The sequence below is a fragment of the Cibotium barometz genome, chromosome 15, assembly GCF_041138505.1.
Source record: "Cibotium barometz isolate CiBa-2024 chromosome 15, ASM4113850v1, whole genome shotgun sequence".
In the NCBI taxonomy this organism is placed as follows: domain Eukaryota; kingdom Viridiplantae; phylum Streptophyta; class Polypodiopsida; order Cyatheales; family Cibotiaceae; genus Cibotium; species Cibotium barometz.
The window spans coordinates 15,640,831-15,785,009 of record NC_141060.1 but is presented as its reverse complement, the minus strand read 5'-3'; the positions used below and the strand labels follow the sequence as shown (position 1 = coordinate 15,785,009).

Here is a 144,179-nt window from a genome sequence, read left to right as displayed (position 1 = left end):
TCTATACTTTCAAAGGGTTGACTTTACAAGAGTTCTAGCTGGACTTGTCAATAGAAAAGCAACACACAAGGAGAGAATGCCTCTACCCAAGGGGAGGGCTAATGATTCGGGGTTTTTACACCCACCTTTTGGGCACCTACTTCCGACCGGAACCCTGGCATGTGTTTGTACATAGTAGCTTGTGTCCTCATTTTCTCTTTCTATTACCGTATTTGGATTCCCTACTCTTGTTTCTAATCCTTATGGGAACATTTTTTTTGGGGGGGTTTCAATTCACTATCTACCTCATTTCCTTATATTTTATCTAATTACTTTTCCCTATAAGCTGTGAATATTTGGCTAGGAGCATATTTTTGTTTTCTTTTTATTGGGTGGCTCGCTGACTCTAAACATATGCTAGAGATTCCACCTATTTTCATATATATGAATATGTATGTATATAGGTATATAGGGTGAGTTTCTTCTTTTAGTACTCTTCAAAGTTTTAGGACTCCCCCCACTTAAATGCTATTAGACTCCTTCCCCTTAGGCACATCACACTTCATATATATATATATATAATTTTGATGCCTTGACCTCTCTTGGGGGTGTTTGTTTCCTCCATGGGATCACCCTTGGTGGTGGCTTATATTTATATAAAAATAAAAAAAAGTCTTTCTCACTTCTCTCCTTATACACGCCAGGATCACCCCCTCTTGTCACCTTGTACTCTTCTCACGGGGGACGCGTGGCCTTCTCTAGTCACCCCCCGCCTCGTCAACCTGGTGAGCCCCCCCCTCGTCTTCTTCTTCTCCCCACGTCGTCTCCTCATCATCTCCACATAGGCGACAACACCTCCCGCCTTCTCAATGATCACCCCACCCCCCCTTCTCAGCTGTACACATGGCAGGCAGCCCCCCATCACCTCCCGGTGGGTAGCCACACAGTCACCTCCTCCTGGCTCATAGGCGACCGCCTCCCGCCGGCTCACAGTCACCTCCTCCCGGCTCACAAAGGAAGCCACCAACCACCTTCTCACCCTCACGACGACTATCATCCTCTCCTTGCCGTCACCATGGGCTATTACCTTCTTAAGCTACACACAGCAGCCCCCACCATCACCTCAACTACGGCTGCCTACTCCTCGTTATCATCCTTCCTCTTAGCAACTGCACATAGGAAGGCCACCCTCCCTTCTCGCTATCTTCTACTCCCGCCTGCTGGCTCTGAGGAAACTACCCCCCCCCCCCCCCCCCCCCCGGTCTCCTGATCCTCATGGCAACCCTGGGCCATAACGCACATCATGGAGGCTGTCACCTTGAGGCCCCATCCCCTTCTGGAACATCATCTCCTCTCGTCGTCACCTTGAGTCCCCCCCTACCTTCCATGTGCAAATGAGGGCCATCCCTTCTGGCCTTGGTGCACCTAGGGGGTCATCATTCTCACCCTCTCCTCTCTCTACTCTCACCCTCCCCCACTCGGCGTCATTACACTCACCATTCTCTCCCATGGCCACCGTGAAGCAAGCATTGACACGTACATATATGTATATATGTATTTACATAAGTTCATATATATATATATATATATATATGTGTGTGTGTGTGTGTGTGTGTGTGTGTGTGAGAGAGAGAGATATATATATGTATATATATATATATATATGTATATATATATATATGTATATATATATATATATGTATATATATATATATTGAGGGATGTTAGCAAAAGAGAACGTGAACGTCCATGTATGCATGCCCACCAATTCTATAGCATGTGCATATGATGATAAGTGTTAACTATGCTAAGAGTAACATTCGTCTCATACAATCCATAGTTATGTATCAGTTGATGCATGCTACTCCTATGCATTTGAGGCACCCATGCATCCCGACATGAAACAATGATGTGCTCCAGTGTGCACGGCAAGGTCATGGGTGGTGAATGAATACTCTCCAACAGAAAAAAGCAAGTGAAGTAACATCACCACAACAAACTAAAAGTCTCTTCCATGCGGGAGCTCTTGGCAGTAGAGGTAGCATCCTCACATCGACTTTTCCCCCCTTGCTAGGAGCCTTTAAATCCACTAGTGTAAATTACATGTCTAGCCAATTATGTGCCTATGGCATCACCTTTGTAAAAACACTTCACTCTTTTTTCCTTACCACCCCAAGCTCTATCATGATGGATTTGGGTGGGGGCACTTATACTTATCCTAAAGTCCATTACTATGGCCCCCTCCATGGCTTCCCCCCAACCATGATGTTACAGGTATATATTTTATCATATTTTTGATGCAATATTAATCGTACAAAAATATGTTTAATTTAATTTATGTAGGATTTAGCTTAATGGAATGTGCAAGTGAGCACAAGATTAATATATGTGCAAATGTGCACAAAGTTACTTTATGTAACAAGGCCCATTAGCAATTATATTTGGGCAAAGGTTTTTGTATATACAAACCTTAGGGATTTTGATATGATTAAAAATATGTAAAGCTATACTCCAAAAGTAGGAAAAGTAAGCCCAATTTGTACACTCATCTATTCTTAGCTCCTTGGGCTATTTTTATGAATAAAATTCTCTAAATATTCAAGTCGTAGAAGTGGAGTTACACGCTTGAGAGGGAAGATTGCACCCAATCTCGTTTACTGTGTGGTATTCTCTATTCTTTACTTTTGATGGTGATGTTATTCTAATTATTTTCCCTTGTGTTATGCTAAGTTATTTAATTATCAATTTCAATTCAAGTCTTTGTTCAAATTATGATGTAATTTGTGAGATTTTTAATTAATTCTTCAAGAAGTACAAAAGGGTCCCGTGAAAGTGGTATCAGAGCTTGGGTGTACATTCTTGGGTAGAGCTTGGGTGTACATTCTTGAAGAAGGTAGAGCTTGGGTGTACATTCTTGAAGAAGGTAAAGCTCAAAAGAAAGCAATCAAAAGAAAGCAAAGGGTAAAGGGGAGAAAGCTTAGAAGACCTTTGGGCCAAATATTTGAATGGTTATGGGATTTCTATAGACCCTTGGATGGAGATTATAATCAATGGCTAGAAATTAATGTCACCCTTCTTCCAAAAACTAGGCCAAAGATTTGAATGGTTATAGGCCAAAGATTTGAATGGTTAATATGGCTAAAAATTAATGTCACCCTTCTTCCAAAAACCACTAATGTGGAAGAGAAACCACCTTTAGTTTCTCAAGAGTGGTTTTGAGAATTTGAATTTGGTTTGAAGATCCTTCATTATGGATGTGATGACCAAGGCATGAGAAACATTCTCCTACTTTCAGAATTCTGGACAGTGGCCAGGACATGAATTCTATAATGGACAGTATGGGAGGGTTTCAGCTCTCAAATATTATTATTTTTTCAATCATAAATTTGTAAAGCGCAGCATGGAGAGATTAAGACCCAAATTTTTAACTAAATTTTTTGTTTTAATTTCTGATCTCCTCTCCCCGGACGGCCGGATGGCGGTGTTGCGCGAATGTGGAAGAAGAAGGGAGGGGGCTGATGTTGCGCCAGTTATACCATTAGAAGCTTGCTAAGCTTTATAATAATAAAGCTTTAATAAGCTTTATTAAATCAAACTCTCCTAGCGACGCTATGCGTTAATTTTGAGTGATGGAAGCCCCCAATTTAAGCTTTAATTAAAGCTTGTATATATATATATATATATATATATATATATATATAAAGATATATATATATATAAAGATAGTGTGTGTGTGGGGGGGACTGAAGCTTTGATTAAAGCTTGATTTTAAAAGCTGAGCATTTACTAAAAGCTTTGATTAAAGCTTAATTTTGAGTGATGGAAGCCCCCAATTTAAGCTTTAATTAAAGCTTGTATATATATATATATATATATATATATAAAAAGATAGTGTGTGTGTGTGGGGGGGGGACTCAAGATTTGATTAAAGCTTGATTTTAAAAGATGAGCATTTACTAAACTTTATAATGTATACATATATATATTCTTCATTTATGCCTTTTTTTGTGTGCCCCGTGTGGCTGTCTGCCAGTCAATTGGGCTGGAACCCTTGATAAAGCTTAGTTATATATATATATATATATATATATATATATATTTGGGGCTTCATGTCCCTTATGCACTAATTTTCCTTTACCAACGCTTGTGGTCAAGCTATATAAGCCTAGTTTAAAGGCTAAATAATCAAGCCTTTATAGATATACATATAATATATATAACTCTTCCTTTCGGGCGGCCGGGCACACCGTACAAGAACAAAATTTTGATATATATATATATATATTTGCCTCCCTTTTATTCTTTCCCTTTTGCTCAAGCGACCGAATTCCAAGGATCTGTAGCCTTGTTTAAGGGCTTAATAATCAAGCTTTTTATACATACCCATTTTCAATTGTAAATCAATGACCGTAGGTGCATGAGATGCGGTTGAAATTAAAGATGTTAATAATTAAATATACATGAGGACTCTATATCTTTTATATATTAGTTGCTTACGACTTTTAATAGAATTACTGTGAGACCTAAAAAACTTAGAGACCCAAGATACTCATCGGCCAAGGGGAAAGTAGAAGAAAAGTCTTGTTAAGTGACCATTGTAGAGCTAGACAAGTAATTTAGTAAAGCCTACATCAAATTATCCATCTTATTTCTCTCATGTGAAGAGAAACGTTTATACGCTTACCCTTAAAATCCCTCAATTCACCTCATCCCTAATTTAATTATACTGACTATTCATTTGTTATATTTCGATTTTTCAATGCCTTCTCACTGTTAAACAACAAAGCATAGCATATAAATAGGGGTAGATCAAAAACATGCTTCTCGTTTAAATATTCTTTTTGATTAAATGTTATGAAGGTATTTAAAAGACACTTACCTAAAATTTGCACTAATTTTCCTTGTCTTGAAAAGTTCAACAACTTTAGTTTGAAATTAACATCAGTAAAAATGGCTGGACAACCATCGATTCGACCACTTTTCTGGGCCCTCAGAGAGACTATCGGATCACATATTTACTTTCTAGTTGAGAAAGTCATCGACCATGAGCCTCCCCCATGGCCCTTCTACGAAGGATGGGATTCTATAATACTATGGGAACGAGGAATTGCTTGGGACTCCAAAACAAAAGTCGTGGACTTCGACATCATGACTCTCATTTTTCTCAATGTAGAGCATCATTGCAATCGAATATATAAAAGGTACGACTCTCTTATGCTTAACTCAACCTTATAATTGCTAAATTTCATTATTTCAACTTCAAAAGTAAATAAATCTTTCATCATCCAGACTTGTACACTTAATCAAGATGGTTAGAATCATTACTAGTGTTCATGTTTTATCAAATTTATCCATTTTTCATTTATAATCTCACATCCCCTCAAACAACTTTTCCAATTTAAGGTTAGTATCTTTCTATCCTTATATCCATAACCAATTTAACTTTTATTTTTATGATGATAAGTTTCTCATAAGATTCTGATTAATAACTTTATATATACCATATCCATAGAAGTAATACAATTCACATCTATTTCGAGTGTTAATATTATTTTTGACAGATTATTTCTATGACACCAACGATGGAGGTATGCATATGTATATATTCACTTCCTTGTATACAAATTTTTCATAAGTATTTCTATAATATCTTTCCAACCTAAGAACCTAGTTAATAAACCATAGATTCAACATTAAGATTAGTTCAAGTCCAGTAACTTAAATAAAATTTCTAGATAGAGAAAATTTGTGTCAGAATTTAAGTTTCAGAGGAAACTGGCCACTCCACCTCAAACTTCTATTCTAAAGGAAGTGATGTATGGAATTAATCTGGTGGTATGGGACATCAGATTGGTTTCATATACTTACTCCAGACACATTTATGTCTTCTATCTTTTTACCATCCTATGTGTGTATGTACAACGCGCATATGTGATATGGGACACTTAGAATCGTCTTACATACATTCATTTGATTGGTTCATTGCATATGCATTATGTGTAGATCTAGTCTTCCACACCAATCATGAAGCCATCCTCTCATGCATTTATGCAACTGTATATCGGGGATGCTCGTATATGGTATGCTTTTGGGCCTCCACTGATTGTTTCAGTTGGTTCTTATGGAGGGGTGATTCCTGGGGTACTTATGCTGCCTGGCAAACATATGTGTGGCTATTATTTGATTATTTATGGGTTGTCTATATCTCAAGACGAAGCTGGGATTAATTGATGTGTTTAATTAATTGTTGAACTAACATGGATAGCGTGTGAGTATAGCAATGAGGAGTGCAAGGGTACCGATTGAGGTGTCGTACTATATGAGGGTACCGATTGAGGTGTTGTATGGCTGGTGGATTGAGAAGTGGTGTGAAGATGATGATCATTTTTCTTTCGTATTAAACTTTTTGTACATGTTATTTTTTATCTGATAATTAGTGTGACGATCACCAATTTTGGTGTTGCACAAGTTTTCTTGATTGGTATTCCATGTCCATAAGAACCTCTAAGCCATGCCTCTGTGACACTGAGCCATGTTCGGACCTCTGTGTTTGCCTTGCAGATTATGACATTAATAATCTTGTTCTCTCGATATTTTTCTTACACAACTGAGGACAGTTGCTTCCTTAAACGAGAGGGCTGTTTTACAGGTATATATTTTATCATATTTTTGATGCATTAATAATCATACAAAAATATGTTTAATTTAATTTGTGTAGGATTCAGCTTAATGGAATGTGCAAGTGTGCAAGATTAATATATGTGCAAATGGAATGTGCAAGTGAGCACAAGATTAATATATGTGCAAATGTGCACAAAGTTATTTTATGTAACAAGGCCCATTCGTAATTATATTTGGGCAAAGGTTTTTATATGTACAAACCTTAGGGATTTTGATATGATTAAAAATATGTAAAGCTATACCCCAAAAGTGGGAAAAGCAAGCCCAATTTGTACACTCATCTATTCTTAGCTCCTTGGACTATTTTTATGAATAAAATTCTCTAAATACTCAAGTCGTGGAAGTGGAGCTACACGCTTGAGGGGGGAGATTGCACCCAATCTGGTTTACTGTGTGGTATTCTCTATCCTTTACTTTTGATAGTGATGTTATTCTAATTCTTTTCCCTTGTGTTATGCTAAGTTATTTAATTATCAATTTCAATTCAAGTCTTTGTTCAAATTATGATGTAATCTGTGAGATTTTTAGTACCGTGACACATGGTTAGGAGCTCAACTGAAGCCCTAACCCATGGCTCCATGGAGCTATAAATACCTCCCCTCTTTCCCCTCAAACACACACAAGCACACCCCATATTCTCATAATCTCAACAAACCCGCTCCCCATACGCTCACCCCAAATTAGCCCTTAAGAACTAAATCCCACTCCCAATGCCACCCCATCTCAACACCAAATCACATCCCTCTTACTCCATACCATACCTAGCACACCTAAGCACCCACTACTCTTGGCACTTTGGACATCATGGAGCATTCATCAAGTATGTGTTCATCAAATAATTCGGTAGGATGTGAGTAATGGCACCATGGAAGTCTTGCACTTAGCACTAATGTTTTTTTTCTTATCATTCCATGCACCCTCAACCTCACTCTCTTCATCCTCTCCCCCATGATAACCTTTGTACATGAGAACATTTTTTAGTAAGATCACTCCTCTCCTCTTCATGACTCTCGTGTGCTCTTAGCATTTTATTCTTTGTTGGGAGAGTTTTGAGTTATGTTTGGAGTTGATGTTATTCGGGGTGATTTCCATTTTATTATTCAGTTGTTGTCTTGTTAATGAATAAACACATCATTGTGTAGGTGTCCTAGCCCACCTTCATTTGGCTAGGTGGTGCCCCCCTTCTCCTTGGTTGCTAGGGAATCCCTTCCCTTAGTAGCCCTTAGTGAGTCAAGAAGGTGGTTGGGATGTAGAGGCCATCTCATCCAATTTTGCCCCCTCAACATGAAGTTTATGACTTCCCTATTTGGTGTTAAAAGCAACAGGGTAAGGCTGCTTTATATATTCCAACATTGTTTAATACGCTATTTTACAAAATAATGGGATTATGTTATTTACATGCAAGTAAGACGGCAAGCAATAGGAGGACGAAAAGAGGGAAAACCCATGTTTAATACATTTGCTAGCATATATGGCTACCTTTTATATTCCAACATTATCTTATGCGCACTATCTTACAAAAGAATAGGATTTTGTTATTTACACATGTGAGTAAGATGGTAAGCGATAAGAGGATGTATGAGCAAAATCATGTTAACCAGAGTTGTTAGCATACCCCTAATGTGGTGACCGCATCCTCATGCCACCAAGATTGGATGGTGAAGATGTTGTTGATTCTAGAGAGGTGTGGATGTAGTTGGTGAAGTTATCTTGCAAGGTTTAGTGGTAGTAGGTGATAGACCAATCCACTTTCTTTGGGGTCTTTGGAGAGAGATTTTGGCCCTTGAGGTAAGAAGCTCGTAGACTACATGTGGGTATAAATGCATGATGTAAGGCCTCATCTCTAGGGTTGCAAGTGTTTTGGGCTTGTAAATAGAGGGAAAATGAAGCAAGGGTGTTTGGAAAAAAAGTGTATGGTCCCCACATCTCATTGTTTCTTGTTGTGAGATTTTTTGTGGAGTTGTTTATAGTTAACAAAGAGGTTGTAATATTGAATATCTTTGGAGGTTCCTGCACATTTTGAGGGGGATTTAGGCAATGGGTTGTATCATGAACTAGGATTTTTCCCACTATGGCTGCCCCATCCAGTGATGTACCTAGATGAGTATCATTGATGAGGCGGCTTGGTGTAGGTGCTAGCGTTCGTGAGTGTGCCTATTCATGAAATATACACTTGTAAACTACAAAGCCCTTATAGATGTTATGAATGGGAAGGTGTTCCCATGTCTATTATCCTCCACTTAGTGATATGCCCTCTAACTCATCTACTTTCTTCAACTCTTACTTAGTGATATGTCCTCTAACTCATCTACTTTCTTCAACTCTTACTTAGTGATATGTCCTCTAACTCATCTACTTTCTTCAACTCAAGATTACTTTCTTCAACTCTTACTTAGTGATATGTCCTCTAACTCATCTACTTTCTTCAACTCTTACTTAGTGATATGTCCTCTAACTCATCTACTTTCTTCAACTCAAGATTACTTTTTCTTTCCTTTTTCACATTTACACTTAATCCCCCTTTTTTATGGAGTTAAGGTCATGCAACTTTTACATAACCTCTCTTGAGAGGATGAGGGTACCGTACTACTTCTTGGCCCATGGCGCAAGGTTGGGCCAAACATGGAAGTGACACTTACTGGTTTGTGGAGCCAAAAATGTTATTGGTGTTGTAGAAGGAGGTAATGTAGGGAAATCCATTGGTCCATCCACCACCATTGCACGATGTGAGGTGAAAAAAAGAAAGAAATACCTGCCTCTATAGCTCTTCCACCTCCCAAACTTGGAAACACTACCACGAACGGGGCACCACCAGCCACCGGCTGGAACACTCTCTCAACATTCGCCACCCACCCACACCATAAGACAGCTCAGAACCATGAAGGACAGATGATATATTCAGCAAACACACAACACCATACACACTGTATAAACACAGCAAATACACCAAAGACCAGGACTCCGGCCAGGATTTACTGCCAAGGGAATCACACCCTTGCGTCTGACGACCAAGCCTCTGTTTCCCAGTCCCTGTAATCTCCAGAGGGCGCCCACACCAGCAACCCTTCTTCACTTCCTCTGTAGCCTGGCTACTCTCTGTCTGCTGCAACCTGCCAATTGTCGTAGGCGAGCCCCACTGTCTCCAGCCCACACATCAGCACCTCTTCTGCATCCAACACACACAAAAACCCAAGGCTCCCTCTCTGGTCAGCATCCATGCACTGCCTGCAATCATCGCCCACACAAGACCAGCTACTCTCTCCAGAAGGCGCCCACACCAGCTAACCTTCACTCAGCAGCTCCCACTCTCTGTATGTCGTGACCAGCAGTCTCACCAACCACCAGAGCCTCGCACAATCTCTTCACCACGAACCACTGCTCACCGCAGCATCCCAGATACCTAGCCCAAGCCACATCTCACCACTTCGATCTCACAGCAGCCCTCTCTGCTGCTTCAATCATCTACCCTCGACCCAATAACCAAGAGACCTGCAGCCTCTTTCTCTGTTCACCCGGCTGTACTCCAGCCCACTTATATCCAACACACAAGGCCCACACCAGCCTGTCTCTTACCCGTCATCACTTCAGAGCCACAACAGCTCTCCACTTCCCTGTACACTGTTCCCAGTAGCCCTCATGGCTCCCAAGCTTCTCTTCTCTGCAGCAGCACCACTCTCCACGTTTTTCATGCCAGCCACCTCACTACGGCTAGCTCCCTCTCTTTTTCTTTGCACCCCCACGCCAGCAACCTAAGGCGGCTCCCTTTTCATGCACACAACTGTGCCTTTCTTAACCTGCTGCTGCTGCCCTTCTTTACACAGAGGCCCCACCACCTCTTTAGCTCAACCCTTCCAGTCGCCTTACTCCAGTAGCTGCGCTCCTCACCCAGTAGCGCTAGCCTTCATGCAGCTGCTGCAGCACCACACTAAGAACACATCAGAGCCTCGACCAGCTGCGTTCCATTAGCCTCCCAGCCGTCACGACCTTAGAGCTGCCCCAGCAGCCCTCTGACAACACTTCCAGCTCTCCCTCCAGACAAACGCCCCAGTGGGTCCCCTCGTCTGCGCCTCTGGTTGCATACACTCCTCTCTACTGCACCCGGCTCTTCACTGTCAGCAAGGCGACGACCCCCCTGGCGTTGCGTCCGTTCGCAAGGCAATTCTCACTTCTCACTGCACCCGGCTCCCAGGCGGCCTCTACCTTCTGCGTTTTTTTCCTTCTGGGCCAAGGCGACTTTCTCATGCGCATCCCCTTTTCTTTTACGTAGGGCCTCCTCACCCAGTAGCGCCCGTCACCTTCTAGATGCAAAGCTGGCCGCCAACCCAAGCTCCACGTGGTCTTCTAATTTGGCCATATTATATATATTTTATTTATTTCTGATTAAAGCCCCAAACACTAAGTAATGGCCACCACTACTACTATTACAAGAGCCCCTTTTCTCCTTTCTTCTCCAGAAAATACCACCGCGCCGAACCTTCCAATAAATGCGAGAGTTATCTGCATTCTCGTCAGCTACATCATCATCTTGCCAAACACGACGATTGCCCATCAATTTCCAGTCGGTGCTCTGCTTAGTAACCATCTGCACACCACACAGTTGCCATAAAAACTCCAAACTCCAGCATCTTCTCGGAAAAGGAAACACGTGCATGTACCCACTCACGACCAAACCGCTCGGCCTGTACACTTGCCAGGGCATTCAGGGCAAAATTTATTCACACACCACACGCACCATATGTACACTGACCAAAAAACCCTCTCAGATTTTAGCCTGACACACGACTACAAATATCTTATAAGAAATCCATTGGCCCCTCCATTATGCATAACTATAAATCTCTTCCAAAACCCAATATCTAGCATATCCTTAAATGTGACTATATAATGGTCGTTATTCAATATCCAGCAAATACTTAAATGTGACTATACAATGGCTATGAAAGAATATGGCCATGGCATAGAATTAAATGTGTTGAAAAAAATTATATCCTTTGTTAGGTTGAAGAGGATGATTTCTTTTACAAGTCCAGTACTTTGGTACCATTTCAAGAATGAGGATAGTGAGTATGTAAAAGCGGCAAGTGGCTACTATGGCTAAATTGGGAACCTTGGTGTAGTAGGGTCATTAAAATTCTTCATGCAAAACCACATCTCTATTGTGGTGGTAAAAGGGGAATGTGCCCTTTAAAGTAAGGAAAGTTATAGAAGGAGAACTTGCCCTCCATTTTCAAGAAGTTACACGAGGACCACCTTCGCTTGATTGGTATGAAAATTGGGCAATGCGGACTTCCCTTACCCTACATGTATCTTGCTTAGAGAAATTATACAACTTTGCACTCATGGCTTTTAGAAATACCAATACTCACAAAATAAGCATCTATCTATTGAAACCAAGCTTGAGGTCCATATGATGTCGCCTTGCAAAGATTGATACTTTACCATCTGTATCGAGCTTTCAAAACATAGCGGTTGTTCCAAGTACACCTCCTCCATGAGATGACCATTCAAAAAGGTTAACTTTATGTCTTTTTGTATTGATGGCCACATCTCATGAGCAACCAAACCTTGTATTATGCAAATGGTTGGAAATCTAGTTGTGAGGGAAAACTTCTCCTAAAATTAAAATCCCCTTGCCTAATCAAAATATTTTGCCACAAGCCATGCCTAAATAATCTATTGGATATTTTCTTAGTTTTGTAGACTCTTTTGATGCTGATGACCTTTTGTTTTGGAAAATAATCCACAAAATCCAAGTTGGATTCTTTATAACAAAGCTATACTAAAAGTGAATATCTGCCCTCTTATTTCAATAAAGCAATCCACAAGATCCCAATTTGGATTCTTTATCATGGAGCCATACTAAAAGTGTATGCCCTCCCTCTCATTTGAATCCTTTGTAGTAGAAGGGACATGGCTTTAGATGTGCAACCATCCAAAGAGCCTCCTTGGAAAACCCTATACACATAGCCTTTCAAAGATCAAACATTCTTTGAATGAGTTGAAATTTGATAATAACCACATTGCTCTTAAGTAGTAGAAGCTAGAGGAGGGGGGCCTACTTGGAATTTGGGCCCCTCTTTTCTTTGAAACAAGCTTCCAAATGGTAGCCTTTTGTGGAGGCATTGGGACACTCTCTATAGAACTCATAGATTATCTAGAAGTTTTTATTGTGATAGAGCTCCAAAGAATTTTGAACACACATTCTACTATGGGCCTTTGAATAAAAATGCCCTAAGTTCCATTCCTTAAAACAAGCTTCTAAATGGTAGCCTTTTGTGGAAGCATTGGGAGGCTCTCTATAGCACTGCGTAGATTATATAAAAAGTGTTTCTTATGATAGAGCTCCAAAGAATTTTGTACACACATGCTACTATGGGCCTTTGACTAAAAATTCCCTAAGGTCCATTAATTAAAAGGAAAAAGAGAAAAATAAGGAAGTTGAGATGAAAATGAAAGCTCAGTGTGAAGCCAAATAATAGAAGAAGCCATAAAATCATCACATCATCTCCATCAATTCTTAAATCATCAACTTGGATGAACAAGAGTGGGAAGTGAAGCCGGCTAGAATTTGGCTAAGCATGACCACATAGATCAAAGTTGAATAGAAGTTAGCTCTAGTTAACACTAGAGCTAGCCATAACCTCATGGCTCATGAAACTTGGTGCTCAGTAGGCCAACCAACACTGAAACCTAATCATGTATAGACAAGATTTGTGGACTCTTTTGATGTTGCATGTCCCATAGCATTTTCTACTGCATCTCACATTGGGAAGAACCCCCAAAAAGGGAAGTTCTATATGTGATGCTTGCAAGTTCCATGGGCAAAGAACTGCTCCTTAGACGAGGATCAAAGGGTCATAGAAAATTTATTGAGAACAACAAGAGAACAACTTACCTCTGAGTAAGTAATGGTGCTCATGATAGAACCTAAATCCCCAAAGACTCAAGGAAGGCGAAGTGGAATTGCTTCTACTACAAAAATCTTTTCTAGCTTAGAGTGCCTGACCATTGAAGCTTAGAGTGCCCAACCATTTAAGCTTAGAGTGCCCAACCATTGAAAGAAACCTTACCATTGGATGCATATCACTAGGATTTTGGAAGGAGTTCTAGATATCAGTGTATAAAAAAGAAAATCCTAATGGGATGATAATTAATCTCTAATTTGATCTTAATCCAAATCAAACTAAACTCTAATTTTTTATCTTGATCTTAATCAAGATAATGAAATTCTTGATGTGTATGAAGTACAAGACTAACCACAACATGTTAGGTCATGACAAGCCTAATACATGATTCAAATGATTGTCAAGATAGTGGCTCAATTCAAGCTTAAAAGGAGCATGAAACCAACGAGCATGCTTGTTTTTATAGGTATACTCTAGAAGCATCAGCTTGCCTACAAAGTCAGCATGAGACCACAAATCTCGCAAGGATTCATAATCTTGAAAATCGGCTTCAACAACACAAGTTGAATGAAGGTGAAGAATAAGTAAATGTGTTTCTCACCAAAAATTAAATATCTTCATGATCAAATGGCTACACTCAACTTGTTATCTCGCTTGTTATCAATGCCTTAGTATCTCATAGCTTAAATATGAGAGATTTATTACATCTTTATTTTTGTACTTCGATGAGGATTCTAAAAGAAGTTGATATTTTTGTACTTTGGTGAGGATTCTCAAAGGGATTTTGGACCTTGCCAAGGTGGTTATTCGATACTTGTAAGGATTCTAGGTGCTTATATTTTGAGACCTATGAGGATTCTAGGTACTTATACTTTGACCATGTACACACGTGCACATCCAAACCATGTGCATAATTTAACTCATCTAGAAGGTTATTAATCCCATAAGACCTCAAGAATTGAGTGATAAAAGTGATCGTATTGAGAGATTATATTTTTCCGTTCTTCTTTATAGGATTTTAGAGATAGAGGGAAAAGTGGTACTCCTCTTCTTTTTGGATTTGGGTACCCTTTTAGTTTTTTTATAATGTGGTTCAATTTTAATAGGTGAACCAATCATAAGTTTTAACAATTCTAACCATGATCTCTTCTTGAGCTTGCCTTGCATGTTCTTTAGGGTATCGACACAAGAATCTTATTCTCAGACTTGGTTGGAGTGTTGGGCTTTAGTTCTTAGATTTGATTTTCAGATACACTAGATGAGGTGTTGGACATTGTTTCAGATCCTCTTTGGATCACTGGGTTCTCATTATTCCTCATACAAATACAAAGAGTACAAAATTTCTTTGGCCATTTGTAATAAGTGCCTCATAGGTGAGTTTCTTATGCTTCTAGGATGGCTTGAGAGCTTGATGCCATAGTATTGTGTGTAGCTCTTACCTCTTTAGAGCTTGGTCTTCCAACAACTTATTTCCCTTTTTTCCTTGGGTTTATCCTTAACCTCTTGACTTCGTTCACCTTGTGCTTAGGGGCTCGTGTATCATCCTATGGTCTTTGTTTTAGGATATTCTCATCAACCCATTGTGAAGATTCATTTATAGTAGCCTTTTTAGATTTTCCTCACACCTTAGCTTGCAAGCATGTGAGCACATTAAGAGTTACTATGAAACGTGGAAGAGCACTTCCATGTATATGCAACAACTTGGCCACCTCTTTGATAGCTAGATAATATTCCTTCCATATAAAATTGACGTGCTACTTTAATGTGAAACCATGACCATAAATGGCATGGAGGCTAGCATATCATTGGATCACTAATGCACCATGACCACATGGGTTAACCACCAATGCACCATGTGAATATTTTCTCATCCACCCATTGTGAAGAAGATCCATTTATAGTAGGTTTTCTGGCTTTTTCTCACACCTTAGCTTGCAAGCATGTGAGAACATTTAGAGTTACTATGAAATGTGGAAGAGAATGTCCATGTATATGCAATTTTGGTTACCCCTTGAGAGTTAGACAAGATTCCTTCCATCATATCCCATTGGTGTGCTTCTTTATAATGTGCAATCATGACCATAAATGGCATGGAGGCTAGCACATCGGTTGACCATTGGACCATTAATGCACCATGAACATATGGGTTGGCACCAATACACCATGAGAACTCTTCCACATTTGTGAATAAACTACATAATTTTGTTAATTTTTTGAATTCCTAAATTTATCTTAATTTTTTGTTTGAATGTTTTTTTCGAATCAATCCATCATAACCTACTTCTACCAAGCTATCTGAATGGCTCACTCTACCTATGAGGCCACCATGAGACTTCTATGAGAACTCCTAGAAGAGAATAGGGAAACTCTCCACCCCACCACCGGATATTGACCCTAGCTGGCTAACTATAGCCTTGGTCGTCCACATTAGTTCGGACTCCCCTGAACCGCCTGAATCCCCTAGTCCTACCCTTGTCTTGACAATACTCCCCCATTTTGGACGAGTTTTTTTCCTCAAAAACAAAGGTAGGATATCGGGTCTTGAGAGTACTAACGTCCTCCCAAGTTGAATCTTCTTCCAGTCTACCTTTCCACTTAACTAGACACTGTTGTCTAATTCTGTGAGACGAGTTTGCTTCTCTTGAAAATGCAAGATGCGATCTGGCTCATGTGCTAAAACCAAAGGTTCAATTAAATCTACAGGCATCTTCACCTAATCATTTTCGCAGATGACTAACATGAGAAACTGGGTGAACCTTGGAATGTTCTGGTAGAGCTAACTTGTAGGCAACTTCACTTACACGCTTAAGTATTGTGAAAAGTCCACAATATCGAGGCGACAACTTTGGCACTTTGCCCATCCTCAAAGTTTCCAAACTCGGGGGAACCTTGAGAAATACTTGATCACCTTTTTTAAATGTGACCACTCTGCGGTCTTCGTCCACATAATGCTTGTAATGATCTTGGGCGTTTAACATTTTCCTTATCGATCTTCAGCATATCATTATGATCTTGCAAAAAATCTTTAACCTTTTAAATTCTTTCAGTAGCTAACCCCACAGCTACTGGAGATTAGGGTTGAAAGCCATACATAAGCATGAAAGGACTAAAGCCCATAGCGACATGCTTTGCACTATTATAAGCAAATTCTAAATTTGGTAAGTAATATTCCCAATTCGTTTGGCGTTTACTCACATATGCCCTTAGCATATCCTCGAGTACTTGGTTGACCCTTTCTGTCTGACCATCACTATGGGGGTGGTTAGCAGTGCTTATACTGAGCATTGTGTCCAACCTTTTGAACACTACCCGTCACTAGAAATGACTATTAAACTTCCTATCTCTATCACTGACTATATTGGCTGGTAGTCCATAGAGTTGATAGATATTTTCAATGAAAAGTTGAGCTAACTTCTTTGGCATTTTCACCGTGATTTTAGTTGGAATAAACCGAGACATCTTGGTCAACCTGTCCCCACTACAACCCAAATGGCATCATGGCCTCTGCTAGTTGTAGGTAGATCTATAATAAAATCCATAGAGATGCTTTCCCACTTACCATCAGGAATCTCTAAGGTTGTAACAGCCTACCTATCTTAAGACCCTCAACCTTATTGACCTGTAATTTTTGACAATCCAAAACATATTCTTGGACATCCCTGTGAAGTCCAAGCCAATAGAATTGCCTTCTCACTAAGGCATAGGTCTTCCTAATTCCAAGATGACCTACACTTGGATTATCATGACCCTCATAAAGTATTTGGCGCCTAGTGTTTGAGTCCGAGGGTACACATACTCTTCCTTTATGTAACAAGTACCCATTATCGATGGAAAAATGCTTCTAAACGATTAAGCTCGTCCCTAGAAAGAGAAGAGCTGGATGTGGAACTATCCCTCCCACTCCTGCATTTAACAAATTTCCACACCTTTGCATATGACTGATCATGTTTACACTTGCCTTTGAGTGAATCTAAAAATTCACTTTTCAACTCCGTGAAACTCAATGAGTTGACTTGAGGCATGCGACTTAAGGCATTAGCCCCACGACATTGTATCGGCCCTTGCAATACCTTAATTGAAAGTCAAATTCTTGGAGGATTTCTGGCCACCGAGCTTTATGACCTTTCAAATTAGTTTGAGTTGTCAACCATTTGATGCTCTCATTGATCAAAGACCATCTTAAACTTAGCACTGTAGAGATAATGTCTCCACTTCCCTAGAGCATAAATGATGGCATAAAGCTCACGCTTATATGCAGAATAATTTCTTTGATCTCTATCCAACTTCTTGCTCTCAAAAGCTACGAGTCTTCCTCCTTGAAGACATACATCACCAACTACATGGTCACTAGCATACGTTTAAACCACAAATGGTTGATTAGGATCTACTATTACCAACACAAGTGCGGTAGCAATGGAAACCTTAAGATGATCAAAACTTTGTTGTTGGTTAGCACCCCAAACAAATTTGTGACACAGATTTTAATTGGTTCGTCATTGGAACCGCTAACTTACCATAATCCTAGATGAATTTACGATAGAACCCTACCAACCCAAGGAATATTTGTAATTCCTCTAGATTGGTTGGATGAGGCCGCTTAAGGATTACCTCTACTTTCACAGGATCCATCTGAATTCCCTTTGCCGAGATTATGTGGCCCAAATAATGGATCTCCAAGGAAAAAAACTCAACACTTACTCTTTTTAGCATAAAGTGCATTTTGCCTTAGCAAATCAAACACTAATCGTAAGTGTTGCAAATGCTCTTCCTCAATGCGGCTAAAGATCAAAATATCATCAAGAAATACTACAATGAATCGACTAAGATACGGGCATAACAAGCTATCCATAAGCATCATAAACGTAGCTCGAGCATTAGTTAGACCAAACGGCATAACTAAAAAGTTATAATGCCCAAATTTGGTATGAAAAGGTGTGTTGGGCACATCCTCCGTGTGGATGCGAACTTGATGATAGCCTAATCTTAAGTCAATCTTGCTAAAGTATCGCACACCCTGCAGTTGATCAAAAAGCTCATCAACTCGCAATAACAGATACTTATTCTTTATCATGATTGCATTCAAACCATGATAGTCCATGCATAAACAAATAGACCCATCTTTTTTCTTCACCAATAAAATTGGTGATGCCCATGGAATTGCTAGGCCTAATGAAGCCCCTGGCGAGGTAGTCAGCAAGTTGATGCTATACCTCCATTAGGAAGTGAATGGGGTCTTCTTGGGCCCTTTAATTTGCCCAAGCCTAATCAAGGTGATTAAGGAATAGCCAAATGGGGGGTTGCCATGTGGATTGAAATGTTGGGTTTGTAAGAGAGGTGTAAGAGTGGTCAAAGGGTGCACTTTTTCCCCCAAAAGGGGGGAAGGCAATTTTACAATTTTTGGACCTCCATAACTTCTATATACAAGCTCCGATTTGAGCGGAGATTATAGATCCGTGATCTACGCATCAAGAGCTTTCCATAGATATGTTACATGATATGGTTTTGTCCGCTAGATTTTAAATTCCATTTTCCCTCCAAAATTCAAATTCGAATAAAGTAGCCATTTTGAAGCTTCTAATTAGAAAACGTTTCTTCTTAAGAGAAAAGGTTTGACTCCTTAAACTGCCAAATAAAAGGGCCCAAGAAGCCTTCCATTGAGGTCCTAATGACTGTATTCACTAGCGCTACGCCGATATACGGAGGCTTGCAGATTGGTTTAGCATCCTTGAGCACTTCAATAGCATGCTAGACATTGTGCTCAAGGGGTAAACCAGATGGCAAGTTGCTTGGAAACACATCATGGATTTTAAGCAAAAGACTTTACAAAGAATAAAAAACTTGTTGAGTGAGCTTAGGAAAAATTTGAGCTTGTTAGGCATAGCACTAACATGTTGTTCACATATGACAGAATTGAGAGATTTAATACTTAAATTGGAATTAAAATCACCACCACTAGCATCATCATCATGAGAAAAAACTGAAGGAGACATGTAACATAAAAAGAGATTTTCTATTTCATGAATGAGCATGTACAAGGTGGTCCAGTTCAGTAAAACAAATGAGTGCAGATGGGGGCACATCGCGCTCACCTTGCAAACGAACTTGTTTACCATTGAACTCAAAATCAAAAGTATTATCTAGATAACTACAAGAAAGAGATGGTCCTAAATGAAACACCCAAAATAACAGCAGCTCTAGTAATATGCATAACCTGAAAATCTAAGTGCATTTCATGTCCCTAAATAGTGAGTGGTACTTGCTTAACCACCATGTCCCATCCATGCTTATCATGCCCATTAGTAAGAGATACCATGTATTTATGATCACTAGGAATTTGTGGTAATTTTAAATTTTTAACCAAATGATAATTCACAAAACTATGTGTAACCCCATCATCAATCATGACACGAACTCTTCGTCCGTTGATGTGTTAATGTATCCAAACCAAATCATAAGGCCTGAAAGAGGGTACCCACAATCTAGAGGTTACACAACTCCACTCATGCGTGGTATCGGTATGGCATACTTGAACTTTAGAAAACTTTTGAGAAGCCTCAAGTGACAAGACTTGCACCGTGTGCACTACCTTTTACTGCCGCCCTTATCAACATCCTTGCCATGGTTCTTGGGACAATTGTGTTTATCATGATCAGCAACCATGTAAATAAAACATAATTTTTCCTTTTTAGCTTGCTCATAATCTTGACCCCTTGGCCCCTTGGCCTTCTTAACTGCATCACTACCTTGTTTGTCCCCCTTTCGTTTGTTCCCCTTAGAACTATGGAAGTCGGATGCTCCAACCCAAGGTGTCTTGGCCATGAATTTCTTCTCAATATTATCATCGAAGATCTGCGCACTCTTTATGGCCTCTTCTAAAGTTTTAGGGTATTGAGTTTTAACCTTGGTCTTATATTCATTATCTAGACCACGCAAAAAACCTTGTACTTTCTTGGTCTTATATTCATTATCTAGACCACGCAAAAAACCTTGTACTTTCTAAAAATCATCCAAACCTTCAAGCTTGAGAATTATCTCACGATACTTACAAATATATTGGATCAACAGAAGACCTTTCATCTTACAGCTGTCCCAAGCATCCTAGTTTTGCGATCCCTCTCATTCTCAGGTAAGAATTATTTCTGAACAAGTGTCTCAAAAGCAGCCCATGTTATAGGTCAATCACTCTCGTTGAGGCTCATCCACCACTTGTAGGCCTTGACCTCAAGTGTAAGATTTGCCTTGAGAGCGCAAGCATCATCAGGAGAACACTTCACAACGTGTAAGTCCGTCCACTTTTGTAAAAAGTGTTCACTGTGCATCTTTATTACGCTCCTTCGTGCTCTTGAGAATACCTGCCACTTCTTGATTCCCAGGCATTTCACTGTCTTGAGTTGACCCCCCCACGAGCACATGCCCCTGGAGTATCAACAACTGGGACACTCCAAAACCCTAAATTAGTAACCAACTTCTTAAGAGTCTCTTGCATGGTCTGTAAACTTTGAGAAAGAACAAGTAAACTATGTTTAATACATTATGTGCGTGATTCTAACAAAGTGTGTGCGTGTAAATCCAAAAAATCTGTGATCACCCACATCTAGATCAGCCATATTGGTATCCAAAGATGGATGACCGCCATGCTACTGACCCTCAGGGTTCTTAGAAACTTTAGAGGTCATGGTAACAAATCAAATTCGTATGCAAGATGAAGACTAGTACTTGACCAAAACTAGCTCATCTTGCTCTCGTCGGCTGTATGTTGTCTGGCACGGCCTTGCTGTTGATGCCGTTTGCAGCGCCACTATGTGTTGTGTGGGGTTTGGCCACTCTCGTCCCCTTGCTATGTGCGGGCCGTAGATAAACAAAGAGAAAAAGCCTCTTCGAAAGTGAGAGAGAAAGTCTCCTCTCTTACTTGGCTGCACGTGAATTGGCAGGTGATGTTGCGTGTCCCTTCTCGTGCAGACACAAGAGAAAGAGAAAGAGCGTTTTGATCACACTTCCTCGTGTGGACAAGGAACGGAAGAGAGAGAGATTAAAAAAAAAAACTGACGGTTGTATGTTCTCTCCTTGTAGCTTGTGCGCCAACATGACTAGGTTGTTGCTCTTGTGGCTGGCTTTGTAGGAGAGGATTGCCAACATTGTTGAGTGCACATGCCAAAAGTGTGAGCGCTGGAACAAGGAGAGAAGGGCTGGCTAGCATGCGCATCAAGAAGTGCCAATAGCCAACACAAAAGCCCAGCCGAGGCGATAGTGGTGCGTCGGCTACGTTATTGGCTGCTCTTCGTTTCATCATCCATGGCTATGGTGGTTGTGCTTGTGAGATAGACGGCTGAGAACATCCATGAGATATGGTTGTGCACTTCCACAACTATGGCTATTGTGCGCTTCCACGACTGATGTGGACAAGGCGAGGGGCTGCTGTGAGGGGTGATGGTGGGGGAGCAGCCAGCTAGCGTGTGGATCTCATAGCTTTGATACTAGTGTGAGGCCACCATGAGACCTCCATGAGAACTCCTAGAAGAGAATAGGGAAACTCTCCACCCAACTGCCGGATATAGACCCTAGCCGACTACTAACTACAGCCTTGGCCATCCACACTAATCCGGACTTCCCCTCCTGACTCCCCCTAGTCCTACCCTTTGTTGAAATATACAAGTGAAAAGGGTGTGTGTGGGAACAAGCTCTTGGATAGAGGTTGTAAAAGAGGAGATGTAATTGTGAAAGAACCTGTGAAAAGGTTAGAAGAATCTACTGGGAGAGAATAATGGGTAGCATGAGGGAATTTAGGAGTGTGGAGATATTCTGGGAGATATTCAGGGAAAAGAGAAGAGGTGGAGAGAATCAGGCAAGAGGTGGAGATATTCAGGGAGTAAATCATGGAGAAATCAAGGGGATTTGATGCTTGATGTAAACTCTATAAATTGAGGCATAGCCCTAATGAGAATTTGCTGGTTTTTGAGTATCCATGCCTACATTAATCTATGTGCTAATTATTCACTAATTACGTCTTAATCACTTGCTAATCACTTTGTTAATTATGCTGATTCTAGTGTTTGATCCACCATAGCTCATCATTTTGCTCAAATTTCAACATGGTATCAGAGCCATGCCTAGAATCAACTAGATTTATGAGCCCATTAGTGAATTAATCAAGATTAGTAAGATAATTAGCAAAAAAAATCAGTTTTAGTGAGTTTTCACTCTTCCCCTTCACCCCCAGCCAGTGGAGGGTCTCTAGCACTTAGCACACTACAAATTAGGTCACAAGCTTCTAGGTCAAGGTAGCTAACATCTCCATCTTCAAGCTCAGCAAGACGGCGAAGCAAACGGCGCAAAAACGAAGCAGAAATCAGTAATTTCGCCGGCGCGTTTTTTCTGCAGAAGAATGAAGATTGCTCTTTGCTCAGTTCAAATGTCTTCAATTCCTTTTAGCACAAAGGGTAATCAAGCATGCTCTACAAGCTGGTGAAGACAGAAATCAATTTCATCAAGTCTACAGAGAGATCAAAGCTCTTCATCAAATCTGCAGGTGACTTTGGTAAAACAGAGATTAAGCTTTCATTATTTGGTCAAATCTTGTGTTTCTTGGCTTAATCCTCTACTAGACTCATTGCTATTGATGCCTTTGAAAGCATTTGAGCTCATTTGAAGTGGAAGGCATCAGATCTGGGCTCCCCGCATACTCTGTTTTCTGCACACAAACCAGAGCATTAATTTGCTAATCAGTGATTAATCAGTGCTAATCACTGTACTTTGGTGCAATTGAGGGTTCAAATTAACCATTAGGTATCTGATACAGATCCCTAAAGCTTCAGATTGCAAATCGGAGTTGGTTTGATACTCCAACCATCCCGTACAAATTGGTTACTCTCAATTTAATGTAATTTCTGGTGATTTTATGCTGATAAAATTGTTGTAATCATCTATTAAACACCAGATTGAGTTGTAAAAGGGTAGACACTGCCCTTGAATCTTGAATTTGGATCAAGAGGTAAGACCCCCTTCACATCACCATGAATTCAGCACAGGAAATAGCCAAATTTAATGGAGAACAGTTTTATACATGGCAAACAAAAACCATGTATTTGCTGATGAGGAAAAATCTGTGGGGATTAGTTGAAGGGAGAGATGAATGCCCAGAGAGAGGGAAAAATGAGTGGAAGAGTAGGAATGAAAAAGCATTGGGGCTTATTGCACTCAGTTTAAATGATGAGATCATCCATCATATCACAGGGATACAGTGGGCAAAAGATGCATGGGATGAACTCAATAAATTATTTGGTACACAAGCAAAAAATTCCAAGATAAATTTATTAATGCAATTCTACAAACTGGACATGAAGGAAAGTGAACCTTTAATCACACACTTGAACAAATATAAAAGCATTAAGCAACAGCTGGCAGCTATTGGCAAAAAGGTAGAAGATGATGAAGCATTAGCTGTACTTTTGAAAAGTGTGGATAAAGGAGATTATGAAAACATTGTAGCAACACTAAAGAATGTGCCTGAACTGAAGATACACGAGATAGAAGCAGCTCTACTGGAGCAAGAGAGCAGAGGCAAAGAGAAGAAAGAGCTCGACTCAACAGCAGGAGAGGAAAAAGCATTCTTCACCCGAGGAGGATTCTCTCGAGGACGAGGACGAGGAAGAGGCAGAGTAGGAGGGAGGACCTTCACTTGCCACAAATGTGGAAAGCCAGGACACATGGCGAGAGACTGCTACAGCAAACCCAGTGAAGAAGGAACGACATCGGCAAACTTCATGGAGGCTCCAAGAGAAGTGGAGTCGGATCATCTTTTCTGAGAGAGAGAGAGAGAGAGAGAGAACCCACAACCCAATGTAACCTGCCCCAATAAAGTAAAACCACCTCTGAGCCACCGATGATGTAGGCCAAGTGGTAGATGTATGTGTGAGCACTTTAGTCAAGGTCACGGGCACTTATAGTAGCCTTGGACACATAGAGAGAGAGAGTGTCAAGGACTATGGAGTTTAGGGACTTGAGGCACTGGTCGCGGGCTATCAAGTAAGAGGGAAACTTGATACAGGGTCCAGGTGTGTTAGGATTATTCACTTGAGGGGAGGTGTTGAAATATACAAGTGAAAAGGGTGTGTGTGGGAACAAGCTCTTGGATAGAGGTTGTAAAAGAGGAGATGTAATTGTGAAAGAACCTGTGAAAAGGTTAGAAGAATCTACTGGGAGAGAATAATGGGTAGCATGAGGGAATTTAGGAGTGTGGAGATATTCTGGGAGATATTCAGGGAAAAGAGAAGAGGTGGAGAGAATCAGGCAAGAGGTGGAGATATTCAGGGAGTAAATCATGGAGAAATCAAGGGGATTTGATGCTTGATGTAAACTCTATAAATTGAGGCATAGCCCTAATGAGAATTTGCTGGTTTTTGAGTATCCATGCCTACATTAATCTATGTGCTAATTATTCACTAATTACGTCTTAATCACTTGCTAATCACTTTGTTAATTATGCTGATTCTAGTGTTTGATCCACCATAGCTCATCATTTTGCTCAAATTTCAACACCCTTGTCCTGACATTGGCTCTCTCCAAAACTCTCTACTCTCCTATTCACAAAGAAAAACATGTCGTGGGAGCTTACCAATGTGCCATAATGGATGTAGCCATCTCTTCTTTAGAGAGAGATCTACATCATTGTATTCCTCCTGATCTGTTGTCATGCCTTGACTTGGTTATAATCCATTGGCTAGCCACACACTCCTCTCTCTCACACCTATTATAGTAGCTACACAAGCATAAGGATAGAGAAGAGAAGTAAGGAAAGAGAAGCAACAACAAGACTCAATTGCATAATATGGGAGAGTTTGTTGAATTATGAGAGAAATTGGCTTATATACAAGGCCATGAGAGAAATTGGCTTATATACAAGCCCATGAGAGAAATTGGCCTAAACTATTGTGAGTTGAGGTCGATTGAGTAAAGAGAATGTGGGGGAGAAGGAAAACTTAAGTTCCTTGCAAGAAAACACATAGACACAAGAGAGAGATGGATGGACACATAAGAGAAAGCTTGAGTTCCTTGTAAGCAAACACACACACACACAAGAGCGAGAAAGACACAAGAGAGAGATGGATGGCTAAATTTTCTTCTATCTTATTCTTCTCTCAATCTCATATTTCCTAAAGATAAGAGAACATACTATAAGGGAAAATACTCTCCTTCTAAGACATACAAGGCCAGTCCTTAATGTGAACCCAACGATATAATAAGAGTACATATTATCAAGAAAAGTACTCTCCTGCTAAAACATACAAGGTTGGTCCATAGTGTGAAATTGACTATAGACAAGAGTGCATGCTATATAAGGGAAAATACTCTCCTACTAAAACATAAGAGTACATTATATAAGGGAAAGTGCTCTCCTACTAAAACATATAAGGTTGGTCCATAATGTGAATCCGACTACATAAGTTGGCACTATAACTATTCTATACTTTAGTAATCCAAATGTGGTTTATCACATATCTTGTCTAAAGAGAATGTGGAGAGAGAGAGAGAGAGAGAGAGAGAGAGAGAGAGAGAGAGAGAGAGAGAGGGCTTAAGTTCCTTGCAGCAGTAAAAACACACACACAAGAGAGAGATCCAGACACAAGAGAGAGATGGATGGTTGAATTTTCTTTTATGTTTTTCTCTTCTCTATAACCATTAACATAGAGATATAATAGTACATACTATATGGGAAAGTAATCTTCTACTATAATATACAATGGTCAATCCTCCATAATGTAAACCTGGCTATATTAACTGGCACTATATCTATGCCATACTCTAGTAATCCAAATGTGACTGTCACACACAGCCTGTCATCCAAATGTGACTGTCACACACAGCCTGTCATCCACTGGCAGCATATCAACCATAATCTCCCAAACTGTGCTAGTGGCATAAGTGGGGATGCGATCACATAAGCTGTTCATTAATATTCATAGCACTAGTTGATCTCAATATCTCAACACTCCCCCTTGAGCTCATGCATAAGTGGCATAAGTGCAGATGCTATCACATAGGTGAGTCATTAATATTCATAGCACTAGTTGATCTCAATATCTTAAAACTCCCCCTCGAGCTCATGCACCAACTCAAAGCAGCACACCCAAAAGAAAATGTAAAGCCACTGGTAGAACTCTTGTCTATAACACTACTAACCCAATCAGCATATGTGTACCCTTGTAGCTATATCTCTATGCCAGCCTTATAGAAAAGTCTATAATCAAGTGTGGACTTTATGTTCCTAAGAATCGACTACACCAGTATTGCAAGCGTAAACCCATGAGTAGTGTGAGCGAGGGTAGTTCTTACGAGCAAAATTTAAAGACAAGCAATCTAACTATATTTCTCTATGGTAAAGTAACTAAGCTTCTTTAGCTTGAAAACCATATTCATCAACTACATTTAAAATAAAAAGAATAACCTTGATCTATAACATAATACCATCCTTATGATTTAAACACTCATAAGAGAATGGCAAGAAGGCTTTATAAATCATTTGAGAATATAAAACCCCATTAATCTATAACACCAAAAGATCTAGACATTACAATGCATGTTGCATGTTCATGAAAACCCAAAAAGAAAACCCTGGTCCAAACTATAAGAAACTACTACGTTGAAAATCTCCAAATAAAGAAGTACACTCTAGAGCTAGAAGTCCAAATCCACTACTCAAAAAAAGCCCGAGTGAAAATAAATAGCACTACAAATCCCCAAAATAAGAGCTATGCCACTACCTACTTAGAATTTGGATGGTCATCAATGAAAATACACCCTCACCTATGCCTTTGTTGCACTAGTGATTGATCATAGGATGGGTTGATCCCATCACCTCTGCATAACAAGGTAGCTCACTATGGATTGTTCCTATGCCATGATAATATGCTAAAATACAATTGCATAGTGTAAAATAATGGTGAGGGTGCATCATTCACCACAAAGTTATCACCACTACTCATACCATCATTATCACCTAGCTTTGTGACTCGTGCAACACTATACAACTCCTATGCCATGATAATATGCTAAAATACAATTGCATAGTGTAAAATAATGGTGAGGGTGCATCATTCACCACAAAGTTATCACCACTACTCATACCATCATTATCACCTAGCTTTGTGACTCGTGCAACACTATACAACTCCTTGCATATCTCCAGGTTACTCTCCACAACTAAGCAGCTCACAACCAGTGTGCTTAGACACCTTCAATACATGCCCTATACCCCACCACTAACCTCTAGAATCATACTACTTGCTTTGGGACACAAACAACAACATATGAGATCTTGTGGGACACTCGCCACCCTCCACTCTTTCCATTATGTCGCACTCGACTAGATGATGGCAAGTATTGGCTGATGATCTCCACTGATGAGAGAACCTATGTTGTGTGAATTTCCCCACCTAACATGGACAAAATTGAATAAAAAACTATAAGACATGATAACAAGGACCATGAGTATAGTGAGAACATTCTTGCATGATAAAAGAAACAAGTGCTAACACACCTTTTGAGAACTCTCGTGGCCAAATGGAGGATCCATACCCACACCTTGTGAAATGCCAAAGCACAAAATTTGCTCATCTATCCAAGTCACAGAAATAAAACTCACATTATAAAACAATAATAGTCTATGTACAAGTGTACACTACTTAATTTTCTTAGAGAATAAATCTTTACCTTTAGTGTGTGGTCAAATGGAGGATCCATACCCACATTGTGAAATGCCAAAGCATAAAATATGCGCATCTGTCCAAGTCATAGAAGCAACACTCACATTATAAACAATATAGTCTATGTACAAGTGTACACCACCTAACTTTCTTGGAGAATGAATCTTTGCCTTTAGTGTGTGACTGTGCCTTAAAGTTGATGAAAATGGCTTAGAGCTCTCCAAAATCCACCTAAAGCTCAGCTCCAAGTCTGTGTGCATGGCCATGTGCTCCACAAGAACAAGAGAGATGCTAGGACAAAGAACAAGCATCCACCCCATGTTGTCCATCATTGTACATGCTACCACTAATGAAAACTTTACATAGTCATATGTGATCTCATTACATGAGAGAATGCCACTAAAACCTTGACCATGCCCACCTACAAGCAAACTTTCCTCATGATTATGGAAATCTTAGAGAGGTAAACTTATCCATTGGGCACATAAATAGTCAAAAAGGTGTATTTGGAATACTCTTACCAGTAGGAAGATTAATAACACTAAGATCAACACTCCAAGTACTTGGCTTTGCATTTCATATATTTGGACCACCACACCTAAGCCAACATAGAACTCCCTCATCACTGCAAAACCATCCTTGAAATATCTTTCTATGAACTCCTTTCCAAGCTTAATGTAATAATAAGTTCACACCTTTTATTCCTTTATGTCTCCATGCTTCTCATGAGATGAAAACTAGCAAGAGGAGCATGAAGCAAAACTCCCTTCCCAACAGTCTTATATGCAAGGGGACTTCCCAAATTATGTTTATTCCCATAAATCAATCCACAAAACCCTATGAATCTGTGAAGTGAAAAGCATAAACAATGATGCTTAAACCTTAGAAACACATTGATGGAAATAGTTGAGCGTACGTACCCATTGACACCCCTCCCTTTTCTGTAGGATAGCCACAATCCTTGCCTAGGGCTTTCCTCTCTTTCTTTTCTTTCTCCTTGAGAGATTTCAATTCGGCCTCCATCTTCTTCCTTTGTTCCTCAGCCATCTCTCCTAATGAGCCCAAAGTCGCGGACTTGCACTCTCCATTCAAGTGGTGAAGTTAGTTCTCATTCTCCTCTTTAAACCACCAAGGTCAATTCTTATGCTCCCAATCCATGAGGAGGAAGGATCCTTTGGGGTCATTTCCCTCCCTGAAGATAGTGGAGGTATACATGCTATATGTATGGGGTGACATAACTAAGCAAGCTATGCAAGAAAGTGATCTTCTTGTTGTTTCTATAATGAGATGCATCAAGAACCTACACAAGAAAATTCTAAATACTTTTAATCTAGCAAACTTAAGGTATACAAAAACTAGAATCACCTAACAAAGGGTATCAGATAGGATATACCTATAATCATTTTGTGAAGAATTTTTCAAGTCCACGTGCTTTGGAGGTGGAGTAGCCACATTCATATCCTTTTGAAAATCATAGAAAAGAACTCCTCTGTATCTACTCACAATGTATCCAAAATACAACTCTAAGTGAGCATCTTGAGGCAACATCACCTTATTTTCTGCATGACAAAAGTCCGCAACGTGTGCAAAAGTCTTGTTACATCCTCCAAGACGTGATCCATGGACACTTTATTGGCCAGCCAAGGAATATAAAAGTGATCTCATAATGGCATCCCATAACTCTGGCGAAAGTTTTCATCTGCTCACAATAGCCTTAACATTTTTATCTTGAGTTCTTGGGAACATGTAGCACTTGATATAGAGTAGAGCTGCTCTATACTAATCTTGAATCTTTCATCCTCCTCAAATGGTAGCTTCCATAAGTTTTCAAACCATTCTTCACCATTTGCAAGATTGACCACAGAAAGGTTCTAGAATACCAAAACTCAATAAACTAAGGAATGCCTTTCATTCAGTCTTGCTACAAGCCTCTTATACATTAACAACTTATATAAAATTTAATTTTACAGTATGAAACACTAGAGTATTCACCTGAGTCATTCTTCTATTGTAAGACTCCACCAAATTCTTCATTGCTTGATTTTCGGCCTTAGTGTGCTCATCTTTTATCAACCCAAGAGGTATCCTCTCACATACTTCCTTAAAATCAGACTTTCATTTATTCTGCAAACACCATTTTGACATGTATATTTCAATTTCTAGAAACATAAAATAATATTACCATACCAAGAATATTTCCCACCAATATTGAGTTGCATACCCCATAGACCATGGAACCAAGTATCACATAGGTGAGAGGAGACCAGGCCCTCTTTCTTGTTTGTGCCTCTTTAGCCCTTGCTTTCTCCATTGACTTATTCTCGACCTCAGTGACGTATATTTCAATTTCTAGAAACATAAAATAATATTACCATACCAAGAATATTTCCCACCAATATTGAGTTGCATACCCCATAGACCATGGAACCAAGTATCACTTAGGTGAGAGAAGACCAGGCCCTCTTTCTTGTTTGTGCCTCTTTAGCCCTTGCTTTCTCCATTGACTTATTCTCGGCCTCAGTGACTTTTTAGTAAACTGAGACTCATATGGTACTTGTGTAGTACAAGTAGTCCTTGAGGTTGGTCTTGATGATTGCTTTCTCATTCAATCTACTTGTGTAGTACAAGTAGTCCTTGAGGAAGCCTATTATACCATACTTGGTCAACATGTCCAAGATATAGTACCAAAATGCCATGAGAGGTGATGTCATCACCTCTATACCTAAGAAGAAATACTACTCCTCACCCAAATCCTTTATCTCAAACTTTTGCTTTAAAAGCATCCTGACATCATGTTTGTTAGCGCATCACTATCACCAGTGATAATCGTATGAACCATATATCTGCCTTTTTCATATAAAGTGAACCACTAAACGCTTGTGATTGTGCGACTCTACATGTGGGGCAACATTATTACTTCTTATATATACATCTTTTGTTACCTTCACTGGTGCATACTAGCTACACATCTCACAGCTACCTTCACTGGTGCATACCCAACTACTCATCTCATCAAAGATAACATCTCTACTTACTTGCATCTCACAAGTGATAGGGTTATAACATCATATAACTTTTTTTGCTCCAAAATTATCTCCAAAGCATAACATCATACCAGGTGCACATCTCACATCTACCTCCACTGGTGTATACGCAACTACTCATCTTATCAAAAATAACATCTCTGCTTACGTGCATCTCACAAGTGGCAGGGTTATAACAGCATATAACTTTTTTTCTCCAAAATTATCCCCAAAGCATAACCAATGAATATGCATTTATTTTCCTTTGGATCAAACTTTATTCTCACTTTGTCAAGAATATGCACATATGCAGTATATCCAAACACTTTTACAAATGAGACACATCAGGCGTCATACCATGAATAACTATAGTGGGGGTCCTACTCATGTTGGAAATCATAGGTTCAACCATGGAGCTATGGAGGATCATATCTCTCCATGGTTGAGGAGGAAGAAGAAGAAAGAGAAGAGAGAGCAAGAGATAGCAAGTTAGGCACAACTTGCTATTCATGAATAACTATAGTGGGGGTCCTACTCATGTTGGCACAACACAAGGTGATTGTATTATGAATGAATGAGAATGAGATGAATGAACCACTAAGTACAATACCCTTTTACCCTATCTTTTGACTCTAACTAAGAGGTTGTACACACCTACATCCTAAAGACCGGATGCTTGAATTGTATCCCCAATTGGAGGGGGATGAAATCTCTCCATGGTTGAGGAGGAAGAAGAAGAGAGACAAAGAGACAACAAGTTGGACACAACACAAGGTGATTTTATTAGACCGGATGCTTGTATCCCCAATCGGAGGGGGATGAAATCTCTCCATGGTTGAGGAGGAAGAAGAAGAGAGACAAAGAGACAACAAGTTGGGCACAACACAAGGTGATTTTATTAGGAATGAATGAGAATGAGATGAATGAACCACCAAGTACAATAACCTTTTATAGGCATGAAACCCTATCTTTTGACTCAAACTAAGAGGTTGTTCACACCAAGTTGGCTATAAACCTAAAGACTGGATGCCTGTATCCCCAATGTCACATGGTATTTTGGTGTGTTTCTAACACCCTCCCTCAACACAATATAGATGGCCACTATGATGTCAATGCTAGCTCTTATTATTGTTTACAATGTTGGTTATGATGACCATATTGGTTCCCGTAAGTCTTACTCCAATTAGGTTTACAATGCCAGTCAACAATGACAAATGCTAGACATCTAGTTATGATTACATTTCACTTAGGATAGAGGGGTGACCATAAGTGGGCTGGCCTTGGCTAGTTTAGGAAGCCACCTATGCCTTTTATAACATCAAGGCTATATACCAAACCCAAAAATTCCAAAAGATTCACATTTTGGGGGATAACCCGGGCATAAAACCCTTGACTCAACATAAAATAGGAATTAGAAATAAATGGAGAGTCTCCCTTGGATGACTAAATATGCTAATGAAGATCTTCTTGATGTAGCTTGTAATTTCAATGTAGCTATTGATCTTGTTTATGTCGATGTAGATCTTAGTTTAGCCCTTGGTCTTCTTCATCCTTGATTTCATTATGTAATGAAATCCATGGATGTAGGCAAAGATGGATCATATTCTCAATGTGTTCACAAAGCCTGACATGATGATGATGCATGTTCCTTTCAAATGATAATGCATTAAATATGCGTAAGGGGGTCTTAGTCTTATCAATGGCTAGTGTGTTGCTCTTGTACATCTGATTTATGAGCATGATAGATGAGGTACATGAAGCATATAAGCTCAGAAATCCCATTGTCCCAAACAATGCTAATACAGATTTATACTTGATTTTTGGATTAACAAATTAACCACTCAAATTAAGGGGTATACATCTGTTTTGATGCTTTACAGAGGTTTAGCAACACTTGAATGTGAGATATGAACAATTAATGGCCCTAAAAACCTTAGATAATTAGCACTAATCAAGATATTAGTGAATATGATTTTCTATTAATTGAATAGAGCACCGTGAGAGGGGTAAATCAAGGGGATTTCTCAATATAAACCTCTGGCAAGCTATAGCAAGTCCCAAACTGGTATTATTGAACCCTCAATGGTCCAAGAACACAATAATTATTGAACCCTCAATGGTCTAAGAACACAATAATTAGTGCCGATTAATCACTGATTAGAAGAGGCAATTTACTGTTTGTAGTGCAAAAGAAGGGGCAATTTGGAATGTAAAATTAAAGCCCTTTCACAAATATTCTTCAAAAAACCTTTAAGGGATAATAGTAGCAACATGTCTAGTGACACCCATAATTCTGAGATTAACCAAAATGTTCATACCTTAATCTCTCCTTGACCAAAAGGAGTCCTTGTGAAGTGCACAGAGTGCCGTATAGCAACTGCATCAAGCGTTTTTTTGTAAATTTGACACTACAGGCGGATTTTCCACCATTAAAAACCTCTAGGGTAGGCTGGATTTGCACTTTTTTTTTTTTTGCATTTGTGTGCTACAACATTTTTGCCCAAAAACATTATGTTTTGTTAATTATCTGCACCTCTAGGGTAGGCTGGATTTGCATTGATTTTTTATTTTATTTTTTGCATTTGTGTGCAACATTTTTGCCCAAAAACATTATGTTTTGTTAATTATCTGCACCGAGCGTTAGTGCATGCGATTCTGCTCGATTGAAGTGGATGCCATGTGTGCTCTTGAGTTGGGGAGAGCCTTCAATTGATAGCTTAAGTAATGGTTGGCTGTATGGAGAGTAATCAAGGCTCTAATGATGATGACTGGGGTAGAGCTACGTTTTTGCAAGGTAGAGGAAAAATGATAACATAGGTAATTTCTCACTAATCATGATTAGTATATCTGATGATGATGAGTAGGGATTAAGCATGAATCACTGAGAAGCATGTCTTTGATACCATGTTGGCAATCATAGGTTCAACTCTATGAAGCTATGGAGGATGAAATCTCTCCATGGTTGAGAAGAAGAGAGAGAAGAGAGAGAAAGAGACAGCAAGTTGGGCACAACACAAGGTGATTGTATTATGAATGAATGAGAATGAGATGAATGAACCACCAAGTACAATTTCCTTTTATAGACATTAAACCCTATCTTTTGACTCTAACTAAGAGGTTGTTCACACCTAGAGTGTTCACACCAAGTTGGCTATAAACCTAAAGACCGGATACCTATATCCCCAATGTCACATGGTATTTTGGTATATTTCCAGCAATTAATAACGTAAATAGTAGTTGTTTTTGTTGCTGCTACTTTAGTCCAAAAATAATATGGCATATTCTTTTCAGACATCAAGGCATGAGTAACTTTTGCAATGTGCCTATTTTTTCTTTCTCTAACACCATTCTATTTACAAAGAGTGTACATGTATGTAAACCGTTTCTTGATTCCCAACTTTCTCAAGAAGAAATCATTGAACTCATTCAAAAAATACTCTCTCCCATATTTGATCTTAGGCATTTGATCTATATACATTTTTCCTTCTCAACCAAGGCTATAAATCTCTAAAAGTGAGCAAAAACCTCACTTTTCTCCTTCATAAAGTAAACCCGCACTTTCTTAGTGTGATCACATCAATGAAAATAACATAGTACCTATAACCTGCAATTATTAAAGTTTTGGTCGATCCCCATACATTTGAATATATAACATTTACTGCTTTACCAACGTGTAATGGGATGTACAATATCATCACCTGTTTTAAACCACTCACCATGAGTGGTCATGTGGTTAGAGGCACTAGAATCCACATACCAAATATTTCTTAATCATGATATATCTCATATCATGGAGCTGGGAACTGAGCATGTGCTACATCACAAACTTATGTCATCACCCTCCATAGTTTCTTTTGCTATAACTTATGATTTTTAATATCATTCTACTTTTTATAGCAGTCCTTTGTAATTTGCCCTAGTTTGCCACACTAATAGCACTCCATGCTATTTGCACTCTGATTTCTTTGTCAACTACCTCGACCTCTTTGTCAACCACCTCGACCTCTTTGTCTGCCCCACCTCTAGAGTGGCCTCCTCCACCTATATGAGATTGATTTTCTTATTATTATTGCTATTTCTACTGGTTTTGATTTCTAAACAAACTAGTACCTCGTCATTCTCTAGATGAGGACTTGCCTCCTCCATCTATATGATATTGATTTTCTTGTTATTGTTTCTATTTCTACTGGTTTTGATTTTCCCACCTCATATAGGTGGCCTTCTCCACCTATATGAGATTAATTTTCTTGTTATTATTGCTATTTCTATTGGTTTTGATTTCTAAACAGACCAGCACCTCGTCGTTCTCTAGATGACGACTTGTCTCTACCTGTACCTGTATCTTAGTAGAAGGCTTGTTCATGTGTATCTCTAGAGGATGAATCTCCCCTAATACTCATCTCCTCTCATAGACAAGGAGAGAAATCCATTCCTCAAAATCAAGAAATTCCAAGGGTGTCTGAGATAATGACTTTCCAAAATCAAAGAGGGCAAGAGATGGAAATACACTCACCCATGTATCACTTCCTTGATTGCCTTTTTCTTACCGCTTTCTTGCCTCCTCAGCTCTCACAAACCAAAGTTATGATACCATAAAGAGAATGCAGGGGAGAGGGAGAGCTTGAGTTCCTTGTAATCAAACACATAACACAAGAGAGAGCAAGACATAAGAGAGATGGATCGCTGAATTTTCTCTTCGATCTTCTTCTTCCCTCAATCTAGTATTTCATAAAGATAAGAGTACATACTAGTAGGGAAAGTAATCTCCTATTAAAACATACAATGTTGGTTCACCCAACTATATGAGTCGGGTGGACCACCCACTATAATTTTCCATACTCTAGTAATCTAAATGTGGCTATCACATAGCCTATCATATCCATTGCCAATATATCAACCATAATCTCACCAAACTTATTAATATTATTAGTGCAAAAGCTATCACCTAGGCATGTCATCAATGTCTACAACATTGACTGAGCTCGATATCTCAACATTGAGTGCTTAAGGCTCATAATCTCATAATATATGCATGAAGTACATTCACAGGGGATTGATTCTAGCTTTCTACCATATGAATTGCCATAACTATTTCATCAAACCATTAGGGAACTTTCCAAGTTGTAGATTTTGACATCATTACTTCATAGCTTGGTCATACATCCTTTTGATGTGTCCATCTTTACTCTTTGATGTAGAATATTAGTGGCAACATCTTTTAATCTAGAATGGGTTAACATTCTCCACTTCTTTATGTTGACGTATCCTTGTGATTGAGTAAAAGGCATAATTAAGAACCTTGTTGGTGTTGCCTTAATACTAAGTTAATGCTCAATGGTTTTTCAGCCATGATATTCATGTAGTCATACTTTTTCCTTTGTTATCTTTCAATTGCTCGAGTACCTAAACTAGGTTTGGGCCTCTGTGAGAGTGATTACATTTTTTTCTCTTTATTTATTTATTTATTTATATCCACTTTATTTTTTGTCACAAGTAGGGTTATAATGTTTTATTATTGAGGTTAGTACGGTTCATACAACCTTTTGATAGGTGCATCTTTTCTCTTTGATGTATCTTTTGATAGGTGCATCTTTTCTCTTTGATGTAGAATATTAGCGATAACATTTGGTAATCCCACAATGGGTTAACATTCTCCATTTCTTGATGTCAATCGCTTGGTCGTACTTACATCCTTTTGATGTGTCCATATTTTCTCCTTGGTGTAGAATATTATTGGAAATATCTGTTAATCCCATAATGGGTTAACATTCTCCCCTTTTGACGTTGATTGCACCCTCGTTCAAGTAAAATATAGAATTAGGAACTTGATAGTGTTGTCTTGATATTAAGTTAATTCTCAATGGTCATTATTCACAGTGGTTTTTTTAGCCATGATGATCATGTAGATCGGAAGGGTCATATTTTGTCCTTCGTTTATGAAGGGTCTTTTGTTGATGGTGGGAGTACCTAAATTGGATGGGGGCCTCTATGAGTGATTGTATTTTTTTTCTTTTTTTGAGTTCTTTTTTGATGTTATTACAGTATATATTTATATTTTTTTCCCACCTTATCATAAAGTAGGGTTACAATATTTTATTGTTGAGGTTAGTGGGGCTCTGAGGCTTGTTAGAAATTGGTGAAAAAAGCTAGGGGGGAGGGGAGGTCCTAGGAACATAGAGATAATCATCAAAACAAGAGTCCCACAGAAAAAAAAAACCAAAGTGCAAAGTGCCTTTTTTGAGGCCTCTTTTCAAGCCATTTGATAAAAAATTTAAGTGTTATAACTCTCTAGTGCTTTTGGGGGGTATATAAGGAGCTTCTCACATACTCCCAAGAATACCCCCAAGTGCCTTAAAATTAGGTTGCATCATTGTGACCTATTTTCAAACCATTTGGAAAATTATTGGGGATGTATGCCAAGAGCTTCTTATGTACCCTACCTCCTCCACCCCTCCTTGCTCTAGTAATGACTTGATGCCCATCTTGTCCATCCATACATGCCTTGATACCCATATTTTCCTTAATGAGCTGAAAAACACATGCCTCTTTTCAAGCTCTTGGGGATTTTTTAAAAATTGTCCTTGATGCCCCTTATCTTCATATACATGCATTAATTCCATCACACCTTTGTTTGCATACCCTTGCTTATCTTCATGCATTGATTCCCATTGTGCTAGTAGTGATGCATTTTCTTCCCATCATCATGCTAGTGATGCCTTGATGATCATCTACATGCTTTCATTTAACAATTAATATGGTTAGATTATAAATGCTTGGAGATTGCTAATCCCCCCGGGCAACCACTCACCCACATGACCCCTTCTCAGACTTCTTCTTTGTTGACATGGTTGCTAAGCATATCCCCATACATGGCTTGGCTTGTAGAGACATCATGGCTAGTTGAAAGGCACAACATAATGGTAGACTCTATGATGGAAAGATCTCTCATGAAAGGAGGCACCATTGATGTGGCCTCTTTCAAGGAGAAAATTGTGTGGCTTTTAAAAAAAAATTAATTTTAAAAAATTTGTTTTGATGCCCCTTTGTATGTTTGAAACCCTCTCTCTTGGTTTTCATTATTACTTTGCAGACACTAACTCATGTTTACCTTTGTGTGTCAATTTTGATATGCCACATGTAAGGAAGACAAGGCTCCTTTCTCGGTTGGCTTGGATTGCTCTCTCTGTGTCTCAAAGATGACCTACTAGAATGTTGAGAGGGGGAAACAAAGGAGAGAAGGAGAACATTTTACCATTGGTGGATAAAGGATGGAGAAAAGGTGAGTGAGGGAGAAAGTCCAAGGAAGGAATATGATAAGAACGAGGAGACCTAAAAATTAGGCACAAGGAAATGAAATATACACTATTTTTTGGGTCCTTAAATAAACATTAATTTTTTAGAGGTGAAATTGTAAACGTGGCATCCAAGCGACCAACAAAGAAAGGTTGACATGTTATTACTACCTACGAAAATTATTAGGAGATCTTAGTGAGGTTAACATGCTTCATTATGGATCCTTTTGATGGACCCTTAGAATCTCTCCACCATGAATGGGTGGTCCTTCCATCCCTAATGGACCCTTAGAATCTCTCCATGAATGGGTGGTCCTTCCATCCCAATCCCTTGGAATCTTCCATAAATGTGCCATCCTACCATCCTTGTTGTGGATTGCTTGTGGTAGAGCACAAAGTGCATACAACATTTTGGCTTGTGATATGATAGCACAACGTAGACACCACCAATATCGTAGATTACCAACTCATGTGTTCAATGACCCCTTGGTGTTCCCATCAGATGGGAAACTATTATTATGGTCAACTCATGATACAAAACACATAGCTTTGACTAGGGAGATGGCTACATCATCAATAACACACACATAAATAATTTATCCTTGTCTGAGCCTACACATTTAAGGTGGGAAACATAGGCAACTACATAATGATATGGGCAAGCTAAACATCTTGAGGGCAGTGGGGTAGGGCTTGGGAGAAGCACCTGAATTTGTAGAAGAGAAGGGCATTTATTATTCATTTTATCAATTGTGTTAAATATCAATTAACTTAGAGTTAGCATGTGAGCATGTATTGTTTCAGCTTATTATGACATGGTCTCTTCTAACATTTAACAATTTTTTTTAAAAAAAGGGTCTTTAAAAATAAACCAACAAGTGTTAAAGACTTTTATCTCTTTCTAGCACTAATGATTATTCACATATTCTGTATCCAAATGCAAGATAAAGATGTAACTCAATCATTTATTTTAGTGGTTGTTCAATATATAAAATATAATCTAACTTTTTTTGGTAACAAGGTGATCATTTCTATTTAGAAGGTTATTATTCATGTTATTCTTCAAGGATTTGTGTGTGTGTGTGTGTGTGCGCGCGCGCATGCGTGCAATGCTTGCTCTCTCTCTCTCTCTCTCTCTCTCTCTCTCTCTCTCTCTCTCCTCCCATTGTGTCTTTAGTAGACACTTAATATATCTTTCTTTCTTTGTCTCTCTCTTTGTAAACACAACAAAGAAGTTAGTAGAAATCCTAACATTGATGATGGTAATTTCAAATGGAGAAAAACAAAGTAGCTTAGTTTCCATTGCTCGATTTTAGGTCTCACTTGGTTTCGATCACTCGGTGTTATAATTCCATCCTTGCCAACAAGCAAAATATGACTCCATACAAAAAAAAAAACACTTGGGACCTTGTAGATCATTCTCTAAGGCATAAGATAATTGGAACTAAGTGGATTTACAAATAAAAATACATATATGATGGTACTTTGGAAAGGTACAAGGCATAGTTGATCGCTAAAGGTTTTACTTAAGTCGAAGGTTTTGAATATCAAAAAACTTTTTCTCCTATAAACCAAGTTAACCACAATATGCACCATTCTTGCATTGGCACAAAGGGGATATCATGTTCGCCAAATGGATATAAAATATCTATTTTCCTCAACATGAACCTTGACGAGGAGGTATATATGGAACAACTACTCGGGTTCATGGTTCTTGATTCTAAAAACAAATTTTGTAGGTTATGGAAGACATTATATGGCTAAAATAAGCCCCATAGGCATGGTAATTAATGCTTACTTTATAAGAATCGACCTCTTTCATAGCCCTTCAGATGAAAATTTGTCTTTTTTGAGCACGGAAGTATATGGTCATTATTCTCTATGTCATCTTGATAGAACACTAGAAAAAGATCCCACAAACACAACATATGCTTAGTGCAGAGTTTAAGTTCGCGGGATCCGTAGAAAAAGATCCCAACACAACAAATGCTTAGTACAGAGTTAAGAAACTTAGATCCCACAAACACAACATATGCTTAGTGCAAAGTTTGAGTTGATAGATCTTAGGCTCATGCATTATTATTTTGGGATCGAGGTCTGGCACATAACATTTTTATATCTTAGTAGAAACATGCAGGTGAGATACTTGATCTAAAGTTATCCAATCGAAGGCACATCAAACCTTATGGATGAGACCTTATATAGGAAACTAGTTGGTAGTCTTATCTTCTTGTATAATACTAGATTGGAGATCAATTCTATTGTTTGGTGTTTTGAGCACATTATCCAATAAGTCCCAAAAATACCATTGAAAAGCAGGTATCCAAGTGTTGTTGCAATATATCTAAGTATGCAATAGTACGTAATCACCTATGCTATGGGCAAGACCCTTAGTGTGGTGGTGGTGGTTTTTGTGACTTAGATTGGATGGATGATTGTGATATCAGGTGCTCAGTAGAGTAACTGTGAGTATTTTTTTTCTCTTGGTTTGGGATGCATTTATTGGATCAAATAAATAGACCACTCTTGCAATCTCATACAAAGCCGCATGCTTTGCATCATGTGAGGCATTATGGCTAAGGAGGATTCTATAGGATATGAGAGTGGTGCTTATAACACTATAATGTGACAACTAGAGTTACATGGCCATTGCTTAAAATCATATGTTTCAAACAACGAAACACATTGAGATTCATTATCACTCTGTACATGAGCTTATCATGTTCAGGGAGGTCAAGATGGTTTACTGCTCATATAACAATACAGAATTGTGCAAACATCTTCACAAAGTCTCTTATCACAAGGACCAAATGGATTGGCATCTTCATCGACCACCAAGGTAGGGTGGATGTTGGATATCAATGCTCCAACCTCATATTGTATTGTCCAAGTATAAACTAGCTCATATTTATACATTCCCAATTATGAGGAGTAGCCATGATTAAGCCGCACAAGTTTTCGACATCCTCATACATATGGAAAGATGGCTTATGAGGCCAGATGGTTCAGAGATGACTTAGATTAGATTCAGCACACTACCAAATAGGCTACATGCTACACTAGACCGTTATCTCAAAACAATTCACATGTGGAATAGGTAGACTTTACACTACCAAATAGGCTACATGCTACACTAGACCATTATCTCATAACAATCCACATATGGAGTAGGTAGAATTTACACTTAGACACCATGTCCTAACATTGTGGGGCACAAATGGGGCCCAAGATGAGCCTGATGGCTGTGGGAGGTGGAGACATTACTATGCAATGTCTAGTATATATTTATGGGCCGAGACTATACCACAGACAGTGGCATTGACTATGACTATGGAGCTACAAAGGTCATGTCCTGCCTTGCATCATATATAGACCTATATAGATACATGGCTAACCCCTTCTCTATATAGTTCATCAGTCACATCACCATGAGTTTACTCCCTATCTTCTACTAGCATATACAACCTTTGTCTTAGTAGTTCTAGATTAGCCATTGAAGCTCCCTTCATACAGGTGTGGCCTAGATGATCTGCCATCTATTGTATGACTTTAGTAATACAATATGCTTTTCTATCTATACCCAACTCTTCCATTTAGGTGAAGCACTCCTGAAGCGGGTCATCCATCAAAACCAAACGCAAAGTTGACACATTGATCGATGCTTCCACCGAGATTCCCACCCTCTCCTACCCAGCCCAAAACTCCGCCAACATCTTAGAGCTCAACTTTTAGGCTCTCCAACTTAACCTTCTACAGCATAACATATTGTTTTAGGAGCCCATCACCACTTCATCCATCTCCTACCTCATCACCAAAATCCCTCCCCACTCCATCAACCTTCTTGTCACCCTCTTCCTCCAGAGCCAAATCTCTTTCACCAACCCCACCATCCTCTTCACCCTCCCAATCCATTCTCTTACCACCAGCCTCTTCACTTGGGCCCACCTCCTGGTGCACAGGCAAGCCATAGAAAACTGATGCCTTAATCAAGATCACAGTGCCCCCTAGCCTCTGTCCATATCCTTATGCTTCCTCCAAGTCCCTTACTGCCATCGCTTATATGGAAAGATATGGGATGACTAAGCTTACGACATGTGTAATGCCGGCCATGTGCTAGAAAGCCTAGGTGTACATAGAGCTAGAGAACCAATTTCAGGCCCCCAGTTGTTAATGGGTGGCCGGCTATTGTAAAAAATGAGCTATTCTTCTTCTTCTCTCTTTCTCCCTTGTGTGGTTATGGTGGTGAGCTTGTGTATTGATGTATGCTTGCTTGCTTGCTTGTGAGTGAGTGTGTGCTTGTAAGTGATGCTCTCTATCTTCTCTCCATTCCCTTCTTCTCTCTCTCTCTCTCTCTCTCTCTCTCTCTCTCTCTCTCTCTCTCTCTCTCCTTGCACATATGAAGGCATTGAGATAGAAGTTGAGCTTTCCATATCTCCTTCTCTCATTGCTCTCTACCTAGTACATGGAAGCTCCACCTAAGTGACACAAGTGGTGGTGGAATGAGCCCCTAGTGTCTTCGCATCGAGGAGTTAAACCTCATAGGGTTAGCTCAGGGTATGCTCCTGAACGAACCCTTGCATCTTCTCTTCTCTCCTCCCCTCATGAAAGGTGAATGTTCATTTAGATAAACAGCTTCCTCCAGTGTTGTAGTGATTTGGAAACTTTGCCAAATCACAAGCCGATAGAGGTTGTCATGTCCACTTGTTGGACCCTTATCGCATTGTAGTGATTTTGTTTTCCTAGTCTTTTGGCAACATTTTGTACCAATGCTTATAATTACTTTCTTTTAAATGGAGTCGTTCAAAATTATTCGTGAGCGTGATGATAGGATTGATGAGACCAGGATCAGTCGGAGTAGATGTGTATGTAAGATAATACTTAAACCGTAGGGCATATACTCCAAGCCCCTGACCAAAAATTACAACTGTGCCAGCTCTTTCTCTAGTAAAATCACCTTCTCTACATTGACCCTCGTGGGATATCCCCCGAGGTACCTAGATAGTGTTGTTATTGCAAAAAGAGAAAATTCAGTGCCATCTTTTGAAAACTTGCTATGGTAACTCAATCAATACACCATTCATCTCCTAAATTCAGCACAACACCTAAGGCAAAGGTAGTTGTTTATTCTAGGTCATCCACATGCTAACAAAACAAACTTTGTGCAAGCTTTGAGTAAACTTTTGAATATTTTTTTCATGCCTCGACGACATAAGGATTTTATAGGAGCAGAGAAATTGCATGATATGTGGGTAATTGATGAATTATCTGGTTATCAGATTGATGATCTCTTCCACTTGTTTGCAAATTGAAATCTTGTTGTTATCGGTGATTACTATTTCCATATCAGCCTACACCACCTCGACTGCTTCCTTTGCTCACCTCTTGACTGTGATACCATGAAAAGAATGCAAATGATAGGCTAAGTTGGAGCTCCTTACAAGCAAACTTCTTTACACACAAGCACACAACAGAGAGAGGGATGGCCGAATTTTCTTCTCTCCTTACTTCTCTACAACCATAACATAAAGATAAGTGTATATACTTTAAGGGAAAGTACTCTAGTACGAAAACATACATACAAGGTCCGTAGTGTCAACCCAACTATATGAGTTGATGCTATAACTATGCCATAACTCTAGTAACCAAAGTGGATGTCATACAACTTGTAAACCATTGGTGGCACATCAATCATAATCTCACCAACCATACCAGTGGCATAAGTGGAGAGGTGTCATCTTGGCATGTCATCCATATCTACACTAGTTGAGTTTAATATCTCAACACCAATATCACACAAGATACACATCCAGATGCACATCCATTGGCATCCTAAGAGTCCAAGCAAATATGCCTTTATTACCCCTATTGTGGCATCTTAAACCACTTGGTCGTCCAAGAATAACACCTATGCAACAAGTCAATATGGAAGAGGCACATGACACTAAAATCGCTAAACCCGAAATCCTAGAGTCCTATGAGCAACAAAGGTTAAGCCATTACCTTATTCAAGTTAAATATTTGGACCCAATCTCCAAGTTGGGACTCAATCAAGAGGACTTGACATCAATAGCCCTATGTAACGGCCATCCCTATAGAGTTATCATTGCCAAGGCCCTCACAGAGTTGTTGAACGTCCAAAATAATAATAACTTATTCTAGAAATCTACCTAATCCTAACCCTACACCCTTGACAAATGGATGTTGAATGCACCTTCTATATATAGAAGGACCATTGAGATCCATTGAGAGTCCTTCTTGCTCCGATGTTTAAATTGATTCAAATTGAACTTGTTGAGCATAATAAATGTATTCATTCAAACAGTTATGTTGAACACAAACACAAATACTTTTAAGCTAAAATAAGAGTCATTGCAAAAGAAGCTGTACAAGTTACCTCAAAATGCCAACCTAAAGCACAAGATACATTAAAGAAGATATACATGACTAGCTGTAGAGGCTTCAACCTCAAAACCAAGATTTGAGGTTGATCTAAGTGATAGTAGTGCATCAAATGTGGGGTCTTACACCTCATGGCACAACAATATCAGCAAATCTTCTACCCCCTACAAGACCAAGTGTGAAAGCATGGCAATCTATCAGGTACTCACCAGAGTAATGTATGAGCAAAAGGGTGGTTGTGTACTTGCTTGTTTTGCTTTGGTTTCTACCCTCACTTCTGGTTCCTCTTTTGTGAGAGCTTGTGGATGAAGAAGAGATGATGATGATGATGATAATGATGGTGGTGGTGGTGTTGGAGGAGACATCTCACACACCCCAACACAATCTAGTGTAAATGAAACAAATGGAAGACGATCTAGTGCATCTTGACTAGGATGATGCCCTCTATCAATCCTCATGGTTGCCTAATGTGTATGAGATCGTGTTGTTGTCAATGACACACTAATGTAAGCTCTTATTTTGTGAAGAAGAAATCCATGACCTGATGTCGCATGTGCTTGTAGCCAAGTGCTGGTGGCATAAGTGTGTGTCTAAAGGACTTGACCTTTGATGCAAAGAGAGCAGCATCATGAGTGTGCTGGTGGTCGCATGAATGTGTGTTTAAAGTTACTTGATCTCTGTAATACAAAGAGAGCAGCACAAGGTAAAATGTCTCAGCTCATGTGATGAAGTCCTGCGGCCTCGACCTCTCCTCCAATCTCACTGTTGAATCTATGAAATGATGACCAGTGCAAGCCCTGGCCCAGGACTGTGTGACCTGCAGGTAACATACTAGCTAGATGAAGCCATCTTCATGTAGATGGAGCTCTATAAACTGCCTTCTCAGTGGTATGTGGTTGGGTAGGGGACACCCATTTTTGCTGAATATAAATATACCTACCATAAGTTGTTTCTCATGACCAGGTGGACTTGCTACAATGTCACACATAGAGTAGGTTTACACACGTCTACAAAATCAAGATAACACATCAAGAGTGAATTTAGCATGCCCGTGGACATGGAGATGTGTTTTAGGGACCACATGTGCACACCTCTCCATTCTTGGGACCTCTCCTGATACCTAGATCTAGCCCATGGAGATTCTTAGTGCATGTTGACCTATCAACCTAAAAGGTTGTGGGGCATCTGGATAAACTAATCTTGATATAGGCTCATCCTTGATAGGATTGACTATGGTCCAATCCATGTCTTATGCAGATATGAGTCCGCCAAATGTCATCTCCCAGGCTCTATTCATTCCTTGTCTCGATATTGCATGGAGTTGCTAAAGTCACTAAATTGGAAGCATAGCATTCATAAAGAGACCATGACCATGTACTGTCAACCACTGTTATTACCGCACACCAAGAATTGTCAACCCCTTGTGATGCCAAATGCATAGATGAGGACGAGGCTACTTGTATGCCTTGTATCTTGGCCCCAAAACATGCATGCCCTAGAATGACACAAAAGCGACAGTTTGCCAAGTACAAGTCAAAAGGTATCACGACTTCATCACAACAAAAAAAAAAAAAAAAACTCCATACATTGTTGCTAGTCTAACTCTAGTGAATGAATAAGGGACTTTGAACTCTATTTGTAACACAAATCTCACCTCTGTCACAACTCCTAACAATACAAATCCCAACTGCGTTCGAATCTGGAAGTGTCTTCTTGCAAACCTTGATAACTCGTGCAGAGACCATGACCTTCACCTTACATTTTGGCCAAATTTTATCATAAAATAATTGCACAGAAACCTTTTTAGAGAGGTAAGTACATTTATAAGTTGTTAATGAATAAATTGTACCTTGAATATCAAAACTTGCTCCCAGCTCCCTAAAAGACCAAAAATAAGAGGAGGAGCTATTTTCTGCTATGTGACGTATGCAGACATAGAGTTCTGTAATACTACTTGTAGGAGACTTCAATGCAAGGGCATCAGAAAGATTGATAGTGAAACTATGTAGGCTTTCCTCTTTTTTGACTCTATATAGATTACAAGCTCACCAAAAAACACTTAGTTAACATTAGCATTGACTTAAAAATAGCAACATAAACACTAATTGTAACTTATACTAAAATCTTTGTAAACATCATAATTAAGCCCATTTAGTTCATAAAAATCATAATGAGCGTGCACATACAGTAATTGTTAACTTATACCAAAATCTTTGTAAACATCATAATTAAGCCTACTTAGTGTGTAAAAACCATAATGAGCGTTCACATACAGCTGTACTTTAGGTCTATAAACAAGGTAATGATGTACGTATACAGCTTTACTTGTATGAACTTCCATTATGGACTCCTTTGTAACTTATCATGGCTACCTAAGAGGGCAGCTTGTCCTCTTGACCAACTTAAAAACCCTGTGTCAGATCTACCACGCCTTGACCAATTCAAATTGCAACTTTGAACAGAATGTCAACCCATAACCCTCACTCCTGATATTAATTAAAAAGGATACCATCCAGCATGTGCAATTCAGTCTCCTCTTTGAGAAAAGGAAAGACACTGAAGCATCTTGAGTAATCACCCTTTTTAAAAGGACTAGTCAGCCAATTGGTTTGAGGTTTCTACGAAACACAAGGGTAGGTAGGACTTAACAAACTGTCAGAACTACCGGTATTGGTAGACAATTCTTAACCATTTGAACCCTCACAAACTCTTAAGTTGTCATCATAATGGTACGAAAAGGTAGGCATTTGAATGCATCACATATGCACCCATACATGTGCAATAAAACCACATTTACACATTAGCTGTATCATTGAGTATATATATTTCACAGTTACCCATGCATGTCTCTAGGTGCCATTAGGTTGCAACTCTCCCCTGTTCTGTGGCATAAGCCAAGCCCGTTCCCGTAGGGTGTTGGTGATTGTTTGGGGGGGGGGGGAACACTGGCAATATACTCGTTGCTGCTGTACAAAACTAATGTCCAATTCCATTCCATCCTGATACCTTAATGCAGAAGTTGGTTCCAAGTGTACCAAAGCACAAAATAGGAGTAAAGACTTTGTTGGACTCAGCGATATCTCAGCTCATCCCTGAGTTGTGTCTATACACCTGTTCTGTTCCATACCAAGATGGTGTAGGTTTGCAGCTTGACTGAGGAAGCTACAGACCGTGTCAAAATTAAGTGTGCTTGAAGACAGTCTTCCACCTTGCATGAGTGTGATGAAGACATGGCCAAGTATTCCTTTGCCAGCTTGCCTGAGTGAGCTAAAGACAAAGTGCTATACAAGTCTTTTCCAAGATGGACTGGCGAGGGATATCAATAATGGGTGGGTCAGCTCTCTTGCACAACAATGCATGTGCTGTACCTAGACTCTTCCATGGCTACCTTCTGTCATGCAACACAGCGAACACCCAAATGGTGATGCGGATTGCTCAGCAAAGTTTTCCCGTTCTTTGATATACACACCTGCATCCATTGTTAAAAAACCTTGGATTTCCTCACAGTGACAGGTTTAGATTAGAGGTAGGTCCTTGACCAGTTGCAGAGCTCTCCCAGCGCCACTTTTTTTAATTATCTTTTTCGGGCATAACCAGCCGCCAACGGTCGCCTCTGGCGAGAATTTGCTGACCGGCTAGGCCCTTCCCAGTCACTTCTGTGGGCAGAGCCTCTAGTCACTGCCATACCCGATGGTGCCCAATTAATTGGTTGAGCTGTTGTATTCAAATTATCATCCTCCTCCCGGTCATTGTATTCTAGTACACGCCTCTTGATGTCCTGCTTCTCCTCCAGTTCTGCCGCCTCTTTCTGCTTCGTGCTCTGTACAAGAGAGGAATCTCGGGGGATGTGCAGCTGCTTGGTTTGCTGCTTGTTGCCCTTCTTGACAAGGACACGGAAAGCCACATTATTACCACCATCCTGATCATCTGCTATCTCGTCCCCACTCTCTACATCCGTTATCCGGCTATGCTCTTTTGACCCTTCAAAGAGATTCATCGGGATCACCATGTTCAGCGTTGGGCGGGCTCGTACCTCCAGCTTGCGTGAATCAATGCTCTCCTGCATGACTGCCCTCAGCTCACGTTCAAACTCAGCCTCTTCCACAGGGTCAATCTCCATCACTTTCTTCTGTTTTACCTTAACTTGATCTTCCTCCTCAGAACCCAAGGGCTCTCCTCCAGCCTCTTCATCGTCATCTTCTTCCTCACCTTCATCATCATGTTCAGGGTACTTGTCCTCATCCAGATCATCCTCCTCCTCTTGTCCACCGTCACCCTCTGTGCTACCACTTTCTGAGTCACTTTCCCCTTCTCCATCATGAAGTTCCATGCCATTATGCCCCTGTCCTGTGCCATTTACCATCACATGCTTCTGATCCAGTTGGCTTGTTCCATTAGAGACTGCATTAGCTCCATGAGCAAGATCTCCATCCCCAGCATCCTGGTTTACACCACCTTTTACCTTCTCGGACTTCAACTCTTGCTCCTCCAGGTCCATGATAGCAAGATTGACCTCTTCAAAGGAAGCAAAGCGGGTCATTTTGGGTCGTAACTTGGCAAAAAGATCCTGCAAAAAAGGAAACCATATTTTAGAGAGATTGAGGAGTGTCTAGAGATGAAAGATTAAACTGAAACTGACAACATACCTGTAGGTCGAACTCGACATCTAAAGGAATCATGCCTTTGCTCAGCACGTATCTCTGAAAGTAGATCAAGAAGCGATCCAACCTTCGTTTGGACGAGCCTCGGTCAAAAAACTGTCCGCAAGTCTCTAACAGGACTATGATCATCCGCATGCGAAAACAATCTTCTGGTGGGTCCAGCACATCTTGCTGGCACAATCAAGTCCAAAATTGAGAAGCTCTCTTCCAGCATGCACAAACACAACACCCCACCCCCCCCCCACCCCCCCCGGTCGCATGCTCCCCCCACACACATGCTCTCCTACGTTGCAGGAAACAGCACCCTCTGGACCAGAAAACACATTTCCGCATTTTGGAGGTCGTCTAGTGAAGAAACGGCTGGGAAATGGCTAGTTCTTTGACCCAAATAAACCTTTGCCCACAAAATTAGGAAGTCGGGAAGAAAAAAACCATAGAACCACATCAGATTTTTTGCACGCCCCCTTAGAAAATGTTGCCCACTTCCATCTCAAAATCTTGCCCCCTGCCCTTTTAAAAATTATTGGCTGCTGCTTATCTCAAATGCCGGTAAAGATCCATGATTCCCACAGTCAAAGGAAAGATGGCTTGTCACAGATGTGCACCCGATTTCGGAAAAAATCAATAAATTTAAAATTTGCCCCAAAACAAAATTGTTTTTCTATATCCACATTACATAAAAAGTCTGCACCCACCTCTCTCCTACCCATATCTGACTTCCTTCAGCCACCCAAATCTTGGACATTTTGTGAGGCCTACTTCCACCCACAAAATTGTTTAAGGCCTGATTCGTGGCCTACATCAAGCCTTATCTCTCTTAATATGTCTATAAAAGGCTTCCCTCTCACCATTAAAATGTTATTTCACCAGTATGAGGCTGTTAATCCTGTTCCATTAATATGTCCATGCAAAAGGAGCTTAGTACTCAAGATCCCACATGCTTTGTTTCAATTGTGTTCCATGGTCAATCATATTCGAGCCTTGCAAGTGTCCTCTTCATCCGCTCTCGAGGAGTGCATGTGAAAGAGTATTAAAGGGAAACTGCATAAATTTTATCCCTTCTTCTCCCAATAGATTTGTCCCGAGTACTTTCACTGACAGAGTATCAATGATCTTCTCCTCACAATCTTCATCTAAAATGGCATTTTCACGTGCATCACCCAAGTGAGTGCCCAGTGGGCATGCTTCCTACTTGCAACTGCCTTCGGAAAAGAACCAGGTAGAGTATGGCCCGATTTGTGCAGTTTTGGTAGCCCAATAAACACCGGAGGTACGTAGGACATGGACCAATAATTGGGACACGAGTTGAGCACAAAATGAACACAAGAAGAGACGCTTTCGATTTAAAGTCGTAAAAGCACAAGCCAATGTCAACCAACCTGAAACCGACTTTCTATCAATTCCCTATATAAAGACCAGTCAAGGGTCAGTCTTGAGCAGTCCGATACATAGGTTCCCAAGCCAAGGCCAAGGGCAGCAACAACCAACGCGTTCTAGATCACCACAGAAGCTGTGAGGCAGCAAGACCGAGCAGCCCTCATGTGTTAGAGCATGCAAGTAGAGTGTAGGAGATTTATACATTTTGTAGTGGACATGTATGTAGGAGTTGGGCTTTATTAAAGCTAGGCACAATAGGCATTAGTTAGATGGCTTTTAAACCTTATAGCCACTTTTATAGGGACACTTGGCACACTTTACTTGGACCCCTTATGGGCCTTTATTTTAGGTGTAAGGCACAAGCAGTGCCGCACTGCTATGACCAACGGGCCGTGCTGTACGCAGTTGCGTAGGGTGGCTAGCAAGCAGCACAAAGAGTGCTGTGGCAAGAGGCGACAGAAGCATGGCAGCAAGCGCGCTTGCTGCAAAGCAGGCGGCGTCAGGCCAGCAAGTGGTAACACAAGCGTGGCCAAGCGCTGCAAAGCAGTTGCATATCAGCAGGCTGAGCAGCAGCACACAGCAGCATATCAGGAGGCATCGAAAAAGTATATCAGCAGGCGGCAGCAGTTGGTGCTGCTGCAAAAACAACAGCGGTGCTGCTGTGGCGGCAGTGGGCAGTGCAACCGGCGGAAGCCGCTGAACAGGGCGCTGCACTGGTGGAAGTGGGCGGCACAACCGGCGGTAGTGTCGGATCACAGCACTGCACGGGATGAGCTGGCAGCTTAGGGCGCTGCACAAGCAGGAGTTGACACGTGGAAGTACGTGCTCCTACAGCTAGTGGTGGTGAAGGGTAGCTATAGGCATGATATCATTCTGCATAGGTGGCTCCGACATCGATGGGATCTACTCAGTCAACAAAAAGTCAAACACCATCAAAGCAGGTACATCATTTTGAACCCTCGAAACGAAAAAAACCTTGAACTGTTTCTTGTGACTATGGATACAGTGCAATTCTACATTCTTGTTACGGGTCTACATACTTTCAGGCACACAGTACAATGTTGGGAGACGTGCTCCAGTACTTGTGTTTGCAGTAGTGCAATGTGGTTTTTGCATTGTTGAGCAATGATAGCTCAAGAACAAGATGTATTTGGGGTGCTCACCGAGGAGGACAAGTTGGATGGAACCAACTACTCGTTATGGAGCTTTATGATTTGGAATGTGTTGGTAGCCAAAGGGCTGTGGAATATCATGTAATGGTGAAGACCCAACAACAATTCAGCCAGCTAAACCTCGTAGAAATGCAGCACAAAGGGTTGCATGTGTTGATGCACAGGTTGCAGTCCCTCCTACTACACATGAACAAAGAAGACGGGATTCCCATGATGCCCAAGCGATGTCCTTGATAGAATTGTCTTTCAAGAGATCCATCATACCACATATATGGTGATGTAGGTCTGCAAAACAAGTATGGGACACACTAGATAACATGTATCAAACAAGGAATGAAGCATGCGTTGCATATCTCAAGAAGCAGCTTCATATTCTTGAGATGCATAAGGGAGATTTTATGACAGAGCATCTCACCAAGGTCAAGGATCTGAGAGAACAATTGCTGAACATTGATGAAGTTAACGGTGCATCCACTCATCTGCAAAGAAGTTTTTTTTCCGTGTGTCTAGTGCCTCTGCGTATGAACGGAATCGGTCCACTTATGGCTTCATCCATTCAAACAAATCTAGGACATTGGATGGAAGAGGATTTGGTTTCCTCTCAAAGAAAGATCGTTCTTATCGTTCACGCCCATTACAAATGTGGGATGTATTGGAGGAGAAGGAAAATGAGGATGAAGCTATAATTTCCATGTAGCATATTGTGCCACTTCGCCAAATATTGATGAAGTCTAAATCTCATCATAATCAATGTAAGGTTTCAATGATATTTTCAAATCCAATGGCTTCTTGATTGTTGGACATTCCCTTCTGAAACGCTTCAGCTGAGCTACCAAGTGAACAGGTTTGAGGTGTGCAAGGAATCTGGCATTGCAGTAACAAACTGATTTTTTTAAGACAGCCCAGTAAAACTTAATCCATGGGCCATCAAAATCTCTGTTTGTCACTGTTTGAGAAACATAGCCGAGGCCCATAAAGACTATAGAGAAAAATTGATCACGGTGAGTGAAATGCTTAAAGTAGCGATCTAATTTTCTTTACGATAGGGTAGAGGGAGTATGTTTTCTGTAAATGCTTAAGCTGTAGGTATTTTTATATCCAACTCGTTTTTGTTTTCAGTATATATACTTATTCCTACACACACACACACAAAAAAAAAAAAAGTTTCAGACAACTGCCCCCAGAGGGCCAGTCACTCTAGAGGAATGGAGTCGTCGATGTCGAGGCTAAGTTTGTCTCTGCCCCGGATCCCTGTTAAGGCCCCTCTCCTGGGTCCCACGCAGTGGCTGGGAGTGTTCGATATATACCCATGGCGGTTCATGGCACGGATGAGAGCTCTACCTTACTCACCTTCTCTATTGGGCTTTGTGGTAGACTGGATAGTGTAGAGACCCCCTTAGAGGATTTCAGGGCATGCACCTTGCAGAGGGTGAGGGTGATTGGTTTTCATGCACGAGTGGCACATCGACCCTCCGCCCGCCAAGGTGGCCGGAGAGAGACCCCCCCAGTTTATGGATTTTGGAGGCCTGGCCTCTCACGAGTCTCCAATGGGACCCAAGAAAGTGGACATGGCATTATCCAGAAGACAATGAGAGATGCCTGGCACCCCCTTTTTTGCTTACACTCCACGGCTGGGCCGCAAGATCCAGATGTTAAAGGTGGAGGGCACTCCAGCAGCAACAAGACAAAGGCTCTCATTTTTCTGGAAACGGCTATGGGGTAGTTTTCAGCTGTGAAAGATCCCTCCTTTGGCAACAGCTGACACATAGGAGCTTGGTAGTTGGCACTTCATTGGACCGGCATTATGTTAGAGATGTGGCCATCCCTAGGAGTCCCAGTGCCATTGTCCTTTGGGAATGCCCAAAGGCTCAGCAGGTTTGGCAAAGGATCCTACACATTTTCACTATGGTACAGCCCCCCGCCTGTTTTGTTACGTGGGGCACAGTTGCCTGGGCCACTGATGCCACGATCGTCATGCCATATGAGGTGGAAGGTGGGGGACTACCCCTTCAAATCTCTCACCTTCGTATTTCTGCAGTGCCAGTGTAGCTCTTCCTACAGGTCACTAGACTCCTGGTTCTAGCCGAAGAAGGGAGATTTGCAACAGTACAGCAGCGTGGCATATATGGAGAGCTCGATGCAACGAAGCCATCAAAGGCACCCTCACCCCGCCAGCAGAGTCTATCCGGAGCATTTGGCTCAGCATCATTTATACTCTGCGTGAACGAACATTTTTCCCAAGGGGGCGGAGAGAAGAAGGGGGGGGGGGTTTGATGATGTTTCAACTCTTTGTACTTAGGCTCTGATTCTATGTTTCCAATGTAAACATGTGCATGTATGATACCTTATTTCTTCCTAACAAAGCACTAACTCAGCCTACCCCACATGTTTCCTAGGAGGTTGCTTCCATTTCCTAGTATGGTTTTCCTGCACTAGCCATTTCCAAGTAGGAAACGTTTCATGCAACACACACACAGGTGAGCACGCACACACAAACACACGTACATGCCCACACACACATGCACACCCATGCGCGCACACACAGCCATGCATACCCTCTCGTAAACTTGAAAAAAGTGCCATATCCACAGTCCAAAACCACTTAAAGCAGTTTATTGTCTTACCTCAGGTGTTCCATACCCAAAGTAGATAATGAGATAGAGAGTATCGAATATAGCACACGAATCAATGAGGCGGAAGTTGTAGAGCTCTCCCAAAAACCGCATATGAGCAATGCGTTTTTGCTGCATCCCGTATTCGTTCTGCTCGAGACCCACTCTTATTTCTTCCAGGACCTGGGAAACAACAGGCAATGCACTGATCATACAAGATGAATGAAAGAAATACATGAAAGGAAAACTCTCTCTCTCTCTCTCTCTCTCTCATATGGCTCGGATTTGACATTCCCAGCTCAAAGCTCCAGTCCTTGTTTTCTTTTGTGCCATGATGAGATTACATGGACACTATTGTATCACTTTTGGTCTCATAGACCCTTTGGGTCTTTTGAAGACGTTTAATATAAATTCTCTCTCTCTCTCTCTCTCTCTCTCTCTCTCTCTCTCTCTCTCTCTCGGACACCTAGAGAGGAGAGGATCTTCCGACTATGCCACACAGAGGTTGAGACGGAGGAGCATTACATATGCCGCTGCCCAGTATACTATGAGATCCGCGGGAGGTTTCACTGTCTATTTCGTGAGGGATTCGGTCCACTCTCTAGGATCATTGACTTCCAGGACCAGCGTTGCCTGGGCCTCTTCCTGCTTGAGCTCCGCAGACATAGGGACACCTTCTTGAGACACAGGCCCCAGCCACCCCACCCCCTCCCTCCGCAACCAACCATCACCAATTCTTCCGGACCCAGGAGGTGGAGGACACTGACATAGTGGATCTTGTGGACCCTCCACGAGCTGCTCTGGACCTACCCCCCGCCCGAGAGGAGTTACCTTGGTCCGAGCCTCTGCACTCCAACGTGCCCGACGCCCTCGACCCCCCCGTCGGCCACGATCACCTCATCAGCACCAGATCCAGGACATGCTCCACCGCCATCGAGCTACCTTTCCACATGACATAGCTGAGGGAGACCTCTCGGCCATACTCGTCAATGCTTGACATTTTGGAGAGTGGTATACCATTACTCGGAGCTGATGTTGCTCCCATGTTTTTATGTTCTTAGTATTCCATGACGAGTTTCCATGGACAGTTTTGTATCACCCCAATGAGATAGCTATATTTATGTTTTCATTCTGTTTTATTTTCCATTCCATGATGAGATATGCCATGGACATTATTGTACCACTTTGGTCTCATAGGCCCATTGGGTCTTTAGTAGACGCTTAATATATCTTTCTTTCTTTCTTTCTTTCTCTCTCTCTCTCTCTGAACAGCAACATAGTCTGAACAGGAAGAGAGCCCTTCAATTCAGGGGTTACCATGGCAGGAGCAACACCCAAGGGGAAGACTCGTGGAACAGCCCGGGAAGGCCGTACACGTGGTGAGCGTGGCGGGAAGTACTCTGCCGTATGGACCTACCTCGAAGCGGCACCGGACAGCAAGCAAAAGAAAGCAATAGAGGTGTTGCAGGACATCTCTAAGACCCACGAAAATGACTTCGAGGGGGCCCAAAAGACCACACAAGACGCCATGGCAATGATGTGCACCGAGCTCGCTGAAAACCTCCACCGGAAAATGGAGGAGTGGAAAGAGGAAGTTTATGAGGAGATGCGAGCGCATTTTGCCTCGTGGAAAGCAGATATTGAAGAGTGCTTGCATGAGCGCAACAAGGTCATTGCGGAGTTGCGGGACGAAGTGGCCGCTTGCAAGAAGGAGATCGAGGTCCTCAAGGCGGAGCAAGGAGAAATCAAAGAGGCCATGCCCGCACACGTCACTAAGGAGCTTGAAGACATCAAAACACATGTAGCAAAGGAGATCCAAACATGGGCAGCGGTGGCCAAGAAGGCCCAAGAGGAGGTGCAAGCCACATCCGAGTGGAATGAGGTAGAGAAGAAGCACAAGCCACCGACGAACAAGGAGGAGCTCGTCAATGCGGCCATGGAGGAGGAGAGAAAGTGGAATATCCACGCACGTCACGTGCGGGTGGTGGGATGGAAGGAGAAGGATAGCCCGTTGGAGGATGCCCAGGGCATTTGCGGGCGTATGGGAGTGGCCGACACCTCTATTATTGTCCGTGCATGGAGAGTAGGGAAAGACATTGCCAAGGAGTGGCCACTTATCCTCAAGTTCGCGGACCTAGACACACGGTGAGGGTTTCTCTCCGAGAGGAGAGCCCTCAAGGGAGACAATCTACCTTGAGGATGATCTCACACCAGCCCAGGTAGCACATCAGAGGGAATGTATGCTGTGGATTCTAGAGGCCCGCAAGGCAGGCAAGTGGGCAGTTTACCAGGATGGTCGTGTGATCATCACAGAGAGGCACCCATGACCGGACGCGGCCTATGAGACACACCTGAGATTTGCAGTGTGGAACTGCAATGGGGCGATGAGGACAGATGTGGGGATGTTTGAGGAGACTTTCAGAGGCAGAGACATTGTACTTTATACAGAGACACACCAGGCCCCGAGCACCCGCTTACCAGAGGTCAGAGGCTACAGGTGGGAGTCCACTTGCCGCCCTCAGGCAAGGTCACGTGGAGGTACTAAAGGATCTGGAGGAGGGGTTGTCCTTTTTACAGGGAGGAGCTACAGCATGTCATGCAGTTCATGAGGAGAGATGAGGAGGCCTGTTTCATGTGGATCTGCATACATACTGATCGGCCACGTGATATTTATGTTGCCATATGCTACTTCATGCCGAAAGACTCCACCTATGCCACCCATGCAGAGGGCATACCTCCCACTTTATGAGGATGTCATGCACTATTCTAGCATTGGAGATGTACTGTTGGCAGGTGACTTCAACTGCGTACGAAACAGCATCAGGTGCCCTTTTTTGAGAGTGATGAGCCCATGTACAGCGAGGTACATGGACATTCACCTCTCTCATGGAGTCAGATGTGCTATTGGCCAAATCCGCACGTCTTCACATCAGCTGAGGAAAGAGACCGATCGATATGGAGCCATCTCCAGTTGGCTCTCTCAACAGGAGCCAAAGACTGAGGAACACTACATATGTCGGTGCCCAGTGTACTCCTTGGGTTTTTTCTCCTCGAGCTGCGCAAACACCGAGACCACATCCTACGCTCCAGACAGGGGAGACATGTCCAAGACACAGGCCAGCGCACCCTTACCGACTTCTTCAGAGCAAGAGCAACAGCAACCCCGCGCACCGTTGACCACGAGTCGACTGGGCCCATACAGCCACCTCGAGGAGTCACCTTGAATAGAGCTGGAGAGCTATGTAGAGCACGGTGTCCACGACCCGTTGGGCCGCGGCCCTAGCCGAGACATTATCAGAGGATACATGGGATATTGGCACCACCTCGGCGCTTCAGCCTGTCTATGCTGGATTGACCTATGCAAGACATTATGGGATGAGTCTATCTCAACTGCTTCCCATAGCCTACCATTTTTCCAGATCCACACTTTTATCAGATATGCCTTTTTCTGGTCTTTGTATCAGACAACTAGTTCCTCTTTGGCCACATGTTACAGCTAGTTGTTTTTCAGTTTATGCTTTTCATTTTCTACTCGGGACATTTAGTTTCCTTGAGTTTTGGATGTATTGGTACTTTTGTCCCATAGGCTACTTTGGCCTCTTGTAGACGTTAATATATCTTTCTTTCTTTCTCTCTCCAGATTTGGGGGTGCAGGCTGACGACTGGCCCAAGCAGTAATGCCCAGCGTTGTTCTGATCTCACCCTCTATAGAGGGATCGCAGACACATTTGGATGCATTGCAGCAGTTTTGTGATGAGAGAGACCTCACAACCAATCTCGGCAAGCCGCAAAACCAAGGTCATGGTCTTAAACACATCTTACATCTGCCCTATCTTTCTTGTGCAGGAGAGCCCAGGTTGAGATAGTTTCATCTTATGTATACCACAAGGTTACTTTTACACGCTTGCTCTTTTACATGAGACCAGTTGTGGAGGCACGTTTGGCGAGAGGATATGCATTTTTAGCCCTAGAGAGGTAGTGTTTCCAGGCCCATTTCCAAGAACCACGCACCAAATGTTGGCTATTTGATACCCCTAGTGCGCTCAGTAGCGATGTATGTGGCCCCTTCTAAGGACCTGACCTTAGTGAGGAAACCTGGAAGAGCATAGAGAGACTCGAGGTGATGATGCTCTCACATATGATCGTTAGTAGGCCATCCATGCCAAATGAGATTGTGCTAGCAGAGTTTGGAGCCGCACCTTTGTTCATATATGCCCTCTTTCAAACCATTACTTATATTCATTTTGTATACACACTTGACATTGGCCCATGCAGGTACATCAGGATGGACATAGCAGATCATGGTACTCTCAGGTGGTTGATTGGTTCGATGAGCACAGCCTCCAGAGAGTGGTGGACCGCCCTCCAATACACCTTGGACTCTCCAATTTTGGATCTCTCATGGTAAGAGATCAACCGTCTTATATGGTTGGACCTGCTAGGGCTCCACACGAGCCGGACCCACCAAAGCTCCCCACGAAGCCTCAATTATATAGAGTGCATTTTTTAACTTTTTTAGGATGAGTTCATTGAGGGCCAAGTGTACTTAGAGATGCACATGTCGCATGCCATGTAGATAGCAATTGGCCAACTTAGGGCATCATCACACTGCCTTAGGGTTCCGTCTAGCAAAGCCGAGGGCAATGTCATGTGCATGCACATGGACATGCTCATCCCATGGTTAATCCCTGATTTGCAGCAGATAAACACACCAGTTAGAGCTAGAGGAGGGCACTGGAGGACACCAGAAAAGGACCCCTATGGATCAGGACAAGTCAGCAACGTACTCAAGGAGCTTAAGGAGTCATCGGCTGCATCCAGACATTTTTCATGTTTTTGTGCTGGCCGACAGCAAGTCGGCCAGTTGGGAAATTCCTCATTGGCTTATAAAAGGCTTTGCCAAAGAACCATTGTGGTTATCTGACACCTTTGGGTGTTAGGTCACATAATAGGTTAGGATAGGGCAAGAAGGAAAGGGGAGAGTGGAATTGGAGACAGGGCAAGGTTTTCACTGCAAAGGTTTCCACAAAGGAAAGGATGACAAGTATGGGAGACCATATGTGGAGCCAGGGGATGATGACAGTCATCCAGGGTCAAAAGTTGGAATCCTATCAACAAGTTTAGCAGAAGGGGATGTCATGTGCATGATGGGCATGCTCATCCCAAGGCTAATCCCTAATTTGCAGCAAATAAGCAGACCAATTAGGGCAAGAGCAAGGCACTGAAGGACACCAAAAAAGGACCCCTATGGATCAGGACAAGTCGGCAAGATACTCAACTGAAGGAGTCGTCGGCTGCATCCATACATTCTTGGTGTGGCCGACAACAAGTCAACCAATTGAGAAATTCCTCATTGGCCTATAAAAGGCTTTGTCAAAGAACCATTATGGTTATCTGACACCTTTGGGTGTTTGGTCACATAGTAGGTTAGGTAGGACAAATTTCCACCTTTTCAAGGGCATGCCTATGGCTGACAAGACTTGTACCTTTTTGTACTATATGGATATACAAAAAATACACCTAAACACTCCATAGTCTCGTACGGCCATATCTAAGTTTAGAGGTTGAATTGCACTTATGTCCCATTATCTTGATTTGGTATCCTCATTTGTGAAAGGATTCCTGGTCTACTTTCGAGCTAGAATGTGGAGCTACTACTAGGGTGGTTAGATCAACTCTTGGTCATGTCCCATTCCCTAGTTTTCGTGTGTTCGATAATGTTTCGTGCTCAAATGAAGTCACAATTATTCGGCTATCTTTTCAAGGGCATGTCTATGGCTGACAAGACTTGTACCTTTTTGTACTATATGAATATACTAAAAATACAGCTCTCTCAATGATGATGCATCAGCTTGCAGTTATGATGCATCATTAGAGCTTATGAAAGAATTGACACATGGTACTTTCACAGTGATGCGTCTAGACACATTACCTCACAGAGGAATTTGTTTAACAAGCTTATGGCTGTCCCTGAGGGCAAACAGATTACATGTGCAAACAATTCTTCTTATCCACTCAAGGGAGTTGGTGAGGTGATCCTCAAAACAACTGATGGGACAAACTTATGTCTTCCAAATGTATTGTATGTGCCTGGGCAAAGACCGTGAGAGTGGCTATGCATTAGTCACATCCGGCACATTGTACCATGGGTTATACCAGCTTGATAGGTTTGACAAGAGAGAGCATGATGCTCATGTGGTTTCCACTCTAACACCTGCCATGCAAGAGGCAAAATCGAGGCATGCCAAGTTTGGGCACGTGAATTATGGTAGTCTGATACTATTGCAAAAGCATCAAATGGTGCAAGACATGCCTCGTGTAGAGCTGCCACCAAAACATGTATGTGAAGCGTGCACACTGTAGGGGATATCCAGAAATTACAGCTTGTGCACAGCGATGTGGTGCGGACACCATCAATTGGGAAGCATGTATACTTTGTAACCTTTATCGATGACTACTCTAGATTTGCTTGGGTATACCCCCTTAAGGCAAAATCTGATGTATTTGCATGTTTTGATTATTATGTGGTAAAGGTTGAAAATCAAACAAGTTGCAAAGTGCATACCCTCAGTACAGATCGAGAGTGGAAATACATGTCTATTGCTTTAAGAGCTTTTTGCAATAAAAGGCCATAAAGCATTAATGCACAATGCCATACTCTCCTCAGCAAAATGGTGTTGCTGAGAGAAAGAACAGGTCATTGATGGAAATGGCTAGATGCATGGTCAAAAGGAAAGGCTTGCCTCACAAAGTTTGGATGGAGGCAATCATGTGTGCTACGTGTTTTGAATAGACACCCTACCAAAGCATTCAAAACCATAACACCATATGAGACCTGGCACAAGAGAAAACCTAAAGTTGATCACTTTAGAGTTTTCGGATGTATTGCTTATGCACATGTACCTCAGCAATTGCGAGGTCAGCTTGATGATTGTCATGTGCAAGACATGTGCATGCTCATTCCCAAGGCTAATCCTTGGAGGGCAACAGATAAAGAACTAGTTTTGGACAATAGATAAAGAACAAGTTTTCGACGAGACTCGGGAGCTTGTGCTACTTGTATGTGCAAGGAAGGATTGTGGAGAGACCAAGAGGCTGTCAGCCAGTGAATGAAAGGACCTTACTTCTGTCGGCTGTGGTAAATGGACATTTATTTGTCCAGGACTTGGCCAAGAGCAAGTCGGCCTATTCAGTCCTCCATGGACTGTCATAGAATTGGCTTAGATTAGGTGTGTTTACCACCTTTTGAGGTGGCAGCGAAGGGCTTGCCATGAATGTATCCTTCTGAATATACTGAAACTCAGCTCTCTCTCTTCTCCACTACATCGGGTACCATGTTGCAGCACCCTATGCGAGATATTTTTGGTTGATGCGAGAGCTTGAGGCTCTTTGTTTTTTTCACGGATATTTTCTTTTAGTTTTACTTTCAGTACCATGATGATGTATTCCAAGGACATGATGGGTCTCATAGGTCATTTTGGCCTTTTGAAGACATTAATACAACTTTCTTTCCTTCTTTGTTTCTTTATTTCTCTTGCTTGCGTTTTACATCAGGTTGTTCGAGGATGGTGTTTAGGGCTGAAAGAAGCCTCCCAGAGCTTCCCCATGTGAATGACAAAGCTACTAAGTGCATATTTGTGGGTTACAGCAGTGGCAGTAAAGGGTACCATCTCTATAATCCTTCTACACAGGATTTTGGACAGCAAAGACAACGTGTTTGCTGAAAATTCAGACCCGCCATTGGCTGAATTTTATGGACAGCCACCTAAAGGCTCACATGACATGTTTGAAGGACTACTCCCATTGGGAATTAATGGCACAACAGATCAGCCATCAACTTCGCCTAATGGACAGCATATGGGTGCTCAAAATTAGCCCATAAATCAACCCATTGCACCTCAGGATGTAGAGGAAGCAGTGTAGGAAGAGCGGACAGCAATGGAAGAGACTAGAGTTGTGTGCTCCGTACCTTACAAGAGGCTCCACTTGGCAGCAAGACACGGGCTGGTTCATGTAATGCAAGAGAACATGCAGATGTTGCTTGCATGAGTAATCTTTGTGATGCAGATGAGCCACATTCATTTGAAGAGGCTTATGAGGATGAGCATTGGGTGCAAGCCATGCAAAATGAGATGGATTCTATCCACAGGTGACAAAAACAACATATGGGACTTGGTAGACTTTCCTCTTGGCAAGAAGTCAATTGGCACAAAGTGAGTGTATAAGTTGAAAAGAAAGTCTAACGGTACCATTGACAGATACAAGGCCAAAAGGTACCATTGACACGTACAAGGCCAAAGGGTATGATGATTATGATAAGACTTTCGCACCTACTTCTCGTATAGCCACAGTTAGATGTGTTGTTGCATTGGGTGCCCATCATGGATGGAAAGTGCATCAGTTGGACATTAAATCATCTTTTCTCCATGGGGATTTGCAAGAAGAGGTTTATGTAAATCAGCCCATTGGTTTTGAGATGCCCAGTCATGAAAGCAAAGTATACACGCTTCAAAAAGCACTTTATGGTCTCAAACAAGCTCCCCGAGCTTGGTATGAAAAGATACTTATTTGACCAGCCAGGAATTTCGGGATAGTCCAAGAGAGAGCACCCTCTATGTGAAAGAGGATCATGGCACTTTGATAACGCTCATTCTATATGTGGATGACATGTTGCTAACTGGGAATGATGAGGAACACATTTCAGCCTTCAAAGCTGAATTAAAAACCTCATTTGAGATGACAGATTTGCAGATGTTGAATTACTATTTGGAACCATGGCTCAAATTGAGCATGTATGATGTTGGTGAGCCTTTTGATAAGAGTGTTTACAGCCAAGCAATAGGTTGCCTCATATACTTATGCAACACACACCCAACGGCGTTTCCTAATGTAGCAAATTTATGCACAGCCCATGTACAAAGCATTGCCAAGCAGTGAAACGGATCTTCTACTATCTTCAAGGCATAGTTGTCATGGTATGAAAATACGATACCGTACGATACGATACTGTACGGGAATTTTTGGTACAACATGAAATTTTTGGATACCGTACGATAAAATACGGTTTTTATTTTTTACGCTTACAACCTATGGAGCTTCAAGCTTGAATGTGAGGGAAGGTTGGGAGGGGAGGAGTCTACAGTGCTTGAGGAACCAGAACATGGATATGTGTCTCTCCCAGTTGGATCTCCCGATTGTCTCCAAAAAAGAACCTGGATGGGTAATGCAATACCAAAGGTCTCCCAGTGTAGCGTTTATGACTAAGGGACCGTCCTTGCACAAATACGAGCAGTGCATCTAGGGTGATAGGTTTAGGGACTCTCTAGATCAAAATGGCCATGTCCAAATCTTCTCCCTCGTACATAACTTGAGAATCTAACTGTCTAGCCTACCTATACCAGGGATCTCCAAGTGATGTAGCAAGATTCTCCAGTCTACCTCGCCAGATTTTTTAGGTCTCTCAACAACCCCATATGGAATATTGAGTGGACACAAAAGTTGCGAAGTATTGCGAGCATTTGGGATCTTCATTAAGCAAGGTTTCTATATTTTTTTAAAGCATTTGGAAAAAAAATTCAAGGATCTCGACTTTCCAGTGTGGCTGGTCGCCCACAGGGGCTCAACAGTTGGCACGTGGCTTGTCTACAGTGGTCTTCCGACGACCTGCGTCCGATGCGGCCACCCTCTGGAGACACAGAGACATTGCCTATGGGACTGCCCTCAGGCGCAGTAGATTTGGCTACGGATGCTGCGCATTCTGGTCCCCCTCTCTCCAGAGGGTATATATACGTGGGGTGCCGCTGCTTGGTCGACTTCGTCAGGGCCTGCTATGGGCTATGAGACGGAGCAGGATAGCCAGGCCATCAGATTCATTAGGGGCCAGCCTCGCCTTGTTCCTTCACCGGATTTCTCGTCCGCCAGCTGGACACAGGAGAGGGATCTACGATGGGAGCTCCTCAGCAGCCTCACCGTCTGGTTCACCTGGAGGGCCCGGTGTTTCAGGGCCTTTGAGGAGAGACTGGAGCCACCAGCAGAGACTGTTCGGGGGATTTGACAGGAGTTGATCCACACCCTGCGAGGACAGTATGACCGCATCCGGGGCGACTCGGATGAGGCGATCTTGCGGCGCCAGGCTTTTCACACCACTTGGCGCAGCGGCCCCTTCTATACCCTACACGCGGGGTCCCCTCATTGGCACTACAGGCCACCTGTTTGGCTTTTCCCCCCTCCTATTGTATGATATAGCCCCTCAGTTCTTTGTACTGATACTTGTACTTTTCAGCACCTAGGGAGAGTCTCCCTGGCTGCCTTGTTTTGTTCTCTGCTCTGTTCTTCTTATGAGCAGGAGAGGATCTTTTGTAGCCCTACGGGCGTTTTTATAGAACTAATGAAAGGATCTTTTCTCGGGAAAAAAAAAAAGAGGTCACATTGAGACAACACTCTAAGAGACAGAGCCCCCATGGTGCCATCATAGATTACTTTGGGTTATAGCTACTAACCAAAGATGCACGAGGACCAGCCAGGTCCACAATGGCCAACACGAGCATGTGATCCACTGACCCCACATACATAGGGTGTCACTAGCAAGTGCAATCCCTTCTGAGAGCCAAGCAGTGATCCAAGATATCTTTCGATGACATGGCAAGCCATCGTCACAAAGGGGAGATGCTATGGCTGTTTTGCACTTTATTCTAGAAGAGGATGGTATCACTACATGATCACATTTTGTGCTCATGTAGCATCACATTTTGTGCTCATATAGCATCACATGGATCCTTTAGCATATGTAGCTAGTTTCGTACAGTTTTCCTTCAGAATTCATCATGGATAAATTTTTGTTCTCATAGCCCTCTCAAGTCTTTTGGTTTCATGCACATGGATTGCAAATGGATCATCTCCCCCCATTTCAGTACAACCTAGACTTCCCACACCTCAACCTCTCACAACAAGAGATCAACCGGATCATCCGGTTGGATCTACTCGGCCTACATATACACCAAACTTGGGTATCATCATCAGAGATAGGGACGAAACATAAGATCTACAAAGAGCATTTTATTGAGACTCACCAAGGATGGATTCTTTGATATCCTGAGATCCACATGTCACATGTTATGCCCATCGCAATTGGTCGCTTCAAAGTATCCTCCCACTGCCTCCAAATAGAGACTGGGAGGGCCAAGAACATCCCACAAGAGGAGCAAATATGCATAGGGGAAGTAGAGGATGAGGCCCATTATATGTTCAGATGCTCAACTATTATGAGATACGGGGGAGATTTCATTGCCTCTTCCGGGAGGGGTTCCGGAAACTAGAACGGGGAATGTAGTATGAGGACCAAAGATATCTCGGGATGTACCTCATAGAGCTCAGACAACATAGGGACAGGACATGCTGCCAACCCATACAAGATGTTCCCTAGAGATCCATCATTGATTTCTTCACAGCACGAGCATCCACATGAGCCACCCATGTCGACACCACCACATCGACAATAGCTCATACCAGCCATACACATGCGCCACATTCGCATCCCATAGGAGTCCTAGGTGGGCATGCCTACTCCATCCTATGTGCCACACGCCCCCAACCCAGAGCACCAAGGATCTGCACCACACGGAGAAAAATCCCTCACCATAGCCAAATCTACTCTGCCCATCAAGAGGCTTATAGATTCATGTTTCAATTTTCAGTTTTCACGTCCTTGTTTTAGTTTTTCCAAGGCATTGTATACCCATGGTGTCATCGTACTATTGATGGTCTCATAGGCCCTTCCGGTCTTTTGTACATCTATAGCATGCTAGACAGTGACTGCATAGTGAGCTACATATGACTAGGATTAGCTTTTCATTTCAAGTTTTCTTTCCATGATACTCAAGACATGGACTTGTTGTATACAGAACAACCGACACACGAGCTTGGTACGAAGATGGCTTTCTATAGAGATCATCTTCTCCAGCTCACAGAGGATGGGTTTGTGATGCCTCGGATCAAAGATGCTCGAGCTGCGTAGACATAGAGAGGGTCTCTTGAGAGGGAGGGGATCAGAGAGGGAGAGACACCTACAGAGGCAGATTACAGACTTCTTTCGACCAGAGATTGAGCAGTCAGGCCAGCAGGCATTACAGCTAGCCCCAGAGTATAGCCGCACCAGAGGTACACTGATTGATCGGGCTATAGAGCTGGGGCGGTCCAGGCGCCCCAAGATCAGAGGCCCATCCCAACACTGGCAGAGACCACAACAGAGGATCAGGACCATACTAGCACGGCATGGGAGACGTCCAACCAGAGTACTCACCATGGAGGACATTGAGGATATCCGCCATCGATCGATGAGAGACATCTTTGGATAGTGATGTATATGATGCTTACCTTTGTTGCTGGAGTTTTCCTTCCCAGATGTTATCCATTAGGAGCTCCTAGTACCTTACTTTTCCTCATAGTTGTTGTTTCAGTTTCAGTTAGTTGTTCATCTCATACCGCACCTACATATACCTGACTACCTTGTAGGTGAATTATAAACTCGTAAGTCATTTAATATATATATATATATATATATATATATATATATATATATATATATATATATATATATATATATATATATATATATATTATTCTTCTTCTTCTTTATATATGTTAATTGAAAAAGTGAACATACTCAAAGTACTTATCCCGATGAGTGCTTTACGTACTCGTACCATACATGTACCGTACCGCACCATACCTAAACTACTCAACCATTGTATTGCGGACCCACCTGGCCCCCAGAGTTACCTCGAACTAGGCCTCCATATTCCAACGTGCCTAGTGCCCGCGGATGTCGGCAATGATCCCCTCATCAGCTCCAAATCCAAGATATGCTCCATTCCATCGAGCTACCTTTCCACATGGTGTAGCTAAGGGAGACCTCTCGGTCATACTCATTAGCCCCATGCTTGATATTTAGGTGACGGATATACTATCTATTGGGGGTTGATGCTCTCATGTTTCATGCTCCTGGTATTCCATGGACAATTTTGTATCACTCCATTGATTTATTCTATTTTAATTTCTGTTCCATGATGAAATAATGCCATGGACATTATTGTATCACTTTGATCTCATAGACCCATTGGGTCTTTAGTAGACTCTCTCTCTCTCTCTCTCTCTCTCTCTCTCTCTCTCTCTCTCTCCCACATATTTACCTGCTTTTCAAACATTCCCTCCCTCTACAATGGGAGGGTCTGTAGATGACAAAATCAGCCAGCTTGATCATATCCTTAGGGATCTTATCAAGGACCAGAAGAAGACATTGGACAGCACCATCACCGTCATCAAGAAGGACTTATTGACGCGCATGGGGAAGCTGGAGGCCGAAGCCGAAATATGGAAGGAAAAGAAGCTTACCATGCAAGAGGAGTGGGAGAAGGAAAAGCTCGCCATGCAGGAGGAAATCAACCTTTTGAAGGGCGAAGTGGCATCCTTACGCGATCGTCCACGGGAGGAAGGAGAGACTCTTGAGGTGGACAAAGAGGCAATCAAAGAAGAGATCACCAAAACCCTCACCCACACAATCGAGGGGAAAATGGAGGCGGCCCGCGAAGGATGGGTAGAAGTGATGAAGAAGAACATCAAAAAGGAGGTGCAAGAAGATGTACAAGTGATGAAGAAGAACATCAAGAAGGAGGTACAAGAAGATGTACACATGATGCAATCTACTCTTGATGAAGAGAAGATGCGACGGATCCGGCGCCTCAACATCCGAGTCACAGGGATACCAGAGAGCACTACCTCCACGCCCAAGATTGACGGGCGGAACCTATGTACCAAGCTAGGACTAAAGGAGGATGAGCCGCTCCCATTCACTAGAGTATGGAGGACAACCCCAAAGGACTCCAAAGGCAAGGCCTTAGTGCTACAGTTCCCGGACGAGGAGAGTAGGATGAGCTTTATAAGAAGACGGGCTATCTTGAGGAGCTTGCCAGGGGACCCCATCTACTTCGATAATGACCTCACATGGATGCAACTGGAGCACAGAAGATTATGCATGCCAAAGATCAAGGCGGCACGCAAAGAAGGGACGAAGGCACATTATAGGGATGGTCACATCTACATTGATGGGAAGAGGGTCGAATAGCGCCATCTGGCCTATGAGACACGGAGGAAACAACATGAAGACAAAGAGATACACATAGCAATCTGGAACTGTAATGGAGTCCTATGGACACATCCAGGGAGACTTGAGGAGGTGATGGGGGGCCGGGATATCATCTTGATGACAGAGACACATGAGAGCCCGGAGAGGGGCTTACCACGGGTTGAGGGTTATCAGTGGGAGTCAGCTCACCGACAGGGGATGAGACAGGCCACCTCCCGAGGTTCAAGAGGTGTTGCAGTGCTTTTCAGGCATGGGTTACATGAGCATGTTCGAGTCGTAGCACGAGACTCGGAGGCGAGATACATGTGGATTAGCTTACGCCTCTCGGAGACCAGATGGATTTATATCGCCCTTTGCTACTTTCCTCCGAAGGGGTCGCGGTTTGCCACCACCGAGGAGCCGGGTGGAGCAGAGGCTAGTGAGTCTCCATACTCTGTCTTATCTGAGGAGATCTTACACTATTCGACACTGGGAAAAGTCTTCTTGATGGGGGACTTCAATGCACGGACTCAGAGCAGACAGTGCGAGATCTATGACTTTGAGGATCCCCTGAGACTAGAGCCGCTAGCTACAGAGGATACAGGGACCACTCGGATCTCCGCTGATGGAGGAGCTGACAGCACTGGATATGGGCAACATTTGCTGGAGCTTGGGACCCGACACCATCTCGTTGACTTGCTTTCCAGTGGGAGGCGGCAGTAGTACAGTGGATTATGTGATGGGATCCCGGGAGGCAGCAGATATGGTGTCTCACTTCACCGTACCACCATGCCCCATTGGGGCGGATCATACCTACCTATCCCTCACTTTCAGGAGCTTATTGGAGACCCACCTGGCACCCACCCATCATACAGCCACCACGCACTATTTTTCACTTCACTCAGGACCTAGCCGAGGTGTACGACTATCATGTTCATGATCAGCTATTTGCCTTAGATCCATCGGCACCCATGGCCATGCTCACCTCCCAACTCTCACATGTACTGCACTCCGCAGCCGCGAGGAGTTTCCCATACCACATACAGACAGGACGGCCACCTACATCTGGGAGCACGCCCCAGAACCGATGGTATGATGATGAGTGCAGAAACCTTTACCGCAGTCTCCGAGTGCAGAGAGCTCGCAGGGAGATCACCCGGAGGCAGGCAGGCAGGAGGATGCATACTCTCACCCGCCCCGTAAGCGGCGAGCTTATGAGGAGGCTCAGTACTGGGACACATATCACATGCTCATGAGCAGAGATGCTGCTGCTGCTTGGAGGAGACTCAGAGAGCCCCGTCCTCCCACACCTATTTATTGCCGATCCTCAGACCTGGCAGACATATGCAGAGAGACTTTATGATGTGCCTGCACAGCCCCCTATACCACAGCCCACAGAGCCATGCTCCACAGTCTCCACCTTCTTCACCCCACCTATGGTTAGGAGGGCCATATGCCGACTCCAACATGGACGGGCGACAGATCATACCGGATTACAGGGAGAGCATCTCATCTATGCTATTGATACATTGGCACCATTTCTTGCTCATCTCTTCAACAGAGCTCTGTCAGAGGGGTTTCCGACTGAGTGGACGATGCACACTATTGTGCCGATCCATAAAGCAGTAGATGTACTAGACCCCGGGAACTACAGGACCATCATGATTGGCCATATATTGGCCAAACTATACGGGGCTGTTTTGGAGGCAGAGCTGAGCACTCATGCAGAGGTTGGGGGATTGAGAGCAGCAGGCCAGGCAAGCTTCCATCGAGCCTTCTCGACCATCGACCACATTTTTACATTGAGGTGCTTGATTGATCAGGCCAAGGCACGGAGGCAACGGCTCTATTGTTGCTTTGTGGATTTCTGCAAGGCATCTGATACTGTGCCCAGAGAGCGCCTCTTTCGGCGACTACAGACACTAGGCATACCTTCAGACATGATGTGGGGCATATACAGGCTATATGAGCAGGTCTTTGGGAGAGTCCGATGCCCAGGAGGCTTGTCCGACACAGTTGCTAGCACCATTGGTGTGAAGCAGGGTGCCCGCTCTCCCCCACGCTCTTTGGACTCTATATTGATGGGGTGGTCGATTACATCACACAGGGAGGAGGCTCTGGGGTTGAGCTATCAGGTATTACTGTCCATGTTATGCTTTATGCTGATGACATCGTCTTGGTATCCGACACGCAGGTTGGGCTTCAAAGACACCTTGTGGCTCTTGATGACTTCTGCGCACAGCAGGGGCTCACAGTGAACCTTGGGAAAACCAAGGTTATGATCTTCCACACTTCACCCGCAGTCAGGAGCCACACTACTCTCACATTAGCAAGAGGGCGGGTCGAGGTGGTGAGCTCTTATGTTTACCTTGGCATCACATTTACTAGCTCAGCTGGACGCTTCTCCATGGCTCAGGCAGTCCGAGACAGAGTGACCCGGGGGTATGCAGCTCTTGCTGGCCTTGAGCGTCAGTGTCATCAGGCACATTTTCAGGAACCCCGCACGAAGGGGTGGCTCTTTGATACATTAGTGACACCAGCCTTGATGTATGCAGCAGCGGTTTGGGCACCAGGGCTTGCAGCCTCCACATGGGTACAGCTGGAGAGACCACAGATCTTGATGCTCTCGAGGATGATACGCAGCAAACCATCCGTCCCACACGACATTGTTCGAGCTGAGTTTGCTGCACCACCTATGGCAGTGGAGGCATTGTTCCAGACGATCTCCTTTATATACAGGATGAGGGAGATGCCCATGGAGAGATTATCCCGCCGAGCTTTTGAGGCATCCAGACAGCTGGCCGAGGCTGGACACACTGGATCTTGGTATGCACAGATGCTACAATGGTTCTCACATCATGGTATAGACATTGAGCGGTTGCCACCTTTTCAGTATGATCAGTCTGCTCCACGGGGTTACCTCTCTCTCAATGAGAGGAACAGAGTGATGAGATAGGACATATGGCAGCACTACATACAGGAGACATGGACAGCACCAGAGAGCCCACTACCACCGAAGATGCTGTATTACAGAGACCACTTTATGAGCATCTCAGGGGATGGGTTTATACATCGACCGCGGTACATGGATGTACACATGCCCCACAGCTCTCGCGTTGCTATTGGACAGCTACGAGTCTCATCACATCAGCTAGAGATAGAGGCTGGGAGAGCGGCACGGGTTCCTAGAGCTGAGCGGATATGCAGATTGTGCCGCGAGGAGGCGGAGACTGAGGATCACTTTGTATGTAGATGTAGAGTCCACCAGGGGGTCAGAGATAGATATGCAGGATTGTTTGAGGAGCACTCTTCACTACATCAGTTGATGGAGGCCTCGGACCAGCGACAGCTTGGCAGACTACTACTAGAGCTTCATAGTTCTCGAGAGAGACTCCTCCAGACACCCGCTCCCACTAGGGGTGGGAGACAGTCCCAGCTCACAGATTTCTTCCAGAGAGCTATGCCAGTGCCAGCTGATGTACCACGTGGGGTGACCGCACAGAGAGCAGAGGAATTGAGAGCCAGGAGGAGACCTAGACAGACTGGACATAGAGCACCCCGACTCCGTCACCGAGAGATAGCAGCTATCCGAATGAGACACCAGATGGAGACACAGGAGAGGCTAGCTCGCTTTCATTCAGACTCAGGGTACATGTTCATGCCATTCACAACCTCAGCATCGGCGATGTATGATATCTTATATCCCTCTTATGGCACTGGATGGAGTTAGACATAGATCTGCATAGCATGCTTGTACTACCCCTTCAGCATATAGAGATGCATCTTGCCTTAGCAATCCATCCACATCCCCACCCCCCTTATATTGTTTGTATATGGGCTCCACCGATCCATGATGATTCACAGTTGTATCCAGACACATGCACACTTTTTCTTTTGTTTCTTTTCTTCCGATGACCGGAAGAACACAATTGTATTATTTTTTGCCTCATAGGCCGACTTTGGCCTCTCGTAGACGTTAATATATCTTTCTTTCTTTCTTTCTTTCTCTCTCTCTCTCATACTAGAGCTTCATCGCCACAGAGACTCATTGATTAGGGAGTCGAGACCCCATGGGAGACATCCACCCCCGGCCCCAAGCCACCATCACTCAGCTCTTCCAACCACGAGAGGACACCCCACCATCACTCAGCTCTTCCAACCACGAGGACACCCCACCAGCCATGGACGACAAACACAGCCTCATCGAGCCACACATTCCCGAGTGTTCGATCCCCCGCCAGACCCCACTCTGGCGTGACTCTAGACCGGGCCATGGCACTACAGCAAGCCCGACACCCGAGACTCCCTGGACCTCGCTAGCAGCACAGACATCAACCCAATCTTGAGGAGATCTTGGAAAGGCACAGAGCCACCTTCCCACGTCCGGCAGACCTACAGAGTCTTCTACAAGCTATCCCCATGCTCGATATCCTTGACAGTCCCCTCCCCCTACCAAGGAGGTTAGCTCCATAGGTTGTACGATGATGATGGTCCCACTCTATATCATATGGCTCGGATTTGACATTCCACGCTCATAGCTCTAGTCTTTGTTTTCTTTTGTACCATGACGAGATTACATGGACACTATTATATCACTTTTGGTCTCATAGACCCACTGGGTCTTTTGAAGACGTTTAATATTTCTCTCTCTCTCTCTCTCTCTCTCTCTCTCTCTCTCTCTCTCTCTCTCTCTCTCTTATACACATAGTTGCCAGGAGTTTTCTGAAACACGTGTCTGAAACATTCCAAAAACGTTTCATACAAAGAGGGGAGGGGGGATATACAGGCCCCAAAATTTAGATAAAAGTTTATAATATGCAAAAAAAAAATGTTGCCTTGCTTGTAAAACAATATAAACATGCATCATTTGCACATTAAAACATGTTTACAAGTTAAAACTAAAGAATTTACGTGACCCAATTACAGTGGGCACCCAACCGACTAGCAACATCAAGAATCAAAATTCGGATTCCAACATCAATAATGGCAACTGCTCAAAACTCAAGAAAAAAATAGCAAGAGTGACATAGTCCACTAAGCACTCAAAGTGATCACAAAAAGTTTGAATACTGAGTTGATACAAAACAAGAAAACTGAAGTCTGAAATACACAAAGTAAAGCATGGCATGATAACCTAGAGGAGCCTAATAGCCCCAAAGACTAGAGTCCTCAATTTGGAGTCTGGGATCTCAATCCGCAACATCCTCGATGTCCTCATCCATAGCCTCCTCGGTTGACTCAACATCACTCTCAGAAGAGGACGATGCTGCCTCAGGTACCGCACTCGTCTCAGCTACTGCACTAGTACTAGCACCTACTAATAATGCTTGTGTTGATGCTCGTGTGGCACGAGCAGGTGCCATCAACGCCTCATACAACATGGCATATATGTTGCGCTCCTCTTGAGGAATCTCTAGGACATCTTTCACCTCGATTTTATTGACATTGACCTGGGGAGGCTCTATCGGATTGCCCAACCACTCAATTGGGTAGAGATTGCAATGGCAATACACCAACTGAGCAGTAGACAACATGTTCCTTTTATTTGTATGGAAGAGGGCCCAAGTGCCCCAATTCCTCTCACAAGAATCCGAACTGCGTCTTGCGAGAGGACTCCAATGGTGAGGCGTTTCTACTTCATAATGGCGAGGCGTTTCTACCATTGAGTATAATTATCATTGATCAATGTATTATGTACATGTTATAACTTTAGTTGAAATAACGGTCTTGTCTTTTAGAGTTGTACTCACCAAGTGAGGGATATTGATCCCATACTTCTCCCACCACAAGACTTGCTAAAGTTCTCTCTCGTATGACAGCAGTCTGTCTACCAAATGCGTGGCTGGCATTCCTATACATTAGCCGCTCATCCTCCAAGTGTCTCATGAGCTCCACATCGCCTCCTATCCATTTCAAAATGTAATCTTGCCACCCGTCTTCCAACTCTTCATTAACATGTTGAGCCTCGCTCCACCAGAAAGAGTACAATATGTGGGCAACCGCATGGATTGGTCTACGGAACCAATCCCCCCGGTCGTTCCAAACCCGTTGAATGCCCTCAACCCTGAAAATTAGCCATGAATGATCAAAGCTCTTAGCTAAAGCGTAATATACAAGTTACAACAAGAGGCAACTAGTTGGAACTTGGAACTTGGTATGTTGAGTACTTCGAACTTGGAACTTGGTATGTTGAGTACCTCTCTTCTATCAAGGAATGCATCAGTTAAGATGCCTCTCCAATACGGTCCATGAACTCGTACAAAAGTCCAAGAGTGTTGCCCTCCATTTCAGTGATGCGAAGAACACTGTAGATTGGTCGAAGAGAGCTCACCAAAGCCTCTGCCTCCTTCCAACAACCTCCTTACGTCACTTTGTGTGCAAAAGCAACTGCCTTCAAGTGCTCATGCTCCTCCCAGCTCATCCACTCTCAGTAGACCACTGTGCGCATGAGTCTCTATCGGACTCTCATTACCCTCTCAACCACAATGAAAATATATGCAAACCTAGCTTGTGAGGGCTTCAGAAGCTCAAGGTCACTATTGGCACGATACATTGCCAAGACCTTGGGCCTCTTGGTAACAAACTTCACCAAGCTATACACAGTGTCAAAGATCAAAGATGTCAGCAATCCACCCAATCTTTGCAAGATCTTCAATGAGCAACTCTAGGCTGAGATGCAAATGGAGTCCATACAATTTGCGAGAACTCATCCTCTAGCAACCGTCCCATAGAGACACAGTGTTGCTACCGTTGTTAGATAGACCACCCGTGTTTCACTCGAAAGAAATGTTTATGAAACGTTTCATTTCAAAAAACCTGAATGAAACGTGTTTCACTGCAACTATGCTCCTACAGACAAGACAAGCTGAGGGTATCCCACGGGAGGCTCGCATATGCAGACTATCCTCAATCGAAGGGATAGAGTCAGTGGAGCACTTGTTCAGATGCCCAGTGTACTATGAGATACAGGGAAGTTTCATTGCTTTTCCAAAGACGAATTTGGCCCTCTCACTTTATTGATGCACTTCAATGACTAGACATGTTTGGGGATGTACTTAATAGAGATTCACAGCCATGGAGGAGCCCTGACACGCCCCCACACACAGGAGAAACATCAAGACCCCACCCAGGCCTCTATAGCCCCCTGGGATTCTGGCTACTTGCACACGTGGAGTCCTCAAAGATCCGGCTGACTCCCACAAAAGTGGTAGCCACCCTCACCCTCAAAGACCCATGCCTTCCACCCATCAGCTTTAGATCCGAAATATTCTTCAATGCCACAAGGAGGCACCACTGCAAGAGATGGATAGAGGCACATGTCACATGCCATGTGGATGGCAATTGGCCAGTTGAGGGTATCTTCTCACCGTCTTAGGATTGAGCTTGGCAGAGCCAAGGGCACCCCCAAAAGAAGCACTTATATGCAGAGTATGCACCATGGGGTAGGCAGAGGACAAGGAGCAATAACCGTTCAGTGCCCATCCTACTATGGGGTTCAGATGCCCATCCTATTATCAGATCCGAGGCAGATTCCATTGTCTTTTCCAAGACGGATTGCCCCCTCTCACGGGTCATACAGCACGAGGATTAGACATGTTTGGGCATGTATTTATTGGAGCTTCGTCGTCACATAGAGGTCATGCTGAGGCAGCACTTCTCACACCTCCATTACAGATGTTTTTAGTGCACACCCATCCATTGTAAAGGCTGCCATCCAGACACGTGATCCTCCGGCCGCATTACAGATGTTTTTAGTGCACACCCATCCATTGTAAAGGCTGCCATCCAGACACGTGATCCTCCAGCCCCATACACCCAAGGGGGTCACCAAAGAGGGGGCTGGATCCATGCTGAGGTCCAGATGTCTCCAAGCCCAGGCATCCCAAGTTTCTACCCATCAGCTGCAGATCCGAGACATTCTTCAACATGGAGAGCTTCTATCTCAGACGACAGATTTTACTACATCCCTCCGATCTTTGATGGAGGACAATGGCATCATTAGCTGAGTCTTGCTACACCATCTCCCCTTCATCCCACACAGATAAATATTGTATCAGCCATTTGGCTCTGACAACACTGTTAGCTAATTTCTTTTAGCAAGAGAGTGTGTGTGTGTGTGTGTGTGTGTGTGTGTGTGTTTGGGCGTGAAAGGGGGGAAGAAGGGGAAGAAGAGGGGGGGGGTGGGGGCGGCAGGGATGATCCTACAAAGCATCAGGAACACCAAAAAAAAAAGGCTGTTTAAAGAGCTGCAAAAACATGTACCTCATCAACCACCCCAATGGAAAACGCCTCATGGTAGCGGCTTAGGCATGCAGTTAGAGATGCAATCAAGTGCACTTGGCTGTACTTCCCTTTGTGAACTTTCATGAAACACTTCAAAAGGTAGTGTTCACATCCGCTCCAAGGGAGCTTGCGAAGCTGCCGCAGTACATGGTCGAAAGAAGGCTCATCTAAATCCGAAAACAATAGCTTCCGTATGTACTGCATTAATTTAATAATTTTGAGCCCCTTTTTAAAAAAACTTAATAATAAAAAATGGTAAAAAAATCTTTAAAATCTCATACTTGATGCAGCGGTGGACGAACTTTTGAAATTCTGGCTGATCTCTCCGGCGGTTTGCATTGATAATAGGCATTCTCGACCATAGTGCTATGCCGGGCATCCAGATTCTTCACATTCTTGAGCCGCATAATGATTTCTAGCATATTTCCCATTCTGATTGTCGTGTCTGGAGAACGGAACAGAAAACGGCCACAAGTCTCCAGAAGATTGCAGGCCACATCAATATTATGGTGAGTAAAATCATCGAGGCAACACTGCATCAAAAGTTCACAGCATTAAAGCTGTGCCTTAGTTTGCACATAGACACAAAGTCAGACGGCTATGCAAATGTCCACACAGTCATATGAATGGTTACATACATAAAATGAAAGCCCTGCTTGACTGTGCTGAAAACATTATTCAATCCTCTAAATGCAATCCTCTAAATGCTTTGCCCAAACATTCAACAGCAGACTATGAGAGCACCAATTGCATACATATCTGAACTATTTTATAAAATGAAAGGATATCATTGATCATCCAGGAGAAAGATGCTTCCACTTGAATTTGACCCCCCTAATGTGTACACTTGTGAGGGACTGTGCATGTGTCTCGTATGCATGTGACTCTGTTCATGCACGTGCATGGATGTGCGCACACATGCAATTGACTATCTATGTACACGTGTGCGAGCAACTGTGCACATGTGTGAGTGAACTGCAGGTATATGCAAGTGATCATGCGTGTGTGCAGGGGTGCTCATGCACATGTATGAGAGAGAGAAAGAAAGAAAGAAAGCTGTATTAATGTCTACTAGAGGCCGAACTCGACCTATGAGACAAATCAATGTACAACTGTCAATGTCCTTTGGATGTCCAGGGAAAAAAAAGGATAAAATGAACATGAAATAAACTATGAAAGTACTGAGCTAGTTGGGGGGGGGGGGGGGGTGATGGATGGAGCAAAACTGCTAGAGGCTCAGTATGAGACCAAAAGGTTACATCATATCCATGAGGTACATAATCTTGGGTACAAAATAGTAATAAAGAAAGATAACAAAAATCTAGAACTTTAAAATCGGATCTAGGTACATGAGCAGAGAGCTCTCATATCACCCTAATACGTCCCTCATGGGCCGCTGTGACATGGTGCTCAAGGTGGAGAGAGAGAGAGAGAGAGAGAGAGAGAGAGAGAGAGAGTGTGCAAATGCAAGAGTGACTCTGTGCATGCATCAATGCATGGGTGTGTGCACACATCTGAGTGTGCAGCATGGGTGTGTGCACACATCTGAGTGTGCCTGCAGGCAGGCGCATGCACCACACCTAAAAATCTTTGGTGTTGCTACAGAGTGCATATAAACGATACTGAGAATCAAAACTATGGCATGACAACTAACGATAGGACTCCAATGGTGGTTGTTTGATAAAACCAATGCTACGCTTACATCCTGCTACATAGTACTCTAAGATCCAGTCAACCATAATACTGAAAAGTATGATTAAATGAAACAACAAGACAATTTCTTGGTTTAGAGAAGCAAGGAGATTCAAACAAAGAAGGCTCCGCGGAGTGTGAGATGTATGCTCCCTAATAGTCCAAAAGAATTCCCACTCAATCTGATGACAGGCGCTGAATGCTTTTCAAGCCACACCGATTGAGAATGAAAGAACAGATATACATGAAGAAGCCAAATGAATCAAACCTTGAGGCAGCTAAAGACTAATCCCGGTTGCGCCACTTTGAATTTCGCCAGCTCTCCAATAAACCGTATGTTTTTTATCTTTGTCTCTATGTTCATTTGATCCTGGTAAGAAACCAAAGAGATTAACAAGGGTTCTTAAGACCAGATTTTGCAGCCAGAACAGACCCACTAGTTTGCTCTCAGGTTACCAGAATACTTTTACCTTCTTGTTGATTAGAGTACTGAACTCTTCTTCCAGAAGTTGCAGAAGTGTCAGAGCCACATCCTTCATGCAAGTCGCCAATGTGGCCACCATTCTTGAGTAGTATGGCAGCAATTCTAATGAGGTGCGTGGTACACCAAATAATGCTCTTACGAGTTTTTTCCTGTTGCTCTTGGAGTTGACATAGCAGAAATCAACCTGTATTACAGTTCCAAGAACCTTGATACATCTTAGAAGGATATAGCATTAAATTATTGATTTATTAGATTGAAAAAGAGGCTAGGAAAAAGATCTTCATAAGATTAATATGCCCTATAAATAGGCTTTTAGTCTCCACTTCCAAAAAGGAAGCTACTGTTAGCATTCAAGGCTAGAATTACTTCCAAAAAAGGAAATTACTCTGTGAATTAAGCTTAAAGGAAGCTACTTTTGTAACTCAAGCTTAGAACTACTTCCAAAAAGGAAGTTACTTTTGTAACTCAAGCCTATACCATCCTAGAGAGAGAGTTTCTTTTGTAACTATAGAGTAAAATCAGCAAATGGGAAAGTAACAATTCTAATGTTATCATGAAGCTTATCCAAAAAGGCTCGAATGTAACAAAACATAATTTTAATACTTCATAATTAAGAACATTGACACACTTTGTTTTCTTTTGCTTAAGGCAACATTTAGATTCAATTATCGCATATGTTTGGGTGAATGACCAAACAAACCTTTGACAACGCATCAATTCAGTCATGCTATTATCCACAATTGGCAACAATTACAAAGGGAAAATTGGCAAGCTTACTAGGCTATCCCTATCGTCACAATTTTCGCCCAATTATATGCACACCGTATCTTCAGCTAAGTGAAATCTTCTTCAGTTATATGCACACGTTTTTTGCCCATCAATGGCCAAATGTCCTTAATTTTCTTGAATGATGCTATAGCCTAAGGCTAGGAAGCTATTCAAATCCTATATTAAGGGCAATTAGCAAGAGCTCAATGGCAATAATGAATTGAAAAGGTAGACGACTTATTCTCTTCTACCATACACTCAAAAGGGCAAAGTAATAACGTTCATTGTTGGAGAGCAGCATAAAGGTCATGGCAGTATGCTCAAGTTGTTTTGACTGTTTCGTTCAAATTAATGAGTGCAAAATGGAGAAATGGTCCTCAAGACACGTTCAATGGCTTTGTGACAGATTGATCACATCCTTCAACATATGAATGAATATCTTAACAATATTCGAGTGAAGACGCCACAACAAGTGTATGCTGAGTGAATCGAGCTGGAGAATCCCCCCACCTACACACTCTTGGAAACTGGATGGGGGGCCGAGTCCCAAGAGGTCGCCCATCCCAATTGTGTTCATGCTAGTGCGCACTTAACTTGAGGTTTCCACAAACATCCAGATCCCAAAACCTTAAGGTGATGGAGGACCTCTGGACTACCATTTTATAATCTCCTAGTGCTACGCTTGGCACCACTTTTCTCAACACTTCTTTCATCTACATGCAACGGTCTACCGCCAAGCCACCTTGCAGTTCCACATGGATCCCCACAGGTACCCGAGGCTTGCCCTGGAGTCCTCGAGACAGCTAGCACTCAAGGGCCATTCTAGAGTATGGTATGCCTTAGTTTCCACCTTATTCTTAGTATACATGCTCCACATGGACCACCTACCACCCCTTCAGTACAATATGGACTCCCCTTTTCTCCGGCTCTCTCATGAGGACACCAACCAAGTTATCAAGTTAGATCTTATCAAGTTAGATCTTCTCAGCCTCTACACCCACTGCATATGGATCACACCTTCAGAGCTCCCAACCAAGATGCACTTCTACAGAGATCACTTCCTCACGCTCACTTAGGATGGATTCATCCAGCAACCGAGCTACCTGAGTGTTCACATGTCCCATGCCATGCGGATTGCGAATGGCCAAATATGGGTTTCATCCCACCACCTCAAAGTGGAGTGGAGACAAGTAGAGCAGAGCGTGTCCTCAGAGCCAGGAAGCTCATACAGAGACCCAGAGAGGAGAGGATTTGCCGTGCCACACAGAGGTTGAGACGGAGGAGAATTACATATACCGTTGCCAAGTATACTATGAGATCTGCAGTAGGTTTCACTTTCTGTTTTGTGAGGGATTTGGTCCACTCTCTAGGATCATTGACTTCACGGACCAACATTGCCTAGACCACTTCTTGCTTGAGTTCCATAGACACAGGGACACTTTCTTAAGAGAGCATCGGCCCCATCCACCCCGCCCCTTCCCTCACCAACCAACCATCACCAATTTCTTCCAGGTGGAGGACACCCATCTCAAGCTGCTCCGGACCCACCTTGCCCGAGAGGAGTTACCTCGGACTGGGCCTCCACATTCAAGCGTGCATGACACCCTTGGTCCCCTGAAGTCGGCCATGATCCCCTCATCAGCTCCAGATCCACAAGATGCTCCATCACCACTTTCCACGTGACATAGCTGAGGAAAACCTCTCGGCCATACTCATTAGCCCCATGCTTGATATTTTGAACAATGGTATACCATCTATTGGAGGCTGATACTCCTCTCATGTTCCATGTTCCTGGTATTCAATGATGAGTTTCCATGGGCAGTTTTGTATCACCCCAGTGAAATAGCTATGTTTTGTTTCTGTTTTATTTTCCATTCCATGATGACATATGCCATGGACATAATTGTCTCACTTTGGTCTCATAGGCCCATTGGGTCTTTAGTAGACGCTTCATATATCTTTCTTTCTCTCTCTCTCTCTCCCCATTTTGGCCTTTTGAAGACGTTAATACAACTTTCTTCCTTTCTTTCTTTCTCTCTCTCATTCCTTTGCTTGAGCATTGCCTTTCGCCTCATGTCCGCCCTGCCTCCTATGCGCCCCCACCTTCAGCCCACCTCCTATGCACCCCCATTTTTTGCCCATCTGACCCTCTATGCACATGTGCGCCCTCGCCTCCATCTCGCCTCGCCTCCTCCTTCACTTCCCTCCTGCCGTCCTTCCTCTCTGCCCTCTTCCGCCTCTTCATCGCCTCCTCTCTTCCTCCTGCCCCCCCTCGGCCTTCCCACTCCGCTCCCTCCAGATTAGCGTTTCTACTCAACAGGTTCTTGCACTCAAGCTGTTTTCTTTCAGTAGGTGTTGGCTTCCTTTGGTCTTCACCTCTTCAGAAGAACTCCTGTGATATGCAGCGGAAGTCTTTGTATTGGAAGATCCTGTCACACAAATGCTCACACCGTCTTCTGTATCCTGAGTTTCGTGAGTTTAGCAATCCACTTTAATACTTCAAACTTTAGAGAGATGAGAGAGAGATATGAGAACTGTACACCAGATTGGGTCCCGAATTACCCACTAAAGGACCCCCTATCCCGATAACGAGATAGTATTTGCTTTATTTCTTTAGAGAGAATGACTGTGGACTGTAGATAAGCCAAACGCAAGATCTCGGAGGATCGGAAGCCTGGCTCAACTTTACACGGCTGTAGAAACACCTCGATGAACTGATCTCGAGCCTCTGCACTCTTCCCAAGGGCATGAGGAAGGGCTGCACACCTGAGGCTGAGAAAAGAAGGCGGTGGACTGTTCTAAGCTATGTTAGAATGCTGTAAATGCTTATGAATGCTGTGTTACCTTCACCAGATGACTAGTGTATGCCTAGATGATGCACTGAATGCTGGATACTGATCATAGTTGTCACGGTACGAAAATACGATACTGTACGATACGATACCATACGGGAATTTTTGGTACGATTGAAATTTTCGGATACCGTACGATAAAATACGGTTTTTATTTTTTACACTTACAACCTATGGAGCTTCAAGCTTGAATGTGAGGGAAGGTTGGGAGGGGAGGAGTCCACAGTGCTTGAGGAACCAGAACATGGATATGTGTCTCTCCCAGTTGGATCTCCGGATTGTAGAACCTGGATGGGTAATGCAATACCAAAGGTCTCCCAGTGTAGCGTTTATGACTAAGGGACCGTCCTTGCACAAATCCGAGCAGTGCATCTACGGTGATAGGTTTAGGGACTCCTCTCTAGATCAAAATGGCCATGTCCAAATCTTCTCCCTCGTACATAACTTGAGAATCTAACTGTCTAGCCTACCTATACCAGGGATCTCCAAGTGATGTAGCAAGATTCTCTCATCCTACCAATCAAGTGTACACTTCTACCTTGCCAGATTTTTTAGGTCTCTCAACAACCCCATATGGAATACTGAGTGGACACGAAAGTTGCGAAGTATTGCGAGCATTTGGGATCTTCGTTAAGCAAGGTTTCTATATTTTTTTAAAGCATTTGGAAGAAAAAAAATTAGAAAAAAAAAACCTCATACTGTACGGTATCGTACCGTACGAACCGTGCGGTACGAATGGGTTCGTACCGGTACGAGAAACAACTATGATACTGATGTAGATTGATGAATCTAGGCTGAAACTGCTGGAAAACTGCAAACGCAGGGCTGTAGACCTAATTACTGGTGTAGGACTGATGCTGGACTGAAACGCAGACTGTAGGGACTGCTACTGGACAGAAACGCAGACTGTAGGGGCTGTTGATTTGTAAACACAGACTGTAGGGGACTGAACTACAGGCGGCTGGTTTATATGCAGAAAACGCAAGTGTGTTTGCTGATTCTGGCCTGTAGATGTACTGTATGGTTGTGCTTATGGGTGTAGGGACTGCTGAACTGCATGCATTGGAGAACCAGGGTTGGCTGAAGCAAACTCAAGCACTCCAAGGGCTGGATGAGACTAGTCTAGTGCTGAAGGCAAGGGAACTCGTAGGGCTAAGGAGGAAAGTTCTTAGCACACTGAAGACTGAATGAGAAACTAAGCCCTATGCAAGCCTATTTATACTAACTAGAGGCTGGTCAAGTTGGCTGGTCATTTATTTAATAAAGTTTATATTTATAAATGACAATAAATGCTAAATAAATACCAAAAAATATGGAAAAAATACCAGATAAATCCTAGTAAATTCCCTAAGGCTTCTGGGATGTTCTAAATGATGCACAGGCATATGAATGCATATTATGCAGGATGCAGAGTGCTTTCTGATGCAAACCCTAAGGCTTCTACTGACTCTACATGCATGAATGATTCTCTCCAAGTGGGTCAAGGGACTTGACTGACTGACTGACCCGCTAAGGCTGAGGAATGACCTACGTAGCTCGTGCCTGACTTATCCTGAACTGAGGATGTACAATGGGGTCACAGCGTACGTCAAATATCATCCTACTGGGTTCTAATACTGTACAACTGTTGCACTGCTAATGATGAGCCAGTTTGTCACCATGCACTGAGTGCAGAGTGCATGTGACAACTCCATGGTAGCTACTCCGTCAACCCCGACTAAGGCCGCCGCTCATCGCCTTTTCTCCAAAGCGGACCTCCAGCTCCTAGCATTAATCGTAGCCTCCCTCGCAGCCTTAACAATGGTTTGCAAAATTGTGGGTAGCCACCTTGCAGTCAGCTTCATAACTTGCTCCACACCAGTCTCCTTGCTGAGCCGGGGAAGGTCAGAGATATCCATACCCTCGAGCACAACTATTACTGGACACTCCAACGCTTTGGACCACATGCTCCAGCTAAGCCCTATTGCGTTGTGCACAGCCCAAGTGTTTTTCACACGTTGATAGCACGGTTTTGATCCCGCCTCTAACCCTCCACAGTACATGACAAATCTAGAAGATGAGAGTTCTACAAACTGACCCAGAACGGTTCCCCTGTGCTCACTTACTCCAACAAGGTGATCACATTAGCTCAACAATTGGGGAAGTCCGAGAAGGAGAAGCTCAAGCGGTTCATTCAAGAATTGGATCCAAACATTCGGTTCCCCATTCGAAATTTTGAACCTCAGACATATCACAGGGCTTTGACTCTTGCACAGAATCATGAGATGATGCTCAATGGAAGCAAGCCAAGACCCCGCTCCAATCACCCCCAAACCTCAGCAGCAGATGTAAACCAACCAACAGAACCAGGCATCTAACTAGCAATCGGGTAAGTGGACTCCCAACAACAACAAAGATCAAAAGAAGAAGGGCCATAATAGCTCTGGTAAGGAGCGACAAGATGGACCTAAAAAGACCCCTGAAGAAAATATCAAGGAGGGCCTTACGAGAGGATTCCTGTAGTCAGATGAGAAGGAACAGTACTTCAAAGAGAACCGTTGTTTTTTCTGCCACCACACGGGACATGCCAAGAAGGATTGTACCAAATGGCAAGCGGAAAAGAGCAAACAACCAACCTCTACAATGGCTACCGCCACAGCTGTACCACCCCCTCCACCCCCACCCTCAACCACCAATGTTGTTCAGCTTTTGCCCCCTTTGAATGTGGTACCCACAGTGGTATTCGATGATACAAGAGGGCAGAGTTGAGGAGCGTTAGAAAGGTCTTATCAAAGCTTGTGGCACAGCAAAGGGGCAACAGTTTGTTGTTCTCTTCGATGCCATCTCTTGGCAGTTGGCGACCAAGATGAAATGTGTCCTTGTGCCATATCATTTGGATGTGGACAGGTTCATTCCTGGCCTACGGACTCTCATTTCTCAGAAAGCTCACCAGTTTGCCTTCATAGTTCAGAAGGCCCAGTTTTAGAGGGACTTCGTTGTCTCGCCCCTTCTCGGGTGCGACATGATCCTTGGGATTCAGTGCTTCCGCCAGTATGCGCCCATTCCTGATTGGAGGCAGGACATCTTCACAATTGTCGAAGGTTTGCCTAAGCCTACTTTCATTCGCGGGGATCGGAGTATTCAAGGTATTCCACTTATTTCCCACCTTCAAGCCAGTAGAGCTATCAGAAAGGGAGCCGAGTGTGCGATGATCTATGTCCGCCCATGACAGATAGCGACATCCACCGTGACTCCATTAGAACCCTAGATGACCGGCCTCCTCCAGCAATTTCAGGACATCATGTTGAGGGATGATCTTCGACCAAGACCCCCACCCTCTCCTCTTGAGACCATCATACCAAGTATGCTGTAAAAAGCACCTACAGGCCAAAACCCAATGCACCGGAGTGGTATGCTAGGCAATCGCAAATTCCTAAGCAAACTTTTTGCCTCAATACAAGGCTGCAGTAAATGTTTGGAGTGTCCTCACAACACAAGCAATGCAAATCTCTGCACAATCAGTGCATAAACATCTAATGAAGTCTTGTAGAATGGAAAGCCCCAAATTTTTGTGCACCAGTGAGCTGAATGATGTGCCAATTGCACATAAATACAAAAAGGCCCAAATTTTAATGCACCGTTCGGCTCAATTTTGTGCCCATTGCACATAAATTGCAAAAGCCCCAAATCTCAGTGTACCCTGTAGCTTCAATAGTGCAATTACACACGAATTTCTGAAACCCCCAAATTTCTGCAATTAACTAAAAATTCTGCAGTTGCGTGCATGAAATTATCCTATTTGCCTTGAATTTTGCAACTAAGCATAATCTCAAGAAATCCCCAATTTTTACTAAACCCTACACCAAAACTAGCACTGAACTGCTGCCTCCACCTGGAATTTTGCAATGAAGCATGCAACTCACAAACCCCAAAACATAAATCCAATTCACATGTTGGAAAGGGGGGCCGGTAGTTGATTGTGACAACCAGCCGTAGAGCTGAGTGGCGAGCAGGCAGGCTTGGAAGACGAGTCAACGCGCAGCTGAGGCGACGGACGGCGAGCAAGAGGCGAACAGGTGAAGGACGGCTGCAGGGACGTGACGATGAAGTGACTGACAGTGACAGCAGAACTGCCGGCAAAGTGACAGACAGAAACTACCGGCGAAGTGATGGACGGAAGCTGCCGGCGAAGTGAAGTGACCTACGGCAACGGCAAAACTGCCGACCTGAAGAACCAAAAAAACTGGAAAATCCTCTCTGTGCCACGTAAGCGGCCGAGCTGCACCCACTGGTGCGAGCACCACCTTAGGGCTGGGCGGAGGTGGTGAGCCCCGCACTAGTGCTGCCGGATTGGGCAGCCAAAACAGGAGGTGGACGGTGGCCCAGGAGGCAAGGCCGGCGGTGGAAGAGAGCAGTCGGAAGCGAGACGACGTAAGTAGGCAGAGTAGCTGGATGGAATGGAAATTCGCACGGATGGAGGACAGCTGCAGCTGTGCATGCGGTGGCCTGTGCAAGTGGGAGCAGCGAGCAGGCCAGCTCTGATACCACTGTTGACCCAGGAGGGGGACCTGCAGAAGCTGAACTAGGGTTTAGCACTACAACACACACTCACACAGAGAAGAAGGCACACACAAGATGATGAGTGATGCAAAGAGAAGATTGCATTGAAATGTGTGGAGTTGGAAGGTCAACTCCATAATATCATAATAAATTGTCTTGCTAAAGGGGCAGTCCGCGCACTCTAAGTACGCATTGCAACCTTGGAAAGCAAACCCAACCCTATGCTTGAGACTCAACAAACAAAGGAAATTTTCTTTTTCAGACCACAGATCTGGCATTAGACTTTATGGTCTTCATTTATGTATTGGGTCTCATAGGCCAATTTGGCCTTCCACAGACATTGATAGAATTTTCTTTCTCCACACACACACACACACACACGTACGCACACATGCATACATATATGTGCGTGTGTATGTTGTGTGTATATGCACATAACAAAACAAATCTATGCACAAAACAATGTATGCTGTGTATATGCACAAAACAAAACAAATCTATCGAGATACTTACTGTGAGTTGGTCGATCAAGTCACGGCTCACGCATCCCGGAAGCCTTTGAAGAAGACTATCCAAATTTGTACCTTCAAGTCCTTTAACTTTCTCCTTTTCATTCTCTTTGTCTGACTTTTTCTCACCTTCTTTCTCCTTTCCTTTGTCCCCATCTTTAATTTGCTCTTTTTCTGAGTCTCTCTCCTTCAATTTCTCATCAAAAACAGGAGAGCCCCCTTCCTGCTGCACGTTCTCATGTTCTTGTGATCCGTCCTCTACTTCATTGATGACACTTGACCCTGCTTTTGGCGAATCAGCAACATCCTGCACACCCTTCCAAATCGCTAATAATTACCAAGCAATCAAACCAATTATCCAAAAAAAATCAAGGAATCTTGTTTGATCATTATGGTGTGTGCATGTGTGAGTGAGAAAAACATACGTACGTACATACATACATACATACACGTATATATATATATATATATATATATATATATATATATATATATATATATATATATATATATATATATATATATATATATATATATATATATATATATATATATATATATATATATATATATATATATATATATATATATATATTAGAGGGAGAGAGAGTTTCTGTTACACCACAGGGCATTCTTACAAGTATTAGCTTTAAAATGGGCAGCCACCCAAACTAGAACTGTATGAACAGGTCTATGTCGAATAAAACTATTAACCATATGGCATACCTGTTGGTCAGAAGCCTTTGATTGCGAAGACCCTTGATCCCCACCCTTTGGCTCAGATTCTCCAAGGAGCACCGCTGGTACAAAAGCCCTGAGTCATAGTTTAAGCACACCTTCATAAGATTGGTCGTACATCCAAGCTTACAAATTGAGATAAGGGGTCATCACAGACGTAACCCCTAACCATCAGATGGGAGGGGGTCAAACGGGGGAGATCCCTTCCTTGCCCATGATGGACAGGCAGGTGAGACGACCCTTTTTCACAGGCGGGGGTTGTGTCTGTAAAGACTTATAGCACGGTGCAAAGAAAACACTAGAAAAAAAAAATATGAAGAAAACTAGTCTGTAACAAGGACTGCTTACTAAGCATGATGGCATGGCATGAACATTGATGGCTAAGCATGCCAACATCACACATCAAGGTGAATGATCACACATGACACATGAATATGATGACTCAGAGACATTAATTGGACACATGACCTCATTAGAGATCACAGTCAGGATATCATAGCTTTGTCACAGTAGGGGCATATCATTCTACTTAGAAAATTTTAGCGTCAAGACTCCTGTGAAGCTTATTAATATCCATGATAATCCACTACCAAAAACTAGACCTTTAGCAAAACTTTGACACGAAGAGTACTACAGCATATAACCAGCATCTAGTTCGATTGAAGCAATCTCATTTTCTGTTCTACATGCCATCAATACAGACCACACTTTAAGTTAAGATCAACACAGAACAAAAGTCAAGTGTCAGGACTCAGAAGTCTGGCACGTAACACAAAGACTGAGACAGAAGTCCCTAATCTACTATGAGATACCATAGTTTTGTTCAATCAATCTTACTCTTCAAAGTGAAGAAGTTCATGAATGATTCCTAAAGAGAGCACTTATCAATCACGCATTGCCTACTTCTAGACTTTAGATAATAACAGGAAGTGGGACAGAGAGGACTCTACTTTCAGGGAGCAGACCACACCCAAGGCTCAGTTCTGGGGCCACATCAAAGAGGAAGGTCTCCATTTCAAGACCCACTATGTCCATTAGGTCTCCATTGGTCATATCAGATTTCAAGACCATGTTTTTACACACCATCCACAACAGCTGGTTTGCAATAGTTTTCCTTATACAGTCTTCCACCTACTCTACAAAACATAGTTGTCATCTTTTTACGTATCTGGCATAGCCATCAGTGCAGAAGCAGGCAGCAAAGTTGCAATGGGAAAACTGATCCTACCCACAAAGCACATTGAGGTTTACTAACACATTGACACATTGTAGGAGAGAATTCGGCATATCCATCTTCAAAACACAGCCTAGCCTACATTTGCATGTGTCAATACTTTTCAAGTACAAGGTTTGCACATATGAAATCGCAGCGGCACATGCATACAGGCATGTGCGCACACGGACACAAAGGACACCCTTCATAGATCACCACATCCCTGGGCATATCCATCTTCAAAAGACACCCTAGCATATATCTGCATACATGTCAATTGCACATATGTATAATCACCACATTCACATGGATATCCATCTTCAAAACATGTAGTACAAGGTTCATACATATGAAATCACAGCCACAAACACATACGTACGTACCCACAGGCATGCACGCAAATACATGAGCCTCAAAGAGAGATCCACAATGAAACTAGAAACAAAAATGATTACCTCAGATCAGGCAAGCTTTCGTAGAAAGATTTTGTGTCCTCATCATCCCAAATGGATTCAGGCATTGCATGATCCTTTCCTGCCGATGGTGATGCATTGTCCTCACCTGTTGTCACTCTAGTTGTGTGACCATCTTCTGGCATCACTGGAGCTTGCAAGTCAATAGCTTCTGCCAAACTGACCCAAGTACGACTTTCAGCATCACTTAAATACAAACAAAAAAGAAATGTCCAATTGAATATAAAATGACAAGAAGATGTTGAGACCAACCCTCTTACAACAATCTTCAAAACTCGGTGTATCTAATATAAGACTTTAATAAACTAAATTGTTGAGAGTATATAGTCTAGGCAGCCTTGCATGTGTGAACACCGATTAGTAGGACAAGCTAGGAGGCAGGACCACAGAAGTATGCGCAAGGTTGGGTTGCTGACAGCCAGCAGGCTGACCACTTTGCTTCCCGGCCTAGCAAGCAGGCCAAGAAGCTGCCTGTAAAGGTATCTCATTGCATCACCTTTGCAGAATTAGTTTCAGTAATGTGTATTCTGAACAGCCTACAGGACAGAAGTTTGTGCATGTGTCAGTATTAAAAGCTCCCCCTGTTTAGTTTGATTCATGTGTGCAGCTTTGCTTTACCAAAGGTGGTTCAAGAGTGCAAAAAAGGGTATACCTTGTATGGCATGAGCTCACCCCCAAACATGACTAGAAAAACATATGGACAGTGCAGTTAGAAACCACACCCCTCCCCCTGCACAGTAGTGATTTTTAAGTTATCAACCCTTCTTGCAGTGCAAGGTGATCAAAATGTGTTCAAATAGGATGTGTTTGAATGCCATGACTCCATGTCCAAACTCTTCATCTTCCCCATGATTATCTTCTCGTGTGGACAAGGTCAGTGTATCCACCCAAATGTAGCAAGCACCCTTCGTCCCCAAACGGATGAACAGACAAGACTGACAGTGTATACTGAGATACTATCAGATCAAACAGAGACACAAGATCCAGATCATCCATCAGAATCTCTTCTTGTCTGTCTGCATTCACTCCCTCCATCTAAGTTTCCAGAACGCTGGCGTAGTGTAAGGCCTATCCGTAGCAGAAGACCTTTAACAAATCACATGTACACACAGATACATGCAGATACTTAACTCCTCCATGAGAAAAGCTCTATGTACAGGCCTGGCTGAAGGCTGAAAAGTAGACTAAACTGAAAGTACTATTACTAAAACCTAACTTCCCTGAAAAACCCTGTCTACAACTGGATTCCTGTCTGCATCAGACTGAAACTTGCTGCTGTACTTTTATGGCTAAAATCTGCACCGTCCTGGCTGCTCCGAGAGTAGGAGAACATTGGCTTAGGTGAGACACAGAACTCTAATAGAAAGAATGAAGAATGAGGGGATTGAGTCCCTGTTATAGGAAAACTCCCCCCAATAACTACAAGTCACGTGACCCTTTGCCCTTCAAAACAATGATAAAAGTCACTCACCCTCAAAATAATGATGAAGTCACTTAGCATGTCCACACTAGACTAAAAAGTTGCCCGACCCTATGTCCCATGGCCAGGGCTGTTCTGAATACAATCACGTTGGCCAAAACCAATTTGAAATGGATGAATGAATGGATTATATGCTCAGCTATTTATATGGACAAATGATACTGGTCGGCTGGCTACAGAGCTAGCCAACTGCATCTGTCCTGGACAAAATAGATAAATGATGTAAAAATGCCCAATAAATGCTATAAATTATGGGAATAATACTGGATAAATTCTAATGAGGGATGTACTCGATCATTCCTCCAAATTGTTGGAAGAGTTGACTCCACCTGGCTTGCCAATCACTCCATTGGGCACTCGACATGGTTTGAAGCCACTTAAGTGCTTGGTGGTCTGTTTTGATTGTGAAGACTTGTCCATAAAGGAAAGGCTTCCAATGTTTGAGCGCTATGATCACACCCAAAAGCTCTTTGTCATAAACTGAATAATTCTTTTCAAGGACATCCAACTTTCTACTGTAGTAGGCTACCGGCCTATTATCCTGCTGGAGAACTACACCTATGGCTACATTGATGGCATCAATAATGACCTCAAAAGGTTCATCCCAAGATGCTAACTTCAAAACAGGCGCTTCTGAGGCAGCTTTCTAGAGTGCACGAAGTGCATCAAGCGCCTTCCCTGTGACTGAGACTTTTTGTTTACGAGTCTTCACCCCCTTGAGCAAGTCGGTGAGAGGTGCTGCGAGGTTGGAAAACCAATGAACATGGGTGCTATAGGCTTGACAAAGACCTACGAAAGAACGGATCTCTTGGGCGGTGTCCCAATCCAAGATCTCTTGAACTTTTGAGGGGTCCAATCGAATCCCATCGGAACCGATGATATAGCCCAAGTATTGAACCTCTTCAACGCCAAAGATAGACTTTTTGGCGTTTATGTAGAGCCCATTATCTCGCAAAAGTTGCAAGACTTTCTCCACATCTTTCTCATGCTACTCCACAGTGGCTGAGAATACAAGTATGTCATCAAGAAAGATGAAGACACTTACCAATGAGGACTACGAAAATCCTCGACATCATTTTATTAAAGGTTACGGGTGCATTTGTAAGCCCAAAAGACGTGACTACGAACTCGTAGTGACCACGCTCTGTCTGGAAAGCTGTTTTTGGAATGTCAGCTTCGAATATGCGGACCTGATAGTAACCACTCTTGAGGTCGATCTTAGTGAAAAATTTTGCACCGTCTAAACGCTTCAAAATGTACTCAATCCTTGGCATAGGAAACTTATTCTTAATGGTGAGTTTATTCAATGCCCTGTAGTCTACACAAAGGCATGCAGACTTGTCCTTCTTTTGGACAAATAGGATGGGTGCAACAAATGGTGAGGAAGAAGGTCGAACAAATCCGGCTCGAAGGAGCTCAGATAACTGTCTTTCTAGCTTGCCCTCTAAAGTCTTGGAAAGACATAGGGGAACCTGCTAGGAGGTTCTCATCCAGGGACCAAATCGATATGATGATCCTCAGGACATGATGGAGGGAGGCTGGGCAGAAGATCGTTCCTAAGCATAATGTCCTGATGTCTGGACCAGAGGTCTACTAGCTGTGGGCTAAAGATGAGATAGGTCTTACCGATGAGGTAGAGGCTGTCTGAGCACGAACATAAAGTAGTGCTCCTTCCGCTCCCTTGCGGATAGCTCCTCGAGCCTGGAGGTGCGAAATCAATGGGATGCCAAGAATGCTTCTATCCCCACGAATCATGACGGGCTTAGGAAAACCTTTACAGATAGTAAAAGTGTCGTGCCCCCAATCGGAAATAGGCTCATATTGACGAAACCACTGAATTCCTAAGATCATGTCACACCCCAAAAGAGGCAAGACAATAAAATCTCGTTGGAATGAGACCTTCTGAACTTCAAAGGCAAACTGTTGTGCCTTCTGAGATATGTGGGTGCGGAGACCAGGTGTGAACCCGTCCATATCCAAATGATATGGTACTAATGTGCAGCTCATCTTGTTAGCCAACTGGGGAGAGATGGCATCCTCAGAACTACCCGTGTCGAATAGGACTGCAAACTGTCGGCCCTTGGCAGAGCCATAAGCTCGGATGAGTCTTTTCTGTGCAGCATCGCTCTCACACTCTTGCTTAGCATTCAATAACACGAATGGCATAAGATGCATAGAAGATAAAAGCCGAACTGCATTTGTGGTGGTAGACAGGGCTGGAGAAGCTAGAGATATTGTGGCAACTGTGGCAAAAGGAGCTTTAGAGGCTTGCTCCGCTTGCCATTTGTGGCAATCCTTCTTATCATGCCCTATGGTATGACAGGAAAAGCATCTGTTTTCGGACTACTGTTTCCTTTGCTCCTCTGAAGGAAGATAATCTCCAGTGATGCCTGCTTTAGCCTTTTCCTCAAGGGTTTTCTTAAGCTTGGACTCTTTATCCTTCTTACCCCCTGAACTGGAGCTATTCTGTCGACCTTCTTAGCATCTTTAGAAGATGCATTACCTTTCCCTAGCTGCGCAACAGATTGTTGCTACTGGGGTTTGGTACTAGATTGTGATGACTGCTTGGACTTGCCTCCGTTCATTTTCTTTTCTTCATTTTGAGCAAGAGTGAAAGCCCGGTCATATGTACTGGGTTCAAAGTTAAGAACTGTGAACCGGATGTTGGGATCTAATCCACGAATGAATTGATCCATCTTGGCCTGCTCAGATAGCCCTAACTGTTGTACTAAAGTTATAACCTTTCCAAAAAACTAAAGCACTGGTAATCCGTTCTATTTGAGTCCATAAAACTCATCCGCCAAGCCGGTCATATACTGGGACAGGAGAAATCTACTCTTGAGGTCACGAACAAATGTATCCCAGCTAAAAGCTGTGACATCTGTGGTCTTGGCTGTATGAAGACTAGACAATGCTACCACCAAGTGATTGCCTCACCCGTAAGGTGGGGAGCCGCTACATGGACTCTATCTTGAGGATCTGTAATCCTAGTAAATGGAAAATGAGCAGTAAATTGATGAATGAACTGATTAACTCCTAAATAATCACACTTACCATCATACTTACTAAAATTCGGTTGACTTCGAATGATGATAGTCGATGTCACGAGCTGCTAGCTGGTGGCACCTAAGGCTAGGGAAACTGAAGAGAGGTGCTGGTATCTAAGATGCATGGCCTCCTTTTCCCCTTGGTGCTCGAGTAACATACGTTCTCGATCGAGCTCTCGTTGGTGCTCCCGAGCGACGAGTTCAGCTTGATGCCGGTCTTCTTCGATCCTGCGTTGGGCTTCCTCATAGTCCCGTCTATCTGCTTTTTCTTGTTGCTTTCTTGCTTCAGCTTCTGCTTTTTCTTGATGCTTTCTTGCTTCAGCGTCTACTTTTTCTTTCTCCGTCTAGCCTCGTCTTCTCTTCTTTGTTGTTCCATCTAAAAGAAGAGGGAGATGTAGTCGGGGGTTGCTAGAGGCGGAGGAGGACGTGCTGTTGTTACCTCCAAGAGTTGGAGACGCTCCATAAGAAGCTGGTTCTGAGCTCTGAGTAGAGCTATGGTGTCTGCGGTAGTCGAAAGAGCAAGGTCTCCTTCGGGGGAGACGTCTTCCGGCTGATGGGTACTCTCCTTTGTAGGCATAATGCTGAAGTCGGTGGTCGTGCCGGAATGCAATCTGACCATCCAAGGATGCCCTCAATCAAACTTAAGAGATTTGAGAGAGAGAGAGAGAGAGAGAGAGAGAGAGAGAGAGAGAGAGAAACTGTACACCGTATGGGGTCCCGAATTACCCACTGAAGGGCCCCCTATCCCGTTACCAGAATAGTATTTGCTTTATTTCTTTGAAGAGACTGACTGTGGACTGACGATAAGCCAAACACAAGATCTCGGAGGACCAAGAGTCGGACTGAACTGTACACGGCTGTAGAAGCACCAATGATGACCAATCTCGAGCCTATACACTCTTCCCAATGGATGTAGGAAGGCTGCAAATATGAGGCTGAGAGAAGGGGCTTATTGGGACTGTTCTAGGCTATGTATGAATGCTGAGTTTTACCTTCACCAAGTGGCTGTAGCAAAACGATGCATATGAGGATGCTGAAAACTGTATGGCTTCTGAAAACTATATGAATGCTGAAAACGCAAGGGGTTCTGTAGGCTGAATGCTGTAGATGTTGCGTTTTACTGAAGGAAGGCTGAATTGCTCAAGCGTTGATGCTCCTATATGTTGATGAGGAAAACGTTGAAGGAGCATAAGGCTCCAAGCGTTGAGGTCTTCAATGCTGATTATGATATGAATGAATGAATGGATTATATGCTCAGCTATTTATATGGACAAACGATGCTAGTCTGTTGGCTACAGAGCTGGCTGACTGCATCTATCCTGGATAAAATAGATAAATGATGTAATAATGCCCAATAAATGCTATAAATTATGGGAATAATACTGGATAAATTCTAATGAATGCTAGATGTTATCTAAAGGCTTCTGAAATGGTCTAAATGCAGTGGATGAATGCTACGCATTATGCAGAGTGCTTTCTAATGCAAACCCCAAGGCTTCTACTGACTCTACATGCATGAATGCATCACTTCAAGTAGGTTAAGGGACTTGGACTGACTGACTGACTGCCTAAGGCTGAGAATGACCTACGTAGCTCATGCCTAACTTATCCTGGACTGAGGATTACAATGGGGTCATGGCGTACGACAAATATCATCCTAAAAGGTACTAATAATGTACAATGTTGCACTGATGATGATGAGCCATCTTGTCACCATGCACTACAGTGCAGAGTGCATGTGACAGGGCCAGGAGGGGTGCCAAAGTTTTCTCCGCATGGGAGATGTGCTATGCCTGCCAACAGGCCCTCGTGGTCCTGTGATCTACCATTTTTGAGTCTCCAGATGGCTCAAGCCACCATTACGGTTGTGAAAAAAGGTGGATGTGATGGGGTGTGGATGGTAGTGGGATGGGGGGCTGATCTGCTACCTCGTACCGGGATCGTGCAAGTGTGCCATATGGATAGATGTGATGGGTGTGGATGGGTGTTTCTCCTAGATTTTCTTTCAGGTATAAGTCCTCGTATTGACCCTTAACATGTGCTCGTTTCTTACGTCAAGTTGTGTGTTGGTTGATTTGGCCAGTTCCAACCTTGCATAGGAGACACTCAAATGTTGTGTGGCATTTCTCATCATACCAATCGTTCTGGGTCATGGTGCCGGCGGTAGAGGGTCTAGCAGTGGATCGTGGGTTTAGGGTTTAGGGTTTAGGGGGTCTGGTAGTAAATCTACAAGTTAATGGAAATGCGGCTATGGCAGAGGTGTGTAAGATTGTGGTGAACTGAGAGGTGAGGTCGGCTAGTGGGAGATTGGGGTCTACATAAGTCGGTAGAGATGGTCGGAGTAAGTCAAGTCCCCGTCTGGGTGTAGTGGGAGATGGGTGGTGGTGGTGAGGATGGTCAGGAAGTGCTGAGGCTGCAGGAGAAATAGGCATGGTTGGCTCCAAGGCAGCGGGTGGGAAAGGTGGAATGAGTCTTCTACAAACATAGCCAAGCCTGATGGGATCAAAGTGCAGGGGATGGGACTTGAACTCAGGATCTCTCCCATAGCAGCCCAATGCATAACCACTGCACCATGCTTTGAGCATTCATCTGTCCCTATCACTATTTATCAGTGCCTTTGTGTAGTATACATGGTCTTGCTCATTGGATAAAACTGTGTGTGTGTGTGTATGCGTGTCGAACGCCAACGCAGACGTGGGTGAACGCCAACGCAGACGTGGGTGAACTCTAACTAATTACATCACTATGATGCATGTACATACATACATACGCATTTTACACATGCGCGTGCACACACACATATGAGAGAACAATATCTCTTGTCGAAATTCCTGAATATTAGAATTTGCATCTAAATCATTTTAAGGCTCCTAAATATTATGAGTATTTTTGAATTTTAAAGACCCCATGGATTAGTAAAGTATGCAATAGACCACATAATATCCATCTAAACGGATGTATGTCGAACTCCTGTTAGGTGGCCCAAAAGGCAGACTCCTGCTTAGATGGCCCATAAGTCCCTCTTTGCTTTAAAAAAAGGTAAAGCTATTTAAATTTCACCATCTGACGTCATACACAGTAAATAACATATCTTCCTTGTTAATAGGAAAATCTGTTCCTGTTTGGAAGCCCTGTATTTCACCATCAGAATCACAACACACAAGACTGCCACAAAGAAGGAACTTACGAAGAAACACTTCGAAAGAGATGCTCATAAGATTTCCTTAGTTTCTCATATGCAGATGCATTTTCATCACTGAGCTCGCCCTTTGCATTCAGCATGCGCATGTTCTCGTGTTCCAACTGCCGAAGAGACTGTATATGCCACACAAAACCAGCAGACATTAACTGCATGAGCTAGTGCCATCCTTAGAAACCGTAGCTGGCCCCAGTATACTCAATGAACGCTTTGCATAAACATAGAAGAGCATGTTCACGTGGTTGTAGCCTAGTGGTGAGGGTTTCGGTAAAAAACCTACCCGCTGGATGCACTACAACTAAATAATAGATGTCACACAAAAGAAAATGTTGAAGAGCATAATAAAAGCAAGATTATTACTGAATGTTCGGAATGTAGGAGGTCTGCCACACCATCATAAAACGTCTGAAACAACTTTTTCAGAAGCTTCTTATGGTCTGCAGTAACACTCAGCTCCTTATACAGCTGCAAAACAAGGACAGCATAAATGTCAGAATGTGTGTTGTCAGTGTGTAATTTCAATTTTTTATATGGGTGTACAGAGTGGTTGCACATGAATATCATTGTAACAAATAGCTACTATCACACACCTCCTCTTGCGCATCTTGCCCTGAGAGGGGAAGGCCAAGAAAGACCCTCCCTTGGCGAGCAAAGCTGACAAGTAGGGACAGATTAGTTTGGACAGTGTCACGATCACGAAGATGCTCCGTGTTGGAAAGATCTCTGACAATGCTAACAAACACGCCAGCATCTTCAATGACACCACAAAAAAAGAGTTCCATAAGCAGTCTCAATGTACTCCGTTTCTTCAGAGCCCGATAGCTTCTATCTCCATCAGGGTCTTCAACAGTTTTCCCAGGGAAAAAAACCTTCGAAAGGCCTTGTAACAAAGTCGGGGAGAAGTCCTTGTATCTTTGATGGAGTGTTGAGCAGACCTGATTAAAGCAAAAACCAAACCTTAATTAGAATAATCATTTAATGCTGGAGTGGCTTGACTCTAGGGAACACAACTCCACTGAGCATGCCTCCATGTATATAACCAAATAGCAAAGTTCTTTATACTGTGCTTTAAAGCACAGCAATGGATCAGCAAAGGTGACCTGAACGGCTGCATTGATATCTGAGCTTTTCAGCTTAGCGTCGCAAATGGCTGAGACAGCTTCACTGACAAATTTACTCAAATTTACTGCCTTCAACTCTTCCAAGAGGCCCTCTCTCTGCTCCTCATTGATTTGTTTCAGCTTCTTTATCACAGCAGTATTGCGCTTGATACTAGAATCAAGAGTCCTTAAAAAGCTTGCATCTGCATCAATATTAAACAATGGTAAACACACCAAAGAGCACTTGCGCACCTGCTGAAAAACTCATCAAATGGGCAGCACACACATAGCATGTACATATGTATGTTATGTAGTACGTATGTGTGCATGCATGCCTTTCTGTATGTATCCATGATGTTTGTATGTATGTATGTACGTACGTATGCACGTGTGTGTGTGTGTGTGTGCGCGCGCGCGCGCATGCGCGCATGCGCGCGCGCGCACGAGATAAGACAGAGCGTGCTGCTCGCCATTGACCTGTGTACTGTTTCCGTTCGCCGTCAACCTCCTCTGTCCCTTGTTCCTGCTCGCCGTTGACCTCCTCCTCTGCAGCTGACTATCACCTGTACCTACCAGCTTGTAAGTTGTACCTGCTGGCCGTCATCTGTACTTGCTGCCCATGTCTCTGCTGACCGTCTCCTGTATTTGCTGGCCATCACCTGCTCTTGATGCCAGCAGGTAGTTGCTCGCATCCCCTCCTTTGCCTTGCCCTTGCTTAAGCCTAGCTCTTCTCTTGCTGCCTCTCAAATGGCTTCTCCTACAGAAGTGTACAAACGCAGTGATCCCTCTGTTGAGTCCAAGAGAAGAAACACAGAAGGAGACTCAACAATCTGAAATGCTCTCCTCTCGTTGCTCCAATCCCAACCTGCAACATTTCTGTGACACCCTTAAAGAAGGTTTTCCTAAGATCAAGAAAGCATGGGATGAACGTGTCCTTGAGTTTCGTTTGCGGGTTCTTGGCCAGGTATCACTAGACCCTGTGATGAAGCTCTCACAGAGAGCTGTGATCCCTTTTTTTCCTGGAAAGATGCCTGCAGCTACTGATGTTGGGCACTAGCTTAAAGCCATGCTTGGAGGATGCTTTGTTGAGGGCTGCTACTTTGCTGCGCGTGGCTTCTATGAGGCTCTACTTACTGATCCACAGAATAAACAAACTATTCTAGAAAAGTCACCTCTTTTTTTGGGTAGCAGATGGTGCATGTATACCCATGGTCGTATACAAAGGATTATCAAAGCTTCATCAAACACAAATGCCCTGTGTGGGTGGAAGTTGCGGAGCTTCCAGTTTATATGCGCCCTCCTCTACCTTTTTTGGCGGAATTGCTAGGCAAAGTGGTTTGCCCTCCCAGGTCTTCTGGAAGTGTCAATAGATTTTGCATCCTTTGGGATACAGATAAACCAACTCCTTCCCGAGTGGCCTTGGATGTTGAGCTGCCAAAACTTAAGACACAGGACGCTTTCCTCAAGCTCAAATGGGGGAATTTTGTTGGCTCTTGTTTCTCTTGCGGAAAGTTTAGGCACATGGTATCAAAATGCCCATTGGTACTTTTGCAACTGCCAGTAGCGGCAACGCCACCTTCAGAGGTTGTTCATGTTGGAGCCATGCAACAGTAGAAGGGGAAAAATGTGGCGCAGGCCCCGAATGTCACCCTAGATAAGGGAAAAGTAAAAATTGGCACATCAAGCCCTCCTATTATAAAAGGGAAGGAAAAGGAAAAACAAGTGCCAGATGCATGGCAGACACCTAAGAAAATTGTCCCTCTTAGACAAAGACCTGTAGTGTCTCGTAATTAGACAGAAGGAACGCTGACACTCTTTTACATGCGAGTAATGTTCATGATGATATTCCACTTTGTACATTGCATAGTAATACAGAAAGCCAAGCAGCCCATGCAAGTTGAAGGATAATCTATTTCGCTTACACTTGTTGTACATATGTATATACCAATCAAATGCTTTACATATAATGTGTAGGGCCTCTGTGATGCAAATAAATGGAGGCTCCTTTGGTCTTATGTAAATACTATGCAGCCACTTATAGTTTGTTTGAGCATAACCAGCATGCTTTTGCTGGTAGACATGGGAAAGCAATCCTTCAACCTCATTTGGCATCCAATGATCCCAATGGCAGATGGATTGTTGTGCAATGTATGATTACTACTGAAATGTATGAATTTGCGAGTGTTTATGCCTCACAAAATTCAACAAACCAGGGCTGCAATGTGGCAATCTTTTCAAACATATCCATGGCCATCAAATGCTTTTATTACAAGGGATTTTAACAATTCACCTGCTTATGCTAACAATTCGTCTCATCGCTCTCATATGATGTGCATTGAGAAACAAATGTGGGATCAAACCCTGACTCTTTTGGATGCATGCGATTTGTGGACACATCTTATGCCTCAGCAGTTGGGCTTTACTTTTCATCATAATGCACTTACAGACTACTGGGCACATTTGGACATATGGTATCTTCTGTATGCGACCCAAAATGATGCATATACCAGTAAAATGTGGATTGATTGTACATTGAGGCTTTCGGATCACGCACCTGTATGGCCTCAGCAATTCATGACCATGCTTTGCATGACAGAAGGTTGCTAATGCTAAATAACAATTATCTATCACATGCTCACTTTATTTAGATGATACATGCCGCTGTCCATCCTCTTGTACTTCACATGAGAGAGGATTTGGATGTTGCTTGGTATGGTGTTGTGATGCGCATACAGGCTGTTATTCAAGATTATGGTAGATGGTATATGGGGGAAACTAGGATGCAGGCTCATGCAAAGTCAACCCTTAAAGAATACACTAAAATTAGCCAGTTGCGACTTTTGACAGTTGATGAGCATCGGAATATGGCACAAACAAACATTGTCTTGACCAAAATGATGCTCGCAAGTTGAACAAGTGGCAACAAAAGCCGCTTCTTGACAACAGCTATTCCAAAGCTATTTGCACAACCAAACAAAAGCATTCTATTGCAAGAGTGAAACTTGGACATGTAACAAAGCACAACTTGCTAATGTTTGTCATTACTATTTTGAAGGCATGTTTGCTACCCCTTAGCCCTTTGAGAAAGCATTCCATGCACGCCATGAACTCTTGTAGTATGCTCAGCCTAAGTCACTTCCCATGAGGCAACTAATATGGATGCGTCTTTCACTGAGGAAGAATTGGATGATACTCTCACCTTGCTCCCTAGATCGGAAACACTGAGAAGAGGCCAGAGATATGAGATGCTGAATGCTGAACTCCTCACTCACCTAGGGTCTAGGGGCTGAAGACCACAAACGATGATGAGATAATCAAGATCAACTGAATGTATGATGCACTGCTTATATATGCTGTACTGATGCTGGTCAGGCAGGTATGCTGCTGTCGGCCAGGTGTTTGAGGCCTCACGACCGCAATAAATGCCCTATTAATGTTGTCGACTGCTGATACTGCTGTCGGCTGGTCATAACAGGCCCCGACTTGATGTAGTAAATGCTTTATGTGCTGATGTAGGAGCTGAAACAGTCCCATACATGCTGTGATAAATGCCTGAATAAATGGACTAATGCCTGGATAAATGAATTAATGCCTGCTAAATGGTTATGGATGCCATGTCACTTGTGCAACCCATAGGGAGTGCAGGTGACACAAGGATTGGCTTGATGAAGTGCAGCAACGCCGCGGTAGAGTTGCCATTGGAGATAACTCTAGTATCTCCATTCTTGGCGAAGGGACAATGCTCCTCATTCCGGATGGCAATGGAGGGAAGTACACCTCGAGAGTGCTATATGTGCCAGATTTAGGATTTCATCTCCTTTCTGTACACGAGATTTGCAAATTGGACACTAAGGTGGAATTTATGGAGGACTCAACCATCATTCAGGACCCTCTCACTAACAAGATCCTTTGGCAAGGCATCGAGGACCATGGCCTCTGAAAATTTACGGGTCTTTACTTTCACACAAGTACCCACATAGGCGATATTTGGCATGCTAGATTTAGACATCTTCATTTGAAGGCCTTGCGGAAGGCTTTTCGGGAGTACCTGGTGGATGGATTGCCAGATGTTGGCACACGTGAAGGTCCTTGTCACTCTTGTCTCAAAGGGAAACAACATTGGAAGGCCTTTCCGAAGAAGACTACGGGAGGCCTTTTCGAAGAAGACTACACGGCGAGCTACGGCACCTCTGGAGTTGGTTCATGCAAATTTGTGCGTCTCTCATGCACTCTGCACTCTAGTGCATGGTGACAAGATGGCTCATCATCAGTGCATCATTGTACATCAGTAGGACCCTTTAGAATATGATTTTACCCCATTGTAAGCCCCAATCTGGGATATGTCAGGCACGAGCTACGTAGTTCTTTCCTTAGCCATAGAATGTCAGTCAATCAGTCAATCAAGTCCCTTAACCCACTTGAAGAGAATCATTCATGCATGTAGAAGTCAGTGTAGAAGCCTTACGGCTTGCATTGCATAATATTCATCTCATTGGCATATCCTTCCATTAGTATCTTTACCCCTTTAGCCATAGCATTATAACCTTTGCATAAGCTTCTAGCCCAATCAACAGCTTTATGTCCAGTCGACAACATTAAAAGTTTTATAAACAACATATATATCATATTTATTCAAGTCGTGTAGCATTAGGAAGCCAACCGACCTTCTTCAACCAGCCGACCAACTCCCTTCATGCATATAGATACCTAGCGATCATCATCAAGCATTCATTCCAGCATTCAGCAATCAACTCATCTACACATAATTATCAGATTCAGCTTGTCCACACACACCGCATCCTAGAGTGAGAGCATCCTTGTATGGTCAAACGTCGCTCCGGCACGACCACTGACTTCAGCAAAATGTCTACAAAGGAGAGAACACACCATCAGGAAGACGTCTCCCTCGAAGGAGACCATACTGTTCCACCACCAACAAATACCATAGCTCTACTTAGAGCTCAGAACCTTCTTCTCATGGAGCTCTTGGAGGCCAGCACAACAAACCCCACTCCACCAACTACCCCTCACTTCATCTCTCTTTTCTTTCAGATGGAACAACAAAGACGAGAAGATGAGGCCAGACGGCAGGAAGAGAAAGCTGAAGTAGAAGCAACAGAGGCTTAAAGAAGATCGGCATCAAGCTGACCTCGCAGCTCGAGAGCACCAATGAGACCTCGACCAGGAGCAAATTTTACTCGAACACAAGCAAGAAGGGGAGGCTATGCATCGGCAGTTTCAACATATACCCTCCCTTCATTTGGTATTCATTACAGTTTGGCTCTCAATTCTAAGCCTAGCCATTACTCAGTGCAGAACGGTTGGTTGTTCTACAAGAATTGTGTGTGTCCCTCGAGAAAAGCAAGCAGCTCTTCTCCACGATGCCCGTGACTCCTTAATTGGAGGCCACAGAGGTATCAACAGTACCCTAGAGAAATTGGAAAGTTCCTTTTATTGGCCAAAAATGAGGCTTGATGTTTATTCACATGTTTAAGCCTCTAAGATATGTCAAAAAGTCAAGGTCCCACATACTAAAAATGTCATGTGCACAGTGTGTATCTACCGTGTGCTACACGCACGCAAGACTAGTTTCGAGGCTTGGGGAAGCTTGGAGCTAGGCAGGCTGATTGACGAGCTGAGTTAGGGATAAACTAACGGGCGGGCACCCAAGTATGGACAGGCGAGCGCCCAAGTGTGGACGCTCGATGACCGGCCAAGAGCCTATAAATGGGTGGCCAAGGTTAGTTATTGGGATATAGAGAGTCTCGCGAGTTTGTGAGAGCTCTATGGTCTTGGAGACTGGATCTAGTGCAGACATGCACCTGCTTTATGCAGCCGAGGCCGGCAGCAATCTCGAGGCCCGCGAGGACAGCTTCGTGGCGGTATGGGACATCGCGTGGAGGAGATTGGTCGGTACGTCATCCTAGTTAGCTTAGCTCGTGGCTCGGTGGGGACAGCCAAGACTGTGGGCTCGCCCACGGCTGTCATGGTTGGGAGGTGAGTCAGGCCTGCACCCCCTTGTTCGCTTGTTTGTTTGTTTGTTCGTTTGTTTGCAGGATTCGAGTCTTGAACCAAGAACGATCACGAGGAGATCCATGGGGAGTTGACAGTGGTATCAGAGCATACCTCGTGAACGAGCAAGTCGGTAGGTAGAGAAGAAGAGGTCGAAGAAAGGTATGTGTTAAAAAGCTTGCTGTTTTTTCTGTGCATACTGCTATTTTCAGATTCAGTATGTGTTTTTTCATCATCAAAGAAACCCATATTGATGGGAGGTGGTAGTCTAAGTAGGGTCGTTTGCTTTGCAAAGAAGAGGATAGGCTCGTTTGTGCAGTCGCATGAACGTAGAGAGAGAAAACAGAAAAAGCATCTTCGTTGCTTTTGGTTCGAAAGCGAGAGAGCGCGAGAGAAAGCGAGCCACGCGCACGCGCACGCTGCAGGGCTGATCGTGTGGAGTTGCTGGTTGTAAAGGCTATGCGTGTAGGCAGAGGCGGCAGCTACAGGCGGGCAGGCGCCTAAGGCTTGTGTAGCCAGGCGGCCAGGCAGCCAGGCCCACGTAGGCGCCTAGGCCAGGCGGGCTGGTGCCCAGGCCAAGCCCACGTAGGCGCCCAGACCAGGCAGGCAGGCGCCCAGGGCCACGCTGCCATGATGCCCAGGCCCACGCGGGCTGGCACAGGCGCAGGCTGCACACAGGCGCCGACACACAGGCGCCAACAGCACTTCAGGCGCCGGCAGCAGTTGGCGACGGCAGCAGGTCGACGTCAGCAGACAGCAGCACGTCGGCGGTTAATCCAAGAGGAAAGAAAAAAAAACAAGGAAAGCCCACGTTTTTTTTAGAGCTTTCGTTTTTTTTTAGTTTAAAATTTTTTTTTAAAGTTTAAAAGACCCCTCCTCTAAGGTTTCAAAGGTGTTTTATTTTTTTTAAGAACCTAGAATATATATATCCATATATATATATATATATATATATATATATATATATATATATATATATAAACACAAAAGCAAAAGCTAAAGATAGCTTTTGGGGGCTTTTAGTTTTTGTGGAAACCTTTATAAACTCCCTCAAGTAGGCTTCTTGCCACACATCTCTCAAGTTTTCAAGCTCTCAAGTTCACTCGCACTTTTGTTGTGCAAAGATCGAATTTTCTCTCCACGTACCCTCTTCACGATGTCGACCCAAGAATCGGAGTTGGAGCCCCTTGTGGAACGCGAAGGCTTGCCGGTTACGGAAGGTACCGATGCCGATCTTTTTGACGATTTTGTGTCAAAATCAGATTTCCAAGAGTTCAAAGTAGCTCTCGACGGAACGTCAGGCACAAATCGCAGCCCAGATGCAAGCTTTGCAGAACTCCATCGCTCTCTTGACCACTACCCTCTCTACTTTCTCGGGTATGGATACCTTGGCTTCTGCTTTAGGCCCCAACATTACTCCGGAACCGTTCGGGGGCGAGCAAAAGTAGCACACCAAGGAGATCGTGGACATGTGGCTACATAAGTGGCAAGTTCACTTTCAGTTTCATCCATACGATGATGGGAAGAAGATCCAGTTAGCAGCAAGTTTCCTGTCCGGCAAAACTTTGCTTTGGTGGAAGGAACTCAACCCGAAGCCAACGACTTGGGCACAATTCGAAGACGTCTTCAAGAAAGAATTCCTCAAGAAAGAGGATGATTATGATGTTGTTGCCCGGTTTTCAGCTTTGACCATGACCTCGCAACACCTCACTTATGAGGTCTACCTCCAGAAGTTTCGGGACTTGCAGATGAAAGCTACAAAGATGGATCCCACTACTCTTTTGGGGTTCTTCGTAGCTGGTTTACCATACTCATATCGTTTACAAGTTAAAAATAACAAATGCTCGTATCTATGATGATACAATGGTCTCTTCCAAGTCGAAACCCGTTACCGAGCAGGGGAACAAGCATAAACGAAAGTTCTCCGCACCTATGGCTAACACGACAGAAGGAAAGTCTTCGGACCAACCTTCGAAGAATTCAAGTTCTCGACACCAGCGAAGAAGAAATGACTCCTTAGGGCTTTAAAGCTCAAGAAGGAAGGACGTCGTTTTATCTGCGAAGAAAAAGGACACATGCGTAACGAGTGCCCAAAGCAAAAGGATGCCAAGCCAACGCAGGACCCAAGCCAAAGGCAGCTAACCAGTTGTCTTTGACAGGTACGTCAATTACTGTACTTTCTCACCCTAGTACTTGTTCTGATTGTCTGTTCAATTCTAAAGTATTTGGCTTGCATGATCTTCTCCCCGTTTATGAAAAAGTGAATGGCCATAAGATTCACATTCTTCTAGACCCTGGCAGCTCACACAACTTTGTTAACTACAAACTTGTGCAGAAATTGAGTCTTGATACGACACCTAGTGATCATACCTATGAGGTACGCCTACCTGCGGGAAGGCAAGTATGGGATCGAAAGGTGAAGATGCTTCCAATCCAGATTCAGGACTACAAAGATACTCTGGAATGCTATGTAATGCATCTAGAAAATGTAGACTTGTAATTAGGGATTGAGTGGTTTAAGACTCTTCAAGTCCAGATAGATTGGTCTAGTCATATTTTTTCTTTTCAGCATAGGGACACCAAGTATAGTATTTTAGGTGATTGTATTCATCCCTCTTAGGGACCTCTTGTAAATACAATTGATTTTGGAAATATAATGGATTCTTCTTTGTATACTGCTTTCCATTGTGTATTGATTCCACTTTCTTCCTTTCTCATCTCTTCCTTGGATGTAAATGAATTAAGTGTGTTTGAAAGCAAAGAATTACAGAAGATACTTGATTCGTTTCAAGATGTATTTCCTAAGGAACTGCCATCGGGTTTACCACCTGAACGGGCAGTAGATCATCGTATTGACTTGATCCCTGGTGCTCATCCTGTCAGTATTCCACCTTATAGGATGAGCCAAGCTGAGGAAGATGAGTTGGCTAAACAACTCGAAGATTATTTGAGGATGGGCCAGATCCGTCCAAGTAAATCACCTTGGGGTGCACCTGTGTAATACCTGGAGAATGTGTATAGATTACAAAAGATTGAACAAGCTGACTATTAAGAACCGTTATCCTCTCCCTAGATCAGATGACCTGATTGACCGATTAGCAGGAGTGAAATATTTCACGAAGATAGATTTACGTACTGGCTATCACCAAATACGTATTCATGAAAGGCATGTCGAAAGAACCACCTTTCGGACTAGGTATGGCCATTACGAGTTTCTCGTATTACCTTTTGGGTTAACCAATGCTCCAGCCACTTTCCAGCAAATGATGAACGATCTTTTTCGTGAACATTTGGGGAAATTTGTGGTGGTGTTCCTGGATGATACTTTGATATATAGTCGTACTCTTGAGGATCATGTCAGACACCTCACGATTGTCTTATCTATTTTAAGACAGAATCGACTATATGCTAAGTTAAGTAAATGTGAGTTCTTTATGACCGAAATCATTTACTTGGGACACAAGATCACTAGAGATGGATTGAGCATTGACTATGACCGAGTTCAGAAGGTTCTGGACTAGCCGATACCGCGAACAGTGAAACAACTTCGTTCTTTTCTCGGTTTTGTAGTTTTTCTTCGGAAATCTGTGCGGGAGTATTCTCAGCTCACACTACCGATGACTGACTTATTGAAAGGTCATGGATGTAAGTCAAATCAGCCTATCACTTGGAATAACGATTTGGATATGGCCTTCAGACTTTTGAAAGATAAAGTCAAGGAAGCACCTATCTTAGCATTACCCGATCCTAGTCGGCCTTATGTTCTTGAAACTGATGCCAGTGACTATGCTATCGGGGCTGCTCTATTTCAAGATGGTAGACCGGTTGCTTTTGAAAGTAAAAAGCTAGACGACACTCAATCTCGTTGGCCAACCCTTGAGAAGGAGCTTTATGCTGTGATTCATGCTCTCAAGGTTTGGAGACATTATTTATATGGCTCCAAGTTTGTAGTATTGACTGATCATCAGTCAATCAAGTATGTGTCTGATGCGGATAATTTGAGAGGAAGGAAAGCTCGTTGGGCAGAGTTAATGCAAGATTTTGATTTTGAGATCCGTTATCGGAAAGGGTCCATGAATAGTGTTGCAGATACGCTTAGTCGAATTCGAGAGGTGAATACTTTGTCGTTCACCGAGATTTCTACTGATTTATTTCAGTCATTGAGAGGGCTTTGCAGGACTGATAGTTATTTTGGTCCATTTTGGCAGAAGATCCAGGACGTGAGCTCATTGATTGACCAAGACTCAATGACTGAGCAGTCTACCATTCAGGCTGCAGGCGGCCAGTGGATGATTCGGAATGGTTTACTATTCCGTAATGACAAAATTTGTGTACCACAGATCCCGGACATTAGGTCCAAGATTCTTAAGGAGTGTCATGACGCTCCTTCTGCTCGACACCCTAGGGTACACAGGACGTTATCGTTAGTGAAACACACTTTTTATTGGCCAAAGATAAAAGGGTATGTACAAGATTATGTTCTCAAGTGTCAAATTTGTCAGGCAAATAAAGCTGAACGCTTTAGACAGGCTGGGTTGTTGTATCCTTTGCAAATCCCAGGTAATAAATGAGAAAGTATTTCCATGGATTTTATTACTGGATTGCCAAGAACACATCAAGGCCACGATTCTATTTGGGTTGTGGTAGATCGCTTGACAAAAATGGCTAGATTTTTACTGACCCGGAAGACTATTACAGCTACGCAATTAGCACGGCAGTTTATCGAGCAATTGTTTAGACCGTACGGATTATCGCAGGACATAGTCAGTGATAGGGACTCTAAGTTTATGAGTGATTTTTGGAAACTTGTTTTTGAGAAGTTGGAAACAACTTTGAATTTGAGTTCCTCTGATCATCCTCAATCTGATCGCCAGACTGAAAGAGTGAATCAGATTTTGGAGGATATGCTTCGAGCATATGTATTCAAAAGACAGAGTTCATAGGAGGATTATCTTCCTATGTTAGAATTTGCATATAACAATACTAAGCATACGAGTACAGGGTTTAGTCCTTTCATGCTTATGTATGGTTTTCAACCTAGATCACTTGTTACAGTAGGATTCTCAGGACTTTAGCATGATACAGCACGTAATTTTTTGCAAGATATGCGAAGAAATCTATTAGAAGTGCTCAAGACCGATACAGGTTTTATTCTAAGACATTGTTCACCCAGAGAGTTCTCTGAAGGAACGATGGTGTATTTGCGAGTTCCGAAAGATTCCGAGAATTTACGAACAGGTCAATCTCCGAAATTATCCCCTAGATACTGTGGACCATTTCGTATTACACGATGGATTGGTTCAGTTGCATATGAATTGGATTTCATGTGAAAGTTCATCCTGTATTTCATGTCAGTAGACTCAAGAAAGTACTGGGGAGAGCAGATCAGTTAGTTACTCCTCAAGAAATCATAGATGTCGAGGACATGACATTTGTTCCGCACGAACCTGAAAAGATTCTTGGATTTCGTGAAAGAAGATTGCGTAATACGCTTATCACGGAATACAAGATCAAGTGGAAGGATCGTGTTGAGGAGGACGCTACATGGGAGACATTGACTACTCTTCAGAGAGATTAGCCTGGCTTCTTAGTGAGCTCAGGAGTGAGCTCTTAGAGAAAGGGGAGTATGTCATGTGCACAGTGTGTATCTACCGTGTGCTACACGCACGCAAGACTAGTTTCAAGGCTTGGGGAAGCTTGGAGCTAGGCAGGCTGATTGACGAGCTGAGTTAGGGATAAACTAACGGGCGGGCACCCAAGTATGGACGGGCGAGCGCCCAAGTGTGGACGCCCGATGACCGGCCAAGAGCCTATAAAAGGGTGGCCAAGGTTAGTTATTGGGATATATAGAGTCTCGCGAGTTTGTGAGAGCTCTATGGTCTTGGAGCCTGGATCTAGTGCAGACGTGCAACTGCTTTATGCAGCCAAGGCCAGCAGCAATCTCGAGGCCCGCGAGGGCAGCTTCGTGGCGGTATGGGACGTCGCGAGGAGGAGATTGGTCGGTACGTCATCCTAGTTAGCTCAGCTCGTGGCTCGGTGGGGACAGCCAAGACTGTGGGCTTGCCCACAGCTGTCATGGTTGGGAGGTGAGTCAGGCCTGCACCCCCTTGTTCACTTGTTTGTTTGTTTGTTCGTTTGTTTGCAGGATTCGAGTCTTGAACCAAGAACGATCACGAGGAGATCCGTGGGGATTTAACAAAAAAGGCTGGTTTACTTCAACCTTTGTCTATTCCCGACGGACCTTTTATCGACATTTCTATGGACTTTGTAGGGCCTCTACCAGCGTCCACCGGATCTCGTAACATTCAATGTTTTACCATCGTGGATCACTTTAGTAGGTTCTACATGCTCATCCCATGCAAGCATACGACCACAACCGAGGACGTAGCCCGCCTTTTTCTCAAACATTGATGCTCCATTTGTGGTTTGCCTAGCACCATCGCATCAAACAGGTATTCCAAGTTCACCTCGCATTCTTGGAGTGCCTAGTGCATTCCATCCATGAACAGATGGCCAGACAGAAATCTATAACCAGTTGACTTTCGATGTTCTCAAGTCATACTATCATGACCTACAGTCCATTATCTTCCATTGGTCCAAGCCATCTTAAACAATACTCATTCATCCAGTGTCGGGCGTACTCCTTACGAGGCAGCCTTTGGTTGCCGTTTCTCTTCTCTTTTGCCGAGAATGGTGTCTCCATCCCTAGAGGCTAACAAGATGACATTGAGTCAGTGAAAGATCGCTTGACCAAAGCCCAGGAAGCTTATAGCAAACACGCAAATAAGTCTAGACCAGACATGTCCACTTCAAGGAAGGAGATTGAGTCTATTCGTGTATCATGAAACAGAGATTGAAAGAAGTGGGCAAGCGTTGTCCCAAGCATTCTTTCCGTAGTTTTGGACCTTTTCCTATAGTTAAGAAGTTAAGTGATGTCTCCATGAAGTTACAATTGCCTAGCAGTTGGACGATGCATGATGTTTTCCGTAGTTTTGGACCTTTTCCTATAGTTAAGAAACTAAGTGATATCTCCATGAAGTTACAGTTACCTAGCAGTTGGACGATGCATGATGTTTTCCATGTTTCTTGGCTAAAACCATCTATTGGTCCAGAAGTTTTTGATGTTTCAGATAAACAACAACCAGACGTGGTTAACGAAGCAGCATGGTTCTGATCGAAGGCTCCGTCAGTTCTACACGAAGTTCCGAGATCAAGGTACCCATGAACATAGTAACAAAAAAACCTGTTTCTAACTTTTGAAACCTCGAAACTTCGATACAATTTTTAAAAACCTCAAAACCTCTCTAGTACGGCACTTTCGTCCAAATTTCAAGTTTTGTTTTTTTCCCCCCTTGATTTTTCTGGGATTTTTTTATTTTATTTTTTTCCATAGTCTCCTCATCACCTTTCTTCTCTCTTCTTCTGCTACCTCCCTCCTTCCCTTTTCCATCTTATGCCACTTCTTTCATCTCTACTCTTGCTTTCTTCTTTTCTTCTTCCTTTCTCTTCATCTCTCCTCTTCTCCTCCCTTGCTCTTCTTCTCCTGTTCTCTTCTTCTCCTCTCTTCTTTCTCCTTTTTCTTCCTTCAATGTCTTAAATCTTTCCCAATTTCTACCTTCTCTTCTTCAATCTTAAGAGTCCTTGATTGAACGACTTGTGGCATCTAATCAAGCAAAATTGCTATAATGCCTCACCAAAATAAGAATGGTTCCCCGAGATGGGTGGAAAGAGACCATTTTTTCATCATTACACTATGTTTTTAGATGGCTGCTATGAGTTCTTTAAGTATTTATACTTTATGAAATTATGGATTTTTCGAAACCTTGCGGTTTCTTAGTCGAGGAACGAAACCTTTCAAAACAAAACCCCAAAAAACACGAAACAAAAAAAACCTTGAAACGTTTCTTGTGACTATACCCCTTGAAGCAATTTAGTTAGACGAGGAGTTCTTTCAAGAGTACCCCCAATCGTTGGCATACTAATTGGAAGCCATGAACTTGCCCAGTGAAGCTAAGCAGGAGGGAATGTCACATGTCCTCTACACTGTAGTGCATGGTGACAAGATGGCTCATCATCAGTGCATCATTGTACATAAGTAGGACCCTTTAGGATATGATTTTGTCGTATGTCGTGGCCCCATTGTAAGCCCCAATCCGGGATATGTCGGGCACGAGCTACGCAAGTCTTTCCTCAACCACAGAAGGTTAGTTAGACAATCAAGTGCATATCCTTCCATTAGCATCTCTACCCCTTTAGCCATACCATTATAACCTTTGCATAAGCTTATAGCCCAGTCGATAGCTTTATGTCCAGTCGCCAGCATTAAAAGCATATATTATATTTATTCAAGTCGCGTAGCATTAGGAAGCCAGCCGACTTGCTTCAACCAATTGACATGCTCCCTTCATGCAAATACCTAGCAATCATCATCAAGCATTCATTCCAACATTCAGCAATCAACTCATCTGCGCATAATTCCGCCAGTGCGGCCCGATGCGCACTCCATCTCTTGGTTCTGCCAATTATGTTTTTCTATTGGTTGATGATTTTAGCCGGTATATCTAGGCCTATCTTCTCAAATTCCAAAGATGAAACTTTTGACAAATTCCAAACATGGAGAATCTTGGTGGAGAAACAGTCGGGACGCTCTGTCTTGACATTACGAGCCGACAGAGAAGGCGAGTTTACTTCTCGCCAGTTGAACCAGTATTGTGAGCTACATGGCATTTAACAGGAGTTTGCCAGCACGGGTACTCCTTCAGAGAAGGGCGTGGTGGAGCGGAAGAATTGAACGGTGATTGAGATGGCTTGGACAATGTTGGAACATCAGAGTCTTTCTCAAAAGCTTTGGGCAGAGGCAATTGCTACTGCTATTTATATTCTTAATCAATTCCCTACTACTATTGTTCCAAGACAGACCCCCTTTCAGGCCTACCTCAATAGATATTCCACAATTTCTCATTTTCGGGTTTTTGGATCAGATGCATTTCTTCATGTACTTGATGGTGATAGGGGGAAGCTAGACGCTAAGTCCAAGAATCATATTTTGGTTGGTTACAGCTTAGAATCCAAAGGTAATCGACTCTACAACCCTGCAACCTCGAAGATCAGCAAAGATGTGGTGGTTGATGAGACTTCATCGTCCACTACAAAGGGAGCTTCTTTATCTTCAGGGACTGATTCGACTCAACCTCTCCTTGGTTCTTCGTTGGATTCTCATATTCCTCTTACTCGCTTGACCTGGCACGTCCTCGAGCACCTCAGGTAGAGGAATCATCCGACATTGATCCGGAGGAGATTTCGGTGGATGCTCCACAAAGAGCCTCATCTCAAGAGCAAGGTTCGAATTCTGAGGGGGGGGGGATCTCGTATTCCCAATTGGTTGTACCAGACATTGCGGGACTCCGGGGTAACACAGTTGCCTTCACCTCTAGCAAGGGGTTCACGTCGATCAGAGCAGTTCCGCACCACGACATCACCTCAAGAGAACTTGTGCGTCAATTATGCACTGATGTCACACATCCAGAAGGACTCGGAACCTAGAGGAGGTGCTTTCCAAACCGACTTGGAAGCAGAGCTTGACTCTATTGAGCGGAATCAAATTTGGGAGCTGGTTCCTAGACCGACAAAGCGGAAGGTGATTGGTGTCAAGTGGGGGTCCATAAGGCCAAGTACATATCAGATGAGACTCTGGATAAGCACAAAGCCAAGCTTGTGGCCAAAGGCTATTCTCATAAACCTAGCGTGGACTTTGATGATACCTTTGCACCAACTGTTCAGATGGCGACTATACGAATAGTTCTTGCTCTTGCTGCCCACTCTCATTGGCCCATGTTTCAAATGGATGTTAAGTCGGCATTCCTCAACGAGGAGCTAAAGGAGGAATATATATACCTAGATGAATCCACGAGCATGCCCAAATTCACCTCATAAGAAAGTGCAATTTATAACCTCATGGTAATCATCCACAAGACAATAAACCATCAACACCATCATGTGTCACGACTCACAAAATTTCTCACAGCTTCTGTTTTTCTACTACTCGTGTGGCATGTGGAGCGTGACATGGCATACATGTATGGCTGGTGGAGCTTGACATGGTGTGTCCGTGTGGCATATGGAGCCTAACATGACAGTACATATATGGCTCATGGAGCTTGACATGATGGTACATGTGTGGCTTGTGGGGCCTGACATGTACATGTATGGCTCATGGAGCCTAACATGACGTGATTCCCTAGCACTAGCTATCCTGGAGATTTTCTGTATTTATGTTCTGGGAAGGTCCCAGAAGAATCATGACCCCTGGACATTTTAGCTGATACAATGGAGCAGATGGGTCTTTCTTCCAGTCTAGTTGCACTCACATGTGTGCATGACTTTGGTTTTACCTTTGAATGACTTGTCTTGTTTGCCTGGACAATGCCAGACATTTCTGACTACGTTGTCCATGGGGCCGGGGACGCCTGGGCACCCTGTGGACGTGTATGTGCACACCTGTTTAGGACTGACAGGTGGTCTACATGTGTTTTGCAGGTGGTAAGTGTCCCCAAAAACCCAATTTACAGCTTTATGATTTCACATACTAATAATTATGGGTGCAGGTTCACAAACTTATAAGTGATCGAACAACTTATAACTTGTACACTAGGCAGGACTTATTTAATACATGTGGCAACCATAAAGTGGGCACCGGACCTGATTTGTACCAAACCGGCGCCTCGAAAAGCACACGTTTGAGCTATTTTCAGCGGGGAGTCTCTATTACTGGGGAACACTCCAGATTTGTTGTGGGCACATGCTTTTCTGGTGCATGAGAGCTGGTCGACTGGTTCTACAGGCTGTTTACAGCCATCTACCGCAACAAAAACCCAACAAGTGTATGAGAGATGCTGGCCGACTCCTTCTGGAGGCTTCCCCACTGCTGACCGACTGTTTTACAGCCCTGAAAAGTGGCTGTACAGGTCATTAAAGAGGGAGAGGAGCCGGTCGACTGCTGTGGGATAAAATCTCTACTGTTTGAAGACCTTCCAGCTTGTGTACTGCTGCTGTGGACACTTCTTTTTGTGGCTACTGAGGGCTGGTCGACTGCTGAAAACAGCCTCTCAAGGCTGGTTGACTTGTCCTGTGAGCCATACAAGAGGAAGGTGAAGATGCAGGGCTGTTCCGGGCTGATGTGGGAGTGCTATGGGCTGTCCATAGTTGTCCTGCATGTGCTTGATGCCGGAAGTGCCCTCTTGTGCTGAAGATTATCAACAAAATTCTGCATATGTTTTTGTTTTGCTCTCATACTGTACTGGAAGAGAGAGGTGCTAGCCAGTGGAGAATCCCTGGGCACCCGTGAAGTTGTATTTGGAAGTAGACTCCTTTCTGGTAATCTGTTCAGCCCATCTTCTGGCCCCAGTGTGCTGTGCTTTGCAGAGTTGTCATCTTCTTTTATCTGGCATGCATATGTATATCTTCAGTTTTCATGACTGATAAGATTTCTATGTTATAGTTGCTCTTCCGTTTACATTGGTATCAGAGCTTGGCTTTCTACACAGTTTGTGCCTTATATGACGCTGGATATGACTGTAAGGAGTCATTATCCGTGAGAGAAGGTTGGGATTCTGAGGTAGCCCACGTCTTATCGTCGTACCTTGAAAGAGGTTACTTTTGGTTTAAGCGGCAATGAGCGTGTGGAAATACTTTGTGGCCCTCATGTCTATGTAGGGGCACTGTTGTACCCTTGCAGTCTATTCAATATCATACTTGGGAAGCTGGTAGAGAGCGGTTCCGGGGCACGGAAATTCTTTTCTTTTTAAAAAGCTGGTAGAAACATTATGGCTAGCCAGTCAGATCATTCTATGGAGGACTCTATCACCCATACTCACCACATGCGGGAAGAGGATAGGGACAGGGATCATGTTGGGGCTTTGGCAGATAACCAAAGATCAGCAGGATATTGAAGAGCTCCGTGCTTTGCAAAGCACGGAGCTTGAAGAGCTCCATGCTTTGCAAACAGACCCAGATGTACATACGATCATTGAATCAAAGTCTCATGTCAAGGCTGATGTGGTCACTTTTAATGCAATTGTCCAACAGATGAGAATTGACAAACCTCGAGAGTTGGTTGTTGCTTATTTGAAAAGCCGTGGCGATGTTGTTTCCAGGCAAGTGGGTCTTCACACGCCAACCTCGCAGGCTATCCCATGAAAGGAATTCCGATGATGTTGTGAGAGGGCATGCAGCCTGCACCAGTGATGTGAGAGAGCATGCAACCGGCACCAGTGATGTGAGAGGGTATGCAACCCGAGCAAGTGATGTAAGTCGGCATGCAGCCCGAGTAAGTGTTATGTAATGCTCAGAAATCAGCACACGTTTCATGACGAGAATAAGGCACAAAACTGAATATAGATGTGCAAAGAAGAGAGAGAGAGAGAGAGAGAGAGAGGGGGAGAAGAGGACACAGTATTGGGTCCCGAATACCCTCTGTAGGGCCCCCACCACGGATGGTGTATTTGCTTTTATTAGAATGATGCAAAATCTGAAATAAAAGACTGAACCTGAACCTTCTTGGCTGAGGATAATCCTCTGCCCTTGACCTTCAGAATCCACCCTTGCGTTAGCTTCTCCTTGGCTATCTTGGCCCCTTGAGTGGCTTCAGCACTTGGTGAAATATGAGAGGAGTAGGACTGAATTATGCCTTGGGTTTATATACCCCTTATAGATGCTGGTCGGCTGGTTTATCCAGGTCGGTTTGCTGAAATAGACCCACGACCTACTAAAGTAGCATTAAATGCTAATAAAGCCCACGTTTCACACCTACAGCCCTGGCCGCCTGGCTAGGCTGTTGTCCAAGCTGTTTGGGCAACCCCTAAGCTCTGGCCGCCTGCCCTATGGGCTAGCCGACTAGCTGGGCTGGCCCAAAGGCTAGTCGGCTGCTTGGCCAAGCCCTCTTGCCAGCCCCTCCTTGGGCTGGTGGGCAAGTCCTAGGTCTTGCCTGGCCCCTTTGCCCAAACATGGGGTATAATACCCCCCCTTCTGGGGTAGCCCTAAGGGATGGCCCCTTCTACATGCAACCTACACAGATGTCTGGCATCTGGTCACAAACCAAACACACAGAGCAACTGACATCATTCCAGAGGGAGATCACAGAGCGGACTGGCACTGTTTCATGTGCAGGACAATGCACACCTGACCTTGGACGCATGTGCAGGACAATGCACACCTGACCTCGGACGAATGCAGTGGAACCCTGGTTGACTCATCCCGGACTGGGCTCACATGGGACCAATTTTCCAACCCAGGTTCTCCACCTTCTTGTTCATATATGTCTGCGTGGCATCCAAGTGCAAGATGCACGTAGACCTAAAAGCCCTAACTCTTGACCTGCCCCAAAAGGACCAAATAAACTACAATGAACTCCTTGCCTAGCCTTTTATAGGCCACAAGAAGCTAGTCAATCTACCCTTCAGGCTGTCGGCTTGCTCACGATTGGTGACCCTACATTAAATGAGGCACCTTCACACATGTGAGCATCTGCTACTGCAGCCAACTACTCACCTTGGCTAGCTGGCCGGGTCCTTGGTATGTCGTAAGGCTACTATTGCTACTGCTCTAGACCTTCTGTTTATGTGCTACCTAATCAAGGATTAGTTTGGAAAACCAGCCATGTCCATGTGCGCACATGACATCTCCTCCTGCTAAACTTGATGACGGGATTCCAACCTTTGACTTTCGATGACTGTCATCATCCCTTTGTCTCCTCATGGACTCCCAAATCTGTCATCCTTCCTTCCTCGCAACCTTTTCACTGAAAACCTTGCCATTTCTTTGACTCCACTCCAAATCTGGTGTTGTGTGCATCTGTTTCACATGCCCTGTCCATGAACACTACAATGGTCTCCTTCCCGAAGTTGATCAAGGCATCCTTGCTCCACACCCTTGGAACCGTTTCCTCGAGAGCCTTCCTGAGTATGCCCCAAACGGCATCCGACCTCCCAGCTACCATTCCCTTGGGTTTTGCTAACACCGAGCAGTCCCATGGGATTTCTACCCTAGCTGTGTTACTCTCCTTGGACCTATGCACCTTCCTGGGACACTTTCAGCACTTAGCCTAGCTGAGCCTCATGCTCTGGTACCAATGTCACATGCACGAAAGCTCTCAATGTCTTCTTTCAATCCTAAGCAACTGAATAGGAACCTTGATGCAAACTCGCCAACAAAGACAAAGAGGAGAGAGAGAGAGAGAGAGTTGTATAGTATGCCCCAAACGGCATCCGACCTCCCAGCTACCATTCCCTTGGGTTTTGCTAACACCGACCAGCCCCATGGGATTTCTACCCTAGCTGTGTTACTCTCCTTGGACCTATGCACCTTCCTGGGACACTTTCAGCACTTAGCCTTGCTGAGCCTCATGCTCTGGTACCAATGTCACATGCACGAAAGCTCTCTGTGTCTTCTTTCAATCCTAAGCAACTGAATAGGAACCTTGATGCAAACTCGCCAACAAAGACAAAGAGGAGAGAGAGAGAGAGAGAGAGAGAGAGAGAGAGAGAGAGAGAGCTGTATAGTATGCCCCAAACGGCATCCGACCTCCCAGCTACCATTCCCTTGGGTTTTGCTAACACCGACCAGTCCCATGGGATTTCTATCCTAGCTGTGTTACTCTCCTTGGACCTATGCACCTTCCTGGGACACTTTCAGCACTTAGCCTTGCTGAGCCTCATGCTCTGGTACCTCTTCTTTCAATCCTAAGCAACTGAATAGGAACCTTGATGCAAACTTGCCAACAAAGACAAAGAGGAGAGAGAGAGAGAGAGAGAGCTGTATTTTCAATATATAGTATTGTACAAAAGTGTCAAAGATGACTGTAAAAATCTATGTGGCCTTTGGTCTTCCAAAAGAGGTAAATTAAGACATAAGAGCCCTAACTCTTGACCTAGTCTGCCCTTCACGTTGTCGGTATGCTCACGACCGGGACCCTGCATTAAATGAGGCACCTTCACACATGTGAGCATTCGCTGTTGACTGCTCCCCTTGATTGGCCGATAGGGTCCTTGGTATGTCCTAAGGTTGCTACTGCCCTAAACCTTGTATTTATGTGCTGCCTAATCAAGGGTTAGCCTAGAAAACCAGCCATGTCCATGTGTGCACATGACACCTACAAACCTTGAGGGGGACAAACCTGATCCACTCACAAGCTCTCTCCTGACTACACCCCTATGTGAACCTCCCGTAGGATCACCTAATACACAGGCTAAACACAAGGATTAGAACAAACAACGTAGAAGGGTGTAGACAAGCTCACCACCCAACCACAATCCGCGTCCGCAGACCTCAGGTGTGTGCCTGGACCAAGAGTTGTCATACTCCTACCATGGACATGGTGGATCACAAATGGTATTGCCAAGGGCTCATACGGAGAGGCATTTGTGGTATGGGATGCCAGGGCTGGCTGGCATGGATATGTGGGAACCATCAAGCCATAATGATAATAACCCATAAGTCACTTATATACTGACTACTCCCTGCTAAATAACCATGGAGTCATAAATAGCCACTATCCATGGATTTATTAATAATGAACCCTAGCCACCTATATCAACATGTTTCCCCTAATCTTACAGCTCCCCTAACCATTCCAAATTAGGCCCTAATCCCAAGGATTAGTATTAGGTGTGTAACACCCTAACCCTCTCGGCTTTTGACTGAGCAATAGCTCATCCAGTTACTTACTCACAAAGACCCAAGCTAGAAGAAAGAGAAGCAACAAGCAACAGAAACATACAAAAGAAACCTAAGTAACACAAGTTCCCAACAAGAAGAATAAAGGAAGGAGAGAAAATGGGGATAACACAGCTTGAAATGAGAAATTAAGATACAATGATAAATACTAAGGCCAATTAGCTATAACTTTACCGGGTCTTTCTGGAGACAAATTAGATTGGCGTAATGCACGTTTTGCCTCAGCAAGTTTCTTCACTTCTTCTTGGCGGGCCATAGCCTCCTGTCAAGCAAATGAGAAGAGATTACTCTACTAGTACAAAATGATCAGTTAAAAACATAAAAATTTTAATTAATGAGATGGAAGACATGAATAAAAAAGCCATCAATCCCTTCTAAGTGGGGTGGATTCACAAGGCTATCCAACATCTGTGTGCACGTTATGTAGTCGTCAGCTGTTTAGTCAAGGAACAATTGGCAGGAATAGGGTTAAGTAAACCATGTAGGGACCTGTCACAATAGTAGCAAGGGAACCCCGTTTCCCCCCATTGGGAACGGTGGAACGCGTTCCCCCATCGCGTGGACCAGTGGAACGCTGGAAACGTATGGTGGAACGTGGAGGTGGTCGAAAAAAGGTGGAACGGCAGGGAACGTTGGTGGAACGGTAGGTGGAACGGGCCAGGGAACGCTAGCCTGCCGTTCCCCCACGTGGGAACGTGCAGATGACGTGGATTTTTTTTTAAAAAAATGAAGCCCGTAAGCCTTGCGCTAGGCGCTTTCGGAAATTCGCACAAGTCCGTACGCCTTTCGCCGCCCGTCGCTTTTCGGAGTTCACGCCGTTGCTGTCCACGACTCCACGAGTACAGCCGCCAGCGCCCGTACTGTCCTGCCCGTACAGCAACTGTTCTAACTTCTGAGTCCTGACATTCTGTACTGCATAGTACAGTCGCCCCAGCCACTGGCAGCCAGGCCCCCAGCCCTTGCACTGTGCAGACTACAGTCATCTAAAAGGCAAGGCAGCAAGAAGCTTTTCTCTTTCTTCTCTCTCTCTCTTTTTTTGTTTGAACTTTGAACTTTTGGTGTTTTAAAAATTACCTATGGTGAATCACAATCTGGACTGCACACTGCACAGTGCACAGTCTCTCCCCATTAAACAGAAGAAAAAAAAGGACTCATTTCTCTGGAATGGTTAACTTTGAAAGCCTATTCAACTTTTTGCCCAAATTTGCAGACATCATGGCTTACTCGGGTTCAAAGCGATCAGCTTCGAATGCTACTTGGTGGGACGAGGTTGAAAGGCTAGAAAGGTATTCATCTAAGGGAGGTGCAACACGATGGAAATGCAAGCAATGTAACAAAGAGAAGTCAGGAGGAGCAAACCGTGTGAGAGCACATCTATGCCATGTGAACAATGAAAAAGCACAAGTGAACAAATGCCCAGGGACAACACCTGAAATGCGTAGAGAGCTTTTGGCAAAGTACCCAAGTGAAGAGGAGAAAGCATGTGCACGAAAGAAACCGGCAATTGATGCATCTTACTTCAGTAGACAAGGGGAAGATGTACACTTGGGAGATGGACAACAGTATGGAGGACTTGGGAGCTTTGCATTTTCCCAAGATTCGCAGTCTATGGGTGCAAGTTCCGGCAAGCAGCAAACCTTGGGAGCAACTTGGGATCCCCGCAAGAAAGAGAGGGTAGATGCAGCTGTTGCAAGGTTCTTTTATCATGATCATGTAGCATTCAATGTTGCCAGGTCTCCATATTTCATTGAAATGGTCCAGGAGATTGCACGGTATGGCCCAACCATAGTTGCAAAAAAACGCGTTTCAAACTTTAGGCTACTCGTTTGAAACGTGAAAACGTTTCAAACGTTTGAAACGCGTTTTTTTGCTGGGCCAGTTTTTTTTTATGATAGAAAACGTACGATGCAGTATCTCCTGGCATTTCAGTTTTGAAAGTGACGCTTGAAAGAGACGTTTCCAGCCTTTGAAGTCTTCCAGGTTTGCTTGCACCCCTACCTACGCACCAGTCCTTCTCCCCCGGCCCCTACGCACCGTAGGTAACAGGTTTGTACTAACCCTAAATCCTGATTTTTTCTGATTTTGGACCAAATTTCAGATTTGAAATTTGGGCATTTTTTGCCAGGTTGCCTACATTGGTGCATGCACACCTTGCCTACGCACCAAGCCTACTCCTCCGGCCCCTACGCACCCTGCTTCTCAGGTTTTTAATAACCCTAAATGCTGATTTTTTCTGATTTTGGACCAAATTTCAGATTTGAAATTTGGGCATTTCTTGCCAGGTTGCCCAAATTTCTTCATTCATTCATCATGCCTCGGGCTAAGGATGCCATGTGGAACCACGTAACTCCTGTGAGCAGATATGGGGGTTCAGGCACAGAAAGGTGGAAATGCAATTTTTGTGCCAAAGTGTCAGGTGGGTCTATTATTAGGGTAAAGGCCCATTTTACAGGAGTAAGAGGGGAAGGCATTGGCCCTTGCAGTCAAGTACCAAGAGAGGTTGTAGCGTCTCTTCAGCAATGGAAGAGAGAACATGAAGCAGCAAAGGGAATTCAGCCTATTGATGATGATGTACAGGATACAGATTCTGTAGGTGATGTGTCCAAAAGAGCTAGGACAGAGGATGATTTGCAGAGTCAAGCAGGTGGGTCTAGCTCCATTCCTGTAGCCCACAGATCTTCATTGCCCACCGTGCCTTCTCTAAAGAGGGCAGGCATTAAAGCAGGCATACAAAAGCAAGCTGTCAAGGAGGCCACACGTGAATTGACAAAGTTGTTTATACAATGCGCTTTGTCATTTCACGTCGTGCGTACTCCTCGTTGGAAGAAGGCCATTAAAGCTATCAGCCGCATTGGGTATGAGTGGGAGGGTCCATCTTATGAGTCCCTTCGCAAAACCCACTTAAGGAAGGAGAAGAAGGCAGTGGAGCTTGAGATGGAGCCTTTGAAGGCAACCTGGCAGAAATATGGATGCACATTGCTTTGTGATGGCTGGACAGACATGAGAAAGAGAAATGTATATAACATTTTGGTGTCCTGTTGTAAGGGCACAATGTTTTTGCGTGCCATTGATGCCTCGGTTCCAGGTACAGTTGTTACTGGAGCATTCATATGGAGACATTTGCGTGAGGCAGTGCTAGAGATTGGCCCAGAGAACATAGTGCAGGTAGTTACAGATAATGGGTCAAATTGTGTATCTATGGGCAGGATGTTAGAGGATGAGTTTCCAAAGATAGTGTGGACTCCATGTGCATCACACAGCTTGGACCTCTTGATAGAGGATGTGGCCAAAATTGGGTGGATTGCCGACCTCTTTAGTACTTCTCGGAGCATGGTGAAGTTTGTCACCAAGAGGCCAAAGGTTTTAGCTATGTTTCGTGCACACAGTGATTTGGAGTTGTTGAAGCCCTCAAACACCAGGTTTGCTTACATGCTCATTGTGGTTGAGAGGCTTGTGCGGGTCCGTACAGGTTTACTCCGCACTGTTGTCTCTCAGGAGTGGATGGCATGGGATGATAGAGAGCATCCCAAGGCAGTAGCATTTGTGCGCGCGGTAATGCGAGACACTTGGTGGGCTGAGGCCCTTGCACTTGTCACGGCCACTCAGCCTATATATAGTGTGCTTCGCATTACGGACATGGAGGGCAGCACCCTTGGACTCTTATATGAGTTCATGGACCGCATTGGAGAGGCCCTAGATCGATGCACTATACTATCAGCTGAGAGGTATGTATCATTGTATGTCATTGTTGTTCTTTTAGTTGCCAGTGGCCACATTATACATTGATATTAATTCCATGCTTCCAAGTGTCGTTGAACAGGATCCAGGACATCAGGGAGGTGTGGAACCGTAGATGGGATTGGTTTCATAGGCCAATCCATGCGGTTGCCCATATACTACACCCACTATGGCGGAATGAGGAGCAGTTCAACAATGAGGAGCTAGAAGAGGGATGGCAGTCTTACATCCAGACCTGGACTGGAGGTGATGTTCAGCTCCTCAGGAAGTTAGAGGATGAGCTCCTAGTATTTCGGAATGGGAGTCATGCCTTTGGGAGAGCCACTGCAGTTTTGAGAGAGACTCAGCTTCAGCCAGTCTCTTGGTGGGAGAAATATGGCATCGGTACTCCAGTTCTGGTAAGTGCCCACTGACAAGTTACAACTTACATGTAATAAGTTTGCACTTTGAAGTAACAACTTAGTACTTACAACTTATATAAGTTGTTTCTTCTTATTATTTATAAAGTTTTCTGTTATCTTTTGACAGAAACGCCTTGCATTACGAGTCCTCTCACAGGATTGCAGCTCTGGTCCATGTGAGAGAAACTGGAGCACATGGGCCCTCTTCCATACAAAGAAGAGGAACAAATTGTCCACTGCTCAATTAGAACGGTTGGTGTATTGTCATTGCAACCTCCGTTTAATTGAGCAGCAAGGCAATCCCATTGAGCCGCGCCAAGTGAATGTCGACAAGATCGACATAGAGAAAGTGAAGGACGTACCAGAGATCCCTGCTGAGGAGCGCGACATCTATGCCATGCTATACGAGGAGATGATGGCACCAGCTACTATGACACGATCACGGGCACCGACATCAGCAGATCATGCATCTACGAGTGCTGAGGCTGAGGCTGAGGCTTCATCTTCTTACGACACAGACTCACATTCCTCAGAGGAGGATGATGCTGAGTAGTTACTAGTTACTACTAGTGACTCTTGACTCTTGACACTTGAGTCTAGAGTTGAGAGTCCAGACTCCAGACATTGGAGACCATTTGTTTTTTCAGAGTTTTTGTATTTGGTCTTTCGGTACAGACATCTGTATTTCAGATTTCAGATTTATCATTTGACACTATTCACTAGTGCTTAGTATGTTGCTTAGTATGTTGTAAGTTGTAACTTGTAACTTCAAACTGGTTATGCTATTAATAATTATATGGGTTTTTGCCATCTATGATCTAATTCCTGATTCCTGAAGACTGCCATGTATCATGTATGATGTATCATGATTCATGTTACATGTATGATCATATCATCATTGTATGATGTAAATTGTAATCATGTATGATGTATTAAGAATCAGGATTCAGTATGAAATTTGAATCATGGATTCATCATTCATGATGTATCATGATTCATGTATATGAAAGTTGAATGTAGATTTTAGCATTAAACTGTACCAAACATAAATTTATGGACACCCCCCTAAAAAAAACCTGGAAAAAACACCTGAAAAAAAATTTGAAAAAAACTTTTAAAAAACTTTTGGAAATTTGTTTGAAACGTTTTTGAAACGTTTCAAACACGTTTCAAAAACGCGTTTCAAAAAACGTGTGGCAACTATGGGCCCAACATACAAGCCTCCTTCATATGAGACCATACGCACCACATTGTTGCAAAAGGAGAAAGCTGCAATTGAATGTGCTTTAGAGTCTGTGCATGAAAGTTGGGCAAAGAATGGTGTGTCACTTATTGCAGATGGTTGGAGTGACACTCGAAAAAGGTCCATTCATGGCATGGTTGCTTATTCTCGAGGAAGAATGCAATTCATTTCCTCACATGATGCTTCTGGGACTAGAAAAACTGCAGATCAGCTTGTGGAAGAGTGGGCCGAAGGTATTGAGAAAGTTGGACCAGAGAATGTTATTCAGTTCTTAGCTGATGGTGAGGCAACAAATAGAGCAGCTGGTCTTAAGCTTGAAGACAGGTATCCGCATATCACATTCAGTCCATGCTTTGCTCATTGTTTGAGCAACTTATTGAAGGATGTTGGCAGCTTGCCATGGGTTGATCCACACATTCAAAAAGGCAAGGAGATAATAAGCTTCATTCAAAACCATCAGTTTATTTTGAATGAATTCCGCAAGAGATCGGCCAAAAAGGATCTCTTGAAGTACTCAGAGACACGCTTTGGTTATAACTTTCTCATGATGAAGAGGTTATCCAAAGTGCAATTGCCTTTGAAGCAGTTGGTTGTATGCAATGAGTGGATGGGATGGGCACTTTCTCGCTCAAGAGCCGGCATAGAGGTTGCAAGAACCATACAAGACTTCACATTTTGGGATGAAGTCAATACTATCAATGCTATGATGAAGCCGATCATGCGCTTGATGCGGATTGCAGATGGACGGGAGCCATGCATTGGCAAGGTTTATAAGGGGGCTGACCGAATGATCGAGAAAATAGGGGAAATGGGCTTGTCTGATGAGAAATATGCAGAGGTTCGAGAATTATGTGAAGCACGATGGAATGGTTATCATTCTCCTATGCATGCTGCAGCGTATGTCTTGGATCCCGAGTTCCAAGGATGTGGACAAGAGGCCGATGATGAGGTGATGGATGGTTGGGAGACAGTGCTTTCTAGGCAGGTTCGTGATGCAGATAAACGAAGGTTGGTGAAAGACCAACTTGGATTTTATCGCAGCAAGTTGGGAGGGTTTGGATCGGCTGATGCTCAGAGAGAGAGGTTTAAGATAGGGGCTGCTTTATGGTGGAAGGATTATGGGGCTCGTACACCACAGCTTCAATCATTGGCAGTAAGGATCTTGTCTCAAGGTGCAAGCTCCTCTCCGATTGAGCAGCTATGGAGTGTGTTCAGCCATGTTGCATCCAAGAAGAGGAACAAATTTGGGACAAAACAAGTCAATGACTTGATTTTTGTAAGTACTAATTTGCGCTTGCTTGGTGATATGGCATCTCCCAAACCAGAGAAGTTTATATTGCTTGATGAGGAGTCCTCGGATGATGAGGAGACACATGGACTTGCAGATCCTGGTCAGGATGGGATTGAAGATTTGGATGCTGCAGATGTTGGTCTTGATGATATGGCTTTCTTGGATGACATAGATGATAGTCTCCTTGATGGCATCACTGGCAGTAGCCATGCATGATATCTCCTTACTATTTGCAATGTGCATGTCACCTTGAGGCTTGGACTTTGGACTTGGATTGTTTCTTTTATCTAGGCTGTGCCATGTGGGCCACATTTTGTGCTTTTTGTCACTTATGTCATGTATGATGTGGGCTAATTTATTTTGACTTGTGAGATCTGTTCAGTGTTAGTATCTAGCCATGCAAATTATGGTGCACTAGACTTTAGTGTGTCTCTGATTTGGTTATATAAATGAGCATTGTATGTTAAGATTTATCGTCATTTCTAGGAATTATCTAGGTCGTTCCCTGTTTCCGTTCCCCCTCGTTCCCGTTCCCCCTTTTTCTCGTTCCCGTTCCCCTGGTGGTGCTTTCGTTCCGTTCCCGTTCCCGTTCCGTTGCTACTATGCCTGTCACATGCATCCCGCACTTGGATGCCACGTAGACATATCTGTACAGAAGGTGCACGACCTGGGATGGTGAACTGGTCCCATGTGAGCCTAGTCCGGGATGAGTCAGCCAGGGATCCATCTCAGTTGTCCGAGGTCAGGTGTGCGTTGTCCTGCACAGGAGTCTAAGGTCAAGTGTGCACTGTCCTGCACATGAAACAGTGCCAGTCCACGCTTTGAGTCTCCCTCTGGAATGATGTCAGTGATTCTGTGTATATGGTATGGTACCGGATGCCAGATCACTGAGTACTTAGTTAGGGTTTGAGTTAAGAACAAGGGGCCCGCCCATAGGGCTACCCCGGGTCTTTGTGTGGGCATGGGGATAGTGTGGAACCACCACCCCCACGAGGGCCAAGAAGGCCCTAGCTGAACCCACCAGCCATGGAGGGGCTATAGGACAGCCCTAGGGTAGGCGGACATTCAGGAGATGCAGCCTTTGTATGGCTGTAGGGCAGGTATGGGACAGCCCATACAGGCTGCCCAGCCCTCAAATTGCTTGCAAAAGCCTTGTCCAGCCCATCCAGAATCAAGCGCATGATGGCCAGCCATATCTGGAACAATGCGCAGCATTTTATGGAATTTATGTGAATTTTTCCAGCATTAAATGCCGAATTATTCAGCCGTGGGACATTTAATGCTGGCCGCCTAGACTTCAGCTGGCCGACTGCTCTAGATGGAGTAGTATAAATAGGAGAGCCCATAATCCCAGTTGTTCATCTCATTTCTCACCAAGAGCTCAAGCATAAAGGGGCTAGACAAGCCAAGAAGGTGCTAAGCAAAGGGGTGAAGGACTGCAGGTCAAGGGCAGGGAATTCCCAGCCAAGAAAGGTCAAGGTTTTCTGTATTTTCTTTTCAGATTCACATCATTCTAATAAAGCAAATACACCATCCGTGGTGGGGGCCCAATACTGTGTCCTCTCCATCTCTCTCTCTCTCTCTCTCTCTCTCTCTCTCTCTCTCTCTCTCTCTCTCTCTCTCTCTCTATTTTCTGCACATCTTCATTCAATTTGTGCATTAATTCCGTCACGAAAAGAGTGCTGATTTTATGAGCATTGAAGTTACCGATTCTTCTCCGAAGCTTCCGCATGTTACAATGGTATCAAAGCCTACTTCAAGTGCAAAGATTCAGCAAAGAAACCAGAATTTTTTCTCGCTCGTGTGGTTGGTTTTCAGACGCCAGTGGACTCCCCCTTTCGGAGTGACTCCTCTCCCTCGAAGGACGGTTGGTTTTCAGCCTCCGGACGTCTCCCACACAGATAGTGGATGGTTAGATTGCGTTCCAGAAGGGAAGTGCATTTTTCTACTATGGTGAGCTTCAACGACGAGAGAGACCAAGAACTATGGGACCAGAGTGCACCAGGCAGCCTAGCTAGGGCACCAGGCTTGAGTGTTACAGATATGTTCCAGCAGATGATGCGAGCAATCGCAGACCAGACAACCAAGTTGGACGAGCAGAAGGCACAGATCTTGGCTCTGGAAGAACGTACCCGTTCTCCAGCGTCGCGTTTTCCATCTCCTCCTCCATCTCCTTCCGTATCCCAGATTCTAGATCCTCGACAATGTGTCAAATGCCCCAATGACCATTAAGTGTGAGCCAAGAATTCCGGACTTTCCGCTCATAAGCCACTTGCAGGCTAAGCGAGCAGTCAGGAAAGGTGCACAGTGTGCGATGATTTACATCCAGACAGCCCAGACGGTGGCCAATGCTTCTGAGAAGTACTCGGTTCTCCATGAAAAGTTGGAGAAGATTTTTCTTCGGGACAGCCTCCCTCCCGAGCTCCCCCCATCCAGACCGGAGGACCACAAGATTGACCTCCTCCCAGGCTCGGAACCCCCGAGCAAGTTTCCGTGTATCGCCTTTCCAAGGCAATGGAATCGGAGTTGGACCGCCAACTCCAAGAATTGTTGCAATCTAGCTTCATCCGCCCCAACGTGTCGCCATTTGCAGCACCGATCTTATTTGTCAGGAAGAAAGATGGGTATTCCCGTTTGTGTGTCGATTATCGTGCACTCAGCAAGCTGACTATCAAGAGCAGATTCCCGATGCCTCGAATTGATTATATTCTCGAGAGGCTGAATGGAGCAAAGGTGTTCTCGAAACTTGATTTAAAGAGTGGGTACCACCAGGTGCGGATTGTGGAGGGGGACATCCCCAAGATAGCCTTCCGTACAGAACGGGCCCACTATGAATTTGTGGTCATGCCATTTGGCTTGACGTACGCCCCAGCTACATTTAACCGCATGATGATGCGTGTGTTCCGCGATTTGATTGAAAGTGTGTGTATATTTCTGGACGACATAGTGGTATTTTCAGCTAAGGTTGAGCAGCATGACATTGATGTGGAGAAAGTAGTTAAGTTGCTAGAAAGCAACGAGCTCTACGTCAATGAAAAGAAGTCGAAATTTTATCTACTCTAGGTGCATTACTTGGGATACATAATTAGTGCAGAAGGCATTCGACTTGATCCGGCTAAAGTGGCCGAGATTGTCAATTGGGAAGTACCTCAAACAGCCTATGACATCATATCATTTGTGGGTATATGCCAGGCATACTCCACCCACATCGACAAGTTTTCTGACCTCTCAGCAAATCTCACCGATCTGCTAAAGGGAGTGAAGATAAGAAGACAAAAGATTCGAATGACTCCACGAGTGTTGGAGGTATTCAAGAATCTCAAGGTGGCTTTATCAGAAGCGCCTTGTTTAGCACTTGCCTCGTGGGACGAACCATTTCAGGTGATCACCGATGCGAGTAACATCGCAATTGGAGGTGTATTGCAACAGAATGGTCATCCAATAGCTTACATGTCTCGTAAGTTACTGCCTGCAGAGAAAAACTACTCAGTCTATGATCGTGAACTCCTAGCAGTTATACAGGCCTTGAAACATTGGAAACATTTTTTGTATGGCCGTGACTTTGAGGTTCGCACTAACCATCAGGCATTACGCTGGATTCAGACAATGCCAAGTGCACAGTGGAGTGATCGACAACACAGCTCGAGTCGGATATTCCATCAGTTCGGTGGTATGATTGAGTACCTTCCAGGAAAGGCCAATCCAATGGCCGATGCTTTGAGCAGGAAGGGACAAGTAACTACGATTCAAACCACGACTTGATCTTGTTGGTACAGGACTAGATAACATGAAGCACACATACGCGGATTCCGAGGAATTCGGTACACAGTGGGAACAAGCATTGGATGCCACAGGACCATGCCACTTTCTGATACGCGATGGTTGGCCTTTCTACAAAGGCCGACTGTGTGTCATGAAGTCGTTCAAGGCAGCTCTTCTATGATGCCCATGACACCATTACAGGTGGTCATAGGGGCATGAATTCGACTCTGAAAAAATTGGAACAGCAATATTATTGGCCAAAGATGAGGCGAGATGTGTTTACATATGTACAACGCTGTGATATTAGTCAAAAGGTGAAAGCTCCTCGTGGAAAGAAGATAGGGTTGTTACAGCCCTTGCCAATTCTTGAGGGTCCTTTCCAAGACATTTCAATGGACTTTGTCACGAATCTGCCTCCCAATCCAAGTAAGCGTAATACGCAGTGCTTAACTATTGTTGATAGATTTAGCAAATTTGTTATGCTTATTCCTTGCAGGGCCAATGTGACCGCCGAGGATGTTGCCGAGTTGTTCATTCAGCATTGGTACCCGATTGGCGGGATTCCTAGGACCATAGTGTCAGACCGAGATACCAAGTTTACCAGTCATTTTTGGAGGGCATTGTTTGATAACTTTGGTACTAAGTTGAATTTTTCCAGTGCATTCCACCCACAGACGGATGGCCAGACAGAGATATACAACCAGTTGGCCTTTGATGTGCTAAAGTGTTATGTCCACGATCAGCAAGGTAAGTGGGAATCTTATTTGCCTTTAGTTCAAGCTGTTTTGAATGATTCTTTTTCTTCAGCTATTGGTGGCAGGACTCCATATGTGGCAGCATTTGGAAGACCTTTCCACTCATTGTTGACCAGGACCTCGTCTTCAGTACCTGAAGCGAACAGAGTGACGGAGTCTTACCAAGAGATTTTAGAGTCAGTTAAAGACAGGTTGGCTAAAGCACAAGAGGCCTACACTCGACAGGCCAATAAAGACCGAAGGGATATGAAGTTTTCGGAAGGGGATTGGGTTTATCTTCAGATTATGAAGCAAAGGTTGAAACAGGTGGGCAAGCGATGCCCAAAGTTGTCTTTCAGGAGCTTCGAACCTTTTTCCATCAGGAAAAAGATTAATGAGGTGTCCATGCAGTTAAAGCTACCTCCAAGTTGGACTATGCACGATGTGTTTCACGTCAATTCGTTAAAGCCATATGCAGGTCCTATCCCTTCAGAAGTCAAAGACGAAGCGGAACCAGACATTGTTGATGAAGTAGAAGTTATGGTTCTACAACAGATCCTTCTGCACCATTTCAAGCATGGCTCAGGCTGAAGACTAAGACAGTTCCTCACAAATTTCGAGACCGAGGGACCCACGAAGCGGTATGGCTTGACAAAGAGTTTTTCGAAGACTATTCGGCGTTATTGACGGATTATTTGAGGGCTATGCAGCTTCCGTCAAGTTAAGCAGAAGGGGATGTCGCGTGCATCCCGCACTTGGATGCCACGTAGACATATCTCTACAAAAAGTGCAAGACCTGGGATGGTGAACTGATCCCATGTGAGCCCAGTCCGGGACGAGTCAGCCAGGGATCCATCTCAGTTGTCCGAGGTCAGGTGTGCATTGTCCTGCAGCACAGGACTCTAAGGTCAGGTGTGCACTGTCTTGCACATGTAACAGTGCCAGTCCGCGCTGTGAGTCTCCCTTTGGAATGATGTCAATGATTCAGTGTATCTGGTATGGTACCGGATGCCAGATCCCTGAGTACTTAGTTAGGGTTTGCGTTTAGAACAAGGGGCCAGCCCATAGGGCTACCCCGGGTCTTTGTGCGGGCATGGGGATAGTGTGGAACCACCCCCATGAGAGCCAGGAAGGCCCTGGCTGAACCCACCAGCCATGGAGGGGCTGTAGGACAGCCTTAGGGGCAGGCTAAAGGCGGACACTTAGGAGATGCAGCCTTTGTATGGCTGTAGGGCAAGTATGGGGCAGCCCATACAGACTGCCCAGCCCTCAAATTGTTTGCAAAAGCCTTGTCCAGCCCATCCAGAATCAGGCGCATGATGGCCAGCCATATCTGGAACACTGCGCAACATTTTATGGAATTTATGTGAATTTTTCCAGCATTAAATGCTGAATTATTTAGTCGTGGGACATTTAATGCTGGCTGCCTGGACTTCAGCTGGCCGACTGCTCTAGATGGAGTAGTATAAATAGGAGAGCCCATAATCCCATTTGTTCATCTCATTTCTCACCAAGAGCTCAAGCATAAAGAGGCTAGACAAGCCAAGAAGGTGCTAAGCAAAGGGGTGAAGGACTGCAGGTCAAGGGCAGGGAATTCCCAGCCAAGAAAGGTCAAGGTTTTCTGTATTTTCTTTTCAGATTCACATCATTCTAATAAAGCAAATACACCATCCGCGGGGCCCTACAGAGGGTATTTGGGACCCAATACTGTATCCTCTCCATCTCTCTCTCTCTCTCTCTATTTTCTGCACATCTTCATTCAGTTTGTGCGTTAATTCCATCGCAAAAAGAGTGCTGATTTTCTGAGCATTGAAGTTACCAATTCTTCTCCGAAGCTTCCGCACGTTACAGGACCTTTGTTAGGTGAACCCCAGAAGCATAGACAGGGAAGACTGATAAAGCCCCTAGAACTAGGTTGACCAGCCAGGACCACCTTTACTTTTTTGCAAGTAAAGTCACAATCACATACCCAAGTACCACAAGAGGATACCACCCTTATAGATATTTGCCAGTTAAGGCAGCAGACAAGCCACGGGATAAGCACACAAGTGAGCCACTTGGCCCATTGAGACACAGTTGCTAGGAGAACCATGTGTAAGATGAGCAACAATCTTTATGTCCATGGCAGAAAATGTATGTAATCCAAGCTTGAAGAGCTGGATTGCCCCAGTTAAAAGGAAGAGGGCTACTGACCACCATGCCATGGGACGCACACCACAACCTTTTACAAGGGAGGTGTCCTCCACGGGTTTTTGACTTCGCAACATTGAGTAATGTGACCTCTAGGACCCTTAACACCCTCTTTTTTTAACAGCTGCATAATGGAAACAGCACCACAATCTGAAGCCCATCTGGCATGCCCCAATTTCCAACTGCATATGCTCAAACTGGGATCAGTTCAAGAACAACTCTGCATTGGCGGAACCAATTGCAGTTTCAGGTTGTGCATGCGTAAATTGTATACTGATAAGATGGATATCATTGCATGCATAACAATGGCCTAGGGTAGCCAAAGAGTGAGAACCACAGTGCCTACACTGACCAACCACTAGTCTGCCAAGCCCTTTTAGTCCAGACACTTTCTGCAGCCCTCAAAGGCAGTGGACACTAGCACTACTACTCCTAAAACTTGCCCGGTTGATGCACTATTTGAAAAGAATATGAACTTTGTTACAAAAAAGAGCTTCGTATACTGGGATGAGGACAAGCGTTCAAAGCTTCATCAGAGAAAAACCTTAACTTCTTCAGATGATAAGAAAACACTTCAAATAACCTTTACAGCCACCATACCTCATCTTCTTCTTTACTGGAGAGCTGGGAATCTGTTCGATGCTCCTCTTCTGCAGTGTCAGCAGAATTGGTATCTGCACGGCTACTCTCATCCTTCTCTGCAGATGGGTCAGTGCCCCTCTCTTTGCGATTCATTCCTGCTTGTGTGGCAGATTTTTGGTTGCTGACTTCACTATGGCCTGGAAGACAATAAGCAAGTCACAAATGCCACCTATCCAGAAAGGCTCACATTCAAATTTCACAATTGATAGGAACAGGAACAGATCCAACCCCTAAACAGGTATGCCTGACTGTGTTTTTTAGTATTTAGCTTATTACACAGCATTGACAAAGAAGAAGAAAAACACAAAAATCGAATGAAAAGCACTCCAAAAAAAACATTGAACAACGAAACTGAAATTTTAACAAAAATCCCAAAAAAGAGCAGTGCCAGTAAAATCTCTCCAAGATAAGCAATGATAACTAAAAGAAAAGGCCAGAAAAAACCCAAAAAAGGCACTTGAAGAACCCAAAAATTTGTCCCAATATATGCAAATTCACCCCTAATAATTTAATAAAAAACAAAGATTCAAAGCAAAACCCAGAAAAAGAACCCAATCGCTTGTCCTAAAAACCATATAGTGCATGTTTACCCCACATGATTTAATAAAACAAACTTGCAAAGCCAAAAATGTGTCCAAAAATATTACATGCTAATTACCCCACAAATAATTTAGTTGAAATAAACAAAGTTGCAAAACCCAACCCTCCCCCCCCCCAAAAAAAAAAAAAAAAAAAAAAATCTAATTTTTGTGACTGCCCTAACTAAGCTTAGCTGACTGAAAGATGTGCCTTAAAGTTTGTGTAATAAAACGGAATAATCTAGGGCTCTCTCTCTCTCTCTCTCTCTCTCTCTCTCTCTCTCTCTCTCTCTATGTGTGTGTGTGTGTGTGTGTGTGTGTGTGAGAGAGAGAGAGAGAGAGATCACAGTCCCAATACCCTATGATGTGAAGACCTTTTTATGAAAAGCTTCTGGATTGAATTTGAGCATATCCTTACCAGGCAGCGATGGAAGCCTTTCCTGCTGTTCCGTTGATAATGGAAGCTTCGCACTCCACAGTGATCGCACCCAAAATCGCTGTGACAGCGCTTTCTCTCTCTCTCTCTCTCACACACACTTTTGATGGGTGGGGGAAAAAGCACCAGTCGGTTGAGTACGTTTGCGTTAAAAAATTTAAGCTCAATTTATTAACCCCCCAACAAAAATTTTGTGGTGTTCTATTATATTATTATATTATTATTATATAATATAATAATTATAAGACATACTCGTGTGTGTGTGTGTGTGTGTGTGTGTGAGAGAGAGAGAGAGAGAGAGAGGAGGGAAGGGGAAGAGGATGGAGCGAGGGTTTTCTAGAGGGATGGAGGAGGGATAAGATGCTTATATACACGCGCACACGCGTGTGTGTGAGAGAGAGAGAGAGAGGGCAAAGGAAGCCATGCCCTAATAGCAATTTTGCAAACATGGAGGAGAGATCTCCAAGGAAAGTTGTCTAAGGTATGCCCTATAACAGTTTTGCAAATGGGTCTTTTGATGGTCAGGTTGGTAAATATGGAAAGATTGTTAAATATTTCATTTACGACATGCCCTTGCAAAGGATAGCATGCCAAAGTGAACTACTTCCCCTGACAAAAAATCAAAAAGAAATACTAAATTCTTACATCGGCCTTAGTATAACTAACTTGGACTACCACACTTGATCAAGCTAGTATGTTAGTATGTTGGTAGGTCAAAGAAGGGATAGGGACACTTCTAAGTTTGGTAAATAGACTCCAAGTGGATCATAATTGTATGGATGACTTGGGCTTGATGGGTTTTTCGCGTAGAAATGGCGAGACCTTGCTTATAACTCCACTTTTTTTTTTCAACTAGCCTTTGACCTAAGATCCTCCCATAGTTACTAAATTTCACCGTTTGTAGACACAGCCACCCATAGGCACTTATTTATCCACCCATATAGGTGATGCTGCCGAGGAAGCACCAAGGGGGGTTTTGAACCCATGACCTCTTGGTCCTATCCAAACACCTTCACCACTTGAGCTATCACCTCATTGGCGCTTATAACTCCACTTAGTAAGAGGTTGGTAAGATATCATGATTGGAAGTTGCCCTAGAAGTGTTGAAAATTTCAGCAAACCTAAACTATAAATAAGGCTATTGTCTTATGAGGTAACATGATACAAGTAGAGGCAAAGGTAGATCTTCATCTAGAGGCAGAGGTAGATCTTCATCTAGAGGCCAAGTTAGCTGCTGGTTTAGAAACAGATTTCATGGGCAACAACAATAGGAATCAAATGTACATACATGTGGAAGAGGCCACTCTAGAGACCATGGAAGCTAGAGAGGTCGATATCGTTGGCAAAGAAATTAGAGTGTAAAAAGTAAAATGATGTCAAAAGTGAAAAGTTATAGTAAGGAAACTCTGTATTATCAAGTAAATAGGGAGACGACAGAAGTGAGCAGTGATGTAGCACATGCTCACCTCCATGATGACAGGAGATGTGTCGGCATTAGGAGATATTTAGTAAGTGGATTCTGGTGCCTCTAACCACATGACCACTTGTGGTGAGTGGTTTAGAAATGTAGAAAATGAAAAAACTAAGTTATATAAAAATAAGTGATGATACAATGCAACCCATTATGCATGTTGGTAAAGTGCGATTTGTCTATGTACGATGGAAAAATCAAGTACTTGGTAGGTGTACTTCATGTTCTAAATATTACAAAGAACCTGGTTTCTATTGGGCAGATGGTTGTGCAGGGTCTGTAAGTGGGGTTTAATCCTCATAGATGTTTTGTGAAAAACTTCAAAAATCAGTGTTGCTTAGTTGCAAAAAGTAACAAAAATGATAAGATGTTTACTTTGGATGTGAACATGCCCGAGGTGAAGGCAGTTTGTGTATGGGTGAGGTGCCATTGTAGATATTGACATATAGTACAAGCACATTGGTCACAGTGGCTACAGGCTATGAAGCCAAAAATATTATTGCAAGTTTGTTGAAGTTTAAAGTTGATGGTATGCATAAAGTATATAAAGCATGCCAGCTTAGTAAATAAGCAAGTCAATACATTTCATACATTTGTTATGGACTACCACACCTCCAAGAAGGAACTCTATGCATTCACCTTTGGAAGAAGCAATAGAACACAATTGTCATAGGGAACTTACCAATGCTTCAAGCTCGTGTCCCTTGAGGTCTCCAAGCTCACTTGAGAAGCTCCAATCCTCCCAGCTTCACCTCCACGCTGTCACCGTAGAGTCGCTCACACCACCACACAAGGCAATCTCTCTCTCACACACACTTCTCCACACAAGCATGCAAGCATACAAGTATAGAGAAGGCACATGTGCTAGAGTACTCTCTCACACTCTCTCTCTCAAGACAAAGCAAGAACTCTCATAGCACAAAGGGAGATTGTGTCTCTTCATTATAAGAATATACAATTGGCCCTTATTCACACTTGGGCACCTAAAACTTATTAACTAAGGCCTTGGGTGGCCAATCTCTCATAATGTTATAAATTTTATAGTGCTTTTGCATGACACTTATTAATGTCCTCAAATGGAGGAGCATAATTGTTAATCCTAACTGGGATTAGTATCCCCCTACCTAATATAGATTCTGTCCTCAGAACCTGTCATCGAGGCCTAAACACCTGGTCGCCGAACTCATGACGATATAAGTCACGATGTGCTTGAAGCTTTTTCAAGGTTCTTCTGAATGCAGAGTGTGATCTCCATAACCCAGTGTCTACCATATCTTCAAATGTGACATGCATATATGCTGGTAAACACCTGAGGCGACGATAGTATAACATCATGCCTCTATCAGTGGGACCTTGGTTCATGTCGAATAAGAGTCTGCATCATATCCATCATATCTCTCTCTGGGTTGGTCAATAAGAACCACGATCAACTTCGAAAATTGGACACTAGCCACAATAGCAGGATTCGGGATGCAACGCCATGCATGTATCCGAGTCAGCAATTGCTTCCTTTACTGTCATATATTTGAAAATATCGCTACTAGCAAAAATATAGGAAAGTTGTAGCAGATATGTGAATCTCGCTGCTTGGCTTCATGGAATTCCAATGGTGTCCATCTTCATTTCAGTGGCATATATAATGGGTCCACTCTCTGTGTGGGCAGAGCACACATGTACTGGTGACTATATTTTGGAATATTCAAGTACTCCTTTCGCCATGCTGGCTGTATACCAAAATCTTCAAGTCTGGGATTTGCATCCTCTGTGACAATTGTTGTATAACCTCCTCGTGTATGGGCTGGATGGCCTTTCTCCACCTGTGGAAGTAGTAGTTGATCATGAATGGTACAATCTTGATTTCAAGTAAATCTGCCAAGTGTGGGTTAGCCAGCTTTGTATGTTTTGCGACATTTAACCATAAGGTGCCTTCTCCAGCTAAGGGCAATAATTCTTCTAACTTTGGTTTTGGTGCTGAGGGTATGGTACATAAGGCTGCTTTGTAGGTGTAATGTCACAATATGCTTCTAGCAAGATCTGCCTTTGGCTGGCTTGGAGTTGCTAGGTAATTTGTAGCATTTCTTGTTTGTGGGTTTTCATTAGTTTCTCCATCTCCAAGGATTTGGCATTGATGGTCTCATTCAGGGCCCGTACTTTCTATGCATTGGCTTTGTTTATTTGTTCCCTTTCTGTCTGAAGTTGGAGCACTTTGTGATCAGCATCCTTGAGAGCTGCAGATATTGATGTCAAGTTCTTTTGTAATTCCTCTTCCTTGGCCTAGAATGTATTGTGGACCTCCTAAAGCTATTGAGCATGGATGCTGGCTTGTTCCTTATTGTGTGCAACTTCTCTTTGCATCTGTTCTTTGGCTTGCTCCATTTGTGCCTTTAGGTCTGTATTTTCTTTAATTCTTTGTACCAGTGTTTGGATGAGAACGAGATTATTGCTTTTTAGTGTTTTTTGATACCTTACTTCTTGCTCTTCGACAACCTTTAAGCTTTTTAAGATCACATCTCGATGGGTTGCTTCTGCTGCTTGTAAGTGCTCTTGGAGCGTATGAACTTGGTTTGTGGCATCCTAGACCTGCTTCCATAGTGTTACATGTCTATCTTGAAGCATGTGAGTGGTCAGTAGATGGTAGCGCCACACGCGCTACTCTTGTTTCCAAATAGGGGCACTGGTTGTAGCCACTCCTTCCAATTCAGAGTGTGGTAACTGTAATAGAATGTTCAGGCCCTCTACAGTCTCGTTGAGGAACTTCTCGTAATCCTGATTATGTAAGAAAGACTTTTCTGGAATTCTTTTTGCATCATCTAGTCATTGTCGTTTGCTGGGGCTGGTTGCTTCTTCACTTCTCTTTCTCTTTCCTATATCTAGTCTTTCTTCGGGGACTTCTACCTGTATTGAGGTTGCCTCTTCGTGGCTTTGGTGCCCTTCTTCTTGCAACTTCTCTTGTTCTGTGGCTTTCTTTGTACCTAATTCAGCAGATGCAAGTGTATCTGATATGATGGAATTCCAAAGAGGGGAAAGGTTTTTGAAAATAATTTGTGTTGGACTAGGAGGTGGGGTTTGTTGAAGTATTTATGCTACTGTGCCATCTGGAGTTTTTGATAAACTTAAGCTTTTTACTTCCCGTTGCTCCAGTACTTCCTGATAAGATGCTATCTTCTGGGCTAGTTTTGCTTCTAGACGTTGTGATTTCTCTGGCACCAGGCATTATTCCCCGCCTCTTCTTGTTAGTTTTCTTCTTTCTACTCTTCTTAAGTGCCTTCATGATTTCCTTGGTGTCTTTCAATAATGCATGTCCTTCTTGTAGCTCTCCAGAGGTAAGTGATGGTGGTTCTGGTAAGTGATGGTGGTTCTAGCTGTGCTGCTTCTTGCATCTCTTCTTCGTGTACTGGATCTAGAAGAGGCAATTGTGCTACGTGATTCAACACCTTTGTCAATAAGTATGGATTGCAGACCTTTGATTGGTGCATCTTTAGATAGTTTTCCATCTCCCTATGAATGTACCATGCCCAATCATCTTCTTTTTCTTCATGCACTTTGGCGATTCTATTAAGGGGAACCCTGTTGTAGCGATCCACTGGTTTCACCTGCATTATGAGGGACATGGCTCTGCAAGCTTTCTATCACCTCATCTCTGATATTGTTATATTCAGCCCCATTGGAGTTGTAAGAGCTTTTCTTCAGCAGGGCATACGGGCATCTTCTCGAAGTCGTGAGAGTGGATTTTGATAGGTGGTGGTAATTGTAGAGCTTCCCGTATCAAGTCCTCTGAGAGTAGGACCTGTTCTATTGTTCCATATGCTTTGGTCACATTTCCTCTTTAGCCTTGTCATAGGACCTGTTCTGTTGTTCCATATGCTTTGGTCACATTTCCTCTCTTAGTAGCCTTGTCATAGGACTTTAGGTACTCTGCACACGATTCTGGATTGATTGTACGTGGATACATTCTGCCATTCGTCCTAGGCGGCCTAGGCCGCCTTTTTCAAGTTTGTCTTTGACTTATGATTCATCCAAGATCTGCAAGCACTCCAGGCTGGGGTACTACAGAGCTATCTTCCCATGCTTAGTATGGACATCCTTGCTTATGATTGATCCATGGAATGCTTGTGCATACAGCCCTAAATAGCTTAATTTTGGGCCACGTGTTGGTCTCTTCTTCCTGCTTATTGGTGACCTAGTTGCACTAGCTTGTGTTACTACTAGAGTCTCCTCGACGTTTGGTTTAGAAGTAGCTGAGGTCGACATTTGTAATAATGATAAGAAGGTAAGTCCTACGACTGGTGAGAGCATATGCCTATTGTTTTTTTCTTCGTCTTCTTCTTCTTCTTTTTAAAATTTGGGAGTGTGTGTAAGTGTTATATTTGATGAGAAGTGTGTTAGTGGTGTGAGCAATAACAAGGTATGAGTTTACATGTGAGAAGGTGCACACTGTGAGAGTGCAGGTTTATGCACTGTGAGATGGGAGGGTACGAAACTCGTGAGATGGGTTGAAACCGTGAAACAGTTAAAACCGTGAAGCAATTAATCCGTGAGATGGGTTGAAACCGTGAAGCAGTTAATCCGTGAGATGGGTTGAAATTGTGAAACAGTTAATCCGTGAGATGGGTTGAAACCGTGAAACAGTTAATCCGTGAGATGGGTTGAAATTGTGAAACGGTTAAAACCGTGAGATGGGTTGAAACCGTGAAATAGTTGATTCGGGAGATGGGTTCCGTGAAGCAGTTAATCCATGAGATGGGTTAAAACCGTGAAGTAGTTAATCCATGAGATGGGTTGAAACCGTGAAGCAGTTAATCCATGAGATGGGTGGAACCCATGAAACAGTTAATCCTTGAGATGAGTTGAAACTGTGGAACAGTTAGAATCGTGAGATGGGTTGAAACCGTGAAATAATTAATCCGTGAGATGGGTTGATATCATGAAACAGTTAGAACCGTGAGATAGTAGGGTACGAAACTCGTGAGATAGCAAGTGCACGCACCCAGTTTTGTTGTATTTTTTTATCATTTTTTGAGAGTTAAATGGTGAGTGTAGGTTATGTCTTGCGTGTGGAGCAATGGATAGCTAGACAATATGATATTTCTTCGCTCCATTCAAGCACCATGTCTAGTTTGAATAAACAAGCATCTAGGAGGTCATCACATCAACACCAGTTGTTACCAATTCCCTATTTGGAATTCTCGACATATGATCAGCCACACATGCTGTGTTCCCTTTCTTACCGTGACCGTGAAGTCAAATTCCAATAGTAATAACAACCAACGTGTGATTCTTCTTGTGGTGTAAGGCTTGTTCACCAAGTATAATAAGGCCTGATGGTTCATAAAGAATACTGATTTGTTCCAATAGGAAATGTCGATACTTCTTAACAGCATAAACCATGGCCAAACCCTCTCTTTCTATGGTGGTATAATTCACCTCTGCATCATTCACACTAGGAGAGTGAGGGTTTATTTATGAAGGAAAAAAGTGTGGTGTTTGCTCACTTTTAGAGATTTAAAGCCTTAGTCAAGAAGACACATACAAATAAAATGTATGAGATCAAATTGTGGGGGAGAGTATTTTTTCAATGAGTTCAGTGATTTCTTGAGAAAGGAGGGAATCAAGAGACATTTCACATGCAGGTACACTTTGCAAAATAAAATGGTGTTGCCAGAAAGGAAAAATAGGCCCATTCGCAGAAGTGACATATGCCTTGATGTGTATGCCATATTATTTTTGGGTAGAAGTAGTAACAACTATTTATATCATGAACAAGACCCCCATTGTAGCTATTCATGATGTGATGCTTCAACATAAGTTCCCAAGCTGATCCACCCTTACATGTACACAAGATCAAGGAAAGATATTCGAACTCAATCCCCCACAGTGTCCCAAATGATGCAGAATCAAGAACACCAGGGAAGGGAAATGAAGCTAAACCTAGGCAAATATTTAAACCCAATCGAGGAGAAGGGCAACCTAAAGGCCTCTCAGGAGTTGGTCAAGGATTGTTAAGCTTGATTGGAGGAGAAACCTCAAGCAATTCATGTTGAGAGAAGTTCCTCTATGCCTAACTCACAACCTATCAAGGAAACCCAAGAGCTTAACAGAGATCCCTACCATCAAGCACTCTCTGAGAATCTCCTTCAAGAGGAAGACCCAAAAGCCAGGATAGTCCCAATTTAGGTAGACTGTATTATTACATGTCTTAAGAATCTAAGGGACGAAGACCCAAGAAGATTGGACACTGAAGTGCATATACCTATACCCTACACCCTAAAAAGCCTAAGCATAAATAGGGATAACTAGATTCATGAACCCACAGCCATTCCAAGAGACATTGTAGGTCTTTCCTCCTTTTTGTCTTCCCAAGTCCAGATTCCCAATGGTATCTTGCTTCAAGGTAGTCTGAGTTTGTGGAAAGATTTGAAGTATTGGATGGAAGGAAGGCTTGGAGCAAGAATGGAAGAACATGTGGAACTTGGAAGTTCCAATGAGATTGATGAGGAGGAGGGATCCATAGAACTAGATGGAATTACTGGCGTTCCCACGGTTTGAGTGAATAAGTTAGAGCACTATTTTGAAGGATATGGACTCAACGTAGCACTGCCCTTAACTTTTGATGAACTTCACTGCCATCCTAAATGACAAGGCAAGAGTAAGCATTG

General features: G+C 43.4%; 2 protein-coding genes across 3 annotated transcripts; one reads left to right on the top strand and one right to left on the bottom strand.

Annotated features, from left to right (window-relative positions):
- Window positions 1–47,431: 47,431 nt before the first annotated feature.
- Window positions 47,432–136,236, bottom strand: LOC147631003 (regulator of nonsense transcripts UPF2). 2 transcript variants are annotated; one of them, XM_086809333.1, is made up of 17 exons: window positions 136,035–136,236; window positions 134,997–135,175; window positions 121,212–121,299; window positions 99,297–99,499; window positions 98,787–99,131; window positions 98,557–98,661; window positions 98,185–98,312; window positions 90,453–90,629; window positions 88,773–88,860; window positions 88,051–88,362; window positions 79,365–79,562; window positions 79,163–79,264; window positions 77,484–77,735; window positions 77,182–77,400; window positions 54,813–54,983; window positions 49,625–49,810; window positions 47,432–49,545 (listed from the first exon to the last, which is right to left on the bottom strand). In XM_086809333.1, the coding sequence occupies exons 2-17, from the start codon at window positions 135,129–135,131 to the stop codon at window positions 48,553–48,555; spliced, it is 3,702 nt and encodes a 1,233-aa protein (XP_086665459.1). In that variant the 5' UTR covers window positions 135,132–135,175; window positions 136,035–136,236; the 3' UTR covers window positions 47,432–48,552. The 2 variants fall into 2 exon arrangements, with proteins under 2 accessions (XP_086665459.1, XP_086665460.1); XM_086809334.1 differs by having other exon boundaries at window positions 88,051–88,353.
- Window positions 123,348–125,986, top strand: LOC147631004 (uncharacterized). Its single transcript, XM_086809910.1, has 3 exons — window positions 123,348–124,589; window positions 124,763–125,173; window positions 125,304–125,986. Exons 1-3 carry the CDS (start codon window positions 123,348–123,350, stop codon window positions 125,727–125,729), a joined length of 2,079 nt encoding a protein of 692 aa, XP_086666036.1. The 3' UTR covers window positions 125,730–125,986.
- Window positions 136,237–144,179: the final 7,943 nt, after the last annotated feature.

Excerpts from the sequence above, each read along its gene's own strand:
- LOC147631004 (XM_086809910.1), top strand. The coding sequence starts at position 123,348 with ATGCCTCGGGCTAAGGATGCCATGTGGAACCACGTAACTCCTGTGAGC. Across the intron at positions 124,590-124,762 it reads CAGTAGCATTTGTGCGCGCG|GTATGTATCATTGTATGTCA; the intron begins GTAATGCGAGAC and ends ATCAGCTGAGAG. Across the intron at positions 125,174-125,303 it reads GCATCGGTACTCCAGTTCTG|AAACGCCTTGCATTACGAGT; the intron begins GTAAGTGCCCAC and ends ATCTTTTGACAG.
- LOC147631003 (XM_086809333.1), bottom strand. The coding sequence starts at position 135,131 with ATGAATCGCAAAGAGAGGGGCACTGACCCATCTGCAGAGAAGGATGAG. Across the intron at positions 77,401-77,483 it reads TTCGTCCACCGCTGCATCAA|TACATACGGAAGCTATTGTT; the intron begins GTATGAGATTTT and ends AAATTAATGCAG. Across the intron at positions 49,811-54,812 it reads TTGGGTATGGAACACCTGAG|CAAGATGTGCTGGACCCACC; the intron begins GTAAGACAATAA and ends TGATTGTGCCAG.